Raw genomic sequence first — 102,500 nt, forward strand, 5'->3', positions numbered from 1 at the left:
CCCCCGCCCTCCTCTGTCTCTCTCAGGTTTTCATTTCTCACTAACAGATGTTCTCTGCACCGTGTGGGAGGGCATTCCTCTTCTCTGCTATGAAAGCAAAAGAAAAAGAAGACTTAGTTGAAGTACAGAAAAATCAAACGAGGACGACGGCAACACAACTCCCTAACTCTGCGATCTCAGCTCCCGTGTGCCTTGCTTTCCCTTGTAGAGAAGGTGTCAAGTTAAAGATCAGAGTGCTTTTGCTTTTTATAACACACAGCTCCCAGCATTACACAATATCTGAAAGGTCACAGAAGTGCACACACGTGCAAAACATTGCATGACTGAGCAGTCAAAATGACTGGAAGTCATATAGAAAAATGCTCCAACGCACGCACACATACACACACACACACACACACACACACACACACACACACACATATATGAGCAGCAAGTGTGAGGGAGGCAGAGAGAGGAGAGCATATACCTGACTCCTTAGACCTCATGGGCTCTTTAAAAATTCAAACATGCCAAAAGAGCACCGCGGGAGTCATCCTGCAGGTCAAGAGTGAGGCAGGGACAAGACGCAGAGAGGGGGAAGACATGAACAGAAAGCAGGACAGAGGGATTTTTTTTTTTTCTTCTTCTTCCTTTTTCCCCCCAAGAACAAGAGTAAAGTCCGGCACTCTAGAGCTTAAAGGAACTGAGAGAGTGAATTTTACATTTCCTGACAAAAACAGTAGCTCAAGCAGAAAAAAAGGGTCATGGATGGAGAGAGGGTTACATGTGTGTGTATGTCTGTACACACTGGGGGGGGGGGGCATGTACTGACATGGTGGTTGGGCGCTGGATGCTCCAGTAAGGTGACCCATTTACACAGAACACCCCCCCCCCAGAACACACACACTTACACACTTACACTTACACATGCCTCTGCACACTCCTGAACACACTCGCACCTCACCCGCCGGAGACTGGAGGATGCTTTGGCCCCATTTCATACAGTAATGTGTTTCAAGAGTTGTGGGAGATGAGGCAGGAGGTGGTGTGTGTATGTGTGTGTGCGTGGCGGGGGTTAAGAGAGATGTAGCAACAGCAGAGAAGAAGATACGGGATTAAAGGATACAAGTAGAGGAAACAAAAAAAAAAGGGAAACAAATTGAGGACACAGCAGATGTACAGTAGGTAAGATGTATGTGGGGAGAACACACCAGGTGTCCCTTTGGATCAAAATAAATGAAAAGAGAATGTGGTACCTTGTTAAAGTGTGTGTCTGTGAGCATGTCTCCATCCCCACTAATCTAGTACAGCCATTGACTCTGTGTCCCACCATGACATTCAGCAGAAAGGTCAACTCCTTGCTGGTATGTACGAGATAACAGGCCAGACACATCTATAGTCCTCCACAGAAAAACAGTGAGATAATACAAGATATCACCGCACAAAGGAAGAGGTGACGAACCTGAGTTTATTATGCATCCTTATCATTCATGTATGAATATCTGATTGGCATCCACTGTGAATAGGTGGCTCGCATGGAGCAATCAGCGCACTGGGAATTAACTCATTCACAACTTCAGAGGACTCAGAGAAAACAAGAGAGTGAGTAGAACTTAATAGAGGATATATAATATCACCATCTAGTGGAGAAAATAAATAACAGCAGATTTTTCTTCACAGTTCACTGGACAGAATATTTCCACCCATCAGTAAACTACACTACAGCAGGGATTTCAGCTCTAAATATGTTACAGTCTGTCATCAGTCAGTATCTCAAAATTGTCTATATTGCTATAAAAGTGTAATATGTGCAGTGCGGGGGCGAGGCTCATCTGAGTACATTGTGACAACAGCAGCACAGCTAGCGCACATTTTTAAGAAAAGAAAAGCAAACGTAGTATGATAGGTCTACTACACATTGTGGTCTCCTGATCTGAAGATCTGATTTGTGCACAAGAGCCATCATCTAAAAGTATAATTTTCTCTTTCAGTGGGCTTTTCTTTACAGGGCTGAACAGTAAGTACTCTTATGTGACAGCTGTCCTTCAAAAATGCTGCTTCCAAGATGAGTGAAAGCAAACATCCACATACAAGACTACACTGCACAGCTACATCCTCACACCATACAACCTGATCCTCTGCAGTGGGTGATGTTTGCAAATTAAGTGCAGAAAGCAAAAGGAATAATGGAGAATTATTTATGAGCGAGCAGGTATCAGTTCATTGCCTTGTTCAAGATCTGGTGATGATCGACACTCAATTTCCAGGTATGAAAGGCTTTCTAGGGATGAGCAATGAAAGTTTATAGAGCCACAATTGTAAAGGGGAAAAATTGCAACCAAGAGTGGCTACATGATTTAAGAGCATTCAACTTAAATAAATTAAGAATCGCTGACATATAACATTGAAGCATCTAAAGCAAACATCTAAAGCAAAAAAAACACAAAACTTGCATCACAAACTGGGGCATAAAGTTTAAAAGAAGTCATCACTTACCAGGAAGTGGAAGACTAACAAAAGATGGTTTTGAGTTGCACTAAGGCAAACGAAGGATCTAGAGACGGCTCTTTCACCGCTCAACCTAGCGTAAACAGCATGGTGGATCGTAACCGTAGATGTGCTTCCAGCCTCCAGTTTGCCCCTTTTTTCCCCCCAATTTCTATGTGGGGAAACCATGTTGAACAAAAATATTAATCAGTATTTTTACATAGTTTAAAACAAACACACACACAACATTTAAATCTTGACCCATGTTAAGCACTACAGACTCAGGATCTCTCTTTGCAGTGTTGCTCAGGACTAAAGCTGAGACCAGAACTGACCCAACCCAACAAAACTTTTTGTTTAATTTCATTCATTGCTGACAGTTAGCTCGCAAGGCTAAATCAACACATAGGCTACACTCTCTTTCCGTCTTCTGGGCACTAGCCTACTCACTGAGCATTGCATATCCATTTGAGACAATATATGACATGCAAAGATGCAGATGACTGGCAGTGTCAGAGAGATGATTCCCATTTGAAGATAAGCAGAGCCTGAAGTTTTATGCATCAGACAGCAAAAATAATTCTGACTTAATGGGAGTGAACTACATCGCTGGAGTACCGCTTGGAAGAGTTCAACATTTTGGGAAATATATTTATTCACTGTCTTGTATAAAGTTAAACAGGAAATCGACACTTTTCATGCTTAGTTTAGCATTGCATTGCTTAGCTTATACTGGAAACGGAGGAGCCGTTTGAATGAAAGAAATCCACCTACTAGTAACTCTTAACATTTTGTTTGTTAAATCCATACAAAAACCAAAGAGCAAAAACAACAAGCTGTGGATTAAACAAGTGAGATAAAACGTGTTAACGACTGAGTTTTGGATGTGCTGGGAGCAGATTTTGTTTTTCTTTAGCAAGATTAGCTGTTTCCAAAGTAACCAGAGAGAATAACCATGACATTAAGGTTTTTGTGAACTTGATCTTCAGTATTTTTTAATGGAACTTTTGTTTTTATACAACCAGAGGTTTAAAAAGCTATTGATCAGCCTCTGATCACATTCATCTCTAAAAGACAAACACTCCAACTTCAGCAGAAATGATTTACTTTGTGGTGGAAAGACTTCAGCATCACTGCACAATTGGTAACGGGGTAGTGTAATGGGTACTACAGTAGGGGAAGAGAGGAAAACACTTGGCTGCTGTGCTGAATATGTAAATGTAATCAACCATCCAAAGATCATCATATGATCTGTCAGTGGAGCATGAGGTTTGGTGCTGCTGTAGGTCTTCATCAGCTAGAGAGAGAAATGCAAACAGTGGTTTAGACAGCTGTATTTATTATTCAGACATTTAGAATAATTATTCATCATATATCAGGTAACACAGTGTGGAGCTGCACAGGATGAAGTGGAAAGAAAAAAAAAAGTGTTATCAATCAGTCCTGGTTCTGATTCATGTGACAGCAATACAGTAAGTCATGTGAACACAACCGATAAATGCATTCAAATGTGTTCAATCATAATGATCTAGTGCACACTATAAATGCTTTCTGAGGCCTGAGCACATTTAAATTCATGTGAAGAATTCAAACTGGACCTCAGTGGGTGCCATCTCTAGTGAAACAGCGTAATAGCACTGTTGTTAGACCTTAACAGCAAACCATGTCAAGGTGGAGAGTGTGTACACACGTTAATCGTGAAAGTCAACACATCAATATTGCAGTGTCTGAACATGCAGATAATCTCTGTTTGTTCTGGTGATGAGGCAGACCACAGGAGGCAGATACACGCTTTGCTTTGCTTTGCTGTACGACACCACTTCAAGGATTGACTATGTTAATGCCACTGACTGATATGCCTAAGATGCTATGATACTGATGGAGAACGCACTGATGTTTTCATGACATTCTCAGCAGTTATAACATGGGAGATAATGAAGCACTTGGGCATATTAAACAGCTCTGCAGAGCGTTCTTTCGAATTTCAAGATAACTCCCAGTTACACTATTAGAGCAATCTCTATTAAAGCCTCCCGCCATAAAGGGAAAAAACAGATTCAAATAAATCATTAAATTCATAATGTAAGGCAGTCTGAGCAGAGCATCTGTCTACTTTGCATAATTTTGCTGCATTTTAATAGCTGTAAAAAACAAAACAAAAAAAAACAAAAAAAACATAGCATGCCATTCTTTTAGCCTACTTTATTAATTGGTACAACAGTTGACTATCTAATAATATTTCATATGATGGGTAGATTACACGTGTATAAAAACTATAGTGACACTGTGCCTGTGTTATTGCTGCCGCCTGTCTTGTATCTACTGCATGTTCATTGTAAGTGGAACTTGTGTCGTCATTCGGCCGTTAAGTGTCGCTTTTCAGCAATAAAAAAGGAAATTAAAATTTTAAAAACACACAACAAAAAAACCCTGAATTAAAAGTTCAATCAAGGAATTATCTACATGACCTAATTGGTAGTAGTAACATTATGTGAAAACAGTTCAAAAGGAAACATTTTTTACATGCCTTTGCTGTCTTAAATATATGAAAAACTGTTCCCTTAATCAGATTAACTATCAAATGTAACAAATAATCATTGTATCAATCATACTCGTCAATAATAATCTATGTGTCTTTGAAGCAAAATAAAAAACTAGCTAAATTTCAAGAGAAATCTAATTGATAATCAATACTACACGTAGCTGACCTTGGATCAGATTTCTACTCCCTTCCTCGCTTTCACTAATGGAGCTGGTGGTTACAGTCTGATCCCAGGTCGGTGTTCTCTGCGTGCCGCCAGCCGGTGACCACGTGTCTCTGTCCGGCCTGCCAGCGGACCATGTGGAGCAGCAAGATGGCGGCGCGGTGGAGGGGGAAAGACGGGGATTTAAATGCCGACAACAGCGACTTTCTGCTCAGCAACACCCATAATGAGGTACCGGTTTCCTCACTTTAGCTGGTTTTGCATCGAAATAACCGCACGCGGGCAGGTTCCGGTGGTTTAATAGGAAGTGCTTCGCCGGCGCGTAAGGCCACATGTGCCGAGAGCGACACGTGGCTTAAACAGGCTAGTAGTACTACTGAGGCGGTGAGCAGGGTGGTGGCTCATCTGACCCATTAGCCTGCTATTTGGACCATGTCGGCACGGAAACAGCTTAATGATTAGTTAATGCATATCGTTAGTTTTCCGTTCATGTCGAACACCACCGCTTTTATAAAGATTAAGCATGTGAAAGCTGACGGGGAAACCGGTTAGTTTTCTCGGGAGTACGAGATGTTCCGATACGGCTGCACCGTCACCACTCCTGCTATCTACTCTGTACACTTCACTTCTTTTTATATGATTCAGTACTGCTCACTTTACCCTCTTCTTTTGCTGTCTCAAGCTTAATCTTAAATTGTCTCCTGACTGGCAACAGCATAAACTGTCTTGCTGCAATTTAAAAACCCCAAAATGTCCAGTTACAGCAGAACAGGCCGTCAGAGCTCTGGATCCTACGTCCCAGAGCTGGTGTTGAGGTTGTGACCCGCCTTTAAGGCCTCTTGTCCCCTCAGTCTGCTACTGCCCTGCAAACTTCTGGTCTAATAAAACTTTACAAACTCACTGACAGACTGATTTTAGACTGAGGCCTCACTCTGCAAACATTTTGTAGAGAAAATCTTGGCACTTCGACAGTGTCACTCTTCCTGCTGCTCTTTATATATACAGACGTTCCTATGGGTTCATATTAAGGAATTAACACACTGAAACAGTTGTGTTTATTTTATCAAATGTTCAGTTGTTTAAATACAAACAGAACTACTACAATTAATCGATTAATTGATCAGAGACTATTTTGATAATCAAATATTTGTCATTTTCAAGCTAAAAAATCAAACATTTGCTGTTTCTCAAATGTCAGGATTTGATACTTTTCTTTGTCTTACATGATAGTAATATAATGTTTAGATTTTGGATTGTTGGTCAGACAAGACATGACATCTGAAGACATCACCATGGGCAGGCGTCTTTTGCTATTTTCTCACATTTTATAGATAAAATGAATAATCGTGAAACAAACAGATGATAATGAAAATCATCGTTACCTGGCGACAGGTATACAGCAAACATCAATACCACACACCTTAGTATTTATAGCTGAAGCTCTTCTGCAGTGCTTGTCCCCACAGGCCTTTAACATACACAAAACTCAACAATAAAATGTGCATAGAAACAATTATAAAATAACCATAAAACCTTAACAGTGCACTGGTGTTACAGTATTGCAGTTGCAGATTTATGTTCAGATAGGTCTGCAGCTGTTTAAAGTGTGGTAGGGCTGAAAGGAGAAGTGGATTGATGGAAAATTCAAACCAATTAATCATTTAAGTCCCTTTTTAAGCAAAAATGCCAAAAGTTCACTGGTTCCAAAACTGAATATCTTTGGGATTTGGACTGTCAGTATGACGAACCATGACATTTAGATATGTCAGCTCGGGCTTTATGAGATTTTGATCTGTATTTTTACTGTCTTTGGGCAGGCCATTGACCAAATGCCTTATCAAGAAAATAAAGAAGAAAAATCATTAGTTGCAGTAAGGTTTTATTCTTTTTTTTTAATCCTGTTTTTAACCATTTTATCTTGTAGTTAGATAGAGTTCTTTCTACAAAAGTATATGTAGTGTAGCTCATTGGCAGCGTCTGAAACATGGATTAAGCCTCAGCTTTCCCTCGATGTTTTTTCATGGCTGTATTTTCGGTTTTGTCAGAACAAGCAGCTCTTCCTGTTTATGCTGAGAAAGTTAATTTTGAGTTTAATGCCTCCTGTGCCTCAGTTCCTGTTCACACCCAGAGGAAGGAGAGTATTGTAAAATTGCAGGAGGTAGAAATAGTCCGGATTGGTGTGCGTGCACATTTACACAACATGGGATTAATATAGTTTTTCTGCTTGTCTGTGTCCCTGCAGTTGGTCCTGAGCAGAGGTGATGTTGAAGGTGTGAACATGGACGCACAGTCCTGTACCGATCACTCCATCTTGGCCATTTTTGAGGACTCTACAGTCGCATCAGAGGTCAGTGTTCAAGCTTATGAATCTGAATGATTGCACATCATCACACTCAAAAGCTATTGTGAGGAGCATCCCTGCAAGTGTCTACATCTCAGACATTTATTACATCCTTTTGCATGTCTCCGTGTCTGTGATCGTACGGTTTGTGACACTTGTGGTCGGCTCTACTTCACGGCCCAAAATATTTGAGTTGTAGGATTTGACAGATGAATCAATAAATGTGGACACTGCTGTGTCTTTTCAGGGTAAGAGTGGAGTGGAGGAAGAGAGTGAGACCCTGCTGTCGGCCCTGTCTGAGATGCTCGACAGTGTGGAGGATGACGACGGGTCTCCCTTTGATGTTCTACCAGACACTAAGTTCCTGAACCACCCACAGTGCAGGGACAACTCAGTGGTGGGTTCATACACTGCAGCAGCAAACAGAACGGCTTATCTGCTGACTTCACATGTTCATTCATGTTCATTACACTGAAAAGATACAACAACTTATTGAATGTGCCTGGTGAAAGCCATTTTGCTGTATGATAACGTCCATAGATATGAGTCACATGCACTTTAACAAACTGCACGTGCTGAATTGAGTTGAAAAAAGTGAAGTTCTTTCAAAATGTGTAGTTCCATTATTCATTTTTCTGCTTCCCAAAGATTAAACACTGAAGATCTGAACCATTCTTTCCTTTTCTCTTTAGGCAATTTCACTTAGTGACAGACTGAGGCCAAGACCCAAATCACCAAATGTAACATTCACTATAAAGAGGGATGAAGAGAAGGAAAAGGACAACAGAAGCGAGAGAGGCAGCCTCCCACAGCTGTTCACACAACAAACTCAAACATTGTTTCAATCCAAAACTAAGAAAGCAGAGAATGAAGTCGAAGTCTTCACCTCGACTTCTCTCGTCAACCTGGTCCGGCTCATGCACTCCTACTGTCTGGAGCTGCATGTTGAGGAGGGAGATGAACCGGGGAAAAACCACACATTATTCTCCCAGGAGGAGGTGTGGAGGTATGAGAGGCCCACCGAAGAGAGCGATGAAGAGATAAATGTCGTATCTGATGATGAGGAACCTGTGAAAAAGACAAAGGGGGAAGAAGAGGGAGATGAAAAAAGAGATGATGGTAAACTCCTGAAGAGTGTGTTGCTGAATGGAAACTGCCCCAGAGCACCACCATGCAGAGAGAAGAAAAGAGTGAGCTTTGGCCCCGTTCAAGTGGCTTCATTTAACCAATCAGTGAAAAAGGCACTGAACGAGAAAAATCTAACAAGTGAGACTGTGCCAGCTCCACTGACCAGCACAAAGGCACTTGGAAACCCAGCTGGGTCAGCACTTGAACCCCAGACAACACCGTCCTCAGGAATGAACAGCAACTTGTCTGATGCTCTGCCGTCTAAAGGTGAGACAAAGGTCAAATCACTCAGCCTCCAACAGTACAGACAGCTGCGCCAGAAGAGACAGCCCCTGGTGGAGAAACAGGGGAACTACACAACCAAGTGGCCCTCTGTTTCGGAGCCCCCCAAGGAGTTGCCCCCCATCCTCTGTTCACAGGGACATAGACAAAATAGCTGCGAACCAAAGACAGCACACCCCTGTTCAAACCATACCGGAGTCAGTACTGATCATCTCCATAAGCCTAGTTCCAAGACTGCATCCCATCGTGCCTCTCCACCACAGAGGCCTAGTCCCTCAAAGGCAAAATCATCCACTCATCTACGCTGCAGCGGACTGAAGCGCCCAAGAACCGAATACAAAACCATCTCACCTGCTTGTCCTCTGCCAGACGTCACTACTAACCCAAGCGTGAATGCGCCTGAAAGCAAAAACAGTCCAGTAAAGAAGCTGACGTTGCTTAGTAGCGATCCCCCAAATCCTGTCCTCGTCCCCCTGCCACTCAGCCAAACAACGTCACCGTCCACCGCCCACTCCTCATCAAAGTCTAAAGTGGAGTTCATCAGCATAGACTCCAACCTCCAGAGCACCACCCACTCAGAAGATATCCAACATGAATCCTCAGCAGCATCTCCTCAAAGACAGACATCCTCCTCCGAGCCAAAGCCCCACGTGGTGTCAGTAAACCAGGACGGCGCCGCCCTGCTTCAGGAAATGAAAAACAAGTTTACCGAGATAGCGTCAGATGTCTACTCTAGATCTCCCACACTTTGTCCTGCCCCAACACGACCTGAATCTGCCTCAGAGTTCAATAAACCACAGCCACAAAAATACAGTGCGAGCCCAACAGAAGGAACCGAGCTGGAACCAAAGCTTCCTCAGTCAGCAGGTCCGGATCCAGTGGGGCGTATAAAGTGTCCCTCCTCAACGCCATGCTCTACTCAGCCACCTTCTCCCGTAGATGCTCCAGAGGTTCCCCCAAGTATATGTTCTCCGCAGGAACCACCACCCTCTCTTCAGGTTGGCTGTGGAGGGCAGACTGCGACATCTGACTCTGGTAAAACATAGAGATGTAAAATCTGACATAATAAAGGCAGTGAAGCTGATTTATTGAGTTAATGTTACTCTTGTTGTTCCACTTCAGGGATTGAAGCGCCTGATCTGACCAGCCTGCTGGAACAGTTTGAGGAAACACAAGGTGAGTGCTGAGACTCCTGATACACTGTTAATTTGGATGTGGACATCTGGTCTTTGTATAACCTCTTTTTATTCTTCCTGCTGCAGCCAAAGAGGAGAGAGTCAGCGATCGCGACCTCATCAGTGCTGCTCCACCTTCAAACCCACAAACAGACGGACACATGGCGCTGGACAGAAATCAGCCCGCAGGATCAGAAAAGACCTGCGGATTACCGCCGACCCCGTCCTCTGTGGAACCGGTCGAACGTTTAGGCATTTCAGAATCAGCCGGGACCCTGAAAACCCTCAGGGAGCCCGTGGACATCCCCGAGCCCCTGGGCACTGAAATCATCCTCAGCACTCAGCAAGAGCAGCCTGCAAGACGCAAAAATCCCCCATCCAAGGCCATTCAGATCATCGACCCCCGGCCTCTACCGTCCAAGAAGACTCACATCAGCCCTTCAGAGCCCCCCGCTGCTCACACCTCTCCTCACATGTTCTCATCTGTATCCTGCGATCACGATTACTGTGGGCCTGTGGATCATTCACTTACAAGTGCTACTGAGCGTAGCAGAGCTAAGCCCTCTTTACTCAAGGATTTTTCTAAACTTACTAATGAATTTCAAGTGGCTTCTCTCGACTCAAGTGCTGCTGCTGAACGGAAAACACAGACCTTGACAGGACATACAAAGTCTGAGTCGCAGCATCACTCGGAGCAACCCAGGACCAGATCAGAGACGAACCCACCCGCGGACAAAGCTCTGCAGCTTTCGGGCTGCCGTGCTGCCACAGGAGATGTTGGTGGAAGCGAGGACAAAACAGCCCCCTGCACTCTCCCCACACCTCCACCCAGCCCTCCTGTCAGGGGGAGGCAGAAGAGGAGATACCGGAGGGGATCCCCTCATTCTGACTCCAGCTCCAGCTCTCGTTGCTCCTCCTCTTCGTCTTCCTCCTCCAGCTCTGCGTCTCGCTCTCCAAAAAGACAGAAGTAATTATCTTCTGTTCAACATGCTCAGTATTACTTTCCATTTGTCCTCTTTGTGCATCAGTCCCGATTCTCAATTTGTCCGTCTTGCAGGCTCCATCGCAGGCGTTCAGAGAGCAGCTCGTGTTCATCGTCCCCCTGTCGCTCTATTTCCCGCTCCCCACCTCGGCGCTACAGGCTGTCCTACTCCAGATCGAGATGCAGCAGGTCAAGATCCAGATCTTGGTCCCAGTCCAGGTCTCCATCCAGATCCCGATCACCATCCCCACGGATTTGCCAAAGGCAGTGGACAGATGTTTACAGGTTAGTTAATGTTGGGGTTCTTTTGGGGGAATTTGATAAAAAAAAGATGATCAAATGTAGGTGTTTGTTTAAATGTCAGTTTCCCTTGCGTCTCTCTTTGGCTTTAATGGGTTTAAGAGTGTAACCTCAGTCTCTCTATTTTTCCCATCTTCGTGACTACAGCAGCAGAGAGTCCAGGAAGCTCAGGAGGGAGCACGAGATAAGGATTCAGAAACTTAAAGCCATAGTGAGTAAAAAGATCACAACGTGTCAGCTGATGTTGTTGTGGCTTTTTCAAGATGAGTAATGAGCGGTGAGTAATTGTAAAAATCCTCTCAAACAGGATGAGCGCAGGGTGGTGTACGTCGGACGCATCCGCAGTTCTATGACACACGATGAACTGAGAGAGCGCTTCACTCAGTTCGGAGATGTTGAGTGTGTGTCGCTGCACTTCAGAGACAGAGGGTACGTATGTAGCATTGAAAATATGTTTTTTTGTTTTGTATTTATGGTTCACTTGTGTGTTTTTTTTGTTTGTTTGTTTGTTTGTTTTCTTACATTATTTATCACGATATCAGTATTGACATTCTGCACCTTTGGTTCCCATAGCGACCACTACGGCTTTGTCACTTTCTACAACATGGAAGATGCTTTCGCTGCTATTGATAATGGCGGAAAACTACGGAAGCCTGATGAGCTGCCGTTTGACATCTGCTTCGGTGGTAGACGACAGTTCTGCAATTCAAACTACTCTGATCTAGGTGAGACTGACAAACCACAAACAATGTATATCACTATGCTGAAGGAAACATTTCCCCTCATTTGAGACAGGTGAGACCACTTTGCAAACCTGTTGAAGCCCTGTCACCGTGATCTTTGCAAGCTGCACCAGAGGAACCGTAATATAATTCCTGGTGCATGAAGTGAAGCAGTGCTGCACTGGCTTCGCATTCTTCATGTCACTTTTCTATCCCCTCCATACTGCACATGCAGCGTCAAGGACCAAATAAACACCTTTAAATAGCTTTCAGTGTAATTCAGTCCACATCAGCAAAACCGCAAAGTATCACCTCAGAACGTATCATGGAGTTGAGTAGGGCCGCCACTAACGACTATCTTCCTATCGATTAATCTTTCGTCTATTTTCCAGATTACACCGGCCTCTCAGGCTGCAGACAAACAACTGAAAACATAGCTTTTCTAGATGCTTGTTGAACATATGGTTTGATAAAGTACTTGCTGGTCTTGTACTTTTTATTACACACACAGCAAAGTTCAGTAGTAGTCGTCGTCAACTTGAGTAATCTTCGAGTTGTCTTTACTTCACCTGGTTTTGTGTCCACTGCAGCCTCTAATCGTGTGGTGGTCAGTGTTGACACTGTTGATGGCATCAGTCAGTTCAATCGATTTACGGATGCATCAATGAACAATATTAATGTTGACGATGTTTTCAGTGCCATCATCATTGAGGCTTAATCGCGGCAGTCCTAGAGTTGAACACTTCCTCATTCTAATGTTGAAGTCACTGAATGTAACACTGAGCCTGTAAATGTCGCTCTCTTCCTCAGATGCGAACAGAGATGCAGACCCGCCTCCTCCCAAGAGCAGGTTTGAGGACCTGGACTTTGATTCGTTGCTGAAACAGGCCCAGAGAGGATTAAAGAGGTAGCAGAGCGCCGACCTGGATGTGGCAACCACAGAGTTTTTTATTTACTTCACAAACCTCAGAGCTTTTTGCTCACACTTATGTAGCAAACCTTTGTATGTTAGTGGGTTTTTTTTTTTTTCATGTTTTCACTGTACTATGCATGCAGTTTTTATGTGTGCAGTAAATATGAATGAATATGTAGCACTCTCAAATTGAAAACATGTTATTAATGGAACTGTTAAAAGATTTTTGTTGCATTCCATAACACTGATAAAGTTTTGTATATGTAAAAAAAATAAATAAATGCTGATCATTGCGATGAACTGACAGCTGCAAGTAAACACAAGTGTATTTGGTTTATTTTGAGTGAAATGTTCACGGCAGACGTTTTGACATGTCATTGAAGGAAGAGCACAGGTGTAACTGATCACTCATTAACTGTCCCTGTGAGCCAGTGGGGGCTGAGGAACTAGGACACCTGCTTGGAGTGCAACCATGATTAATTAGTTATTGGTCAAACCTGTTTTTGACAAACCGTCCCCGTCCACTGCTGCACCAGGTCTGACCTACAAGCCGGTTCTGCTTTAAGCTCTGTATCTTGTTAGTCTCATCCGGTTTGTCTTCTGGAAGTCCCTGGGCTTTTGCTGTCTTAGAATCTGAAAACATCAAGCCAGTTTGGTCTGTAGGCCCCCAATCTTAAAGTCAGTCTCATACATTATTTTTCTTTTATCTGAATTGTCTGTCTGTCTGTCTGTCTCTCTCTCTCTCTCTCTCTCTCTCTCTCTCTCTCTCTCTCTCTCTCTCTCTCTCTCTCCGACTCTTTGTAGGCTGTTTTTATCTGCTGTCTTCAGATCTTCAGCAGCCTCATTCCCATCCCTTACAGAGTCAGCAACTTCATTAATGCTCACCACATCATGTGCTGTGGAAGTTTAAAGACCGTCCTGTAAGACATCAAAGCTGTGACATAAAATGTGGATTTTAATAGAGCATATCCAACATTTCAACATATTTTTCTGCCTCGGATAACTTTGTTAGGTTATGTTTTAACTTCCCTACTCTCTCAATAGACCTTTCTTGTGGCATACTTAATGAATTGTTGGTGTAACCAATAACATTAATTGCACTCCAATTAAAGTGTTCCACTTCCAGGGCCCTATTATGTCTCTAACCAGACATAAAAGTTATTAGATCACTGAGGGTTTTGAGTAGGAGCCACTTTATCATATAATTGCCATTTTAGCAATTACAAATTTAAATTACCTTTATCATAAAAAACTGTGAAGCCTAACCAGCACAGATGCCATTTGTAATGCAACACTGGATAAAGAAGTAAACGAGCTCAGATGTATCAAGGATATGGAGTTCAAGATAAGCCAACATGCTGCCTTCACTTGACTTTGACGTCTTAGCTTCACCGTGCTAAAATGTGCAGTTTGACACTAAGATGGTTTCACATTCATCTGCTGAAGGGTTCTCTGTGGCCACTGAGTTTAATGTGTATTTAACAGCATGATTTTGTGGCATTGCAACTATTTTGGAAGTCAGTGTGCAACTTTGAACTTGAAACCTTCAGTGTTCATACACTAAAAAATATTTTTTTTAATGAACAACATTTGCATATTCATTCATTTGGGATTATTCAAAGAGAGAGAGAAAGTAGATATGATTTAAATAATGACATAATTTAATTTTTTTTATGGAGAAAAGCAATTCATGCAAAAATTATTATTCCAAGTCTTAAAACATGACCAGAGTGGCTCTTTCAGCTGATGATGTTAACGTTTTTAAGGAGAACTTGTTCATTTTAAGGCTTTATTTTTGAAGTAATAGGCATCGGCAAATTTTGCATAGCACAGGTGTAATAGACAACATTAATAATGGTACAGACCCATAATTCCTCAGTTGCTAAACAGATTGTCAGCTCTCTATAAACTCACTAACTTGCATGCCTGCCTTTACATCAATCACTGTCCAAATTGTTGGTGCCTAATTTATCAGTCACAAATACTGATACAAATACTGCCGAATAATGTCGCACAGGTCATGAGGCCATATCCCATTTACAGAGCAATCAGAAAGTGTTCAGACCGTTTTGTTATGTTGCAGCCACATGCTAAAATAACAAAAAAACTAATTTCCCCCTCATCAGTCTACACTCAATACCAAAATGACAAACTGAAAACAGAATTTTAGAATTTTTTGCAGATTTTTAAAAAAGAAGAAACTGGAAAATCACATTGAGATAAGTATTCAAACACTTTGCTATGACACTTGAAATTTAGCTCAAATGCCTCCTGTTTCTCTTGATCATCTTTGAGATGTTTGTTCACCTTGATTGGAGCCCACCTGTGGTAAATTCAACTGATTGGACATGATTTGGAAAGGCACACACCTGTCTATATAAGGTCTCACAGCTGACAACGTATATCAGAGCCATGAGGTCAGAGGAGTCACCTGCAGATCATAGAGACAGGCTTGTGTCAGAGGCAAAGATCTGGGGAAGGATACAGAAACATTTCTGCTTCATTGAAGGTTCCCATGACTGCAATGGACTCTACATCATTCCCATATGGAAGAACTTTGGGAAAACCAGGACTCTTCCTAGAGCTGGCTGCCCGGCCAAACTCTGGGGTGAGAGGCCCTAGTAAGAGAGGTGACGAGGAACCTGATGATACGTCTCCCGTGTCTTTCTTCAGCTCTGCTGTGACGAGGAGCACTACAGGAAGTCATGCTAGGTGCCATCACTCGGCACAATGATTCCCCTCTGTGTCAACAGAAGAGACACCTGACAGAATGTTTCTACCTTTTTATAAAGGACATAATGCTGTACTGATAGTGTGTCACATCTGTTATCAGATTATTCTGATCTCTCAAAGTTTATGCTGCTCTATAAAAATATTCACCTGAGTGATATAATTACCACTATTGTACAGTGTATAACCAGACCACTGTCTATCTATGGGTCTATTTTCAGTCTATTTCTTGTAGTCCTTTTTAGACTTTTCAATAAGAAATGTCAACAACCACAATCCATACAGGGTTCTGGTCCAGGGGCCCCTGATCTCTTGGGACCCGGGGCCAGGTGCCCTGTAGTCGCACTCAGTAATCCATCAATGGCTATAAATGAGTGTTATTTTGACTGGTTTGTGTTTTCAGGTGAAGTGTCCCTTTAAGCCACAGGGACACTGTCCCTTTAAGACGTTCACCCGGTAGTCAACACGTTCAACCAACGTGCCTGTGAATCTGAGTTGAACTTCAGTCATCACAAAACAAGAGCTGCTTCTCTGAGGATTTACAGTTGTAGACTTTAGATCATGGTAGCATCATGTTGTGCAACGCTGCCGCTGTTTAAACCTGGCTGGTGTGCGCAAGCGTGAGAGGACGGTGCAATAAAAGTGAATCAAATTAAAGGCTGGCGTACAAAGCCATGACTGACAATAGGGCTGTGTCAGAGCCGGAGCTGCTGTGTGAACATTAGGAAACAGGACGAAGCGACAGACATTCAACCACTCAACATTAAACTTCACACTAAACCATGTCGAAACCGAGCAGTGCGAAGAGCCAGGCCCAGACTGGGACGAGGGGGTTCATCAGTGGAGTAGTGGAAGGTGAGCAGACTGGGTCCAGGGGCCCAAACTCGACTATCGATCCCAGAGGTGTCCCTGCTACAGTACAGCTCCATGACTCATAATGTAAAGGTCCACATGCTGCGAACTCCAGATTTTCTCTCCTGGAACTACATCTCGGATTATATATTGATCACCTCTGGTAAGGTGACACTATTTTGGTGTATAACTTGACCTTTGCTTGTTGCAGGTTTTTATGGGCGACCCTGGACAATGGAGCAAAGGACCGAGCTGTTTAAAAGGTATGTGAACTCCCACTCTGAATGAGGAGCATGGGTGGAAATGGTGAACATGTACTGTGGAGCCTAAAAATGGCTGATGTTTATGATATGCTCACCTTCATTTGGTTTCAGGAACCGACTACTGATCTGCGGAACAGTCAACAACACATAAACAATATTTAGCACACATGGATTAATTTGTTCTACTTACTGATGTCTCCTGATCCTGTGGGCTCAGTTTCATTCTCACTTTTTTTTTTTTTTAAACACTGCGATCTACTCACTGGCCCTTTTGATCATATATTGCTGGTGTTGGGATTCACAGGGAACAGAAGTGGGGTTTGAACACGTACCTGTACGCCCCCAAGGATGACTACAAACACAGGATGTACTGGCGAGACCTTTACTCTGCTGAGGAGGCCGGTGAGTCTCACCTCTTCATGTGTCCACACCGTTCACACTGAAATCACACATTTCATTTGTTTTTTTTGTATAATTATCATTTCCCTACTAGTTTCTTACATCTTCCAAATGTAAAAATCCATTGTTTCTTTATAATTTATCTTATCAGGACACACTGTGGTTGTTAGTGTGTCTGGGATCCACCATCCAGTTAACCAGATAAACAGGGTGTCCAACTAAAAACACACTCGGCTCAGGCTGTATTTAGATCTTGAAGAACATCAGTGTCCTTGTTTACAATTGTGCCAAATTGCAGCTGCAAATGAAACCAAAGCAACAAATTAAAATACTTAATGAAGACTCATGGGAGTGTTGTCCTTTTTATTATCAGTGTCTCACCAAAGTCCCATCCTGAGTCATCATTATCTCCTGAGAGACAGTTTGACGCCTCTCTGTTGGTTGGCTGCCTGGATGTTATCAGTAATGTTTCAGATTGAAGGGCAGTGATGATAATTTGAAGTTTGACCTATTTAAAAACTATCATGTCAAAACAACTCAGCGGACCATCAGTTTGTATGTCAAATCTGGTGCTGTTATGGCCATTTTTATGATTCTAAGCATCAAGCTAAAATGTCCTACAGAGGTGCATGTTAGCTGGGAGCTCATCATCAAATGGCACTTCTTCTCCCATCCCTTGTTCTCCTCCTCCCAGAACAACTCATGGCCCTGATATCAGCAGCTAAACGGCACGACGTCGAGTTCATCTATGCAATCTCGCCCGGTCTGGATATCACTTTTTCCAACCCCAAAGAGGTTGCGGCCCTGAACAGGAAACTGGATCAGGTAGGACTTTGTATGCGGAGAAGAAGGGTGGCGCACAAGAGATAATTTAATGTCGGCTGTATTTAGCTTTATGGCTCTCTGAGGGTTTGTTTGGACGCCACATTACTTTTTATGAAACATGCAGCAGTAAAATAGAAACGTTTGACGTACAGGAAGTAGGTCAACATGCAACTGATGGTGCTGACACTGCTGCAGGTAATGGGCTTAATTCCAGGTGGACTAGCTCTTTTGAATAAAGTCTCTAGCAGGTGAAGCAAATATTTAAACTCTATCTGACCTTGTTGTATTACTCATTTATCTGTATATCAGGGTTTTTTTTGCGTTATTGTTAAAATTTCAACTCGGTCTTAGAAATGCTGATCACCTGTTCGTGCCTGTTTGTTCGGCAGGTCAGGGGGTTCGGCTGCAGGTCCTTCTCTTTGCTGTTTGATGACATTGAGACTGAGATGTGTCCAGCTGATAAACAGGCATTCAGCTCCTTCGCCCACGCTCAGGTGGCCGTCACTAATGAGGTGTACCAGCACCTGGGAGAACCTGAGACCTTCCTCTTCTGCCCTACAGGTCAGACAGCAGGGCGGCATGAAAGTGACACTGGAAAGCTCATAAGATTTACAGTCAATTTAAGCGCAGCCACACAGTTAAAAGCATCTAAAGCTATGTTAAATCTGATTTGTTTTTCATTGTAAGTTTAGTTTTTTTTTTTCCCCATATTGTCACTGTTCTGTGTCTCCAGATTACTGTGCTGCATTCTGCACTCCCAGCGTGGCCCAGTCCTCCTACCTGCACACTGTGGGGGAGAAGCTGCTGCCTGGTATCGACATACTGTGGACTGGTGAGCTTACACTGAACCACAACCTCACAACCTAGGACTCCACTGGAGTAATCACTGGTACAGTTTGAGAATATATTTTCTATTTATTTCTTTCTTATTTAGGCCCAAAAGTGGTGTCCCACAAAATCTCAGTTGAGTCCATAGAGGAGGTGTCCTCTGTCCTAAAGAGGGCCCCAGTCATCTGGGACAATATCCACGCAAACGATTATGATCCCCAAAGACTTTTCCTTGGACCCTATAAGGTAAATACATGCCTGTCCACATTTACATTAATAAAAGATGGTTTTTTTCTAACATTTCCCAGATGTCAGAATGTGCCCTAGTCCTGAAATCTCTATCCTGAAATACTCAGTATTATCTTTTCCGAGCAGGATCGACCCACTGAGCTGATTCCCAAACTGAGAGGAGTGCTCACCAATCCCAACTGTGAGTTTTACCCAAACTTTGTGGCCATCCACACTTTGGCTACATGGTGCAAAGCAACCGCTGATGGAGGACCAAGAGATGTGGAGATGAGTGAGTGTCCAGTTTTTGTTTTGCATTTTGCCTTCCCTTCCAAACACAGAGGGATTAAGTTTCAAGTCTGAAAGTTGATTTTTGCACAGTACAAACCTGACAAGTCACTGCCTGAAATATCAGAGAAACAGACTAATCAGTCTTAAAATCTGTGGTGCACTTTGGAAAATGGTTGACACAGCAGAGTCTTCAAACGTCAGACTTTTATTCACAGAAGATTAAATGTTTAAATCTTTGATGCCTGACCTTTTTAATCTGGTGCTTGTCCATGGAGAATGATGCAAGGACAATTGTCTCTCTTACAGCTCATCTAAAACATCCCATTGGGTATTTCATAGAAGATGTGATGTTATATTTGTTTTTTTATTATTACTGTTATTATAGTTAATGTTATGGTGGGTTTTTTCCTTTTCCCAAGACGGGGACAGTTTGTTAAAGTTCTGTGGGTTTGCCTAAAGCTTAGCGGCACAATATGGGAGTGAAGGCAGCACACTGTCTGACTGTCCCTGACCTTCATCACCAGGCGACGAGGAGCAGGACCCCTGCTACAGTCCCCAGAAAGCTCTGATCCTGGCCCTCAATGACTGGCTGCAGGAGTTCCTGAGCACAGATCAACCAGGAGGTAGTCTTCACCTCTCGTTTAACAGTTTAATGTATTGTTACCATTATATGCTGGAGCAGTGCGAGAATCACATTGAGACGGTTTGTCGGTGCCTTCCTCATCCTTCCAGGCCCGTGTCGTCCTCCAGCTCGTCTCAAGAAAGAGCCGTCAGATGAGGAGCCCATGCAGACAGACATGGCTGAAAGCTATGTTCCTGGACCCGGGGAGAACCCACTGTACACAGCAGAGCCTCTGACCCTGGACGACCTGAAGCTGCTGTCGGACCTCTTCTTCCTGCCATATGAGCACGGGCCCACCGCCAGGACCATGCTGCAGGAGCTGGACTGGCTCAAGAACAACAGCTGTGCTGCTACTGCAGAGACAGACAAGGTTGTGTGTGTGTGTGTGTGTGTGTGGTTTTTCCAAATACAGCTCATTCTGCAGGCGTGTTGTGCTTTAACACAGCTCATGGTGTTTTTCAGACAGCAGAGTGGTGCTCAAGAGCGCAGCAGTTTGATGACATGTGCGAAGCAGTGGTGCAGATGTTTAACCGCCTGTCAAACGCCCCGAACCGCAGCATCCTGTACGACCTCTACAACTACATCTGTGACATTAAGAGTGGAGTCGGTCTGGCTCGTGCCTATGTGAAAACACTAGGTGAGAAAATCGAAATCTTCCAATGATGGTAAAACCAAAAAAAAAAAGCTGCTTTGGATACAGTTTAGTGAGAAGAGTTTATTACATTTCTTAGATAACACAGGACTTCCTCTCATATCTAGTTCCACTACATATCATGATGCAGATGAAAGCTACTGGCCTGAACAATGACAGAAATGATCATAGCTGTAATGTAAAGAGAAAGATGTAAATAATTATGCATTAAAGCCTGTAAATTGTGGCCTTAAACCTGCACCATATATTTCATTTTGCTACATTTTTAAATTCAAATTACATTTCTGAAGTTAGCTGCCACTATAACCTTTTCAAGACCAATGCCTTTAATTAGACACATTCCTGAGCTTTTATCACGACTCCCATGAAAACTCAACACGGGGAACATAAACGGCCACAGTAACATTGGGAGTGTTACATGTTGTGCTGCAGGCGGAAGCGGGGATGCATGAGATTGTAATGATGTGATCTCGAAAAACAAAATAGTTACAATGATCATGCAAAATGAGCAAGAAACAAAAGGTGATGGATATTCTCACTCACTTTCACTTAGTGGTTACAGGTCACTGGCTGCCAAATGTTTGTACTCAGATAACAAGCCGACTGTAGCTTTAAATGTTTTATTGTTTTTGTTTTCCACAGGAGGGCAGGGTCAACCCTCCGCCCAGCTTATGAACGATGATCCTGAACCCTGGGGCTTCAGAGGAGGACTGTCTGGAGAGTTCCAGGTAATTTAACAATGCCGTGTCTACAGACAAAGACATATTTAAAATGTTTTTTGTTTTTTTTGATTAGTTGTACTAAATCTATCATTTTCCCACTTAATGTGCTGTGGTAATTGCTATTAATAGGGCAATGCATCTGGTAAATATAATTTTGTTCTCATCTGTGAATTATTAATGTTGCTCTAATGAATATACTGCATTACAGAGAATGCTGCCTGGACACGGAAACAGGGACCTGTTCAGATATCCTCCCATGACAGCAGTGTATTGCATACGGCCATACTGCCCTGAGGACAAGGTAAAGACGGCAGATCCTCAGACAATGATGCAGTTTGGTTAAAATTCAGTAGTGATTCTGCACAGTATTGTTTCCTGTCTTAGATGGAGGTGCAGCGGATTTTTGGGGAGATGCAGACGGCGGGAGAGGGCAAAGTCCCCATGATGACGCAGCCTCCACTTATCTGTGATAGGTAACCAGGAATGAATTACTCTGCTCCTGAGAATTTTATGCTTTGATATGATCTTAACATCCCCTCTGTCCCACTGCAGCCTGTCAGCAGGGGAAATCTCCCCCTCCCCTCAGTGTGCTTTTGTCCTGGAGGATGAGATTGGGACGTGTGGTTACGCGCTGGCACTCATTAATGCCAAACCAGCTGCAGCCAAGATTCAGGTGATCAAAACGCAAGATTTGTTTTCCAGTCTGAGATGATGATGATGATGATGATAAGATGCAATGTTATTTTATTGTATGTTATCTTCTACCTCCAGAGGGCAACAAGTGACGCAGTGTTTGAAGAATTCCCTTCTTTGATCACTATACAAGTGCTGCCCCGGGTCACTGATCCCTCTCCGGCCAAAAGTATGATTGGTCAGCTGTTGTCCTCCATCAGGAGCAGTGGTAGGTGCACACTGCCTTTTGATTAATCAGAGATGCACCTCATGAAACAGGCTTGCAACTTCAGTCATTCACAAACTCAGGTTTAATAGACTGCATATTCTCCAGGAGGAGGAGCTGTGCAGCCAGTGTCACAACAGTGCTTCGCACCAGTTTTCTTTTTATAGGACAGGAAAGTCACTGCAGTGTAAGTGTATACTTGCAAGAAACTCGCTGACCCGAGTTAAAAGTTTGGACTGGACTTTCGATTCACTTGAATGACAGTGTGTCCAAACTTTACAATAGATGTGCTGGTATTGTTCCAGACAAAGAAAGTAATAACTGCTGAAAATTTAATACTAAAATAGCTCGGAGTGGAAGCTTCAGTTTTTCTTTTATTTCTTCAATACCAACCATGTGGGACTCTTCTTAACTAAGAGGACAGTCCTGGATGGCTGAGCGGTGTTACTTCTGTATTCTTCCCAGAATTTAGCAGAAAAGTTGTAGTAAACAAAACATCTTACAATGTATTGGTTTAAAATAAAGAGAGAAAACTGCTCTGCTGCACCTGTAACTTGCAGGTAGGCATGTGATAAAGGCATGTGGCCTGTAGATGGCATACCAACCTATACACATGTAAATTTGCAGATCACTGATGTTGTATGACTTTGTTCCAGTGACAATGAAAGTTGTTTTTCTTTATCGCCTAAAGGTTTGAACAATATTTTACCCAAAACAGATTTAAATACCAAACACCGTCTTGGTTTTCCCTTCAGGTTCCAGAGGAGCATTCTGTGAGTTGAGGCAGAGCGATCGGAGGATGCTCGACTTTTACACTAAACTGGGCTCCTTCAAACCCATCAAAGTGGCTGGTATACCTCAAGACATCCTCGCCATGGCAACAGGCCTGTGAACAAGATTACTCACAAATATTTTCCTCAGGTTTGAACTGTTGTGTGAAGAATCACCAAGTTTGCTGCATGTTGAACTGATCCAGCCAATCTGTCTTGTCATTTGTCAGTTCATATCAGATAATCTGTAATTTACCAGCCATCACAATGAACCAGTCTCCCCCTGTGAAGCTGTGACATTAGTCAATGAAACGCTTAATGAAATTTGTGTAACAAACTACTGTATGATTAAAAGTGTGATGCGAAACTGTTGAATTTTTAGACATGAAAACTGTATAGTGATTATTTTTTTTAGATAAAATTGTTTAACAATAAAAATGTTAATAGCATCTGATTTGTTGCACAAACATAACAAGACAGTTAAATAAAAAGAAATTTTAATTTGCTTTGAGGGGATGCAAAGGGAATATTAATAGTTAATCTTCAAATGAAATCGCTGGTGTTCACTTGTTCTCTGGCTTGAGAGGCTGATATTCAATTATGACATTTGAGCTGAACCTGCCCAGAATAATTTACCATGGTTATGGAGCATAAGTTGCTATGCATCATGTGACCATGACTGGACCCATTACATCATTAATATAAATTTAATAAGAGAAACTTCAGTGTGTCTGAACAGGTAAAATAAAACACAAAAGCAACAAGTAAGCTCAGTATTTCAAGTCATTTAAGGACATTCATTTCTTTTTCTTTTTCAATGTGCGATGCTGTGTCTCCTTGTTCCCCTGTGTGTCTGACCAGCAGAGTTTGGCTGCAGGAGAACAGGTCCACATTAACCTGGTGTTTGACGGACCGACAGCTACTAATAAACTGTTATACCCAGACTCCTCTGGGATATCAGTAGTGTCCAATCAAAGCATGATGCTTAACTCAAGGTTGAGACAGCGTTGTTGTACCAGCACTGATATAAGGTAGTTAAGGCTTTAAAACTTTTAAAAAAATCTTTTTTGGAGGTGAATGACTAGTGACTGATGTATTGCCTGTCCCCGCTTGGCTGTATCATTTATACACAGGTCTGTAGTTGGTGAGACTTAATTGTCCTTCCCTGGTGGTGAGGCTTTGTCCTGCCCTTTTATCTTCTCTTGTGCCTCTCAAGAGAAGACTATGAAATATATAATTTGTACCATACTGTATTATTGCACAGTAGAACAAAGAGGGGAATGTAAAACCTAAGACTTTAAACAAGTGTTGCATAAAACAGTCCACTTCTTACTCTTCTCTGAAACATTGAGGACCCCTGCAGCGTTTCCCTTCAGCAACATGTGCACCTTCAGCCCTGTCATTTTCAAATAAACTCAAGCCCCTCATACTTCACATCCCCGATCCTTGTCTCAGGCATCAGCACCCGACCGTCAAGTGTAAATGCAATGATGTAGGTGGCGATCCTGCCTGCATCCTCCTCTGATTTTAGGGCCAAAATGATCTGATCGTCCGTGTCCGGAACAAATTTAAACGAGGAGAAGCCGTGGGTGGGGTTGAGTGGTCCAACGTGCCGCACGGTTATGTAGCTGAAGTCTGCGGGGCAGGACAGGAGGAGGTTTGCGGCACGCCGCTCGTCTGCAGTCTCTTCATAGCGCTCGTGACTGGCGCGGCGAGGGAGGAAGAACCAGCGCTGGAGACGTTCACTCCAAGCTGCCGATTCATGGATAAGGTAGCCTGGGGAAGGGAGAGGTAACAGAATGAATAAGAGCAGACTGTGCATCAGTGAGTTGCAATTTCCTCTATCCACTATGTATTTTTGGAACGGGAAACAAAACCGTGAATTATGAAACGAAAACTGCGCCCATTGATGCCAATAAGAGGTTTGATACCAATTCAGACATTGTTGTATGTGGACAGGACTATAAAGAAGAAACAAAAAACAATCCGTCAGCACCTGGTGGTTGGATCCCTGCTGCACTCCGCAGGGAGTTGTAGTGTGGCACCCAATTCTCATGCTCCACGTCGCCATGGTAGCCAACAACTTTAACCCACTCTGGGTTGTTGTTGACAACTTCCCCAGAGGTTGTGGTCCACTCCTTCCCCAGGCCACCAACATACAGGTGTTCATCCTTCACTGCCAGCCACTCGGCCTTGAACCCTGCGCACACAACAGAAAGGACAGATCTGAGAGGAGGCATGTGGATCTCACAAGAAATTACCCTCAAGCTAAGGAAAGACTACACCCGCGGTCTTTGAGCTACAGTAAGTGCACGCAGTTGATAGTTCTGTCCTTCCTTCAGTGAAAAAAAAACCCATTCTGACCACCATACCCGAGCCAGTTTGAGACTTTAAGACATCGATTAGAAACTGACCTTTGGAGACTGAGCCATCACCGTCAGGTAATATAACCCAGGGCACAGCCTGGTTGCCCTCGATCCTGTACACCACACCTGTGCGGTCGTCTACACTGTAAAGGTGACCGTTGAACGCCACAAGTTCTGACAGCTCCATACCTGCAGCACAGTTAGTAAATAGAAAAATAAAATGAGGTAAATCAACACTGATTTGAACACACAAACATAACAAATATACATATCAATAGGTAAGTTCTTAACCAACTTATACCTCGTCCCTTCTCAGCCAGATGACTCTCTAGAGTGACAGTCTCAGCATCCCACTCCACCTCCAGTCTGTCAGCGCTCTCTGAAACAGTCAGATAACCTCTTTTCATGTAGCTGAACCACGTCTGATCCTTGGAGCTACGTGATGCCGTGTCCAGGTCTGCGATCACACCGATGCGGTAGCGGATGCCCTTCTCCGTCTTCTCTGGTGGACTTAACGGGTAAGTGTCATTGTAAGGTTTTTCCCTCCTCTGACGGCGGGCGAGGCTTCCTGCAGTTTGTCTGCGAGTGTCCCTGAAGATATCATCCTCACCCTCACTGTACAGTTGCAAACTGTGAGCCCTGTTGCGGTAGTAGCCCCTGGTAGGAGTATCTCTGTTCCCTACTGTCCGGTGCAAATACAATATGAGCACTAAAGCCAGCAGGGTCGCCACAGTGATTGCCCGCCATTTTGGGTGAAAGCGTGAGTCTGAGGTGGTAGCTTGTGTCATGGATGCCAAGGCCAGGGGGAGGCCTCGGAGGGCAACACCAAAGGAGGTCATGGAGGTATTGTCGTCATTCTCACCGTCACGCGTGGACTGGGGGTGATGACTACCACAGCCTGGGAAAGAGCAAACCAGGGAGAAGCAGGTCAGGAGAAAAGCACGGTGGAGGATGTGGTATAACAAAAAATTTAAAAATAGAAAAATGTCTCTTTGTATTCATTTTCCAACCAGTTTGCTGTGTGGGGCTTCCAGAAGATGTGAAAATTTCAATGTGCGTTATGTTTAATAATCATATCACACGTTAAATTATCTAATGTTCCTGTACGTGGTACTGTATAGTATGAGCTGGAATTGTTTTCAGCTGACAATCATAATCACTGACTATATCAATATTTGTAACCACTTTATATCATCAATTTCAACAAACATGGTTATAAAGTTTGAATAGAAAACAATAGGTGGAGAAGATGAAAGAATGAACACGGGGGAGGAGGACATGTTGGGGAAAATAGGCTCTTGTCCCCATTGTTCTGTTTACAACAGAGCTTTGTTGTGTTGTTCAAGCAGAACCACTATCTGCATACTGAGTAGGTAGCTGGCATGTCATACTTCCTCAGGACAAAAAGCCCATAATTAATCTCGCTCAGTTCTGATGTTTATATTAAATTATTTTGTCCTTCTTAGCCTCAAAGAAATTTGTTTGTAAACAGAAAATGCACATCACAATGTGTGGGGAGAAAAGGAGCCAACATTTTTATATAGTTGCCCCAAAGTGTCTGATAGCAGAGGTGAGCTAAGATCGCCTCCAGTCACATCATAACACCTTATCCACTTTATGTAAGAACACATTAACTTTGTTGAGTGTGACTACTGTTTAGGCCACCATCTACTAACTGCACTGATCATGTGATGCAATGCATCGTGGTGGCTTATCACCTCTGTTAAAGAACGTCCTATGAAAACCATGTTCTCCTGTGGAAGCTCACTGGGTAATGTGAAATATGCACTGTCAAGTAAAAAACAAGGCTATGTTTCTCAGTTTAATGTAATTTGCAAATACAAAATCTTTCCGATGAACATGTCGTCCAGTCCTATAGTTATGCATCGTGGTAGTATCAGTTTGGCACCACTCATGTCTTCTATTGTGAGTGCAGTGACTAAATGTAATGAGCGACTCGTATGAAACCTGAAGCCAGGAAAACTGAAAGTCCAAGTCCAAATCTAAAACTGCGCACAAACTGAACTCACACCAATATAATAATACATGAACTTTGGTGAGTTTTTCTCTTGCGTTCCATATAGAGTTGGTTATAATGAGCCTTTGTCTACTTTGTGTACTTTCACTTGCGTTACAAACAGGCTCTTTAATCTGTTTTAGGTTCAGGTAATAGAGCTGACATGACGCCCTGCCCGCTGAAATACGAGAGGTGTTCTTGTTTTGGGAGAACATGAACGCCAAGGTGACCCTCGACCTTTCTGTCGTCAAGAGCAACCAACTGGTCCAGTAAGTACATGCCAGTGCTGGCATAGGTTGAGCTCACTCAGCCCACCTGTACTAAGCCACATAATGTGGTGGCTTCCTGTTTGAATCATTTTACAGTAGTAACTGGCCAATATTAATATTTTAAAACATAATTAACACACACCATGAAACATGACCTCCTGTTAATAGTTGTAAAAAAAAACAAACAAAAAAAAAACATGCAGCACAGCAGGCCTTTGTTTATTCCTGTACTTTAGAGAGCAACTTCCTGAAAAACTAAACCACTTCCCTGATACTTACAAATGATCGTTGAGATTGAAACATATGACTGTTGCATAATGTTGCATGAAGTCAGCATGATAACAAATGCAGCTTCAAACTAATGCAACTGTAAATGACACATTAATGGTTGAGCTTAAGCAATATCTAGATGGCACAAATAAATCATCATCATTTAGCAACCCAAAACAAATGTCCCAGCAGCATCAACAAAAAGTTTTTCTGTGGAAGAGCAACAGCAGCAGAAAGCAATGCTCAGTCAGTACTGAAACAACTATGTTCTAAACTATGGATATAAACACAAATTAGTGTGTAAAAATATTTCCCAAGACCCTATTTGGTATTACTGAAATGGACCACATATTTTATATCATATACAACTGGTTACCATTGTTTTCCCCTCTGTCTCTTCAGTAGCCTTCCAAACCAGTTCAACCTTCTCAACTAACATTAACATGCTCTGCAACACACACATTCACATCAAACTGCCAAACTACTGGCCAACAAATAATCCCCTTATTTTCACCACTATATGCATGGCCCATATTTCCAATCTTTCTGCAGCACACACTCAAACACAGCCTAGCTGTATGAAGAATTTAATTATTCACCCTTCCTTCGCCTCTTCTCCCCTGAACACGCTGTAACCATCATGCCACTCTCCTTTGCACGCATCTCATAATAAACTCCACGTCCCTCCAGCCCTCTATCCCACATGAATAACTGATCTCTATCTCACCAAGTCTCCTCCTTTTCTCTCCATTACAATCTCAAGTTTCTCCCCGCTTTTGTAGATCCAAGAAAGAAAGCTGGGCTTCATTAAAAATGATAATAATTAAATGAATAAGGAAGAACAAGTTGGGCATTGAATACAACCCTGTTAGATGTAGTGTGTCTGACTTTAAATAATGAGTTGGATAAAGAAGAAGAATAAAGAGTAAGTGGCCATGTCAGTAATTACTGATTAGTGAGCACACTGAAGCTTGAACGAGCTTGAGAACAAGTGTTGATGCATTTTCAATGAGGACTAAACTGTGTGTTTGGATGGGTTTAATACATCTGTGCATTAAGTTTCATGTTTGTTGTGTCTTCTGCTCGTTTGTCTGACCTTCAGCAACAAGTAAACACTGAAAAGTTATAACAAACCCCATCAAAGTATGCGCTTACACTTAGGGTTTTTTTGTTGTTTAACCATTAGCAGAACTTAACTCCTACTCGACAGTAGAAGAAGTATGTAGAGGCAGAAAAACAGGTAATTGAGTAATCATTTACCTCAGGATTGACCAATAACGTTACTTTAAGACCTTTTACAACTGGACTGCGAGTTGACTAAGCTAACAAAACAACCTGATGTCCTTGTCCTGATTAGATCTTTGTTAATACTAAAAGGGGATGGCTGCAGAAACATCTCTCCCTTGGTAATTGATGCAATTTCACACTACAGCTCGTACACCCTCCCTATCTGAGTCCAGACAGCCACGAAGGCAGAGACATGACGAGCCGCTGAAGCCTCGGCAAATACTTGTAAACTTTACCCTGCTGAAAACCAACGTAACGTTCAATCTCAAAACTGTGATATCACACGAAAGTTAAAGGATTTAACGTCGATTAACTTATGAATAGGCAAGCTGCCGGCAAAAAAATAGCTTATACAAGAAATAAAAACACACCGGTTCCATTTAAAAATGTTGGCTATGTAGCTAACATCAGCTAGCAACCTAAGCCTGCTAGCATTAACCTTAGCCAGGCTAACGTTAGTACTGTTGGTACAGCCTCAGTCATTGGACTCAGGGAGCGGAGCTGAATTAAGAGTTTATCTGGTCGTCACTTTGTGGTCCTGAAATCTCTGTGCTCACCTGGTGCAGAGGGTCTTCAAGTCCGCTCGGTTGAACATGACTGATGGGCTGTTTGGTTCATGTTGGCATATTCTCGGTGTTAGCTCCTCCTGCCTGGAAACTCTGCACCAGCTCAACTGATGTCGTTCACACTGTCTGACAAAAACTGAACCACTGATGTCGAAACATACCACAACAGGGCCAAAGCCACTCTCTATAACCAATCATTTTTATTTATTTATTTACGACTGACGAAGTTATAAACTAAGAGAAATGTTTCAGAATAAATCATTTTCTCTGAGAAGAACAGAAATGAGCCCTGTGACCAGGGACGGATTAACATTTCAGGGCTCTGGGGTTAGAAATTAGCTTGGGCCCCTGACACCCACCCCATTGATGGTTTTTATGGTACAGTCTGCTGTTTTATTTGTATAGTTAGGCAAACCTGTGGTTATAATAATTAAATATATCTCCACCAAATTAGTGGTTAGGATACTATGCTTGAAAAAGTAAAATCCTAATTTGTGTGAAATCTACACTTTTATAAAGAAAGCTTATAAAGCTAAAATAAGAGTGAACATTCTTCTGAATCATGTTTGAGGACAATAAAATGTAAGATAGATAAAAATCAAAGTACATCAAATTTTCTTTACAGCGCACATACATAGACAAATGTCAACACATCCATTCACAAATATAAACATTTATTGTGACAATTCTCTTTATAATCTACAGTAACGATTGACAGATTATTGTGCAAACAATAACGTAAACAATTATTAAAGATGCTAGAATGAGAGCAGTAAGTAACAATGTGCATCAGTTACAATTTAGTCACGTTTTTTAAAAAATACGTCTATTTGAATATCAGTGTTCTTCTACTGTATTAGAGTAAAATAAAAAGTGAAAATATATAGTTTTCATTACCAACATTTACCAAGTGTAGATGACACATTAAAGTTCCCTGCGTGAGATCTCAGCATTGTGGAGGTTAACAATAAAAAGCTACATTCACTTTGTATGATATGTCAATGTTCTTGACACAAGCTCCTGCTATTGTCCTTTCTAAGGACTTAAAGTTGTGGTGCACATTGTCACAGAGGACAATTTTAAAAGAAAAAAAAACAGATTGTTTATGAGTGAATATGAGTAGGTTCAGCACAACTATAATTTGCTACAATCACCATTCTTGAAGTGGTTTAGCTTTAGGCACACAATGTTTTGTTGTTAATGTGACTGGAACATATTCAGCTCATTTAGGACATTTTCTGACAGCAGTAACTTCAGTGAACAAAGTTCATTATAAATAATGAAACAGTAAACTAGACTCTCAAAACAATCCATGCCATATTATTTTTTAACGATCGAAACAGATAGAAATTGTACATTTACCACAGTACAAACCTGAAATAATGCATATTTTATCAGTATCGGTGCATGATGACTGTTAAGAGGTGTATGTTGATAAGGAGGTATGTTGATATTAGATGATGGATCGAAGACACCTCAGCTCTTCCCCATCATCTTCATGAGAAGCTACAAAGAATGAAGAAATTAAAACTCTGTTTTTTCTATAAAACCTTGAAGACTAAAAAAATACATACTGCAATCCATAAATGTGTCCTGAATTTTGTAAAACTAAAATGTTTTCTTGGCTGCACATTTCTGATAGCACCAGGCTATACATTAATGCTGCGCATTAATATTGCAAAGCTACTGGTCAGAGAGACAGGTAGACATTCTGGAAAATAGCATTGACATTAATAGTGACTTAAGAGTTTAAATTATTAGTGCTTTAAGTGCATGTGTACCTTTGTTAGGTGATACTCCCCATCCACCAGTTGCTCAATGATACTGAAGTGATCAGTGTTTGGCACATCCTCCATGGTCACGTTCAGTCCTGACGCCTCCAAAGTCTTAAAAGGCAGCAAGACGGAGAGGTAATGACATACAGAGGTAGGCAAAAAGCACATATACACATACCATTTTGAATATGCTAACCTGATCTACCTAATTGATATGTTATCATAGATCAAACACAATTTGTTTGTTTGTTTGTTTATCAGAGCATTCATCATCTTCACCAAAAAAAAAAATCCTTAACAAAGGGATTTAGGATCTGATTATTGACCACACATAGTATTTCCCTGTTGATGACAAAATGTCTACATAGTGCTTAAAAATGTGATAAATTCACCCTCTCTTCATGGCTGTGTGCGTTCTACTATCCTAAACATCTATCCTAAGGATAAATATTTTATCTATCAATAGTGAAAATATTAATTGCAGTCATTAATATTGCACTTTATACTCTGGCCAAAATGGCATTCATTGTCTATCAGCAGCACTGACTTTGTAGTACTCCTCTGACTGTTTGCGAAACTCTGGCGAGTCGTTCTCAGCGACGGCCACAACAATGTGGCAGCTGGAGGAGGAGACTTTGAGCTGAGGGACCATCTTGCTGGGGCTGTTCCTCACCGCCACCTCCCTGCAAACAGGAGACACCCAGGAGACAGAGCAGTCAGACACTGACTGGCACCAGCAGAGGACACTTACAGACACACACACACACACACACACACACACACACAAAGACGTTTAGATGCACAGTTTCTCCTTTATAATAACAATCACTTACACACACTTCTTTCTACGTCACAGTGACTGACAGTTACAGGCACACACAAATGATTTATTTCTCTAGGGTTTCACAATCCAGATAAGATTGAGAAACCCTAGAGAAATAAATCATTTGTATGTGTGTGCCTGTAACTGTCACCATAATTTTAGATCAGAAAAATAAAAAAAAACTAAGTGGTTACATTTTTCATTAAATTGTGAATTAAAGTAACTCAAAATGTAATTTCTTGAAAAGATTATACGTGTGATAGCTATTTGTTTTATAAGAAATACAAAATGAGAAAAACAATCACACATTAAATCTGATATTCTCGAACAAACATATTTGTACATCAAGTGACTCCATGTGGTGTCCCTCCCCCAAGCTTGACAAACTCTGGATTACCAAGAGTATTCAGGTTAGGGATGGAAATTGCATAATGCGTTTACATGTTGTTAAAGTCTGATTACTGTTAAAACCTTAGTTTATCGGGTCAGTAATCAGATTATTCCCTTCCAGGAGCGCTCCACCAATGTAGCATGGCACTCAGCGACACTCACTGTTGGACTCACGATGGACAGTTTAAAACAAGTATCAAGTATCAAAACTGATGCAGCAGAACCACAGATATCATCTTTCCATACCTGGTGCCTACATTACCCACAATGCAACATGACAGCAGGCACACCGGTCAGAGATTCCAGAGTATTATGCTAGTGGTAGCTGATGCAGCAGGTTACAGAGGTCTGGTAAAATCAGTGACATCACTTGAGGCACTGTGTTAGACTTCACACATCTCCTTCTGGAGCCACAAAAGGCTTTATACAGCTTTTTCACATATGCAGTGATGCTGCCCGAGATCAGCAAATAGACTTTATGTGTAAAACAGATTGAGTTCTCCTTTAAGGGAAGGAAAAATGGCCTCATGTTATTATCAGCCTTCTATATGCTGTTGCAAATAAAGATGGACGATGTAGAACAGATCAAAAAGATTTTGTCCCATATTACTTCACTTGCAAATTACACTTTTTATACTGGTTATTATCAAAAAGTGGCCGCATAGCTTCTGCATCCTCCAACGTTACTGTACCCATCCAGCAGAAACCCCATTAAGTCTCATTCAGTTGATTTCTACCTGTGTTGCCTGTGCTATTCCTAATCCTATAACGGGAACACAAGTTATTCAGGGTTCAGTGTGTCTACACAGACATTTGATGATGTCTGATTACTGTCAAATGTGTGTAACTATCAGATCAATACATGTAGTTGCACTAGAGGTTGCCATGTACATACTCAGTCATCTTCAAAGGCTCATTGACGTAGGTGGACAGGATGGGTAGGAGGTCATATATGCCACTGACCAAGAAAGCCCCTAGAAAAGTTAAAAAGCACAAAAAGTAGCACATGAGCTATGCAGCACGTGTCTCAATCTTGTATTTCTGAACATCTTTTCTTCCACTTCCACCTCACCTTTGATCTGAGGAGTGATGCTATACTGTGACCAGTCAGTGGAGAGGACCATTGCAGCCAGGTGAGCTCCAGCAGAGTGGCCACACAGGTACAGACCGCTGAGGGAGACATCAGAGAGATTTCATAAAACACAAACAGAAGCACAGTGGATTTATGATGGAGATGGTGACATTTTAGCTCCTTGTGAATGAGGGAAGAGCTAAGACAGTGGGAGCATAAGAGAAATTGAATTATAATATGATGCATCAAGATGGACTTTAATCATACTGAGTGATGTCAACAGGAGGAAACAGCGGCAAAGGTACCTGATGTGAGAATACTGCTGAATGACAGACACCACACTCCTGCGTACTTGAGACACCATCAGGTCCATGTTGCCTGAAAAGGAAGTGCAGGGCCACATGCTGAGAGTTGACGTTACCAGTTCATCTCCTCAAATGATCCGTACTTTCCCAGAGAACAGAAAACAAGTTTGTCATAAATGGAAAGACTCTACCTTTGGGGGCGATGTCGTAGCCGACGGCAACCACCACTACACCTTTATCGACGAGTGGAACGGCCATGAATCCTGACTCCTCCTTGCTGTATGTGCACAAAGCATCAGCATGAAAAAGCTCTGTGTACATCTACTTTCCAATTCAAAGCCCTCTGAAAGTAGAAAACTGTACCTGAGAAACTGCCAGTAGCCCCCATGTAGGTAAATAACAAGGGGGACATCTGAAACAGAGGGAATGAGGCCTGTTAGTTGTCATACTTCTGCATACTTGAAGCATGACAGTGGGGTGGGGTTTGCGTGTCACAGCAGCCACAAAGGTCCGTACCCAAAGAGTCGGTGCTGGGTATGTAGACATCCAGTTTCTCTCCGTCTCCCTCTCCATATGGCACGTTGAGTAAAGTCTGAGCCAGACCACGGGCTCGCTCCGTACCTGAACAACACATGGTATCCAAGCATGATATTACAGAGATATAGGCAATAAGACTAGATACATACGTCTGCTGTCAAAGATTTAGCCATACCATTTATAGTCTGGTAGCGATCCCTTTAAATATTTCCTGGTGTATTAGGTTATTGTGGGCAACGTTGCAAATCATTGTGAACAATGCTTGATTTTTAGAATGATTTTTGTATCAATGAGAGGAAGTTTACTGATTCTTTTATTTAATTCAGTGGACAAGGTAAAAGTAAATATTCTCATGTCGTTGTTTTATCCATTAACTTTTTCTGGCAGGGAAACATGGGAGCGCAGGGAGTTAACTGACGATGAACAGCAACAACCCTGATTCAAGTGGCTGGGGACCATTGTTGTACGTCATCCCCCATCTCTCCCCCACCCTCACTTCCTGACAGCTCCCAGCTGTCAAATAAAGGCATCAAACAACCCCCCAAAAATACTTACAAATCTAATGATATGTCAATATTAAAATTACATGATAGGGGATTTTATCCCCATTCCTCATTCATAGTTGACACAGAAACAAATGATTCACTAGTGACAGGTGCGTGGGAAATTGTATATCTCATTATAGAACAAGAAGTAGCAGCAACATATTTTAGATGGTTTAGTTCTGGCTAAAAAAAAACCTAGCACAGTATGTTCACCAAATTCAATTTATGTCCCAAACGTACGCAAATATGCTGCTTTGGGTGGAATATGCACAGGTGTATTCTGGGAGCCTGTTTTTTCTGGTGCAAAAAAAAAAAAAAAAAAGGTTCACACCCTCCAGTTAGAAATCTTTACAAAATCAGGGTGTAATTTGTATGGCCTACACCTCAGAAACACAGTGTGTATGTAATATAGAGGGTATAGGCTGCCTGGGTTGTCTTTCAAAGCCTCTTGTATCGTAAATGTGCAACATACCTTCGACAGGGAACACACATTTACACGGGGATACAACATTTGACACGACACCTGTGTTCCTACAGCCCCAACCGGATTTCTGTGTATTGTTGCGAATTAGCATCTAACTTCAAAACAGACCGACCTTCCTTCAAAGCCTTCACGTGAGCCTTGATCACGTCGTCTGCCGACATCCTGTGCGACCACCGGCTGGGCGAAAACTGCCTCTCAAGCTCCTGTCAGACGGAGAGAAGAGTCCCGTGAACCGGGCGGCCATGAAAGCAAAGCAGAGACACCAGCCACCATCAGCCGCTGGTAAACACTTTGAACACGGTAAACAGCGCCCTCCCCTGCTATTTTTAATTCTTTGCTGTGGTTAGGCCGTCACTGTTTTACTGTCAGTCACTTTATTTCTTCTCTAAAGACACACAATGAAAATTTGTTTTTAGAACTGGAAAGACTTTTCAAACATCAGGACGCAGTCAGCTGGACATGGAGATTAAGGCTGCTACACACAAACATTAACTCTCGCACGTGCAGGAGAAAAAAGTGAAAATACCAATCAAAGTCAAACTCTTACATCTTTGTTCATCTCAGTCCAGTGCATCATTTTATCCCTTTAAGTGACTTAATTTGCCGAAGGTCTTCAGACAGATAAATCCAACCAACATGTGCTCAGTGGTGGTTATGGCCTGGACTTCAGACTGATGTTGAAACTCCTACCCTTGAAACCACACAGCACGTTCAATAAAAAAAAAAAAACAAAAAAAAAAACACTAAACCCTTTTTTAAATCTACGTAACATAACTTCTCCCAAACTTTCCTGCAGCTGATTGGACCCTGAAAATATGATTACATTACAAACATGTTAAAAGTCAGGAAGAGAACGATTTAGAAAGAGAGATGCTTTTCTAGAAAGATAGATATTTTCTACACGGACATGTGTTTGGCTAACCAAATATTTGACCACTGAGTAGGAAGTGAGTCATAACATTTTGAGGCAACACTGCAACAACAACAAAAAAAGAAAAGAGGCCTGACATGTTTGTGTAAATGGACAGTGACTTTCTGTGCATCAGTGAAGCAGGTTAAAGAGTGTAAAATGCATTGTAGTGTTAGGACTTTTTTCAGTGTTCACTGTGTGTGTGTGTGTGTGTGTAACAATGTGCACTTTAAAGGCTTAGCTGACTCTCCTGTTTTGAATAAGAGCAATACAGAATCAGAATCAAATATTAAGACTTCACTTACAATTGCAAGTCAAAATGTCTGTTAAGAAAAATGCCCCAAGAATAGGGTTTGTACAGGGGTTGGTAAGCGCTGAACAGCCATGACTGTAAGTATACTTTCATTTGTATGTTTAACATACATGAGCACTGTTTGCACATATAAGCTACCATGGATAATAAAACAGCTTTGTTAAACCTTCTGTTTGTGTGAGCATACACATAAATACAACACAGGTACGGTAGAATATTTCTGGTGAGGTAACCATGAGGTAAATCATTCAGCCAGCTGGTGGAACATGTTGTAAAATATGGAAAGAAATTAGTGACTTGCCTCAGTTTACTTTTTTCCTGGCAACTAAACCAAAACTTAACATGACACTTTTAAGTTACATTATGTTGTTGTTAAAAACACCCAATTAGTGTCTCTTCACTGCACATTTCCATAGGCCATAGCATGGGTTATTATACCAAAAGGCTTTTAGTTCACAAGCATAATCACCATTATCTTCTAGCTGTTGATTTCAGAGACATTAGTAATTGCTCCATATAGAGAAATCTGAGAGAAATTTATGAACATGAGAACAACATGATGTTTGATTTAAGCAACAGCAGGAAGTAGCTTGCAAAACTTTTCCTCTCCATGCAGGTAACACATACAGTACTGTGCAAAGGCTTCAGGGACTTTAGATGTTTAGATTCTTATTCATCACACAATACCACCAAGGAGGCGTCTGATCGGCCCCACATTCTTTCTGCAGTATGTCAACAAACATACCACCAGAGTCAAGAACTGTCTTCAGAGACAAGAAGAACAAAGCCTGCTGCAACAGATGGTTTAGCCCCCACAGACCCCTGATCTCAACATCATGGAGTCAGACTGGGATCACATCATAGGCTGTAAATAAAGAGGAACACATGAAGGAACTGAACTGTGACAAGATCTCCAAGATGCTTGCAACAACGTACCTGCCAAGCATCCTGGAAAACTGTGCACAGGTGTAATCTGTGCAATTGTTGCTGTTTTAAAGAAATGTTTGTCATACCAAGTATTGATTTAGTTTTTTTTTTTATGTTCACTACACGTTGTATGTAGTTAAGTGATCAATAAAACTATTGATTGCATTCTTTTGAAAGTATCATAGCCCCACGTCTCTTCCCGCGTCCTGGTTCCATGGACGTTTTATGTTAGATCGTAATAACAACAACATGATTAGCCACCGGTATGTGAAAGCAACAGCTGTTTCTTTAAATCAGACTGAGCGCCAAACACAGGCGCATGTGCAGATTGGTCGACAGTGGCGCGGTCGCTCTGTTATCTTGAATCTGTTTGGTCGGAAGGAATGACGTCAGAACCGTTGACTCTACGCCGATTGGTCAAATTTCTCTGGTATAAATAGAGCCGCCCATAGACGCTAGGGCGCTACATTCAACTTAATGTTTAACAGCTGCTGATTTTGGGAGATTATAATAGTATTTCGTTTGGTTTTTTTTGTTATTATCAGCATCTACATTGATACAACTTATTTGAACAAAAATGGACTGCGTGGATTTCCCGAGAGTTCTGCCAAATTCACCCAGGAAAGCCAGGGGACAAATTCAGGTTTGTATCAGATTAACGCAAAGTTATTGTTCAAATTATATCAACATTCAATAACATTAACTCCAACTAATGTAGCTCAAAGTAGGTAAGATGACATAAAGCTAATGTAGAAGTTAGCTGTGTTTTTGAATGTGTGCTGTACGTGTAGTCAGTGACTGACCTCAGTCCCTCTGCTGTTGAATGCAGGTCATCTTTGGACCGATGTTTTCAGGCAAAAGGTGAGTTATTCATTCACAGAATCAAAACACAAGTCTCTGTGCAGGTTTAGCTAGCTATCGTCGTTTACATTTACTGCTAAAAGTAAGGTTAAAACAATACTGACCGCCCAGACGTTACCATCCCGCCAAATCTCTTGCATTGTTTACCCAGCTCCCATCTATAGAAACTAAGTTAATTGTATGTTATAAAGCGTTCACCCTGTTTGCTTTGTCTGCTAACATCTACGATTTTAATACCACTTGGCACTTTTTACTTTGTAGTAAACATGTTACATAGTGGTCATTACCACATGCTAATGGTACAGTAGAATGAAATCAGTGTTTGGGGGCCACTGTCACACAACAGACTGGTTTCACTGATGTTCACTAATTGTTGTCATTCACTGCAGCACTGAACTGATGAGAAGAGTGCGCCGTTTCAAGATAGCCCAGTACAACTGCTTGGTGATCAAATATGCCAAAGACACACGTTATTCTGACGTGGGCATGGCTACGCATGACGAGTGAGTTTTAATTTACTTTTTCACTTGACTAAGCTGTTTGCATTATCACAAATACCCTTGTTTGTGTATTTGAGGAAGTGGTAATAATAAAGTCAATAGAAAAGAAAGCACTTAAAGCTGTGAAACTTTGCTTATCTGTTTAGCTTTAGTTTTTGCACAGCCATGGATGCAATTTCCCAACAGTAACAAATACAACATGAGGTGGAGGTGAGCTGTTACGGGAATTAATTTAGATTTTGAAAAGAAATTGAAATATATATATATATATATATATATATATATATATATATATATATATACATACATACCATCCTGTCCATCTTTTAGAAACACAATGGATGCTGTGCCAGCCGCCTGTCTGGGAGATGTGAGGTTTCAAGCACTGAAAGCCTGCGTCATTGGAATTGATGAAGGACAGTTTGTAAGTACATACATACATATACATACATACATACATATATATATACTGTATATTTTCCTCTTTCATTTTTGGCTTAAGCTAGTGACTGTTCATCTCCAGGGAGACCAGGGTGTCTTACTGTCTAGAAGAGTGAGGGGTGTTCATTTAGAGGAGTTCTGTGTCTGATCAGGTTCAGGTCTATGTCTAAGCACATTGTGATCCAGGATTTGTATCATGCTGGAGGAATCCTCACCCACTAAATCTGTGCTTCTTCTGTGTTTATTGTAGTTTCCAGACATAGTGGAGTTTTGTGAGGAGATGGCCAATTTAGGAAAGACAGTCATTGTAGCTGCCTTGGATGGAACCTTCCAGAGAAAGGTAAGTATCTGTGTGTTTGTCTCTACATGTCAGAGTCAGGTCAACGCTGTTTGTTCATATCGACAAACAGACAGTGTGTGGATGCTGAAGGGGCAGATAGAGCATCATTGTGGATGTAGACACAACAGTATGTCCAAAACAAGGAACTCATTTTTGAGGTTGTGCTGAACAATGTGCATGAGCAGCACTTTGACAGACACTTCATTGTGCTCATTATTTCACACTATAGTGTGTCTGTTGTGTCCTGGTAATGTAATTATACCTGACTGCTTTTCTGTTGTCCTGTGCATTCCTGTAGCCATTTGGAAAGATCCTGAACCTTGTCCCTCTAGCGGAGAGCGTGGTGAAGCTCCATGCTGTCTGCATGCAGTGTTACAAAGAAGCTGCCTACACCAAGAGGTTAGGTGCAGAGAAGGAGGTGAGCTGATACAAGGTGCTGTGACAATTTTACCAAAATCTGTCACAGCCTGAGTCTTAAATGTATCAGAAAATATTTTTACACACTAAATTCCAAGGTGATTGTGATATATTTGATTAGTGCAGATTGCAGAGAATTCGAAACAAAGTCACATTTTCTTTCATCAGATTTTTATAGTCAACTACTGTTTGTCTCTGCCATAGCTGGAAGTGATCGGTGGAGCTGACAAGTATCAGGCGGTGTGTAGACGGTGTTACGGGGATCTGATGGCGGACAAAGAGAACAGTGCTCCCATCGGGAATGAAACTCCACAACATCCCCTCCCAGGAAAACCTGTGGACTGTGGTGTTCACAGGAAGCTTTTCTCCTCTCTGCACCTCTGAACTACAAAATAAGAGACGCTGCAAACGTTCAGCGGAGAATTGAGAAATTCAACAATCGTGTGTGTGTGTGTGTGTGTGTGGGTGGGAATTTATTTTATCATAAATGGTAACTTTTAAATGTTTGTTGGTATTTTAGGTGCCTTGAAGCATGTCTGCCACAGATTTGGGTTTAATCAGCTCAATTGATTTTCCTTTGTATTTGGTGTCAGATTTTTGAGACTTATTTTTGTCTTTAGTGTTTTTACTTGATTAATAGGGAAGTGCACTTGATATTATCCACCTAACTTACTGCTATAGATTTCAATACAGTGATGTTAACTTTTGTTTGGACATCTTTTTACATTTAACTGTAGCATTATCCTATGAAATATATGATTTTAATTTATTTAAAAAATAAAGGTTGACTTGTGTTTGACTATGTATGGCAGGTGATACCAAGTAAAATTCATGCTTTCAAACACAGGATATTATTTGATTATTTATCTACAGATTTTCATAGAGACAGTTGGGAAATGCTTCTTTCCTCACACTTACAAATGTTTTCAACTTGTTGCACTGTCTGTGCGATATGTAATCCAATGCCCTCACATGCAGCTGACCAAAATAACCTGTTTAAATCCTGGCATCCACGGTTGTGCAGTAAGCTGGCACGCCGGAATGGAAAAGTATATCCTCACTACACTACTCTATGAAACCTGTAGTACAGCAGTACATGAATGTAATAATGTCCCCAATAAGACAGAACATCCTGTGAATGATTTTTATTCTATAAACAAAAGGTCTTGAGTAAATCTGTCTTTTGCTTCTGACACCAAGGCATGAAATTATGACAAAAGATGAAAACAAAAGGACAGAAAGCAACTTCACAACTTCAGTGATGACCAACACAACAAACAGTAGAAAAACAAATCAAGCTGCGCAAGATCTGACTAGTTTCGTGTGCCAGTTTTTATAAAACATTTGAAGAAGGCATCACAAATCACAAACGATTTAACAAAAATCATTCTAGTCTCATCTAAAACATGAACCCTGAAATATAGTTGAATCTAACCAAATATCAAGATAATTAACTTTGCAATACTAAACGCTAATTTGAATGTGGGTTACTTTTTACTTTTATCAACATTAAATGTCGAATTTTAGCCTCACGCTACTATTGCAATACTGTGCAGGAGAAGCTGGAGACAGTAAGTCTAAAGGCACAATTTTAGAAATTCACTACCAGTTGAGTTACTAAAGCTGGGTAATTATTAGAAACTGTAGTCTTTGTTGTCACATGAATACACTGGCTTCAAGTGTTCATTGAAGAACAGATTGAACTGATTTTCCAGAGCATGAAAATTAGCAAAAATCACTCAAGCGCAGAAGTGAGAACAGCTGTGATACACAACTGCTTAACCTTAACATATCATCAGTATTTAATCATGGCATCATTTCACTCTCATTCACTTTCCTCCAAAATCCTTCATGTTCAGTTTCCCTCCTTGAGGCACAAATGACAAATCATCAGCAGTGTTTTTCAGATATGTGGGTTGAGTAAGTTATGCCTCTATAGGTCAAACAATATATTTGAGAATGATTTTTCACTATTACAAATGTCTCTGATGTAGTACCGTTAACAGCATGTTCAAGAAATATAACAACATCCAATTTCTGGTGCGTCATTCACAGATCTACAGTCAGCCGACACACCCGCAACAACCTTGGGACGATAGAAAACTGATCTCAGGCCAACCTTTGACTCACTTTAGCTGGGAAAAACAGCCACAAGGCAGCTGAGGTGTTAAACTGACAAACGAATTACTGTCAGTCACAAAGCAACAAAGTAAACCAGTTGCTTTTCTAAGGACAGGTGTTTGATTCTCACCATCGCAGGCTGAGGTGTTAATATGTCATTTGTAAAGACACACACGCTGCAGTCTGCCCTCTACAATTGAGAGTAAGAAGCCTGTAAACAGGAGATAAGCATCAGTGTTATGAAAACTAAATGTCTCTAATACCACGGAGGAAGTGTGAAGCCTCTGATCACAGACTGAAGAGGAAGCATTGTCACTGGTAGTTAATAAGTTACGAGGGCACGCTCAGTGGGTAAACCTGTTCAATAAGTGCATAGTTAACTACGTTCCCCTCCCTCTGAATGTTGGCTACAAGTTTAAAGGGCAACACTGATTATGAATATCCAATAAATATCTACAGTTTGGCAAGTCTGTTACATTTGCCATGGTCAGAATTAAGGAAATGGTCTTTACGGTTTTTCTTTTCATCATCAACTATAGGTTTTGAAGTTTGTGAAGTAGGTTTTAAAGTTGTCTTAAAAACATTGTTAGGTGAGATGGTGAACACAGGAGCTTTTTCACTGTTGCTTAAACCCAGAAAACCTTCTTTCAAAGGAAATTTTATGGTTATATGGCTAACAACCTAACTGCATAATCTCTACAGGGCCCACATTTCACAAAATATAACTCAATCACAGAGGGATATTTGGCTTCAGAGTGGTCTTTTCCCACTGGACTCTACTCCCAAATAATATTTAATTTAATACATACTAAACTGTTTAGAGGTCCTCAAGATAACTGCACTGAAGGGGAAAAATAAGGAAAGAAATCAGGCACGTACAACCATAAAATGGCAGCTTTACATCGTGAAATCTATGTACAAATGCACATTCTCAGGTTCCAACAGAGTAAAGATAAACACATTCAGTGCTGTTTCTTCCACTCTGACTTGAGCTTCATAATCTCACTTTATGTGACCTTTGACCTCCTCCTGGGTACATTCTATCTAGCTCTCCCCTTCAGGATCAGCCCATTTGAGGTAAAAGTTGCATCTTTGCACAGAGGTCTACGGTCAGATTACCCATCATCAGCACTAATTTCAACACTCAGCCTGATGTCTTATGATCTGACCATAGACCCTTTGAAGTAAACCACGGTGTCCCTCCTCTCTAACTTGCAGTTGCACTGCTCAGGTTCTCTTGAAAAAGTGGGTTGAATCAAATGTAAAACCACATCAATATGATATAGCTCTGTGTCTGTGCAGTGCAACTCCAATCACTCTATCAGCAGAAGACCAGGGACACGACCTCGACCATGTGAGCTCCCTTTGTCTCAGTAGTTGGGCGGCTGGTAGTCTCCTTGTGGCTTGGGGTTCGAGATGAAGGGAGGCTGTTGCACGTCGGGCACATTGCTGGGATAGGCTGTGTAAGTGGTAGGGGTGTAGGTGGTGGGGTTGTAGGAGGTGGGGGCGTAGGTTGGAGGGTAGGCGGTGTGGTGATCCGGGGGTGGCTCTGTGTAGGTTGGGATGGTAACTTCATTTACACCGCGGCGGAAACGACCCAGAGCATAGTATGCTAGGATTCCCTGCACGATGAGATGAAAATGACAACGTCAGCACAGACACTTTGAAGATTTTTCCAGTATTTCAATAAATGACTTTGATGATGATCCAAAGCAGATAGAAGCAGTTTTCTCACCAGGTTTCAGTTCATACAAGTGTTAAAATATACTTGCAAAGACTTGAAACTTGCTTAGGGGTGATAATCCTTTACACTGACATTTAGTTTGTCAGTGCATTACATTATAGCTACATTACTGTCGCTGTGTATTGCGGTTGATGCCGGGTTGTTTTGAGAAATCTTCTGAGTGCTGTGTTCAAGTGATGGTAGGATGCTCAGTAAGATTTGAGATATCATTCCATTCAGGCATGCAGCAAAAAAAATCTTTCTTATGCTATTCAGTGTAAAAATTATTTGAAATTTTGTACATAAACATGTAACTTGGCATCATAGCGATGTACTGTACATATAGCAATCTCATGTGGGTTGGGTCCAAAATTAGTAAGGTAATGCTGTTTGTTCAGCTTTTATTGGCTACACAAGATAAAAGTCTACGGGAGATGAACTTTATTATAGTTTCTTGCAATAAAAGTTTGCAGTTTAGCTGCTAACACCTTAGAGTCAAATATCAGAGGTTACCACCAGCACTCGAACGCACACAAGCTGTGTTACCAGGCCAAAGTCTGACAATAAATACAACAGTGCTCAGTGACATAAGTATCCCAACCAGGTTTCAAGCAAGTCACTTGCAAGTTTTTGTATCATCCTGGCAAAAACTGAATCCAGTGGCTGCTTTAAAGATATAGTTTCACATTTTGGGAAATACATGCATCTGCTTTCATGCTTAGAAAAATGCATTAGTTGTATGAATAAGCTATGAAATTTATCAAAATAAAATGTGAAGAAACACAATATGGTTCTTGACCTTCATTAGAAAAAAGCACCAATAATTAATAATCCGTACTGTGTTAGACAACAATGGTCAACTATCATGTTATTAGCTTTCTAACTCAAACTATAGCTCACTGTTGAAGAAAGTGACTTAACATTTGATCTGTTTTAATGAAAGGAAAGTCAGCAGTCCTGCTCACCCAGGTGGCGATGGAGAAGAATGAGAAGGCCACGGTGGCACGTGCAGCGTCCTGAGGGATACCCCTGACGTCATGAGTGCGACCCCACTGACTGGCCAACAGGCAGAAACACACAAACCACAGGAAGGTCCACGCCCCTAGAAAACACACAGATGCACAAACACAGACACAGATATAAATGATTGTTTTTTGTCCACACTGCGTGAAATAATAACAAAAGCCTAGATACGGAAAATGATTTCCTCTGGATAAACATACAAAAGAGCAAAAATGTCAACAGAATAAAAAGGGCTCTCCTGTCGCCATCTGCTCAAATGACCACAAGCTGTTTTTCAAACTACCACTTCTTTGTTTCCTTGAAGAATGGCTGACTGTGAACTGTGCTGTGTACAGCTGATGAATGTTTAATTTCAGCTAAATCTGTGAGGTCATCCTCCGCCTCCACCCCGCTGCTCACTCATCTAACTGCGTGCAACAATGAATAATACATATTATGTTATGTCAGGAAAACAGGCAGGCGGTCTGTCCCACATTACGCCAATAATCAGAGGCTTGTATGAAGGAGTTCACATTTAAATTAGAGAAGTGCAACTGAGATGAACTCAGAACACCCTGTCCTCGCATAACTCATCCTTCATCCTTTACTGGCTACTCAGGTATACAATTTATATTTTCGTCTCATAAATAAAAAAAGCTGTGAAGAATCTTCTGCTGTCTTCCACTCTCTCCGCAAATGCCTTTTCACAAAAAAGTATTTACCTTTTAGTCCCATCACAATGTTCATTTGTATCATTTATGAGCAAAGAAGCAGTTTTTCAGACCAAGAAATCGAACCCAACTTTCAAAATCACTTTAAAGCAGCATGATGTAATGTTTTTTGCCTCTATGGTTAGGTCAGTTAAATAAGGCGTAAACACAACATTGACACTGACCTTATAGAGTTTATATGGGTAATGCATTAGCAAACAGTTGCTTAGACGCATTCAGCAGACATAAAGTAACATTATCATTAAGTTGGAGTTGTGTTTGTGTCCACTGAGAAATGTCTTCACTGAATCTTGAGGGAAATATCTCGCTCATTAGCTGCTAAATTCTACAATATGTTCACCAGCTAGTCGCTAACTTTGTCTGCCTGCCGTTTAGTGCTGAGCAGGCAGTGTACACTGTACAACTGTACGGTGTGCACTTTATACCGTACAGTTGGCTCTTTTTTTGCTGAAAATGGTTCAGTTGATGACAGCTGTGAGACTGAACCAAAACATCAAAGCTCCAGGCTGTGAAACTAAAACAACGAGCTAAAAGAGGCTAAAACACTCAGTAGAGCTGAAAGCAACCGCAGACTGGGTGATTATTTCCTGGGGGTTTGCCACTGTGAGCGACACCTTTCACACCACACATGACAAACTGCTCCACTTTTAATATAAAAATATCGATTAGTGCAGCTTATTATAAAACATTAAAGCTCTTGCTCACCTGAGAATCCCAGGTCAGCTATGACAGCATACTTCCTTTCCTGTGCATTGCTCATGAAAGGAAAGTAAACATCCAACACCAGAAAGGCCACACAGGCCAAGAAGGCGATCACCCCAATGCCAACCGCATACTGACACGCCGAGTCATTCTGGTTGAAGATGCACTTTGCCTCGGCACTGTGGGGAGTGTTGACGTATCCCTCTGTTGTGATGCAGGCAAACACCACCATGGCAAATATCTACAATCAAACAGAGAAAAGAGGAAGGTGGCAATGACACGTGAATGAACATAGGATTTATTTCACTTTGCAAATCATTGAACATTTTAAAGACACAAGAAGAAACTGTCTAAGTTAAAGGAACATCCCGCTGTTTACTTCAAGTGTGTCCATTAACTTCACACTGCATACTTATACAGTACACTTAGTACAGTATGAAATCAGAGACTTAAAACTTGCTCAGAAATCGGTAATTCACTTTATCTGTGTCAAAGTCACGTTATTTTCTCATAAAATTCACTTACAAGGGGACTATTAGCAAACCCTTTTTGGTGGTGCATTCAAAGACACCCGGATATCTGGAATTTGTGTCTGCTTCCAAAAAACACTGCAGTCAGGAGCTCTGCTGTCACAAAGTCAACCCCAGCAGAAAATAAATACTTGTGGCCAACATGAAAACAATATGTGAATTCAACTTTCTTTCATTATAAAGGTTACTGTTAAACAGCCATCTCTCAGGAAATACGACACTGAAACAAGAAAGGGCAGTGAAAACAGTCCCCACCTTAAAATGAATTACAACATGAGAAAATGAGCAAATATCCTCAGGTTTAACTTGTGTCTACTGAAGGTAACCTTTACAGAACACATTACTAAAGTCATCACACTTCAGTAACATGACACAACGTTTCAACAAAATCATGAAACCTGCATCCATTTCTACCTCTCAGGAAACACAGTGAGATTACGTGTCATCGCAAACAGTCTCTTCTTTTATTGCTGACTTTTGAAACATCCAAAAGTTCCTGTGTCAATTTCTGTGTTCTCGTGGTGTGTTACTGTCTGCTCTGGTTACCCATCTAACCATGTGACCTACTTCTGAGTGCAGCTGCCTGCCATGTGACTCCAGAGATGCCACCAGTTCCCTAACTACACTCATAATGAGATCTGGGAGGAGGATAGAGAGGGACTGTTTAACTGGTGGGAAGGAGGAGAGGCCGTAGTCTTGCTGGGGGAATCAGACAAAAGGTAAAGAAAAATGAGCAGGAGACAGAGACTTTAGGGAAGTTAGAACACGGGAACTTCCAAAACACAAGACAGAAGTGAGACAGGCAGTGTTAGAGCAGCAGATGGATGTTTCTGTACATAAATGGACAGATGGAAAGTGTTGAGTGACAGATGTCAAACAAAGGCCAAAATATCCCATATGTACATTAAATAGGCCTATATTCTTTTGGTGGATGTTGCTAAGCTCTGTCAGTTGTCAGTAAACAGCAGAAATACTGTTGACACCCTCTTTTTGATGAGTTGTATTTAGACATAAACTAAAACTCTACCAGAAGGGCGATTACCAGCATAAATATACTGTTTCAATGCAGCGTTTAATAGTCAGGACAGTCGTGTCGCCGAAGAATATGAACCTTTTTTTATATCGTTCTGGCATTTCAGAGGAAGTATAATGATGTGATTCAACACTTTTAATGACAAAGAGCCATTGTGCGCAAACTGTTCCTTGTTCCAGGAGCAGGTGTGGTGCATTATGGGACCTGTAGGCAGAGTTACAGAGCGAAAAATCCTTTCTCGTGGAATAGCTGCTGGCTGACTGAAGTAGGATTAAAATCACCAAAGATACATAGTGATCTAGCAAGAGTGAATTTGAGATGAGTTGAGCAGTGTGTGTGTGTGTGTGTGTGTGTGTGTGTGTGTGTGTGTGTGTGTGTGAAAGAGAGAGAGGGAGATCAGTGCAGCACACGCATTCACCAAGAGTAAACGAGAGGGTCAGTGGGGGAGAGGTATCATCTTTACCAGTGACACATACATAATCTGTCTCTCTCTCACACACACACACACACACACACACACACACACACACACAGGGTTTCCCAAAAACAAGCATATAAACAACTGTTGTGGCAACCAAGGGCACATTCTGTCCTCAGCCCTCATCTGCCACACTGGATATGTCTCCCTATTTAGGTTAAACTGTGTGTTTTCTCACTGTGACACTCACATACATTAAGAAATACTTTACGCCTCATGAAAAATAATTACATTACATGTAACAGTTCAAATCTGCTCCTTCAGTCTGTGAGCTCAGAATCACCCAGGGTTAGACAACACTATATTTTATTGCGTAACCTGTCTGGTTGAAATTCAATTTGTATTTTCCAGATCAGTGTCCTAACCACAAAAACAAATCTGTACCATTACATTTGCCTAGCAACAGGTGATCAGCAGTGTACAACAACTTTCCCTGGTACATGAATTCCCCTCTCTATGGAAATACCCTTTTCTGTATAACTTCTCCATAAGAAAAGACATACAACTGTCTTATTGTCATTTCAGAAGCATTACATAATGTAGAAGAACGGGAATTACCAATAATCTGTCATAATATAATCCTCTAACAGCCAACTGCTCGTGGGAAGCACAGCTGCTGTTAATTATTATCACATTATTGTACAGCCTATCTTTAGTTGGTATTTGGCTTCCAGGAGTGGAGATCTCACTGTGTGTCTGGCAGTTTTCTGTCTTTTGTCCTCTGACAACAGCAGTGTTGACCTGTGCTGTCACCGAGCTGCTGTCACACACCAGCTGCATGCAACATGACGCCCCGTGGAGACGCTGCATATAGTCAACTGTTGTTCTGGCCAGCACAAATAAAAACATATCATTTAAACGCTCCGCAGAGGCAGATAAATGGCTGCGGGCCAGGCGCACCTGTTATTTGGCCATGTTGAATATTCTTTCTGTTTCATTTTCAGAAAAAAACATACACTCCTCCATCCACGCTGCACTCACCCAGCTAAGTAGCCGCACGATAGTTTGCGGTTGTCGGATAAACTTGAAGAAGTCGAAGCCTCCTCCCGCGAGCGAAGCCCCGTACGCACTAGCACCGCCCGTCTCTTCCATGTCTCTCTCCCGCTCAGCAGTTCCTCTGGAGCTCACCGTGTGGTAGCCTACGACCTGACCTGACAGGGTGAACCTACACCAACGAAGCCAAACTAAAACTACAAGCTACTGCCGCCTCCTGCAGCGCTGCTTCACTTGACGAGGACGAGACCAGCCAGTGGGAGAGGAGCTGCGCACGAGCGGCTGCGCGTCAGAGGGGCGGACTTCAGAGGCCAGGAGGAGATGATCATGTGTGACTGTCATCAGCACTTGTTTTTAGATAATATCAATTAAAAGACACGACAGCGCATAACACAATGAGAAGAGGTTTATTTAACCACAAAAGTCTGTGTTTATATGGAGCAATCAGTTTGAATCTTCATGGTAACTCAATTGGTTCATCCTCCAACGTCTTCTTCTGCTCTGCAATTTGGGGCCATTCGTCCAGAGAAGCTTCAGATGCCTGAGGAGAACACAGACAGAAGATGACTGACTGCTTGCTTGTTTTTTAAGGTAATTGACTGACTGGTTAATGGATTTCATGAATTCATCTGATTTCACCTGATCAAATTCATCCCCTCCTGATGTCTCCACTACATCAGCATCCTCGTTGTACTCAGACAAGTCCTGAAAGAAAAGACAATTGGTTAAGTATATACCAGTATGGAACAATGTACAACAATCATGTAAAATTGCTCTTGTGAGAGTGAATGAATGGGAAACGCAGAAGAAGAATAATGCAGATACACAAATACTGACTAACCAGTTCGCCCTCGTAGGCAGCTACCGTTCTCTCCATCTCCAGGCCCAACCTGAGAGGAGAAAACAGCCAGGTGTCACATACACAGCTTATGTAAAATGGGTCCACACACTAGCACTGAGGACACAAAGGTCCTTGGCAGTGTTGTTTGTGGAAATGTTGAGCTCTCAACAACCTGAGGAGGACTGTACTTTCCACCATTACACCCACATTAATAATAATAATAATAATGATAAACTTTATTTGTATGGCACCTTTCATGCAAGAAATGTAGCACAAAGTGCTTTACAACAAAAAAAGACATGCACTAAGTGCCTCACATGAAAAGACATAAAATGAACATAAAACATGTTAAAAGCATCGATCTGAAATGAAACGTCTCCCACATGATCACATCCCCAGTTCATCTCCAGCTCAAAGCTTTGTCACATGTAATTCCCCTCCCTCCCCATGTTCCCTGTTAGTCTGTGTTGTCAAGCTGTCTAATAAAGGAGAAAATGCCAAAAGAGATGCACTCTCAGATTTTGTTACTGTTTTGCAAAAAACCCCAAAATACCCCAAAACAGGAAGAGGGCAATTGTTGTACTTTTTCACTTATTCCACAATGGCAGATGGTTGATTAACGGTCAACATGAAACAGCTTTATAGGAAATGTGGGTCATCGTTTTTTCAAGGAATCAGAATTAAACAGAGAAATAACTCACAGAGACTTCTCTCCATACTGCCTTCGCCCTGAAAGAAGAATAAACATGTTTTTTTCTCAGTAGCAAATGAGGAACAACATTTGATAAAAAAAAAAAATCTTAGAAAGTATGTGATCTCACTGTACACCACTCCAATCCCACAACAAACGGAGACCAGGAGAATCAGGAAAGTGAAACATCCAAAGACGACTGCCACTACTAAGACGGGGAGACGATTAAGGACTGGAGGAGCAAGAAGAAGAAGAAGAATAACTCCAGCTATCACCTGTAACAAGGATGTTTGACTAAAACAGTAACAACAACTAACAGCAATGAACCAACTGTACCTTCTTTATCCACATATTTCCTCTTACTGCTTATCACAGTGGTGTTGTCAAAGCTATTGGACACTTCACAGCGGTACGTCCCAGTGCTGCTCCTACTGACAGACAGCAAGAGCATCGATTGTTTTGGATCCTGGTTGACCACTTTGTAGAAGCTTCCTAGGCCATGTAGAAGCGTTTTGTTGAGGAACCACTGGTATTGTGGATGTGTTCCCTTCGCCGCCTTGCAGTAGAACCTCATGCCAGTCACAGCATAGTTTTCTCCAAAGTCATAGTCGTGGCGCATCGTCACAGGCCCACCAACCGAGACTGATGGAGACAGTTAGAGGTTGAACAAAGAGACATTGCAAAATGGACTGACGCTACAAACAGTAGTAGACTGTGTCACAGTTCTATGTCAAACAATGCACATACCAGCTTCTAACGGCAACCATTGACTGTATGCAGTCTGGTTTCCATTGTTCGCCTGGCACTGGAGGAATCCCAAGTGCCGATCCAAGACCAATGGAGCCTTAAATACGGCGCTTCTGTCTTCACTCGTCATATTGGCGACCAGTACTTCCCTGTTGTAGAGTGAAAAGATGACAGGTGGAGTCCCTTTTGTCGACTGACAGGTGACCACGGCAGAATAGTTGTGGGACTCGTCCTTTAACACGGTGAAGGAGATATCAGGGGTTGACACCACGTCTGAGGGAACAGGATGTCGGATGAAGGCGGGTGTTATTTTGTTCAAAGAAACCATGTCAGATCTAAAAAATGTCAGCATTTATTCACTAGAGAAGACGGCTGACCTTTGACAGTGATTACAACTTCAGAGCTGTTGACGGTGAAGACAGTATTGTTGAACTCATTGGAAGCCTCACATCTGTAGGAGCCGCTGTCTTTTGACGTGGTTCTGAGAGTGACACAGATTATTATTTCAGTAACTTTACGGTTCCTTGTTGGATAAAGAGGAAGACTTTCTTAGACAGTGTTGGACACTCAAGTCATTCATACTCTGCTGCTACTAATAACGACTACTCTCTGACTAATACAAACACAAAGTATGCCCTATCAACCCTGCAGTATTCCCCATCAACCTGTGATAATACCATAGCAACCACCTGGCAACACCACGCCAACCACCTGGTAGTTTTATGTATACACCGCCCACAGCTGCTCACAACACCATAGCAGTGCCACAGCAACCATAAAGCAGCAGCCGTCCATGGACTGTCTGAATGGGATTTTGCTGACCTGCTGATCGAGAGACTCTCAGCTGAAAGAGAAACGCGAGGAGACCGAGAGATAGGCCGATCATTCAGCAGCCACATGTAGGACACGTTTTTTCCTACAGTAAGATTACAGAATAGCTCCAGTCTGTTCCCTTCAAAGAACTCCTTTGGACCTGAGCGGACGGCGATCTTTGCATCTTCCACTGGTTCTGCAGGACAGACAGCAACAGACTGAGATCACTGTCTTATTTCAAACCATACAGAAATTGTTATTATTCTTGAAATCATGTTGTTAAGGAAGTAAAGAGCCACTGATTTCTAAAGTTGTGTTTCATGTTTTCATGGTCAACGTCTGAATACTGTGGCTCTATGGATGGCAAAGTTGTTCTATTGGTCAGTCTGTCTCTTGTGGATGGATTGCCACGAAACTTTGTGCAGACACTCATGGTCCCCAGAAGATGAATCTTACTCATTTTGGTAATCCTATGGTCCCTAGATGATAAAATCCTATAACTTTGGTGATCCCTTAACGTTTAATACTAATTAGTAAGTGTTAGCTTGGTTACACTATCCACTTAAGATGTACACCTTACACTTCATACTGACATGCCCCTTGAGAAATGTGTTTCCCATTGCGTTGAGCATTTACAAATATAAATGTGTACAATGATCTACTTTATGTTACATGGATGCCATGTGCAAATGATATATGATATATCCATGGTAATACAGAGACTCACCAAAAACACTCAGGTAAAGTGTGTTGCTGACGGTGGGCTCTATGTTAGACCTGTTCTGTGGTCTGGCCACACACTGCAGGTTGCCCTCGTGGGACGGCTTGATTATAACGGTGAAGGTTCCAGGCTCCCCGTCCAAAGAGGTGTGGTCGCCCAACAACTTGGCATTCTGACCCCTCCTGGAAAAGGTTGGTAATTAGAGGGATTTTTTTTACCATCACTTAATGCATTTTAATTCAGTGGTTAAACTTTACGTACTCATACTCACTTAAATAACTGCAGCAGGATGGATTCATTCAAATGGTTGCTATGTAGTTCACAATTAAATATTACAATGTCTTTCACCATAGCCTCCGTGGGGCCAGACAGTTCTGGAGTCCCCAGAAAAGTCTGATCTGTCAAAAAATTAAAATAAAACAGAACTGCACAAACACTCAAAGGAAAGAATCATAAGTTACAAAATAACCTATATTAATATTATACTGTGTATTAATTAACCATGCACACATACAATCAAACAATACATCTAACTTACTGCTCTCCTTGAAACAGTAGCACAACCCTGCGGAGGCGAGGAAGAAATCAAATAGTTTATAAGTCTGAAATGACTTTACTGGGCTGTGGTGCAGTTTGTGTTGAACTTACCCAGCATGACCACAAAGAGGGAAGCAAACATTCTTCAAGAGAAACTGTCGACTTTAATACAACTGCAGACTTCACATGTGCTCACGCTGCACTGTGTAATGCACACGTTTTGACAGTTTTGAGAGGAGGGTTGAAGCACTGCGGCTGAAAAAAATGCAAACACACACACGCACTTAGAAACATGTGCAAATAACTGATAGCATTACTACACTACACCTCCCTGCCATACCCTCCCTCACTCATCACAAGATGAATTCATTCACTCATGCTGTCATAGCTCTCATGCTGTTATGTTTTGAAAAATGTGAGGATTAAGTGGTCCAGCGTAATTTGTCTCATTGGTTTAGTAAAAAACAACAAAGACATTTGACAACATTTAATTTTTATTTGGAAAAACAAGACAGTATACAGTAGTTTTGCTGAAAAATATAATCTCTCACTCTTTTTAACTGAATGTTCCACCAGTTTCTTATAAGTAACTTGGCAGGTCAGGAAAAGTAATAAATGAAGTACCTGCAGAACAAAAACTAAAAAGCTGCAAAGTTAAATGAAATAATGTCAATTTGATGAAGAGGAGATGACGATCTTCCTCATGTCTCATATTGTGGTCTCTGTGGTCTGAAACTGAGAGAGAGAGAGAGAAATGTTATTTTCTGTTTTTGTTTACACATGGTCTGTTGACCAAATCCTCAGAGTTGTTTTTGTATTAAGGTTTCTGCAGGATAATATTTAACACTTTTACAAGTAATCTCCTGACAATTTGCTCCATTTGCTACATGGTCATGGTAGGAGCGAAATAATTTGGTACTGTTGTAGAGAAAAGACAACATACTGTATATTTAATTCATATATGCAAGTTAATTAAAACAACATGCCTATGCTTATATATATTTTATTTACTGTAATATCAACATATATCGACAGGCTTTGGGATGGATATATATTTATGGAATGTGTTACTACAATGTATGAATACATAAACATACATATTTGTATGGGCTAGTCAAACGTTGTTTCTATTTCCTATTTCTAATAGGTTTCATTTATAATTTTTGCGTATGTTTTTATTTTATATATGCATATATTTCATATATGGAGATTAAATATACATTTATTGCATTTGCCTATGGAAATGATTGCCAGTAGACAATATTCAGCCATTAAAAACACTATTAATTGGGTAACTCTTCATTTCATGGGTCCATATTTTATCAATAAATTCCTAAGTAGTTGTAATTAGCTCCTGAAACTATGTAACTTTGTACTAAAAGTTAAGAAAATAGACATAGGACTCAATTAATTTTCAAATAACTTATTCCAGTTAATTGTTGGGTAACCTTGAGAGCCGAACAGCAGAACAGCTGAAAATGCAAAATGTCAAAAATGGGAAATTTGTCTACAGGCAATCATATAATTCACTTTATTAATAACTAACAAATAATCTATTAATGTTCACTCTACTTTACATAGTGCAATTCCTACTTCCTCTATAATTAGTAATATATTACACAGTTCTTTCCAGAAAATTACCATGAATTTGCATTTAAATATAATTTACTTTATAAGAAATTATAAGAATCTACAGGATCTGAAAAGTAAAGATACTAGTATGTCATAATTCATTGATTTATGTGCAGTGTTGTGTATGGTTTAGTGTTTCGATGGCCTGTATACCCGACTCAGGACGTCACAGTCTGTAGAGGAAGCATCGGCCTGCTTCCCTGCTGACGGGGATTGGGGTTCAGACAGAGGCAGGGCATCAGAACTGAGAAGGTACAAACATTGTTGAACTGGTTCGTTTGAGTTGCAGAAACAATAAACTTTCTTGGGTCCACTGAGATAAAGCTTACTTTGTCATAGCAACGTGGGCATGAGCTGAAAAAGAAGTGAGAGGTGGAGATATAGAAACAATTACTCTAAATTCAGACACACGTTTCCAGTCAGAGAATTTCTCCTTCACGCACTCACGGACATACACACCTTGGTTGTGGTCGAACATCCTGTAAACACAGCCAATGCACACTGCCATCATCAGCAGAAGGAAACAGCAGAAGGCTATGGTGATAATCTCCATTGTGGTCATAAAACCTCCTGTGGAAGGGAAGGGACGAGGCCAGTGAGGTGTGACATACTTTAGGGTAGGCATGTAGTTAATTTAAATATACAGCATGCACGTTTTACTTAGTGGTGTTTCAGTGGAAGATGTTGTTCGAGGCATGGCGTTAAGGATCCTGTCTGGTTGAAAGTATAAAAGTATCATGCAGTTAAGAGAGCGGAGGCCCCACACAAATAAGACAAAAAGGCACCTGTCAAATGTTAAGTCTGGATTAAAAAGGAGGAATAGTTTCACATTTTGGGGAATATGCTATTTTGCCTTTTTGCCAAGAGCTATGTGAGAAAACTGATCCCACTCCCATGCCTGCATCTTCTGCTACAGTCAGCAGCCCGTTAGCTTAGCTTAGCATACACACTGACAACAGAGGGAAACAGCTAGCTTGGCTCTGTCCAGAGGTTACAAAAGCTGCCTCCCTGCCTCTGTAAAGCTCAATAATAAATTATCTCGCATCTGTTTAATCTAAAACAAAGGTGTAAGGGTCAAACACTTTCTCTGAGATTACTTTCACTAGGCAACTAGTGTTGATCTTTTCACCTGTGACTCGGACCAGCACGGCCGCACTCTCCACCCAGGGCCCGGAGTCATCGTAGCTGTCCCTGACCCTGCAGCGGTAATACCCAGACTCCTCTGGGCCAAGTTTAGTCAGGACAAGGGTTCGTCTTTGGCCAGTGAGGGCGAGGTGAGGCAGGACGGGTTGAAGGTGGGACTCCACGTGTGTCTCGGAGGGGAGAGCAGAGTCATTGAAGAACCAGGAGATGTAAGGGAAAGTTCCTCTGCTGACCTGACAGCTCAGCCTGGCGGCGGCCAGGTTGGAGTCAGCTCTGTAGAAATATTCCACCTCCACTTTCACATCACCTCCAACTGGGACTGGACCAACAGGAAGGAGAGAGAAAGATTAATGAGGAAGGGGAAATTAAATGTAGGACATCACAGACAGACACATCTCCGTCGCACATGTGTGTGTAGCTCGTACCCACTTCCAGAGTCACAGGTTCACTCATCAACTCCTGCACCTCGGTTTTCACCCGACATTGCGCCACGCCCATATCCATCCCCGGTTCCATGGCAACAAGAAACCTGGCAGTGAGGGAGTCAGTTGCTGTGATGGATCCAACTTCTTTGTCATCTACTGAAAGAGAGATGTTGACCGGATGACTCCCTCTTGTTGACCAGCAGGTAACGTTGCCATGGTAACCAGCTCCATCTTTGGAGATGGAGAAAGAGATCTTTGGCTTTGATACATAAACTGGTGGAGGAAAGAGGAGGGGAGAAGGTGGGGACAGAAATGATACAGTACACGTTAGTGTACTTCCACACGCAGTGGAAGTGAAACAAATTTAACCAACTTCAGGCAGGTGCAAGAATCAGGTTTACTTGGTCAAAAGTGTGTGGACAATTATTGCCTACTTTTTATCTGAGGGTTGTTTTTCATGGTTGAGGCTAGATCCCTTACTTCCAATTCAGGTAATGCTACAGCTATCACTATAGTGAACCTCCAGCTTTGTGTCTCAGTCACAAAGCCAGGTCCATGAAGAAATGTATTTTTCCAGTGTGGTGTGGTGACTGGCTGCACAGAGCCTAGATCTCAGCCCCATCCAGCAGCTTTAGGATGGACTGGAAAAAACAGACAATCGCCCAGTGTCGAATGCAGAGAAAAGTCCTGCAGCCAGGTCCCAAAATCTTGCAGGAATCCTTCCCAGAAAAGTGGAGGGTGTTCAACAGCATTTGAATGCCCGTGATTTTGGAATGAGATGAGCAAAGTCAAATTGTCTACATAGTTTTGGCCGTATAGTGTCTTTTCAAAAGAGGTGTTGCAACAACTTGGGTCTATAGGCTCCATTTGGTAAAAGAACTCAGTCCTTTGTTGTTGCTGGTTGAAATTAAAATTGTCAAATGTTTCAGTATAACTCAGTGTGAATGCTAACATGCTGATGTATACAGTCCCTATCAAGGTCACATCTTGGTTTAGCATGTTAGCATCCTAACACTTGGTATTAGTGTATAGCACAAAGAACACAGCTGAGGTTGGTGGGAATGTCGTTAGTTTTTCTAGCTGTAAACCAAAGTTTTGGTCAGTCTGAATTTTTGACCTATCGATGGTGCATGATGAAAGGTTAAGGAATCAACAAAATTACATTACAGAGGGGGACATGACCCCTTGTACCAGATTTCACAGCAATCAAACAAATAGTTGTTGAAGGATTTCACTCTAAACCAAAAATGTCAATGTAATGGTGGTGCTATAGGAAAAGTCAGAGGATCGCCAAAGTTAGTAGGATTCATCCTCTGGCAACCATGAATGTCTGAACCCAATTTCATGCAACCCCATTCAATAGTTGTTGACATATTTCAGTCTTGACCAAAGAGGTGGAATGATTGACAATCGACATGGCTAAAAACAACTATGAATCATTCAGTACCTCCTCCCTCTGGTAAGTCTTCAAAGTACTCTTGTTATCTTTATACGGTATGTTTTGTTGATATATACCTTTGACTGTCACCTGGAGCTCTGTGCTGCTTGAAAACCTCCTGATGTCCTGGACCATGGACCACGCCATGCAAGAATATCGCCCAGTGTGCTCTGGAGTCACGTTCTCCATCAATAGCTTGTTTCCAGTGAGGTGGACAAAGGGAAGGGTTGAGGGGGTTATTTCCTTCCTGTTGAATAACCAGGTGTAGGACAGGTGGGTCCCCTTTGTGACGTTGCAGCTCAGGACAATGCGTGATCCCTCGAATGCGACTGGAGGGGAGGGTTCAGAGGTCACTCTGGTATTTGATGCTGGAACTACAAATGAGGAAATCATAGATGGTAAGGGAGGAAAAGAAGAGGTTCAGGTTTTGACACCAAATAACTTGTGTCTGGTACTCACTGACTACACTCAGCTTGATGATGTTGCTGACTCCTGTTTCCGCTCTGGTCGTCGCCCTGCAGTGGTATGACCCCTCTGATGTTGCAGTAAGCTTCAGGAAGAAGGGTGCAGGTTGGTCGCCTTGGGCTTGGTATGTCTTGATCAGGACATCACCGTCCCGCATCAGGTCGTAGGTGACTGGCGGAGAGGAGTTAGATGCAATACACCGGAAAGCCACCCTCGAGCCAAGGTAGGCCATGTCAGGGCCAGTCAGTACCGGGCGAAGAGAGACTGATCCACCTAAAGAAAGACATGAAATTTTAAACCAGAGAAGACAAACAAAAGAAAAGAAAGAAAACTGAGCCCCATGTCCTAAGCACCACTTAGACAAACTTACTTATCTTGATGAACAAACTTGCCAGAGCTGAAAGAAAAATGAACAACACATTTCTGTATGAATATTTGTCCATTAAATAATTTTTGTTTCCAATTTGAAATAAACTCACCCAGAATTGGCAACAAGTTAAGAGTGTGTCGATTCTTCATAACAGTGTTATGTATTGGTCTTTGACATGGTTTCTCTAGCTTGGTTGTAGGTGTGTGTTTCAGCATGTGTGTGCATGTGTGAATCCATGTTTGTGTGCGTGTGTCAGAGCTAGGGGTGTTACACATGTGTTGCAAGTAGATAACATATTAGGCTGCGTGTTTGGCTTAATTTCAACGATCTGGTGGAGACAAGAAAAATTTTGATAAAATACACAAACAACAAATGTTTTAATGAGCGTTATATCGAAAAAAAACATTCACAGTTAACTGAATACATGTACAATACAAAAAGCATTTTGGAACTTAATTATAAATATTATGTCTATGAATCTATGTGTATAATCATCTGCATAAAATCTTTTATTTACACGGTTTATAAATTGTATAAACCAAGCTTAACACATTCATAAACAACATAAGATAACCATTGAAATGTACAGCCACATAAAAATGACTTGACTAAAAATAAGAGAACACATCATATGAGGATTAAATTAAGACAACTGTGACCTTTGCAGAAAAACAACAACTACATGTCTTGTCTTTGTTTATCAAGTGTAAAGGTGAGAGTTCATCGGTCTGGTAGAAAGCTTTTATTCACAGGCAGTTCCAGGCATCCAGGCTGGTTTTCTGGTCAGCCAGATCAAGGCTTTATTTGTTAAGAGGAAGTCTGTGGACACATAGGCCCAGCAGCTTAGGCACTTTAATCAGTTTGCATGGAGAGGGGGTCTTTCCAGTAACTGAGGGGGGGCGTCCTCTCCGATGGCTGCAGAACCGACTCTGCGGGTATCCTTCTTACGTCGGAGCATTGTGGTATGCTGTTTCACCAGGAAACGCTTATCTGAGCTACTCTGTGAGGGAGACACATACAGACAACATGCACACACACACACACAGTAGAAAAGTAAAACAAACGGACAGACCCCAGTTTAAATGCTTCACTTGCAACCAACTGGGTGTATCTCAAATATTTATGTGCTTTCTGTGACTAATTTTTGGGTATCTAACTTGTTTAGTGTCATGTGACTTACCATAATCAGCATATCTTTCAGTCTCTCAATGGCCTTCTGATTGGCTCGCCCCCGTGACACATATGAGGTTAAGATTATACTGAGGGAACAGAGAGTTTCATGTCACATTCAAAGATCAATTCAGAGTACTTCACATGTTTTTTTTAAAAAAACATTGTGTATTCATTGATGGTCATCATGTAACTGTACTCTTGGTGCCTCTAGTTCTCTCACCCTAAGATGGAAACAGTCTTACAGTAGGTTATACTTACTGCTGGTGATTGCTTTCTCCCTTTGTATACTTACATTTCAGCTAGTATGAGCGGCAGGGCGAAGGCCTCAGAGGACAGGTAGTGCAGAGTGCTCTGTGCCAGGCTGGGTAGACTCTCCACACATACTCCTGTCACATTAAACACCGTTTCTCCATTTCCAAAGGGACCACAGGAGGACCTGGGAAGGAAACAGAAATAACAAACTGAAGAAATGTGCAACAGAGGAAACAAACTTAAGACACAAATAGGGTGCACTGAATTTGAACATGCAGACAGTTGTGGATGCAGTGCCGTTCTCTGCGACAATAACTGTGAAACGGCAAAATAACAGAGTTACAGTACATGTATATATTGTTCAGTGTCGCGTCCTGCTGGTAGAATTCGAAGCCCACTGTGGTGGCAGCCATGAGGAGACCGAGCAGCAACATGAAGTGGAACAAAACTGAAGAAGTGGAGGCTCGAAACATTCGGTGCTCCGCAACACAGCACCGCAGGACCATGAACTGAAGACAGTGTTAGACAGAGAGAGACATGGATTTTATTGGAAAATGTTGAAATATAATTGATGGTCACTGGTGAGCAACAAACCATAGACTATTGGGCAACAAAAGAAATGTATAAAAACAGAACTAATAAAGACAAACAAAATTTCTTTTCTAGAATATGACAATTATAACTGTAAATTATTACTTAAATTATTAATACTTTAATCAATACATTTTTGGGAAACTTGCTTAATGATAATTATATATAATAATCTTAGATGAGAAGATGAAGCTGGAGCCAGAAGGCGAGGTGCTGGTAAGAGGATTTTGTTCCTGGGCTAAGCTAAGCCAATCACCAGCTGGCCGTAGCCTCATATGTAGTTTACAGACATGAGAGTAGTCTCAACCTTCATTGAAACTCTCTGTAAAAAACAAATGAGCGAATTTTCCCAAATTTTCTAAGGTGACTTCATTAATTCTCACATCATTTGACTAAACAAATAATAACTGAATGTCATAATTGTGATTTATTTACCTCTGTTGTGAGTGTTTATTTCATTGTTTAACTGACTGGTTTAGTTTTATTCATTGTAGCAGTATTTTGAGTTTATTGTTGGACTGAAACCTTTTGGGTGATTGTTCAAATGCAGGTGCAGACTGTTTAACTGGAAACATGAAGAGACACAAAGTGTGAGAGAGCTCATGAACAGCCCCGACCTTTTTAATGTAGAACGTGGCCACAAGTGTGACAGTTCCTATGAGAGGCAGCAGAGGGCAGTAGTACATCCCCACCCAGGACCCTGTCTGACTGTACACCAGATCCAACACATACAACGTGATCGGGAAGTGTTGTTTCCCCAGCAACCGGGTCAGTAAGGATGTCGGGTATTTCTCCCGCAGCAGCCTGTCAAACAGAGGAAAGTCAGAAGAAGAGAAAATTTTTCCCGACTTCTGTGGAAAAAGACATCACATACATCGATCTTTCCATTCAAACCCCAGTGATGACTAAGACAGAGAGAGACTGTTGAAACCTACTTCCTGGGGTAGCCCACAAGAAAGGCGTTGCAGAAAGTGCTGAGGAAGTTGAAAATGCACAGCTTGTACATCTCTCTGCCAAACTGGTTCTCCTTGCACCAATGCTGTAAAGAAACACACGGATAGAAAAACGATAACAAGACACAAATCAGTCCTGAAAGTCTGAATCAAAGACAGATAGCATTACTTTAACAATGTCTCATCACAGCCCCTTTCATTCGCAACTCACTCCTTGATGTCCTGCTGTTGGGAAAAGGAAAAATAAGTAGATCCCCAGTGAAGCCAGCTTCAAGAAGATGCTCCTGAAGAGGAAAAGACGGAGTGAATCTACGCAGGTGTGAGTGTCTGTGTGTACCGAAGAGTTTCATGCGCCTTCCTTACCTCACAAGCGTGGCATTGACCTGAGTGGTGAAAGAGTAGTCTTCAAAAGACGAGATCTTATGGAAGATGTGAGGGAAGACCAGGTTGAGAGAGGTGATGGTGATGGGAGGAAGATACTGGAGGAACAGACTGACCAACCCGTATTGCCCTCTCTAAAAAACACAGTCACAGGAGTAGTTGTGAAAAGCTGGAAAAAAAGCAGGACCACCAAAAGCTGATATTGAGCATCGCGGCCTTACGTCATTCAGTGATGTTTTTGTGGCAAAGTAGATGAGGCAGAAGGATCCGCCCAGCAGAGACAGAACGAGCACGTTGAGGATGAACCTGAGCAGGTAGAGACGCACCCTCTGTCCAAGTGTCCTCTGAGACTCACGCAGGGAGAAACTCTGCTCCTCCAGGAACAGCTGAAGACACAGAAAGACTTTTATACTCAAATCAACCTTAACACTGTTTCAACACAAAGACACAAGACACTTCAAAAATATCAGACAAGAACAAGAATCATATTAAATATACTGTTCACACCTTTCTTTAGCCACATAGTTCCTTTTAGGGGAACGGGAACTCCAGATAAAGTCATCATGTCATAAACACAAGACTCAGAGTCATCTGTTTGTACATTTATATCTTACTTTTCAGCTGGTCACTCTCTGCTTTAAGCAATATTGCGTGGCCATTTTCCTCCATGGAGGTGGGCGTTACTTTTTAGTGACGTTTACCACCTTGTATCTTTATAGTCATGCACATGTGTAATGTGTACATCTGTTTTATGAACACTTGGCCATTCATCCTGGTTAGTGGATACCTTAAACCACTCACTTCATTGATCATCATCTTTATTTTACTTTTAAAAGTTTTTTTTTAAGTTTTAAAACTTGTAAAACTTGCAAAATCACCCTTAGTTGTGTATGATCGGCCAGGTTAGATTTAATTTATGAAGATTTACACTCTGTTGCCAGTTTATTAGGTACACCTCACTAAAAACAATTAAACAGACAACTGTCTAATACAATGAATCTGACCTTCAAGAAAGTTAAAATGTTCAGTTTTTGTTGAAACTGTTTTAGAGAGGTGCTGATTCCACTTTATGGTACTTCTGGAGGCTGCACTTTGTGGTGCTGTTGGATAGTTTTGTGTTATACGGAGAGGTGTTTCAGATATTCAGCCCTTGGTGAGTATGAAACAGTGTTCACGTAGCAATTTACATGGCATCTGGTGGTTGTGGTAAATTTAGCATCCTGTGTGGAAGGATGGCATCGTGCATGCAAATACTACATGTCCGTCCACGCACCTTGAGGTCGTTCCTGTTGAAGCTTTGTTTGAGAGTCGCTGCATCAGGGTCCTGGATGTTGAAGTCCCAGCCACAGAAGATCTTATAGCTCACATTCATACTGTAACGCTTCCCGAGCATCCATGTGTGCTTGTAGCCAACTGTCGTTCTATCAGAGGTGTTTACACATTAAATATGTAAGATGTTTAGGGAAATGACTATTGACGCTTTTTGTTGCTGTGTTGTCAGGGAACACTGACCTGCGGACTACCAAGATGAGACTGAGGAAGAAGATGGTGATGATTCCAGCGAAGTACATCAGAGGCGTATTCAAGCATGGCATATTCAGGGAACCACGTGTATAAAAACCAAAGAAGACTGGAGAACGATCCAGATAACCCTGTAGAGAGGAGAGGAGAAAGACGAATGAGAAGAAATACATCAAGTACACACACACACACACACACACACACACACACACTTCTTACCGATCCCAGGAAGAAGTCTAAGAATGAGTCATTGCCTCCAAACTTCAATGGTTCTGTGAAACACAAACAAAGACAGAAGTTTATTTTTAGGACTCTATATCCAGTTGTGGTAAATTTACTGTAATCTGTCATTACAGCTGACTCACCACTGCTGTTGCTCCGGCCATAAAATGTTGTAGGCCCCAGAATGAAACCCCAGATAAAAGCACAGTTTATTAGGTTCAAGTAAATCAGATACCTGAGGAATACAAAATAGGCCTTCACGCCCACACCAAACCTGCCTGGGAACAGATCAACAGTGAGCATTAGGATTTTAATCGTGCAATAACATTAACGTTCATGGTTACCTCATCACTACATCACAGCACACTAGCAGCTGAGAGGTGTCAATAGAGGTCCGTACACAGCAATCTACTGCAGGCCTTTCTTACCTTCAATGGTGTGGAGAGTGTGCTGCCATAGCAACAGGCTTGATAGAGTTTCTCCCATCTGTGCCCATACCCTCTTCCTGTTGATGTTCTGGCCCCGCCTCCAGGACTCCCAAAAGCCAATATTTCTGATTTGCATCTTCCTCCTGTCCCTAATTAACAGCGCAAACATAATAATTCATGAATTCCTTTGTATCTTAACATCTTAAACCCTTACCCTAAACATGAAAATACCATTAACACACTATTAATTCAAAAATTGGAACATTTAGTTTAAAGGTACACTGAAATTTCTACAGAAAGTCTGTGTTACAAACTGGAGATGTGGAGGTGTGAAAGGCATTGGTGTTTATAATGACAGATGCTGTTAAAATTGATTATGGGAATGGTATCTTTGGAACTCCACACTAGGAATTAATCAGCTCTTATTTTCATCATTCCTTTTATTTTTTTTAATCTGTGTCCCCCAACTGCATAAAAATGCAATACCATTGGAATGCCCCTCTAACTCATTAAGAAAAAGAGGATGTATAATGTTTTCACACTTTCTTCAAATTTGGTCTCAAGTATAAACTGATTATATTCAAGTATTCACACATTAATGAACTGGACTGGTTGGTGGAGGCATACATCTGCAAGGCGGATATTCTACTTCTTGTAGTTGTGTTTCTCTTTTTAGAAACAGAAGAGAAACTAAACTTTCTTTTTTATCTACAGATCTGAAGGTTGATTATGTGGACAGGAAAGAAGATTATTAAATTTTTCCATTTGGTTTTGTATGTGAATTATTGGATATATTCAGGCCCTTAAAAAGTATTTAGAGAGAAACATAACCGAGGTGGCCGCCAGTTAACTGGACGCCACACATGAACATATGCAACTTTTAACATGGGGTCCCAATAGTCTTTCATTTCACTGGTTCACAAGCCAAAAAGTTTGGAAACAATTGTTCAAAGTGCGGCAGACACAAAATAGAATATTGTAGTATGTGAATGATTTGAAAGGACTCTTTTTATTTAACTCCATAAAGCCACATGTGTTAGAGTATGTGACAGCATGGACCTTTTCAAATGTCAAATTAAGACGTAGATGGAGAAGAAGCAGGATGAAGGAGTATATAGTAAGCTCGCCCACCTGGTATCTCGCTTCGCCTGAATACACATGGCCAAGTTTCTGAGTGGCTGCGTAGACAGCTTGTCTCTGGGTCCTCTGGACAGGTGGCCATTGATGAGCTTGTCCCCCGGCTCTGGGCTGCCCTGGTAGACCTCACACACTTCCAAAACACCCTGTCTGTTCTGCTCTGGCCGGCAAGCCTGGATGCTGGGCAGCTGGTCAAATATCTCTGTATGATAGTACTCATAGTCGGAGTCCAGCGACAGGGTGGAGTGAGTGCTCTCATCTGTGGTGACAATGACATGTGATTTCCTGACTGTGACACATGAATGTAGATAACGGTGAGTTTGTTTGAGCTAAGTTTTTGATCATGATTGTTTTATTATTAAGCTGCAGATTATTTTCTTGATTAATTAATCGCTTTGTTCACAAATGTTAGGAAATAGTGGCGAAGGTGTCAGATGTCTCGTTGGGTCCAAGCAACAGTTCAAAACTCAAAAATATTCAGTTTTAATTATATGAAACTGAAAACAGCAGAAAATCTTCATATTTGAGAGGCTGGAACCAACAAATGTTAGAAATCTCTTCTTGAAAAATTACTCAATTATTAAATGACCAAAATAAGTCATTCATTCATTTTGTGGCAATTCACGAGTAAAACACTGAAATGTAACCCTCCATGAAATATCTGACATGTTGACATTTAGCACAGTTGCTTTAAAGCATTAAAATCCTGTGTTATTCCTGCCTCTGGGCTTTTCTGTGTGGAAGCTGCGTGTTATGGTTTTCATGTAGTTTTGGATGTGACTTTGATAAACATAGATCAGCAACTTATACTATTCACAAACAAGGTAATCGTGGCTCTTTGTTTGATTTAGTAGTAAGCTCTATGCAGAGGTACGGTATATATTATGTTCTGTATACAGTATGGTACACTGTAGAGACAGTGTTGAGCAAGCAAGATGTCCTCTATCTCACAAACACACACAGAGATGATAAGTGCAAAGGCACATATGTATTATTTACTGTTACCTGATAAGAGTCTCTTGAAGTTGACAGTATCGTTCTCCTCCATTTTTTTCTCCCTGAAGTTCCTCTCTAAGCACCGAATCTTCTCACTTCATATGCAACACAAGTCAACATACATCTCCACCGAAGGCTTAACTCAAAATTCTAAAATTACTTCCGCAATCTGCACCAAAATATCCGGGGTTTTTTGTTTTTTTTTGCTCCTCACATCAACGTCACACTGAAGTGAAGACCCCTGAGTGGTGGTTAGCATTGCTGGCTAACCCCTGTTGGTACGTCTCAATCTCTGGCAGGTGGAGCAGATGTTGGATCTGTTCACACATAAACTGACTGTGACTGTGGCTGAATATGACTGACAGGAAATCACATGGCAGGATGTAGACACGGGCAATAATTTCACAACATAACAAGAAATATCCACACATACACCCTGTACAGAAAACAAATGAGAAAATGCTGAAAGCCATAATTAGATGAGTAAGGTTCAGGTTTGAATTAAGACTAGATCTGCTCAACATCAGGCTATGTAGACTACTTTTCTTTTTTTTTAATGGTAAGATTTACAGTTTCATTTTCATAATTTATACTGTTTAAGTACTACCTAATGATTTATGATGCAGTCTGGTCTCTTTTGGTTGTTTTCAGCTGACTTTATCTATGCAATCCACTGAGTACAATGCTAAACACACATTTAGTTTCAAATTACATACTGTAAATTGTAATAATAATAATAATGATTATCAAGAATCCATTTAACACGTATAAAGAAATGCCACAGCCATAAGTCAATTTTTATTAAAGCACATATAGTAGTCATCATCTAGGTTTTTCACACGTAAACTATCATTTGCTTGATAACACTAGATAGACTTGACAGGATCGACACTAGGTAGTGTTTCATTATTTGGAAACTGACATTTGAATCTAATGTATGGGATGATGAAGCAGCGAGGCTCTTTCCACCCACTTGCTACACCACAAGGACATCTGAGGTTTCCAGTCAGTACTTTTTACAAAGAAACATGAGCATGGGTGGCATATCTTTTGCACTATTTCAACATGCTTAGTTTCGATACTGATGCTCTAATGCATGCTTGCTTTGTTCAGTTCAAACACACACTGTACAAGCAGTAGTGGATGAAGAATCAGATCAGATCTTTTACTTAAGAAAAACAGAAAAATCTCAAGGTAAAGATAATACACTACAAATAAAACTCTTGCATTCAAAACCTTACTTACAGCATGTACAACTGCAGTTATCAGCAGAAAAATGTACTCTTAAAGTGTCAATGAGCCAGCAGGAACAATACTAGGATAATAAAACTGAGAGAGCTAAAAGGAATTCAGCCATCATTAATGCCCTTTCCTTCAGTGGCATGTCAAAATATCTGAAATGAAAAAGGGCCTTTGAGGAGTAGATGTTCACAAAGGCCATTTATGTATGACTCTTAATTTAGTAATATGAGGCAGGTCACTTTGCGAACAGCCTCACACAGGTTTCTCGGTGGTTTTCAGAGATAGCCTAGGTGTAGCCAGGTATGTGGAAGTGAGTAAGAAGGAAGTGCCAGGACACTTTGTAGCCATAAAGCAACGTTGAGCTCAGATCTATCTCCATCAGAATGTAGGTCTATCTTTTCTTAATCTACTTGAAGTTAAATGTTTTCAACTTTCAGCGTTGATTTGTGCATTTGTAGATAATGTAACACAAACTCACCGTTAACTTTGGTGGTTTCTACAGATTATATTTAACCCCTACGTATAGTCTGCAGTTTCGCTTGTCTTTGTGTTTGTCTGCATTGTATGACTAAACAAACCTGTCTGGAAGGATGTCAAAGCAGAACAGGACTGCGCCATGAGTAGCAACTTTGCGGGGGTCAAGTTTACGTTACGTTGTCAGTAGAGGGTAATGCCGTTAAATTGTTTTTTGAGAGTAGGACAAGTATTTCAATTTTGATAGTGACTTTTGCATGTGACCAAAACTTTAGGTCCCGGCATGGCTGTTTAAAGTAAAGTAGAAACCCAATATCACCCCTCCGAGACAAATGGTTTTTCCCCCCCCCTCGCTGTCCGGCTGAGCGTGCTCACTATTTTGACTGACATTGTCGCGAGCAGTAACTCAAATGATTAGTCAAGTTTTTGAACGGGTAAGTGAACTACTTTTACCTGTTTTTATATTATATTAAGTGTTTGTCTGTTGTTACGCTTCATGTAGCTTCCTCTTTACTTATAACATCACACATTTTCTATCACCTCTGAGATAAACCTTTGCCAATTTAATGGAACTCTTGGATCAGGTTGATCGACCCGCAGCTTGCCGTAAGGCGTCTTTGAGTAGGTAACTTTTAAGTTAGTCGACAACAGACATAACAACACACGAGAGAAGTGTTTTTAAAGGAATAAAGTTGGTCAGTTTCTCCTTTGTTGTTCTGAGAGGCGAGCTTGTTAAGCAGAAAGCCTGCAAAACTAATTACAGGTTCACAATCTCGGCTAAGGGAGCTTTTGTAGTCTGTTGTGCAACAGCAGGGTTTGTTGTAGTAGGAGTCTTATGTGGCTAGAGATTTCAGCAGGCAGACAGACAGACAGACAGATAGATAGATAGATAGATAGATAGATAGATAGATAGATAGATAGATAGATAGATAGATAGATAGATATTTTTGCCACATCTGTGTAACAGCACAGGCCTTCCCAGTTTCTGTGATGTAGCCAACAGTAAACCTATAATTTTCTGTCCTTTTTTTCTGAATGAAGGCGGAGATACATGCGGTGTTATTGCCCTCAGAGTGCAATAACAGTGTAATTGTGTATGTGCATGCATGCCTGACCGTGTTAGAGACAGCAGAGTTGTCCTAATTGCATGCACATTTTTTTTCCCGTTAGTTGCCTGTTACTATTCTTTGCGAGCCTCTGCTTGTCATTGTCTTTTCATTCTTGGTATCTGCCTAATCTCCATAACCGTTCTTCCTTTGTACTAAAACACAGAATTGCAGGTCAACTTTATCCCTCTCCATTCTCTTTCCGTCACCGCCCATTTCCCAGAGCAAAACTCAAAACATCAGGGTATTGAAGTACAACTCTCTTTGCTGCCATGTTTGCTGTAGCTTTTTGCCTCCCTGATCCCTCTGTTGGCTTTTCTCAGTACCCTGGGAACTGATTAGCTTGCAGTTGTTGAGAGCTGTCAGGGTGGACAGATTGCATTACACTGCTCCCTTCCCTTAACACAAATGCCTCTACCTCACATCTGCTGATAACTGCCTCCTGTTTTCAGGTTCAACACTGCCAACATTATCCTATGTAATGTTAATGTTAGGCAGTGTTTTTATTTGTGGACTAGGGGGTCTTCATTGTGACCCAATTATACTGCTGCCCTGTATATCTTGCAGCTCTAGTGCAATTTTTTCCTGATTTCTTTCAAATGTATTATTTCCTTTTTTGAAAGCTCAATGTTCTCCAATGAACTTATAACCCAATTTAAACTCATAGGGAAACAGTCTTTATTCTCTTGTCCTCTGCTTTGTTTTCCCAGCTTATTTTATTTGGCAGTCGTGCAGCTCAACTCTGACCCCCTGTCAAGCTTTGTTTAGTGTTTGTCCCACTCCCACAATATCATGCCCTGCCTGTACAGTCTCAGAAGACCCCTTCAACATCAGTAATCACATACACACATGAGAATAAAACACACCGCAATCCCAAACACTCACTATCATATAGAGAATGACTTGGGACTCCAGCCCTCCAGTGTTGCATAAACCCTTTGTTTGTTTCAATGCCCTGCAGCAGTGAGAAGCTGATGTAGTCAAAGTTGCGCAAAAAGAGATTGACTTAGAGGAATATATGGAATAGGAAACAGACACTTAAGTAAATTGTAATATGACCTCAGAGGCCTCAGATAATGAGAAGAGTATGTTTAAGAGAGAAGGAATAAGAACTTATGTGTGTAGTAGATTTTCCATAAGAGGCCCTGAAAAGGACAAGCTTTAAAAGGATTAATGTTTGTGGACATTTTTGAGTCATTTAGTAAGTGTGTTGGCTGATATTCAGAGCTGCACCCTGCTTCATGTATGCTGCTGATATATTGCCTCAGGACAAGAACCCGAAAGACTTCCACCCCAAGCAAAAGTGCAGGTCTCTGGTGTCTGAGAGACACACACACATTAATGCATGTGTGATGACTACAATATGCTTTCATTATATGTTGCTGTTCAGCCAGTACACTTTGTACAGGGCGCTCACATTAAACAGACGCATCCAGCTTGTACCTGTGATGTGGGAGGGGAAATACCCTCAGAACTACAAAACATTAAAGCTGCAGGACTGGCAGTAAAATAATTGTACTTTGACTGTAAAGTGAAGAGTTTGTGATTGTATCATTAACCAGCTTAACAGATGTTTTCAATCCTGATCCCAAGAGTCGCATCACTAGCACTGTTTTCTGATGTGGGTGCATATAAACAGGAAGTGGATACAATGTTTGTCTTAACCTAAACATGTTGTGTAGTTAGACCAGTATCTTTTGAAAATTCGGTGGTCAGTAGTGTTTCACTTTTTCTAATGTTGATACTGATATTCACATTGTGCTGTGATTCATGCACAAAATATATTTCTGCATTGACCACCAATCTGTCAAGCTCCATACCGTGACAAAAAACTGTGAGCTTGTCACAATGTTAGTTGATTAGGAAAAGACAGTGGAAAGGGTTGGGTAATATTGATGAAATCCTCTATTGTTGTATATGTAATTTTATTTTCTGAAGGATAAATTCATATATTGGTTATGAAAACAATAATTAGAGATGAATAGCAGTTCTTTGATTTGCATTATTACCCAGAATGGCTTTATAAATCCAAACTTACTAAAGATAGTCCAGGGTATAAACAGTAAGACAAAATCTCTGATGGTTGAGAGATTTATACATTGTCAAGATGTATTTCAACAATTGCTCACCCCAAAAGTGAATTAAAACAGAGTAATCCATCTGGTTAATGTTAAATTATATTCTCTCATCTGTGCTGCATTAACTGTGAGGTACAGTTTATGGATGTATTTTCAGATCAGCTGTTTTTCTTTTATATCCAACGATGGCATCTGAATAGCAGAATTTATAGTTGTAGCTGGTGTTTTATTTATCCGCAGTCTCTGCTCTGCTGTCTCTAGGCAGGGTTGGATAAACCTGGTAAAGAGGTTTTATTAGTGACTAATGAATATCTGGATTCAATTTAACTTAAACTCGGGACATGTCCTTTCTGGGTCTTTGATTAAAGTTTTATATGCAGTCGTTGCACATAACTGAGAGTAGATTTTTGGACTGAAGTGAAGGCCTTTTAAAAATGAGCACAAACACACAGCAACCAACATGCTTCCTTCAAATCTTTCATATGCCACTCTGACTGTGGTCACTGACAATGAATCCGTCTGTCTCTGTCTATGAATATTCATTTCACTGGTGACACTGCGCCTGACTCTGACTCTGACTCTGACCACAGTCCTGATGACAAGCAGTGCCACAATGGAGCTCTCATGAGTCAGGACAAAATGACGTAGTTCCTCATGACAGGTCAACTTCACAAGAGACATTGTCCCCTCCCCACACTCAGTGTAAAAGCAGCTGAATGTTGACAGCATGCAAAAAATGATGCATAAAGTTTTACACAGAGCTATATTTGAAGTTGTTCTATGTGAGACCCTGTTTACACTTTTATCTTTACATACAGATCACATATTAATGCAAAGTGTAAATGGGGCTTTGTGCTGGAAGTGCCATAGTCAGTCGTGATGTATGCAGTTTCCTCAAGTTGCAGTTAAAATGTGTGCAGGACAAGCAGTAACATGACAAGAGCGTTCAAATTCTAAGTATGTCTGCTGGCATTTTTCCCCTCTATCTCTGACTCACTCGTTACTCCGTCTTACCCTCCTTTTCCCCGCCTCTTTCAGGTAGAGGAATAAACACCATGGTGGAAGTGGAGAGCAGGTCTGAGCAGGTGTGGGTGTGATCCCTCTACGATTGGTCAACAAAGAGAACGACGGCCAGACAGACTGAGACTGTCACGGGAGAAGAAGAATGGCTCGAAACGTTAACTTTGATCTGAACCATCCTCTCATGGAAGCTGGACTGGAGTAAGTGTCAAAGTTCATGTTTCTCCTGTTTTTCCTGTTATCTGTTTAGTTTTGCTGTACAGAGCTGTTTACACGAAGGCTGTGAGAAGAGCAGAGTGTGTAAGGAAAATAAGGAAACATTGTGACAAAATGTCTTGTTAGACACTTAACAGGAATGCATACCTTCCCAATGCTTCATGAATGTTTTTCTTTTTTTCACCATGCAATCGACTTCTAACATCCACTCTGTTTTGTTTGGGGGTGTGTGTGTGGGTGTGTGCGCACTCTTCCTGTACTATCTTTGTAAAAGTGCTAAGTCAAAGGGAACTGGACTTACTGCTTGTTTGTTTTTTCTTCTTGCTATAAGAGAAAACAGTCAGTCCAGTTGGCTTTAACTCACAGTACATCTAGATAACGCAGGAAGAGGGTCACAAATGTGGCAGTCTTGGCTATGCTGATTACAAATGAATGAAAATGACTTCATACACTCTTTTTGGGTTGTTTGGTTGAAGTTTCCTCCCATGAGAGTACCAGTACCTAGAGTCAGAAGGTCCTTGTGTTTGATCTGTAGTATTATCAGTGGCCATCAGTCCTCAGAGCGCTCTGGATCTGTACTGAAGTGTGTCTTTGAAATTATCCTAACCTCTGTCACCCTCTTTTCTGTCCTTGTCCTCATGGCATGTGTTTTTCTGTCAGGAGCCCAGTGGATGAGGAGGTTGTTCATGACTCGTTCAACCAGCTGATAGCAGAGCAGAGTCAGAATGAACTGACTGACGCCTTCGAGCTACAGCAGCTGCAGAGAGACCTGGACGAGGAGGGTCAAGGTACGGTGTATGTTTAACTGCAGATAGATGCATGTCCATAGGTGGAGGGCTGATTTTATACAAGAGCTTGGTAGTATGTGATTCAAATATTGATACAAGATGAATGAATTTGTTTATAGTAATATTGTGATATGGCTTGAGTGTCTTCCTCTGGTCTCAAAGGCAACAAAATATTGAAGTTCTTTGAACTCATTTAACTGTTCCATCCATCCTTTTGCTTTACCGCTTACTTAACTTTTCCATTGAATGTTTGTCTATAATCTTTTTGCTCATCATGTCAATATTACATCACTGATCAAAAACATCTTGTGTCTAAACATCATTTGAACGCATCATTGGTCATCCTCAACAAATACCTTGTTCAAACATATCATCGGCTTTCCCAGAGTTTCCAACATATTTCATGTGGTGGTGTTTTTTTATTCTCCAGATAATGTGCCCTACCTGTCCAGCCCTGGACATGACTACAGGGAAAGGCTGCAGGGACAAAGAGAGGATGAATGGCAGGATGATGAAAGACAAACTGACCCCACCAGAGGTGAACACTGGTCCTCAGCCACCTTGAAGATCCTGTCATCCATGCCCAGTCGCACCATCGGTGGGTCCTGTAGAAGTGAAAACGCTGATAAAGAGAGAGGACGATGCATACAAACAGATACATATAGTGTTACTGTTGTTTATTTGAAGAGCTATTGAGCACATGAATGACTACCTGACAAAAAAGATTTGTTTGTATGTTTTAAAGGGACTTTTTACAGATGTTTTGATATCATATCATGGCTCCCCATGGGAAAATGGAAATGCAAATTGTGTGAAAGTTGGTAATTAACGAAAACAAAATGTTACAGCTAAGCTTTAGACTCAGCAGCAGTGACACACCCTAATGTTTTAGGGAAGTACAGCATATGTGGGGTGTAGGACTGAATAGTTTTGTTAGTGAAATATTTTAACATCACTTGAAGATCTCAAGCTCATCTGCAGGTTGAGAAAAACCTATTCAAAAAATCATGGCTGTTTAGAACAAGGCTGTTTATCATAGTTCCCGAAAAATGTCCATGTTGGCCATATAAAGTTTCGCTACATAGGAAATACTGAATGTGCATAGATAGTTGCCCTTGTTGAAAGTGCTTTATAGTACCATGCTTAACTAACACAGTAAGTTACTGTGTCAATATAGGGTTGCGTTGGAGCTGTGTTGCACATGTTGAGCTATTAAACATAAAAACAGGCTTGTTTCAGTTGAGCAGAGTTTCATGGGGAAGCAACTGGTATGTTATCTTCCTGTCATCAAGTGCTGCAGGTCAGGTGCTTCAGCGTGTTTGTGAAGATGGCTCAATAGCTGTAATCAGATTCCTTTGGCTGTGGCACATGGTGTATTTGCTGGTTTGAATTTCAACATCAGAAACATTGGTGGGAGATAACGGTCATTTAAGTCTACATGTCACAGTGTGCTCCCTTGTAAATACAGTTTTGCTGTTTAAACTTACAGCTTTGCTCAGTTAAGCTGCATCGTTCTCTTTCCCTCATTCTGATCTTATTTCTCATAAGATGGTTATTTCATTCAAATCTATGGAAAGAATAGAGATAGCAGATCACATCTCTGACCAATCTGATCCTCTTCGTCTGTCAGGACGCAGCAGGGGAGCCATCATTTCTCAGTATTACAACCGAACCATGCAGCTTCGGAGACGCAGGCAGAGCAGACCCTCCATCCGTGACTTCTCTCGCTCTGCCAGACCAAGCATACGAGGCTACGGCATGGAGGGAGACTCTACTGACACAGAAGGTACAGAGTGTGAGAAGAATCACTTCCACTAGCTAGACTTTTTCAGACACTAGAGTATAAACTAATCTGTGTTTGACACATTTGTAACGTTACTTCACTCATCATTCTGTCTGTTACAGTGACTAAAAGGGAGCGTTTGGTGAACAACCTGCAGAACCTTTCAGTGAGCGACAGAGTCAGGATGCTCCGAGCAATGCCCCTCAGTGTGGCTGAGAAGAGTGAACTCAGGTTCATGTGGTCTTTGTTCACATTATCAATATTTAGATTAATTGTATTTTTTCTGTATCAATCTGAACTTCCCTTGTTGATTCTCTGTCTACAGGACGTTAGCATTACAAAAGGAGAGACGCATATTTTCTGGCAGTCAGATCCCCTGTTGCAGTCAACTTAAATATTACATCATAATTGTAAGTCACACCACCGGCAACATCTGTCTATGTTCTACTTCTTGTATTTTTTTTCACACACCAAGTTCGTACCAAGACCACCAAGACCTCTGAGAGCGTATCTAGAAACTGTACCAGTTTCTAGTGACCCCTTCATCAATCACACAGACAGCAAGTTAATTAAGCAGCATTAAGCAGGTGTGTCCAGTCCACACCTCAAAGCTTAAAAATCACCTGCTAGCTCATTTGCTTCTGTTTTACACCCTTTTGTTGTGACTAAAAAAGAACTAATAAGCGATGTCAGTGACGGGCAGTGGCTTATGCCTGAGACAACCTCATTAATGTGCTGCAGCTGTGACATGTAAACAGGCTCTTTGGAGGTGTTGAAGAAGAGGAAGTGAAAAAGTGTAGTGTAGTGACTTACCTTGATTCCTGATTGTAAGTGTTGTAAAAAAAGATGCCAATTGACCAAGTCCTGGATCAGTTTTATTGCATCAGGCTGAAATAATAAAACATGGCTGAAAAACAACAACATAATAACATAGTGACAGTAAAGTCAGTGTAATTAACAGAGCACACAATCCAGTTATCAGAGTCATGCTGCCACATGTGATTTAAGATACAGTGGTCTCAGCCTTTTGGACCCCACTGTACATCTGATTGTAGTAATAAATTGTGAACTATCTGATTGAATACTAGGCTTTGACCTTTGTGCACAGAGGGAACGTTGTAGTAGTAGTAGTTTCAGTTTCTGTTCCCAATCTTCTAGGTTCATCATCACATCATCTGTCTATACATAATGACCTCATAATCCTTCCTGTTTTTAAAATATTCTTGATTAGATTTACACTTAATATTTGCTATAAATAATAAATGGGACACACATTCTTCGCGAAGGCGGTACATGGGTGTCAGAAGGTATTTCCTGTATGTGTTGCTATCAAAGCAGGATAATCCCTCTGTTGCCCAAGCACATATGTCTCTGAGAGCATGAATCATACATTTAAGACTCACAAAAGCTTAACCACAACACAAGTACAATTTGCCTGGAACTGAAGTGATTTTTAGTAAAACATGGATGTTTCTGAGTCATTTTTTTTCTTTGAGTATGAAATGATTGTTGATTGTGAGATGTGTGATTGTTTTTTGTCCCCCTGTTCTCCCACGACGCTCGTCCTAGGCGGTGAGACAGAGCTGGTACAGCTGGTTGTCCTTCCTGCACTCCCTCCACTTGTGGCAAGTGGCACTCAAGAGAGTGAGCGGGCGTTTCGGCACTGGGGTCCTCTCCTACTTCCTATTTCTTAAGACCCTGCTGTTCTTCAATCTCTTCCTGTTTCTAGTGACGGGTGCGTTCTTGGTGCTGCCTCAGGCAGTGCACCCTCCAGTGCTGCCTGCTGTGAAACGCTCCTTCTCTGGACTGGAGCTCCTTACCGGAGCAGTAAGTTCTGACCTGTTGTGACATGTTATTGCAACACTTCTCACACCTCAGTTTTTAGAAAACACTCATCACATACTTGTGTGTGTGTTCAGAAGCTTAACATCCATGTGATGAGATCCTAATAAGAAAGCAATCTTTAAACTGCTGGAAATAAAGATCCCTCCACTCAGAAATTAGTTTTTCTTATTGTTACTTCAGACTCTAGATGTTTCACCATCACTGTGCAGAATAATGCTTCAGTCATGTTCATCTGCTGAAGGGGGAAAGTTTCTCTTTAATTCATGAACAAACAAGCAGGATTTTGTGACATCACAACTTATTTGGCATCAATCATGGTCCAGTATGCAACTTCCATAAGTGTGATGTGGAAACTTGAAGCCTCCAGTGGACGTACACTGAAAATGGACTTTTCAGTGAAGTAGGAGACTTCATGCTTCCAGTTTTTAAACTTTTGAAACTAAAAACATTTGCATATCACTAGATTCAGTATTTTTCAATAAAGGAGAAAGAGTAGGTGTAGAGGAGATTTTAATAATTTCTTAACAAGGTAATTTAGGTTTTTTCTGGAAAAACCATACCAGACATATTATTGTTCAAAGCTTGTTTTTGTGTTTATGTCCTTAAACATGTCTGCGGGGCTTCTTAAGTCTGAAAATGTGCGAGCAAGGAAAATAATCACGTTCAGTTTGTAAGTTTTAACCCAACCGAAATGTAACAAAGTCAAAGTGGGAAGAAAATGTAAGTTTTTGTATAAAAGACTGTTTCTATGTCTCCTTTTGTCTCAGGGGTATTTGTCAGACACAGTAATGTACTATGGGTACTACTGTAACTACACACTGCGCAGGAGCTGCAGGGATGATGGTCGAGAGCAGAATATCTCTTTGTCCAATGGAACCAGGCTGGACTGCATGTCGAAGCACCTGTCTTATAACATGCCACTTGCATACTTCTTTACCATAGGAGTGGCCTTCTTTATCACATGCATCATCCTCGTGTACAGGTACAGTGCTTGTGTACATATGTTGTAAATTTTAAAAAAATCTACTTCAGGCTTGCTTCAACCCACATATCTGTTATATATTTGTTACATATTCTGATGCATGTTAATGTGCGATTTCCCAACAGCATGTCCAAGTCGTTTGGACAGAGCTTCCGAATTGACAAATCTCACAGTATCCTGGCCCTGAAAGTCTTCTGCTCCTGGGACTTCAAGGTCATCAAGAAAACTTCTGTCAAACTCATGTCTGAAAATATCTGCACCCAGCTCAAGGTACATGTACACGTACACACACACACACACACACACACACACACACACACACACGCTCTTTGTTTTCTTTCCTGTCACATACATGCAAGGAATGTGATGATCTAATGCATTCTTCTCCTTCTTTATCCCTCTCTTTGTCCCTCCCTCACAATGTCCCTCTTCTCTCCACATACCTCACCCGTTCTCTCCCTCTCACCATCACCCCTCTCTCCTCTTCCTCCTCCCTCTCCAGGAGCTGTTGGCAGAGGTGAACCATAAACATGTCAAGAATACCGGGTGCCAGAAAGTGTGGAGACTGACGGTCCACGGTATAGCATGGGCCATCTGCATAGCAAGCACCATTGGCTGTGTGATCGGCATTTACTTCTTCTCTCATTACATGCACAAGGTGAGGCGGGGTGGTTTCAGGGTATGACATCAACATTTAGTAAGGATCGACATTTGTATTGGTGGATACTCAGACTTCAGGCTGTATTTGCTATCCTTTGTTGTATAGTTTTTGGTCTGCTGGCCACCATACTAACAAACTGCTGATTGGCTTCATGTTTGCACTATGTTAAACGGTATAAACAGTCACCATCTAAATATCTCTTGCTACCTTTTTGATTTTAAATCCCCTATACATTATGTACGAATTGAACATTTCCACGTTGCTGGGGACTCCTGGTGGTGCTATCAGAAACCACATGCTGACTCATAGCAATGCTGCTAACAGTGAAAGGAGCAGACTCGGTTTTAGAAGTGATCTGTGACAGCTGGAAGATGACAGAGCAACCCGCAGTAACATTAAACAGCACACCAATCTAGCTTCACACTCAGCTGTCCCTCATTCTCTTTCCACAGAACCTCCAGCAAACTTCTCGTAGTCCACTCACCTCCCAGAACTCCTTGTTGAATGAGGCCAGCCTGTTGGCTCTGCCTGTGGTGGTGTCACTCATCAACCTGCTGCTGCCTGGCCTGTTCAACCTTGCGGCCTGGATGGAGGACTACGAGTCACCTTCTGTATGCACATATGTCGCCATCGGCAGGTATGAGCAGAGGAACTGAGTTGGTGTTTGTGGGTAAGAAGATGCAGAGCTGTTAGATTGTTGTTGTTAACACTTCGTTTGCCGTCTGTGTTTTCTAGGAACCTGATGTTAAAAGTGAGCGTTCTTGGCGTCCTCTGTTACCACTGGCTGGGTCGGGTGGCTGCTGACCTTAATCACTTTATGGTATTATTAATGACAAGATTTTCACCTTCACATTACCAGACACCTCTTTTGTTTGAGTTTATGTTGCACAGGGCTTGTTACTTTCTTAATGACAGACTCTGTTTTGACTGTATTGCCTTTAGTGCTGGGAGAGTTTTGTGGGCCAGGAGCTTTATCGCTTCCTACTAATGGACTTCATCTTCACTCTGCTGGACACCTTGTTAGGGGAGTTTCTTTGGAGGTGGGTCATTACACCGAATTAAAGACACATTTTCATTTTTTGTTGCAAAGTTTTCTTTAAGTTCTAAAATTAATTTGCATTAATAACACAGAACTATGAAAATTGCACTTCAAATTTTTGTGCTGTATTGAACCACCTTTTTTCTCCTTGTCGCTACAGGTTGTTTTCTATGAGGGCGCTGAAGAGGAGGAGGAAACCTGTGTTTGATATCGCCAGGAATGTCCTTGAACTCATCTACGGACAGACCTTAGCCTGGTACTAAACTTACTGTAACAATCTCCACACAGTCACGCGAAGTGACGTCAAATATTTTCTGGGTAATGACAATAAACTTTGTGTTTTTCAGGTTGGGTGTTCTCTTCACTCCTCTCCTGCCTGTAGTGCAGCTTATCAAGCTCCTGCTGCTCTTCTACGTTAAGAAGGTACTTAAATGGAAAGATTTAATTTGAAACGCACAAAAATTAAAGCTTAAACTGAAATTTCCATGAGGGAAAAAAACTAAACACAAAATATTTAGACAGTTCATTTTGTAACAAGCAGTCCAACAAAAACAATTTTGCCCTGTTCTTTTTTTTAAGGTTGTGGTTGAAATTATCCTCTGTAGTGGTGTACTGCCTTTAGGAACTCCCAGTCTATTAGACAGCTACAGAGTTTTGGACTGTGAGATTTTGCCTTTTGAATTTTTGTCTTGAGCAGTAACAGTATTTTTTCGTCTTAAGCTCAGTGGTCCTCTACTTTTGTCAGATTTATCTGTCTCATTCTCACACTTCTGACAGTCGGGATGGATGCAATGACCTCTGACCTCAACATCTCTTTTTTCTTTTTTTTGTTTCCCTACAGAGCAGTGTGATGATGAACTGTCAGGCTCCCAGGAAACCATACAGAGTCAGCCAGATGACCACCATCTTCATCACTCTCCTCTGCTTCCCTTCCTTCCTCGGTGCCTCTGTGTGCGTCACATACACCATGTGGAGGTACTCACAGAGTTGACCTTGTCGCTTTCGAAGGGCATTGCATTAACTTATATTATCCTTGTGGATTTATCCTATTTTTAATCATAACCACTAAATGGCCATGTACAGACCAGGGGACCTGCATGAACAAACACAGTCCACTCATTCATTTCAGTGAAGCCACTGTGTTGTTACACTGGCGTTGTGGGCTCTGCCAAAAAACACAGTCGTTCAGCTCCACTTTTGCAGCAGTGCAGTGTAATCTGACAAGGCGCTGCAGTGGCCAACCAAACAGGTTTATTACTATTTACCATTAGATTATTTTGTAACATTAACACTGTATTTCTACCATTTATCTCGTGATCATTGTTGCGGAAGATTAGATGATTGTTACTGTGGGACTTTCCAGAGTTGCAAAACCATACCCGATTGCACTGTTTACTACTACTGTTTTGGAATCTGATAAGCCAAACTCATAGATCTCTAACTCAAACGGGTCTTCCTAGATTGTACTGAGAAAACACACCCCTACCAACACCAGTTGCCTTTTTTAAGTTGATGCATTTTTCAGTCTGAACTCAGTAACGTCTGCCAAGTCTTAACCCTCAAATTTAATAGTTTGTCATGTGGGAACCACTGAGACCAACTTTTTGTCACTGTGAATGTGGCTGTATGAAATCTTTATGCCAACACCATGAGAAGTAATTGCACACACACAAACACGCACACAGATACAGACACACATGTTTGGCATTGTAGAGACTGTATTGCTATGTGTTTCATGTTATTAACCCATCTTAAATCCTCATATACACACACACACACACACACACGCACACACACACCACACACATGCACACACACACACACACACACACACACACACACACACACACACACACACACACAATAATAAATTGTTAAAATATGGATTGCATTGTGGGATTGTTAACACAAAGTAGTGTACGTACCATGGACACTACTTTTTCCATTCCATAGTGGATTGTTTGAGGGCACTATATAGAGGACGTTTTTACACATTCAAATACAATGGTGGACGTTAAATATGGTGCACCATATAGTAAGTGGGGAGACATTTTGGACACAGCAAAAGATGCTTCGTATTGCCGTGCAAGTAATGAAACAACGAGGTGTTTTTCACACTCGCCACTTGCCACAGATACAATGCTGGACTGTAGGCTCCTTACTAACTTTTAAGGTTTGTTTGTTGTCAGTTTTCCTGGCCGTGACATAATTCACCTGAATTGCTGTGGACCAACTGAACGAACAGCGCTGTGTGTCTGCTCTGCAAACTGTTTTTTTTTTTTGTTTGTTTTTTTTTTGTGGCATCACAACAGAGAGATTCACACACTCACAAACTCAACATGTTTCTTCTGTCCTCAGTATCACGCCCTCCTCATCGTGTGGTCCGTTCCGTGGGCTCAAAACCATGTTCCAGGCGGGGAAACGCTGGGTGGAAGAACTGGAAAAAGATAATCCTAACCTGTCCGTGCTGGCCAGGGCTCACTCTTACCTGGTGGAAAACCCTTTCTTCCTGTTTGTGGGAGCAGGCATCTTTCTGTGAGTGCATAGACAAACACACACAAACACAGCTGCAGCAGGGTGTCCCACAGTCAGTGTGTGCTTTTATATAATATCAACTTGCATCACTATTGAGATCCATGTTATTGAGTGCAGCGCTGCTTGTATTGATCTGATAGGCTCTGTCGCTTCTTTCCGTCAGGATAGTCATCTACTTCCACAGTCAGGTGGTGGACGGTCAGAGGAAGATCATCAGTTTACTACAGGAGCAGATAGAAAATGTAAGACAGCGCCTACACAATAACAACTCTGTTTCTCAATCTATCTAAATATGAAGATGACTATAAAACGGACTGAAATGTTCCTAAGTGAAAAGACTGTTTCCTCTGTTGTTATTTCCTGCTCTTTGATGTATCTGGTTCATCTTCTTTTCATCCCTCTGATCAGGAGGGAGAGGATAAAAAGTTTCTCATCACTCGCCTCCAGTCCATCCATGAGCAAAAACGAACCCCCGCTCGAAGACTCACAAGTCAGGTTGGTTTTTGATGCTTTTTTACTCTTCTTTACAACAGCAGTCTTTTCCGAAGCTACAATACAAATGTCTACACCCTGGCTTTTGCTTATGTACACCTTTTTTTTTCAGGCCTCTTCCTGAACGAGCCTTCTCAATTCTCTGAGCACAAGTCTGGAGAAATCTTAAACCAGGGGTAATATAACTGGAACATTAGCACCGAAGGACAGCAGTGAATATGACCAAAATCAAGTGTGTCATGCATCTGGTAGATTTTAGATATAGTTTTGGTGAGGATTTTCATTGCTGGAATATTTGTAGAGAGAAGGAACAAACTACGTGGAATTATCAGGTGAAACAAAGCTCTGCTTCATCCAGTAGGCCACTATATATACTGTATGTGAAATGTTTGAACTCAAACTATAGGAAGTCAAAGTGAAGCCTGACAGTGCGCCTTGTAAGGCCAGTAGCTATGTTTGACTAGTGATAGATAGATGGCTGCTCAAGAACCGAGAGAAGACAAAACAGCAAAAGAGAGGAAGAGAACTGAACTCCTGTGTTTGCAAATGTTTTTGAGTTTGAAAAAGTAAACTGAGCAGCAAGCAGCTGATCCTGTCTGCAAGAAAACAGACCGTATAACAGACAAAAGTTTAAAGTGTCCTCATTTTAAATAGATTTTAGTCATCTCTCATAGAAGCACTTTCATCCCAACTGTGAACTGTTTTTTTAATGCTTTTAATTTTTTTATCAGTGTGCATGTTGTGGGTAAACTTGGATGTTGTGGGTGTGAGTATGATACTACTGTTAATGACGCTGTTTTTTTTTTAAATTTTGTTTTCTTAATTGTTGTTTTAGGGCAATAACTGCAACTGTAGTGTCATACTTCTGTAATTAAATTATGTTTTATCATATTGGTGTGTATTTGCATTTATTAGTGCTTATGTAAAGTGTGGGCACTACTACAGCACAAGAAAATATTTGTTACAAACTCAACAGCCTGAAAAACAATACCGACATGATTTGTAGTGTGAGCATACAGGAATTTTACAAACATGCAAGTAACAAAAGTAAATGGAGACAAGACTAACTGTATGCGACTATAAGACATATAAAAGATATTTTCAGTAGAAAAATAAATATACAAGCACTTTTAAGGAGCCTGAAAAACAGTAATAGAGTAATAATCTTAATCTTTGTACCTTTTTATTAGTAAATATTATCCATTAAATTATTTTTACAAAATGAGAAAAAGCAGCATATTTGGTGTAGGATAGAAACAGCAGCACCGTAGATGGGTTTCTGAATGTGATATTTAGAGTTGACACAAGAGAGCACCAAATCCCCACAAAACAAACTGGGAGCTGTTTTCAGTCCAGCGCTTCCTCATTACAACTCTAAAGACTACTGAAGACTACCACCATGACAGTTTCAACTGCATATACACATTATACAGTATATATTTACTGTATTTATGTATATGTATGTACATACACTGCAGCCAGTTCATTGCACTTGTGTACACCTCACAATAATAGCATATCTGCATCCGTCTATATTGTTAAAACAAGGAACATGTGATCCCATATGTTGTGTTTAAACAGCTCAAACGTTCTGGTTCGATTGTGTTTGACTCAGTAACAGCTTTAAAACTCATCAGGCGCTTGTGAGTATTTCAGTTGTTCAGTTTTTTCAAATGCTGAATTAGTTTTGTCTGTTGTCTGGAGGAACTGACGTTTTCTCATTAGAGTTTCGTTTCCATGTTGCTGTTGTCTTCGATGTATATTCAGCACTTTTCTCGTCTCTGCAGAACGGCTTACCGACGCTACACTGAAATGTGACTCAGCTCCCGTTATTGAGCATGCCCAGTAGCTTCCTGGGGTCCATTCCCTGCTGCTGAGCCATCTTCTGCACGTCAAAGCCCATGTGCTTCAGGAACTGGATCACGCTCATCTCCTGTCCCGTCAGCTGGTCACGAATAGTTGGGCAAGAGGGGTTACAGTGAGGCCACGGGCAGCTGTCAATCAAATGTAGAGGACAACCCCTCATGGGTGGGGTCTTGTGCTTTTGGTGGCTGTGGTTGCCGTGGCTGCTGTTGATGTGGAGGTTGTCTTGGAGGCTGCGGTCCCAGCAGTGGAGGGCTCTGGGCAGGGAGGTGCCTTTCACCTGAATGTCCATCCAGTAACTGCAGGGACAGGAGGACACAGTGATGGAGGGCCAAAGGTACACGAGACAGTCAGAATAAACGATGACTGAGAGTCAACGGCTTCACCCCTCCCCCTCAAAATGTTCTGAGAATCATACATATTATCACCGTGTTAACTGTATTATTTGTGTACAATGTTTTAGAAGTGCTGTGCACTACTTTTCTCTTTGGTCTCCAATAAATAAATATTTAGTGTTATTTAAAGGACATAGAGACAGATACCGATATAACTGTGACAAGCTGATATCTTAGCCCATTTAATTCATCAGTTTAGCTCCAGTTGTATATTTTTTTTATTTTTATAGACGTTACACTATAAAGTAAGAGTATGACATTGAGTATGAGTATTGAATATAACATAGATACGCTACTGCAAACCACTTGTAAAATAAGTAAAACAAAGACTGCATATTTACATAAGAAGTGTAAAAACTGTACATTTTACAACATGTGCATCGCTTACAGTTTATTTTTATTAGTTAAAGTTAAATGAAGGCAAATAAGAAAACATAGTAAAGTTTAAATCTGGTTAAAGTAAATGTTAAAGTAGCTAAATAATAGTTAATGAAAGTCTGTTTATTAAAGTGGCAGAAAAGTCCTTGTCTGTCCAAGTTCCCTGTTCTCCAAAATGCTGATAGTCATCTGACATGCTGTGTGTAGAGTCCACATCAGACTGTTTAAATAAATTGTGAATAGAGAGCATCTCACTGACCCAAGCTTTATGATTTAAAAAGTTTTATTCACTCACGTTCTGGTGATGAGCTCATGAGACAAGCAGGCCGGAGCAAACAGCGCCCTGCCATTCAAACAGAATCACACCGTCAACAAAACAGGCTTTTTAAAACATTTTTATCTTGTGTATGCGTGTGTGTGTGAGTGTCAGTCTTACGGTACATCACGGAGAGTGCCCCTCAGCTCCTGCCCCAGGTTCTGTATGTACCTCCACTGGCCCTCGTGGACCGGCTGTCCCGTCAGGTGGATGTTGTCGACTGTGAGCTGGGCCTCATCGAACAGCCACTGCACCACAAACACCGGGCCTGGACAGGAAAGAGGACGTCCCGCAGGTCAGACTTTGACTCACACACCAGCCACTGTCTTAACTGTGTGTGAAGAGGCATCAAGGTGCTTTGTCACTCACTTTTTAACGTGGGGTAGACTTTATACCCAAAGAAACAGTTCCACTCTTCTCCAACATGGGCCTGTCTGCAGCTCTCTGGCACCTGTCCGGCCCAGTACCTGCACAACAGCAACAAGTGTCACCGCTTTACAGAGTCTGTACTGCTCATGAAGCTTCCTCCTCACCTCAGTCAATCCATCTGCCCTTACCTCCATCTTTGCCTTACCTGATGCCTCTCTTTATGGCCTCAGTGGGGGCGCAGCTGATGGTATCAAGGCAATCTGTGAATTTGTATTGTTTGTTGTCCAGGAACCATCCGGAGTCTGCCAGGCCCCTGACCTGCACCCCTGTGTGGCCCTGTGACGCCAGCTGCTCAGCAACTTGGTCCACGTTCAGCAGGGCACCTGTACCACCCGCGCTAGTGACAGGAAGAGAGGAGTCAGAGCCGGGCCAGAGGGCGCAACTGACCGATTAACTTTGGTAAAACACACACAGTTTGTACATACAGAAGGTGACACACACATATCTGTCCAATACTGACCTGCTTCCTGCAAGAAGAAGAACCTTGGCGTTGTCCAGACCTTTTGTCAGCAGCTCATTCACCACCTCCTTTATGATCAGAGATCCCATGAATGCATAGTCACCTGACAACAAATTAGCATAGAGTCACCTATAATAGTAAAATACTAATAACTCTATCTAAGCTGAAAATTCAACTGTAATTAACAATGATTATTATTAATGTTATTAGCTGTTTTTTTTTTTATCAGTTGGAGCACTACAGTTGCCACTGCATTACTATCGCTGTTACTGCCGCTACTGTCACTATTATTAATATTGCTATCACTGTATGTTCTTGTTCTTTTCCTCTGTGCTCTCTCGCTCTCTCTCTCGCTCTCTCTGTCTGTCTTTCTCTCTCTCTCTCTCTCCAACCCAACCGGCCGAGGCAGATGGCCGCCCACCCTGATTCTGGTTCTGCTTGAAGTTTCTGCCTCTTAAAAGTACGTTTTTCCTTGCTTCTGTCGCCTAGCGCTTGCTCTTGGTGGGAATTGTTGGGTCTCTGTAAATAATATTATTAAGAGAAGGTCTAGACCTGCTCTATATGGAAAGTGCTTTGAGATAACGTATGTTGTGAATTGGCGCTATACAAATAAAAATTGACTTGACTTGAACTGTGTGATAACACAAAGGCATAAAATCTCACAACCTTTCTTTTTCATTATGAAACTCATAATGAAATGTGTTTATTTTTTTATGAGAATAATTGACAGGATTATTGATACAAAAATATTCATTAATCCAAAACCCAAACAGCACCTGACTGATTACTCTGACTGACACTCAGCTTCTTTGCTTTAAGCTATGGCATTGTGAAAGAAATGATCAATCTTGATTTAATGGAGAATTCAAGGATCTTTAAGGGATGAAATAATGTAGGCTGGTTTGTAGTGCTAAGTTTTAATTCCTATATTGAGATACCTGTGTGTTATGTTATTCATTAACGTTTAAGTATCTAAAACAAACACAGTATAGTTAGGGCTTTCAGTAAGTCAGACAAGGTGAAACTTACGGCTGATATTAAGATTTTTGTATCCGGAGCCTTTTATCTGCTCTATCCACTCACCCCTTTTTCTCTTCCTTTAAATATCTACTACATGAATCAGTCTCTTTATATATGTGCAGTCAGAGCCACATCGCCTTATTTATTGTGTCTTACTGTGATCTGTCTTTGGGCTGGCGCCGCTCCACACATCACTGGAGCAGTATGGGATGAACCTACAAGAGAGAGAAACAGCAGCACTGAGAAAGTGGAATCAAAATTAAAATCAGAGCAGCTTTGATTTGACTGCTGCTGATGACGGAGAAGACAGTTGCCAACCTGGCTGAGTTGAACACAAACAAACAGCACAAGAGCGTTGTAGGATGTCAGTGTGTATCTTTCATTGTCATTGTAGGTAGTAATAATAGTAGCAGAGTTGGCTCAAATGTTCATTATGGACATTAAGGAGCCAAACCAGAATGGAAATTGAAATATAAACCAATAAAAGTTAACGTTCTGAAAGATACAATAACTTCAGGAAATGCAAAAACGTAGTTCCTTAGTATTGAGAGTAAAAACACTAATTTTATAAGGAATAGTCCCTTTCAGAGTGCTACATTAGTCCTGCATTAACCTGTAGGAAATATTTCACTTTGTAGTTGGTCCATGTGAAGATGACTAATCAACAAGTAAGGATAGTTCTCCATGCATATTTTAAAAACATTATCATCCTTTCACGTTACATAAAATATTTTATTGTTTATATCTGAGTTTCACAACTTAGAAATAGTCATATAAGTAAAATACCACTATGGAAAAAAAAAACTTATAATTTATGAACACAAACACTTTAAGTTTTTTTTTGTCAATAATATGATAGACATACACTTTCCCAGGTGTGTGCACCCACTCATACAATCATTGATGTAAGTGGAAAGACCTATTATTGAAAAAACAAACAGAATACACACAAGTGTATTAACTATGACGTGAAGGAGAGACATAAGCTCTTACACCATGTTGGCGTTCCACCAGTGCGGGTTTTCCTCCGGCTGAGGAGACAGGATTCCTGTTCCTGTGAAGTACAGAAGGTGAGGTCTCACATTTATTTCACTTTCAGGTCAGATATCACAGAGTCAGAAACCTTGAGGTGTGAGGGGTTAAAATGCTTTAGGCTACTTGTTAAAATGCACAAACCTTGATGTGTTTGTTTGTGTGTTTGTGTGTGTTTGTGTGTGTGTGTGTGTGTGTGTGTGTGTGTGTGTTTCCCTGTGGTAAATAAGTCATTAAGTTTCCAGCAATTACATGCAGGCATTGAAGAGCTCTGCGGCTGCTGCACTAGCCACCAGTGTATGTATACACAGAGAAGGTGGTGGAGGCAGAGAGTCATAAACAAACAAGGGGTTCCCTGATGGCTAAAGGGAAAGAACCAGAGAGTCTGACTTTTAAAAATGAATGCAAACTCAGCTAAAGAGGAAACACAAACAGGCCTATGAATCTCTTTCATTCAGGGGAAGTTTTCTCCCTGCTGAGGAAAGCAAAAGCTCTGTGGGGGCTGTGAAGAGATTTTTCAAAAGCTGCACGAAGGTGTGACGCTTTTCATGCAAGTAGATGTTTGTGCATAAGATAAGATACAGAGTGCATGGATTGTGTTGTGCACAGTGTAGGAAATGATGCTTCTGCTTTGTTACCTGTTCTGGTTTGTGGCCACTTGGCGGAGCTCATCAGTCTCCTCATTGTCTCATACCTGCTGTCACAGGTCTGCCTGTTGAAACAGTACCATCCACCTGAACAACACATGCACAAGCTTGTTAACAGGTCGCCTACAGTTGTCTTTCTCTGTGTTGAGCTCAACGTCTGTGCGGTTTTCTGCATCGGGTTTATTTCACAGGTTCTTTCTCACCTTCCAAGAACAGCAGCCACCTCTTGCTGCCTTTGGACTCCTTGATGTAGTACCTGCAAGAGAACACCAAAACAAATCACTGAATGTGTTTGTGGGTGTCAGGCATACACAGATGCACATGCAAACACAACGCAAGCTTGGGATGCTACCTTTGATGCGGACATGAAAGATTTGGCTCTGATCCCACCGCTAAAAATCTCTGCAGGAGCTTGTTTAGAGGCTTTCAGAGCTCTAATTGCTTATTTAAAAAAAAAAACATTAGTAGAGGAAACTCGTCACGCTGTTGGCAGAACACACACACTCTCACACACAGGTTTGACAGCTTGGGTGGGATATGTAAAAGTCCCTCTTATTCACAGTCCCAATGTTTTATTCAATTGATTTAAATGTATGATAGTTATAACATGATTAGCTTCTCAGGGTTTATTTTAAAAAGTCATGTTAGTCTCTTTATTGATGCCTCACCTGTTAATGATACAGGAGCACTGGGATAATATGATGCACAATGCAGATCATATTCCACTGTATGGGATGATTGGCACAACACTTAGGACTCTAATCCCCTCATCTCTTTTACAACATTGACTGAATGTGGGTTCTTGCAGTGATGCTCACAGGCACAGCAGGTGAGGCATGTGAAGATAACCCCCCCAGGAGTTTCTTTCACTTGTACTGGAGCTGCTGAACAAAGGATGATTCAGGCAAGAACTTTCTTGGTTCTTCTAATTCATGCACTGTGAAGTCAAAAACCTTTAAAACTATCACTGTGTATGATCTATCTTTATCAGTCTTTAATATTGTAAATATTAGACCCAACAACTGTGGTCCATCCGACTTCAATGAAGTCAGCGCTGCAGGGATGAAAAGCGTTTGCCTCTCAGTCGGGAGCGCGCATGGTCTCTCTCACGTATAGCTCAGCGGCAGCGCGCACTGCGCTATGATCTGGCCCTTTGATCCATTTTGGTCACATCCGGAGTGGCACGAACGCAGGTTGAATGTTTGGTGCAAAGGAGCGCTAGTATTTGCGCCTTCGTGGCTTTAACCAAAAAAGTTTCCACATAGAAAATGATGACAGGGATCTCTAGTGACAATGATGTTTTACTGACAAACTGTTGAGAAGCAAAGAGCCAGCTCACTTACCCTGCAGGTGACCCGTCATTGCAAGTCACAGACACATTCTTCAAAAAGTGCAACTTCATGTCTTGGTCCAGTTTCTGCGCAGAGCACGGGTACAGTGACTGCGCCAAGTTCTTTATCTGCACCATGAAGTTGTTCATGTTGCCCTCCACGGCTGTAAAGTCTAAAGGGAAGCTCTCTGGTCCTTCCACCCGCTCCCTGTACGCCGGAGCCTGCTGCTGCTGCTGCTGCACCCGCCGAGTTTGCGCCCGACCTCCGCGCACTTTCCTCGCCTCCACCGGTGCGCTCATGTGGATGAAGAGCAGCAGCAGGCAGGAGCGCACCGCGGACAGACCGGCCGAGCTTCTTGCTACACAACGGCTCTGCATTTCTATTTGTTACTGGAAAACGTCTCTCAAGTGTGTGCGAGGCGTCTGAATAAAACACAGCATGTCCTAAGAGTCGACAGAGAGGTGAGAAGTTCTTTGAGAACGCACGGACACCTCTTGGAAACGACCGCTCGTGCAAGGTGTGTTGAATGACCGCAGGTTGAAGAGCTCCATGGCGCCTTGAGAGATGGACAGCTGCTTTAAAATTCACCCCAAATGCACGTGCAGTTCCCTATTCATTTCAGTCGTAATACTGCGTACAGTTCATCCAGTAAATGCGTCATTACACGCGTAAAAATCCGTCGTCCAGCCCAGTTTCATCGGAGCAGGCTAGTAGTGGATCTGTTGGCTCTGGGTTCTGGTCTTCATGAGCTGCGGACGAAGGGGGTTTTTATTTGAACCCCCCACCCCACCCCGCCTCGTGCTTCCCACTGCCTCGGGCCAGTCATTATTATCGTTGGCTGATGCTCCTTGCGGGGCGTCGGTCTCACACCAAGAACGCGCGCGTATGCCTGGCACGCCCCTTCAGTCGGTTCACTCATACCCTCGCTCCCTTTGATGTTGGGTCATCTTGTGACCACGCTGTCTTTGAAGTGTCTGTGATTGAATACGGTGTGTGAGGGAACATCGCAGCTGGGCAGGCCGATCTTCTGCAGACAGCGGTTCACACTGTGCCGCCACGGTCCTACAGATCAGGCTGTTTTTTTTTTATTTTCTTTTTTGGAGTGTGCTCGAAAAGGACACGTTCATTTTCGGTTTGTAGTTGGTGAAGACAATCTCACAGAGACGAGTTGCTTCTTCTGGAGTAACCCACGAAAGTTGTAGAGGAGACTCAGTCACTGCTTTAAATCACGACTGTGGTGTGTCTATAGATCTCTCTCTGTGTCTTTGAGCTTCACTCATTCACCAACCGTTGCACACATATGTATTTAATACTTCTTAGTAAAACTAAGAGTATCATAAGGGGCAAAATAAATGCTTCATCAAATCTTTGACACACAGTATGTGACAGAATCTTATGAATCTTATGCTCCATGACATGACCACTGGGCTTATCTGTATACCTCAGGATTTGATTTGACCATTAATATAATAGTTATAACAACTGAAGGACTTCATGTCTGCAGATCTGATCAAGAGCTTTTTCTTTTTTCTTCTGCCTTTAAGTGGCAGGAGATTCTATAATAGATTCCTTTCTGTCTCTCTTGGCATTTTAACCTTGTTCATGAGCTCATTAAAGGTCCAGAGCAGCTCATCTAACTGTTGCTTCACTGGGTCTGGGAACATTTCACAAAGAAGAAAGGAATTCAGTCTGCCCTCAGACTCCTTTTCACTGCTTCATCATCGTCATTGTAATGATGTCGTCTGTATGTGGTCCACATGGATGGTACCAGGCAGTTTTTGTGGTTCTTCCTTTAAAGGTGCATTCCACTGATTTTGTACTTCATGATCCATTTCTTTGTCATGAGCCTGTGAAAACAGTTGTATAGTGTCTTGTGGAAGGACGCTTAGCTGATGGTGTTGGGTAAAAAAGTTTCCAGAAACCATCTACAGCAGTGGTCCTTAAACTTTTTCATGTCAAGAACCTCAAAACTGACACAAGTGAGAGCACAGACCCCCATTTAATAATATTTTGTCCCAGGGTCTCCTGTCTGATAAGATTTTTGCTTTTAGATGTTTTATTACAGAAAGTGTTTTAAACCCACGACCAATAGTCACACATTGTGTCATTGTGTTCCTTATGGATGGAATTATAGTGAAAATAAATGATTCCCCTTTCTGCTTGGATTCCCCAGGAAACCCTTCAAGGACCCCTGGGGATCCCCAGACCCCACTTTGAGAACCATTGATCTACAGAATGTCTTTTTAAAGTTAATTTGCCTCATCGTCACATAAAGCCCTTTTTCAGTGTCTTCAAAGCAACAAAACACATTATGAATTAGACTTAGAATAAAAAATCTAAACCACATCCACTTTAAAACTGCCATTCAGCAACATACTGCCATTAGATTTTAGTTTTCTGACTTTGATAGGTTCTACAAGTAAGGAAACCCTGTATCTATTATGCGTATCTTTTTACCATTCATTAATCTGTGATTGAAGTCTTTTTTTGTAAAAATGTGTAGAACTTTACAAACTCCCAGCACAGATGCCTTCATGTACTTGCACTCCATTCTGGCATAGTTTTGAAGTCTCTATCCTGCTGAGTGAGGAAGGAAACTGATTGTTTGTTTGTTTATTCAGACGGCGGCAATTTCCCCCCAGAACTGAAGAGCTGTATTCACCTCTCTCTCTCTCTCTCTCTCTCTCTCCCTCTCCCTCTTTCTCCCAGGTGGACTCTGACTCGTATCTGAAGTGGTCAGTCAGTCATTTACATACGCTCTGAAGCTGTGGCCTCACACCTCTCCATCTGTTGGCACCATGTGTCGCGTTGTCTGTCCAGTCTGATTCCAGCTTTGATCCAATTTGATTCTTGCTGAGAGAAAACGGCCTTGATTCCTTATGTTTCTCTAAAGGTCATCTGTCAAACTGCACATGGTACATATATGAAGTTGTCCATATGGGGAACAGATTGGAGATGTTGTTGCCCTTTACACACAGGATCTATCTTCTCTTGTGAGGATCACTGTGCTTGAAGTAGGAGGGCTTGTTTAGTTTTTGTGTTTTTGAATAGGTTATATTACAGGTCAGGACGAAAAAAATGATCTTCATATTGTTTTGGATAGCAAATTGTTTCAAAATTTCAGGCTCCAAGATTGCTGTTATCAAAATTAAATGAAATTAATATGTCAGTATCAGGTTCTGATATAAGTTTATCAACTATTTAATAAATGATTTGGTTACATTTACACAAGCAAGATGACCTATAAAGGTACACAGAGCCCTGGGACTGACACATCTGCATGGAATTCAACCATCGATAATTTTTTATTATTTACACCTGTGCTTTTTCTACTGTTACATGTCAAAATATCATCAGTGAAAAGGGCCCACTATATCATGTAGTAGTATGCCCAACTTTATGGACACATCACACTCATCATTCATTGTTTCTCCACATATTTATTCAATTTTCCTTTAATTTGCGAATTGTCTGTATGTATTGAAGTGAGATAGTCATACTTTTGACACGAGCATAATCTAAATTTGTGGCTCATGAGTAATTTATTTAATATTTGGAATATATAAAAAATACATTGGTTTTCATACAGATTTTTTTCAGTTGTTTCTATGGAAACAGTGAAATCTGTGGATTGTTGAAGTCATTGTTTCAGACACAAAAAAATGTAACAAATGAATGTAATGCACCACAAACAAAATTCCATTCACTCTTTGTTTTTATACTATGGGTGAACTGACCCGTTATATCCTTTTGCCAGTGAAGAGTCAATAAAGTTTATTCAAACAAACACCGTGACGTCACGACATACAATGGCAGCTATCGGTACAGCTGTAACGGTTCTCACTCCAAATGGGAGAAGACAAACAGTTAAGGTGTCTCCAAACACACCGTTATTACAGGTAAGTTGTGTTTTAAGAACATTTTGTATTTTCCGATGTACAAGAGTTGTTTCATTCTGTTCGTTTGTTCTCAAATCAGTGCAAAGTATTCTCCTCTGAGTTAGCTTGTTTGGCTAACAGTTGTTAGCCAGTGACAGATCAGTTTCTGTTTTCGTGCTGCCGAAATCTAATTGATTTACTCATTATGTGGTATAAGTTAATTTATGACATTCCGCTTATATCTGCCATCCTCAGGTGCTGGAGGACGTCTGCAAAAAGCACGGATTCGACCCAAACGATCATGGTTTGAAGTGAGTAAGCTGTCACTTCGTTCATGTATCCGTCACAGCACTGACACGTAATATGAATCAAATGTCGGCTTTTAATCTCCAGCCTGAAACGTTTTAATAACTTAAGCCCTGAGCAGAAGCTGCTTCTAAATACACCTGGATAGGTAAATAAGCCACATGCAGACTGAATCTGGAACAGTATGATGCGTGAGATATAAAGTTTGAGAAGTTAATAGTAGTGAACAGTAGTGTATGATAACTGATATGGCTGCTGATATTTAACCAGTTAAAGAAATTGTTTTATTGTTATCGCAAGCAGCTTGGGCCTGTCCCAACCTATTTAGCTGAAATATGTATATGTTAAAGTGTAAAAGTGTATTTGAACATCCACAGGCTTGCAACATAAAAGAAAAAAGATGAAAACGTGTTAATTTATAATACTTGAAAACGTGAGATAAAGCTAAGGAAAGAATTAATAGACTTCCTTCCAATTTAGCACAAGAGAAAATCAAAGTGACTGTTGTTACTTACTTTTAATGCCCTGACCCAACGTGCCCTCAGCAATCACATCATTCTTTTTCTTTTCTTATTTTTAATGACAGGAAAACTCAGCAGCTCTAGAATCACTTTCCTTTCCTCTGTCATCACTCTACGACAGGTTTCAGAGGACTGTTATTGACCTTACGGTGCCATGGAGGTTTGCCAACCTGCCCAACAATGCTAAATTGGAAATGGTGACAAGTGCAAGGAAACAGGCTGTAGCCGACAGCCAGGTTAGTTGTGTGTGTGTGAGAGAGAGTGACAGGGATCAGGACAGACAGAGGATGAGCTGCGTTAAACTGTGGTGGCTGACTGCAGAATAAAGACCCATAATAATATACATGTATAAAACATAGATATACATGTCTATTATCTAAATATAAAATGTAGGGGTATGTATGGTGATTGCCTCTGCTAGTCATAATCACTGGTAACTCTACTAGACTTGGTGAAACATGAAACTGTAAGCTTATCACATAAATATAGTTTTTAAACATGTGGACTGTACATTACATGTTTGTAAAGAAGACACGAAAAACAAAAAACTGTCATTCCAAAAATATGGAAGATATTTTGTACATCAAGTACAACTAAGAGTAAATAGTTTTTATCACTTTCATAATCAAGAACATTTTTTTTATTAGCTAAAAATTCCCTCATGTCCCAAATCAACATAGATGTATTAGTTAGGATACCTTTGGCATCTACTGTACGTGTGGAAGCAGAGGTGGATGGCACTGACAAATAATGACGTGGTTAGTGTGGCCAAACATGGAGGCATTTATTCAGGTAGAACGGTCAAATATGTAACTATGAGCTAGCCTGGAGCAGGAAACCAACAAAGTATCTCTGTTAGATTTTGTTTCACCACAAGCATTCCCTTGTTTTGATGATGGAGGAGAGCGATGTCTTTCATGTTCAGTTAAGTTGAGATCTGATGACAGTGAAGGCCATAGCATGGGATTTACATCATTTTCATAGCCGTCAAACCATGTAGTTACTTAAATTTGTTGTCCATCTGCATCTCACAGTATGATGATTAGGTACCATTAGTATCACCTGTATTGTACCAGAAAATAATCAAAGATGTACTTCACTAGATTATGAAGAGCTTTCGCTTTCACCAAGTTAAATATGGACAGGTGTGATGAAACCCTGTAACAAAATGCAGAGAATCTGTGTCGCACAGCAACATGGGCACAGGTGCCATGATTGCAGTGTCAGAAAATCTTAATATTGGCAAAAGCCGAGTTTACAGAGAAAATATTTGCGGGAATGAAAGAGAATACCTCTGCCTAAATAATGCAACACAAACTATAGTGATCCTCGTGCCAGAGTGTTAGTATCTTATCACATGAAACTTTATCAAGATATCAAGAATTTGTCCCACCCATAATTATTTGTGGGGAAATAAAACCCCAGATGATATGTAGCCTAATATTGAAAAATCTATATTATTTCATTATTTTGGTTGGCCATATATGTGGGTTGTTAATGTTCGTACCTGAAAATGTATAAATTCTCAGTCTGTGCTTTCTCTCTGATTGGTTTCCAAAAAACGCTTTGTTGTAGCTGAGCTGTAGTTTCCTATGACCTCATGGCATCATAATCTAAGCAGTAAAATCACGGCTGGGTTTGATCTGTTGTTCTTGTTCATTTGATGGATGGTTGACTGTTGATACCTCACAGATTTTATATACACACACACACACACACCCACACACACACACACACACCCACACACACACACGTGCGCACACAGAGTCTCTCCCAACATTCACGTCAGCCAAACTGGTGTGTGAGAGTGTTTCATGTTTGGCTGTTGACAGCCAAGGCACCCTTTTCATCTCTCCTGGTGTGCTGACGTGCAGCATGCTGTCTGTGCCCTACAACACACTTGTTGAGTAAACATAAACAACTCGTAGAATGACTCAAAGGGAGAAACAACAACAGATACTCGCACTTATGCCTGGTGTTACTCATTTCAGACTGAAGTAGGCCCAGATGTGCAGCTTAATCAAGTTCGTTATCAAAGATTTTTCTTCCTGCAAAATGGCTCAAGACTTTTGAGCCAAGAACCTACAAACGGCCACCTAGGGAGATGATACTTAATGTTGTGTGTTTCCTTTTCTGCATTTAAGGAAACTTTTTGTCACATATTCCTGCAATGTGGAAGGTTTGAGGTTAAGACATGTTTGCATCCACCTCTTTTGTATGTTATAGTGTTTAAAGGCAACTGACATTGTTAAATAATCTGAAGAAAAGGTCAGTGGGGCATGTTTAATATGCATGTTATGTGCAGTGTTAATGCAGCGGTTCCCAATTTGTTTTTGTTTTTTGCTTGTGATTTACCTTTTTAAGTGGTTTATTATCTTATCCTAGGTTTTATCCTGGTGGCCTGGGGTTTTAAGAGTTATACAATGTCATTCTTAATCAAATCCAGTCAGGGACCCAGCTCAAGGGGTGTAGATGGACTGATAATTGTTAACTGACACATGCTGTTTATTCCTGGATCATGTGTACTCATGTATTCGTGTGTTTTTGGTCTTACGATTAAACTACAGTTGTGTGTTACCATGGCAAATCCATCAGGTGCGGATTGCGCTTCAGATGGAGGACGGCTCTCGGCTCCAGGGTTCCTTCTCTTGTGGACAGAGTCTGTGGGAGCTGCTGACAAATTTCCCTCAGATCAGGTGTGTGTATGTGCATGTACAGAGTTTGTGTGCGTGTGTTCTACTGTGATATATATTGATACCTCCTCCCAGCCCCAATATGGTCCTCACAAGTACAGATGACAGATGCGTGTGTGTATTTGTGTGTGTTTGCCTTTACTTTCCACTAAACCGGAAAGGTGAAGGTGGTCATTGTGCAGGAATGAACACAGGCCAACACTGTGTTAGATAACATCCTTTCTTCTCACCACTCCTCTACTGAAGTTTAAGCTTTCCCACACATCACCACCACTCATTCAAACACACACACGCAGCTGTTACTCAGTAGTTCCAGCTGTGAGGTCCCAGGTGCTCATGTGTCCGTCCAGCCCTCATCTCATCTCTATTAAATGACATCACTCCATATCCTAATCCTTTTCCAAGGAAGTTACACTTCCATGAAATGAATATTAGCTCCACGCCAGCGTAAAAGCTCTGGGAATGTTGTGAAGCAGAGGGGGAAGCTTTGATTTTCACTATTGAGGAGAACAATTGTAAAACATTTATGGTTCAGTTACTTTCTACACGGGATTTTGCACACATGGTTTACACATGCAGACAGCGTGCCACTGCATCGCATGAGGTTTTGTTGTAAAATCACAGAGCTGACTTCCCTCAACAAGAGAGACTCACTTCTGGGTTTTGTTTTGTCACAGCTTAAACAAATAAAAATCATTCATCCTAAATTTTTATATCTTTTTTTCTTACTGTCACCACCTTACTCCAGCGTGTCAGAGCTGTCTGAGGCAGGATCCACTCCCGTGTGTGTTTACATGAGAGACGAGGTATGCGATGTTCCTTCAACTCTCCCTTTTTCATGACATGAAAAGTGAGTTTTATGGTAAAACAGATGTGTGTGTGTGTGTAGGTGAGTGGTGAAGAAGCACTAAAGAAGGCCACTCTGAAGTCTCTGGGTCTCACAGGAGGAAGTGCCATTGTCAGGTAGACAACTTATTTCAAACCTTTCACAAGTTTTTTGTGTGGTTTTAATAATAATTCAGACAAAAACCTATTTAAACTACAGTTAATATACCATGTAAACTGTACAATGCTGGAAATCACAATTATTGCTATTGTTACAATTTCTCTTTAAGGTTTTTACTCAAAAAGAACAAAACTCCTGGAGAGGAAGATGGCAGAGAAGCCACTGAAACAGCTGTTATGCCAACAACTCCTGTTGCCAAGGAAACCAGACCTAGCTCGTCATTTAAGCCCGATCCTGCTCCATCACATCCAGAGACAACAACAGACATGCCAGTTATAAATTCAAGCCCCGATAGGCCAGTGGAAACCCTGCCTGCGCCAAATCCTGCCCCTGCCACAAGCACACTTCCACACACTTTAGTTCAACAGGAAGAGGTTTTGAGCCCCCAGGATGCAGTTCGACCAAAGGTCCCCCATGTTGAGAGAGGAGCGCCAGAGGAAGATGGCGAGGAAGCAGGGCCATCAGGATTAAGCTCTCATCAATCTTCTTCTTCCTCCTCTGCTCCATCGGCCCCATTCATTCCCTTCTCTGGAGGTGGTCAACGCCTCGGGGGCCCACGGGGAGGAGTGGTTGAACGCTCACTGTCTTCATCCTCATCTCTCTCAGCCCTGACTGCTTCAGTAGAATCACCCAAAGCCAAGAAAGCCAAATCCAGCCACGGTGCTAACACCAAGGTGAGCAATATCACTACAAGAAGTTCAAATGAAGAAAGTCCTAAGATCTTGTTTTGTGATGATTAAGTCTTTTTTCTTATCCAAGATAAATAATCTTGTAAAGCACAGTTTGCATTTTGAGATTACTTCATTTTTAAGAAAACAATCTCAACACTGTCCATCCAGCAGATTGTCCTGTATATGTTTAAATTCCCATTTTTTGAGCACTTTAAGGACTTTTTGTCCGTGTCCATATTACTAAACTTGTTGTAAGTAAGTAAGTATTATTTTTCATCTAAAGCAGAGTAGGTTGCATGGTTGATACATTAATGTTCCAAACATCTTATTAGAACATTTATGTGGGAATTTAATTGCTTGCATTAGAGATACCGTAAGATTATCTTTTGGTATATTAATTTTTATAGTGGACAGTGTAGAGATAGACAGGACGTGGGGATAGAGTGAGGGGTATGACATGCAAACAAAGGTCCCCAGCTGGAATCAAAGCGGGAGAGCTGCAGTTATGTGGTGTATGTTTTAACCATTAGACAACCTGAACGCCCATAGCAACGCTTTCTTCCTACTTTTAAAGTCAGATCGTGCGCCGTAGTGCGACAACCTTTATGCTAGCTTCAAGAAATCCATCCATCTCCATCGGCAGATTTCACTGGATTACTCACCATTTGGCTTAAAATTGAAAGATCATTCTCAACCTCGGAAACAGACGTTAACACAACAATCTCTTTACAAACAACACAGTGTAATTGGGAGCCTTTTCTGTTCCTTTCACAGCGTCAAGCCACCTCCAATCAGCCAGATGAGGATATGGATCATGGGGAGAAGTTCTTGGAGGTAAACCCATTTCATCCCAGTCATAGGTTTCTGCCCTTTAACCTGTTTATTAGAGTTCATCTGCTTCCCTTGTTTTAGATTTCCATCTTTAATGAACACAGAATAATCTTTATAACTCATCATTTAAGTGCTTGATTCCCATTCAGGCCACTCATGATGTTTCAGGGTGCTTTAGATGAAAACATCAGTGTCAACACTTTTATGTCTCTGTGCTTTTTTTCTCTCACTTTCTCTCTGCAGCCAGTGGAGAGGGAGCCTCTCATCTACCACCTGGACTCCATGTCCCATCAGTCCGAGGAGCACGGGGATCTGCCCGATGAGTTCTTTGAAATAACAATGGATGATGTGCGGAAGCGCTTCGCCCAGCTGAAGAGCGAGAGGTGGGAAGGAGCAAATGAATAGAGGTGGTTGACTGTGGGTCAGAGGGCTGTGTGTGATATTTAGTATAAATACTTTGTTGCTGCAGAAACACGTCTGGATGAGATGTGTTCCTGCACTGTTTGTAACAGATAATTAGTTAGTTTGGCAGTTGGTCCTGTGGTGTTTTGTCGATGTATAACCCTTAATTGCAGAATACCATAGCAGTGATGAGAGGCCATAGGCAGGGAGAATGCCGGGCATCACTGCGTGTGTTTTGAAGTTTTTATTTATTGTGAGTTTGAAGTTTTTATTTATTTATGAGTGCTTCTTCAAAACAGATGCGGACGAGTTTACTCTGCACTCTCTGGATGTGGCCGCAAAAGACCACAGCTGTTGAGACATTGTGTGTGTTTGCAAACATGTTCTCATTTATAAGACACCACGCACACTACAAAAGCTTCTAAATATGGCACACAGAGAGCAATTAGTGAGCCTGTTTTGCGTAGACATTTATCTTCCAGTCATCGACCAAACACCATCAGGTTGAGACCTCACCGTGTACATCCTTTAATCTCCCTCTATATTGACTTAGCTGGCTGCCTCATGGCTACGCTACTACCGTGTCAATGACTGCAATTACCAAGGGTGGAATTAAACCGACCACAGCAATTCGTCTCTACCTCCAACACGCACACACGCATTCACGGCCACACACGAGTAAAGGCAGAAGAGGAAACATTACTCTCTTTTTTTCTCTGCTCATCTTTCCCATTGTCGGTTCCAAAGTCTGCTTTTTA

The 102,500-nt window shown here is 41.4% G+C and overlaps 12 protein-coding genes and 1 long non-coding RNA gene across 19 annotated transcripts in view; 5 read left to right on the forward strand and 8 right to left on the reverse strand.

The window, feature by feature from the left end:
• Positions 1-3,474: 3,474 nt before the first annotated feature.
• Positions 3,475-5,316, reverse strand: LOC147818212 (uncharacterized). Its single transcript, XR_015438203.1, has 2 exons — positions 5,178-5,316; positions 3,475-3,766 (listed from the first exon to the last, which is right to left on the reverse strand). It is a non-coding gene; the product is annotated as an uncharacterized LOC147818212 (long non-coding RNA).
• On the forward strand, positions 5,304-13,340 carry LOC111666717 (uncharacterized). 2 transcript variants are annotated; one of them, XM_023422152.2, is made up of 11 exons: positions 5,304-5,405; positions 7,417-7,521; positions 7,763-7,912; positions 8,208-9,960; positions 10,048-10,101; positions 10,188-11,067; positions 11,158-11,367; positions 11,530-11,593; positions 11,690-11,811; positions 11,956-12,107; positions 12,915-13,340. In XM_023422152.2, the coding sequence occupies exons 1-11, from the start codon at positions 5,310-5,312 to the stop codon at positions 13,013-13,015; spliced, it is 3,687 nt and encodes a 1,228-aa protein (XP_023277920.1). In that variant the 5' UTR covers positions 5,304-5,309; the 3' UTR covers positions 13,016-13,340. The 2 variants fall into 2 exon arrangements, with proteins under 2 accessions (XP_023277920.1, XP_087034315.1); XM_087178189.1 differs by having other exon boundaries at positions 11,533-11,593.
• Positions 13,341-16,221: 2,881 nt separating this feature from the next.
• ogal (O-GlcNAcase like) lies at positions 16,222-23,546 on the forward strand. The gene is made up of 17 exons (XM_023422101.2): positions 16,222-16,602; positions 16,811-16,862; positions 17,167-17,264; positions 17,956-18,086; positions 18,476-18,647; positions 18,820-18,918; positions 19,021-19,160; positions 19,290-19,434; positions 19,958-20,056; positions 20,166-20,425; positions 20,518-20,692; positions 21,350-21,435; positions 21,638-21,730; positions 21,814-21,902; positions 21,982-22,102; positions 22,201-22,330; positions 23,083-23,546. The coding sequence occupies exons 1-17, from the start codon at positions 16,530-16,532 to the stop codon at positions 23,217-23,219; spliced, it is 2,100 nt and encodes a 699-aa protein (XP_023277869.1). The 5' UTR covers positions 16,222-16,529; the 3' UTR covers positions 23,220-23,546.
• Positions 23,547-23,577: 31 nt separating this feature from the next.
• cant1b (calcium activated nucleotidase 1b) lies at positions 23,578-30,017 on the reverse strand. The gene is made up of 5 exons (XM_023422103.2): positions 29,864-30,017; positions 25,765-26,361; positions 25,512-25,652; positions 25,094-25,297; positions 23,578-24,873 (listed from the first exon to the last, which is right to left on the reverse strand). The coding sequence occupies exons 2-5, from the start codon at positions 26,300-26,302 to the stop codon at positions 24,503-24,505; spliced, it is 1,254 nt and encodes a 417-aa protein (XP_023277871.1). The 5' UTR covers positions 26,303-26,361; positions 29,864-30,017; the 3' UTR covers positions 23,578-24,502.
• Positions 30,018-30,529: 512 nt separating this feature from the next.
• afmid (arylformamidase) lies at positions 30,530-36,506 on the reverse strand. Its single transcript, XM_023422207.2, has 11 exons — positions 36,351-36,506; positions 35,916-36,006; positions 34,754-34,858; positions 34,601-34,649; positions 34,429-34,514; positions 34,238-34,310; positions 33,933-34,030; positions 33,756-33,834; positions 32,195-32,330; positions 31,654-31,758; positions 30,530-31,378 (listed from the first exon to the last, which is right to left on the reverse strand). The coding sequence occupies exons 1-11, from the start codon at positions 36,378-36,380 to the stop codon at positions 31,349-31,351; spliced, it is 882 nt and encodes a 293-aa protein (XP_023277975.1). The 5' UTR covers positions 36,381-36,506; the 3' UTR covers positions 30,530-31,348.
• Positions 35,964-41,354, forward strand: tk1 (thymidine kinase 1, soluble). Of its 2 annotated transcripts, XM_023422209.2 has the most exons (8): positions 35,964-36,103; positions 38,499-38,596; positions 38,783-38,814; positions 39,204-39,317; positions 39,645-39,738; positions 40,006-40,095; positions 40,394-40,513; positions 40,717-41,354. In XM_023422209.2, exons 2-8 carry the CDS (start codon positions 38,531-38,533, stop codon positions 40,894-40,896), a joined length of 696 nt encoding a protein of 231 aa, XP_023277977.1. In that variant the 5' UTR covers positions 35,964-36,103; positions 38,499-38,530; the 3' UTR covers positions 40,897-41,354. The 2 variants fall into 2 exon arrangements, with proteins under 2 accessions (XP_023277977.1, XP_087034343.1); XM_087178217.1 differs by lacking the exons at positions 35,964-36,103; positions 38,499-38,596; positions 38,783-38,814 and adding an exon at positions 39,461-39,524.
• A 288-nt stretch (positions 41,355-41,642) lies between these two features.
• Positions 41,643-50,056, reverse strand: syngr2b (synaptogyrin 2b). Its single transcript, XM_023422208.2, has 4 exons — positions 49,814-50,056; positions 46,795-47,032; positions 45,322-45,458; positions 41,643-44,255 (listed from the first exon to the last, which is right to left on the reverse strand). Exons 1-4 carry the CDS (start codon positions 49,922-49,924, stop codon positions 44,004-44,006), a joined length of 738 nt encoding a protein of 245 aa, XP_023277976.1. The 5' UTR covers positions 49,925-50,056; the 3' UTR covers positions 41,643-44,003.
• Positions 50,057-50,213: 157 nt separating this feature from the next.
• On the reverse strand, positions 50,214-54,422 carry LOC111666643 (uncharacterized). The gene is made up of 13 exons (XM_023422021.2): positions 54,287-54,422; positions 54,177-54,203; positions 53,910-54,036; positions 53,645-53,820; positions 52,927-53,113; positions 52,482-52,585; positions 52,105-52,377; positions 51,694-51,999; positions 51,488-51,589; positions 51,368-51,395; positions 50,667-50,715; positions 50,465-50,530; positions 50,214-50,366 (listed from the first exon to the last, which is right to left on the reverse strand). The coding sequence occupies exons 1-13, from the start codon at positions 54,315-54,317 to the stop codon at positions 50,283-50,285; spliced, it is 1,560 nt and encodes a 519-aa protein (XP_023277789.1). The 5' UTR covers positions 54,318-54,422; the 3' UTR covers positions 50,214-50,282.
• A 229-nt stretch (positions 54,423-54,651) lies between these two features.
• LOC111666642 (Fc receptor-like protein 5) lies at positions 54,652-59,942 on the reverse strand. 4 transcript variants are annotated; one of them, XM_023422019.2, is made up of 11 exons: positions 59,758-59,938; positions 59,649-59,675; positions 59,273-59,551; positions 58,891-59,187; positions 57,376-57,648; positions 56,937-57,269; positions 56,468-56,521; positions 56,267-56,377; positions 56,137-56,161; positions 55,961-56,051; positions 54,652-54,910 (listed from the first exon to the last, which is right to left on the reverse strand). In XM_023422019.2, exons 1-11 carry the CDS (start codon positions 59,921-59,923, stop codon positions 54,884-54,886), a joined length of 1,683 nt encoding a protein of 560 aa, XP_023277787.2. In that variant the 5' UTR covers positions 59,924-59,938; the 3' UTR covers positions 54,652-54,883. The 4 variants fall into 4 exon arrangements, 3 of the variants coding, with proteins under 3 accessions (XP_023277787.2, XP_023277788.2, XP_087034342.1); XM_023422020.2 differs by lacking the exon at positions 56,468-56,521 and having other exon boundaries at positions 59,758-59,930; XR_015438208.1 differs by lacking the exons at positions 54,652-54,910; positions 55,961-56,051 and having other exon boundaries at positions 56,131-56,161; positions 56,267-56,517; positions 59,758-59,942.
• A 64-nt stretch (positions 59,943-60,006) lies between these two features.
• tmc8 (transmembrane channel-like 8) lies at positions 60,007-67,657 on the reverse strand. The gene is made up of 16 exons (XM_023422043.2): positions 67,312-67,657; positions 66,301-66,565; positions 65,170-65,318; positions 64,885-65,019; positions 64,739-64,791; positions 64,511-64,650; positions 64,272-64,419; positions 63,220-63,384; positions 62,981-63,132; positions 62,829-62,901; positions 62,600-62,703; positions 62,282-62,468; positions 61,422-61,582; positions 61,114-61,257; positions 60,829-60,907; positions 60,007-60,648 (listed from the first exon to the last, which is right to left on the reverse strand). Exons 1-16 carry the CDS (start codon positions 67,352-67,354, stop codon positions 60,505-60,507), a joined length of 2,142 nt encoding a protein of 713 aa, XP_023277811.1. The 5' UTR covers positions 67,355-67,657; the 3' UTR covers positions 60,007-60,504.
• A 1,693-nt stretch (positions 67,658-69,350) lies between these two features.
• tmc6b (transmembrane channel-like 6b) lies at positions 69,351-84,454 on the forward strand. 2 transcript variants are annotated; one of them, XM_023422124.2, is made up of 21 exons: positions 69,351-69,452; positions 73,241-73,423; positions 74,099-74,226; positions 74,657-74,824; positions 75,857-76,012; positions 76,132-76,240; positions 76,335-76,419; positions 77,579-77,836; positions 78,622-78,836; positions 78,962-79,106; positions 79,339-79,494; positions 79,950-80,134; positions 80,233-80,317; positions 80,440-80,537; positions 80,697-80,792; positions 80,884-80,959; positions 81,378-81,511; positions 82,895-83,071; positions 83,235-83,313; positions 83,480-83,566; positions 83,676-84,454. In XM_023422124.2, exons 2-21 carry the CDS (start codon positions 73,368-73,370, stop codon positions 83,685-83,687), a joined length of 2,505 nt encoding a protein of 834 aa, XP_023277892.1. In that variant the 5' UTR covers positions 69,351-69,452; positions 73,241-73,367; the 3' UTR covers positions 83,688-84,454. The 2 variants fall into 2 exon arrangements, with proteins under 2 accessions (XP_023277892.1, XP_087034296.1); XM_087178170.1 differs by lacking the exon at positions 69,351-69,452 and adding an exon at positions 73,027-73,159.
• Positions 84,455-92,202, reverse strand: notum1b (notum, palmitoleoyl-protein carboxylesterase b). The gene is made up of 11 exons (XM_023422125.2): positions 91,447-92,202; positions 90,307-90,359; positions 90,095-90,190; positions 89,418-89,478; positions 88,581-88,639; positions 87,405-87,507; positions 87,090-87,281; positions 86,885-86,982; positions 86,636-86,783; positions 86,495-86,542; positions 84,455-85,725 (listed from the first exon to the last, which is right to left on the reverse strand). Exons 1-11 carry the CDS (start codon positions 91,809-91,811, stop codon positions 85,383-85,385), a joined length of 1,566 nt encoding a protein of 521 aa, XP_023277893.1. The 5' UTR covers positions 91,812-92,202; the 3' UTR covers positions 84,455-85,382.
• Positions 92,203-95,204: 3,002 nt separating this feature from the next.
• Positions 95,205-102,500, forward strand: part of aspscr1 (ASPSCR1 tether for SLC2A4, UBX domain containing) — a 17,255-nt gene continuing 9,959 nt past the window's right edge. The window contains exons 1-9 of the mRNA XM_023422140.2: positions 95,205-95,333; positions 95,568-95,623; positions 96,261-96,375; positions 98,735-98,835; positions 99,581-99,638; positions 99,722-99,795; positions 99,948-100,512; positions 101,284-101,343; positions 101,584-101,723. Of these exons, the coding sequence (XP_023277908.1) occupies positions 95,244-95,333; positions 95,568-95,623; positions 96,261-96,375; positions 98,735-98,835; positions 99,581-99,638; positions 99,722-99,795; positions 99,948-100,512; positions 101,284-101,343; positions 101,584-101,723 (1,259 nt within the window). The 5' untranslated portion in view covers positions 95,205-95,243. The remainder of the gene's footprint in view (positions 95,334-95,567; positions 95,624-96,260; positions 96,376-98,734; positions 98,836-99,580; positions 99,639-99,721; positions 99,796-99,947; positions 100,513-101,283; positions 101,344-101,583; positions 101,724-102,500) is intronic.

Source organism: Seriola lalandi, unplaced genomic scaffold (genome assembly GCF_002814215.2).
Source record: "Seriola lalandi dorsalis isolate HSWRI2012SDOR001 ecotype SW California unplaced genomic scaffold, Sedor1 jcf7180002054678, whole genome shotgun sequence".
Lineage (NCBI taxonomy): Eukaryota > Metazoa > Chordata > Actinopteri > Carangiformes > Carangidae > Seriola > Seriola lalandi.

Coding starts and splice junctions, on each gene's coding strand:
- afmid (XM_023422207.2), bottom strand. CDS start 36,380: ATGATGCACTGGACTGAGATGAACAAAGAT. Junction 33,835..33,932: donor CATCACTCCTCAGATCAAAG/GTGAGGTGGAAG, acceptor TAACTTTTCTAG/GGGCTTTCTTGGTCAGTGGC. Junction 31,759..32,194: donor AGTCAGAGGAGTACTACAAA/GTCAGTGCTGCT, acceptor CTGCCTTTTAAG/ACTTTGGAGGCGTCAGGACT.
- notum1b (XM_023422125.2), bottom strand. CDS start 91,811: ATGCAGAGCCGTTGTGTAGCAAGAAGCTCGGCCGGTCTGTCCGCGGTG. Junction 90,191..90,306: donor GTGGCTGCTGTTCTTGGAAG/GTGAGAAAGAAC, acceptor TGTGTTGTTCAG/GTGGATGGTACTGTTTCAAC. Junction 85,726..86,494: donor CATGAGCTCATCACCAGAAC/GTGAGTGAATAA, acceptor CTGTCCCTGCAG/TTACTGGATGGACATTCAGG.
- LOC111666717 (XM_023422152.2), top strand. CDS start 5,310: ATGTGGAGCAGCAAGATGGCGGCGCGGTGGAGGGGGAAAGACGGGGAT. Junction 11,368..11,529: donor CAGTGGACAGATGTTTACAG/GTTAGTTAATGT, acceptor TCGTGACTACAG/CAGCAGAGAGTCCAGGAAGC. Junction 12,108..12,914: donor TTCAAACTACTCTGATCTAG/GTGAGACTGACA, acceptor TCTCTTCCTCAG/ATGCGAACAGAGATGCAGAC.
- syngr2b (XM_023422208.2), bottom strand. CDS start 49,924: ATGGAAGAGACGGGCGGTGCTAGTGCGTACGGGGCTTCGCTCGCGGGA. Junction 47,033..49,813: donor TCGTGCGGCTACTTAGCTGG/GTGAGTGCAGCG, acceptor GTTTGATTGTAG/ATATTTGCCATGGTGGTGTT. Junction 45,459..46,794: donor AGCTGACCTGGGATTCTCAG/GTGAGCAAGAGC, acceptor TGTGTTTTCTAG/GGGCGTGGACCTTCCTGTGG.
- tmc8 (XM_023422043.2), bottom strand. CDS start 67,354: ATGGAGGAGAACGATACTGTCAACTTCAAGAGACTCTTATCAG. Junction 64,792..64,884: donor TGGCCGGAGCAACAGCAGTG/GTGAGTCAGCTG, acceptor TGTGTTTCACAG/AACCATTGAAGTTTGGAGGC. Junction 61,583..62,281: donor CCACGTTCTACATTAAAAAG/GTCGGGGCTGTT, acceptor CACTGTCTTCAG/TTCATGGTCCTGCGGTGCTG.
- cant1b (XM_023422103.2), bottom strand. CDS start 26,302: ATGACCTCCTTTGGTGTTGCCCTCCGAGGCCTCCCCCTGGCCTTGGCA. Junction 25,653..25,764: donor TCTGGCTGAGAAGGGACGAG/GTATAAGTTGGT, acceptor ACTGTGCTGCAG/GTATGGAGCTGTCAGAACTT. Junction 24,874..25,093: donor AGCAGGGATCCAACCACCAG/GTGCTGACGGAT, acceptor TCCCTTCCCCAG/GCTACCTTATCCATGAATCG.
- ogal (XM_023422101.2), top strand. CDS start 16,530: ATGTCGAAACCGAGCAGTGCGAAGAGCCAGGCCCAGACTGGGACGAGG. Junction 20,057..20,165: donor GAGCACAGATCAACCAGGAG/GTAGTCTTCACC, acceptor TCATCCTTCCAG/GCCCGTGTCGTCCTCCAGCT. Junction 22,103..22,200: donor CAGCTGCAGCCAAGATTCAG/GTGATCAAAACG, acceptor TTCTACCTCCAG/AGGGCAACAAGTGACGCAGT.
- tk1 (XM_023422209.2), top strand. CDS start 38,531: ATGGACTGCGTGGATTTCCCGAGAGTTCTGCCAAATTCACCCAGGAAA. Junction 38,597..38,782: donor AAGCCAGGGGACAAATTCAG/GTTTGTATCAGA, acceptor TGTTGAATGCAG/GTCATCTTTGGACCGATGTT. Junction 40,096..40,393: donor ATGGAACCTTCCAGAGAAAG/GTAAGTATCTGT, acceptor GCATTCCTGTAG/CCATTTGGAAAGATCCTGAA.
- tmc6b (XM_023422124.2), top strand. CDS start 73,368: ATGGCTCGAAACGTTAACTTTGATCTGAACCATCCTCTCATGGAAGCT. Junction 73,424..74,098: donor CTCATGGAAGCTGGACTGGA/GTAAGTGTCAAA, acceptor TTTTTCTGTCAG/GAGCCCAGTGGATGAGGAGG. Junction 79,495..79,949: donor TCTCTCATTACATGCACAAG/GTGAGGCGGGGT, acceptor CTCTTTCCACAG/AACCTCCAGCAAACTTCTCG.
- LOC111666642 (XM_023422019.2), bottom strand. CDS start 59,923: ATGTGTAACACCCCTAGCTCTGACACACGCACACAAACATGGATTCAC. Junction 59,188..59,272: donor CATCAAGCTGAGTGTAGTCA/GTGAGTACCAGA, acceptor CCTCATTTGTAG/TTCCAGCATCAAATACCAGA. Junction 56,052..56,136: donor GCCCACGTTGCTATGACAAA/GTAAGCTTTATC, acceptor GTACCTTCTCAG/TTCTGATGCCCTGCCTCTGT.
- LOC111666643 (XM_023422021.2), bottom strand. CDS start 54,317: ATGTTTGCTTCCCTCTTTGTGGTCATGCTGG. Junction 51,590..51,693: donor GAAATATGTGGATAAAGAAG/GTACAGTTGGTT, acceptor TTGCTCCTCCAG/TCCTTAATCGTCTCCCCGTC. Junction 50,367..50,464: donor GAGGGGATGAATTTGATCAG/GTGAAATCAGAT, acceptor TGTTCTCCTCAG/GCATCTGAAGCTTCTCTGGA.